The 109,868-nt window shown below is 42.7% G+C and overlaps 1 protein-coding gene and 1 pseudogene across 2 annotated transcripts; one reads left to right on the top strand and one right to left on the bottom strand.

Annotated features, from left to right (window-relative positions):
• The first annotated feature begins 24,272 nt into the window (after positions 1 to 24,272).
• On the top strand, positions 24,273 to 83,474 carry LOC147451432 (uncharacterized). 2 transcript variants are annotated; one of them, XM_086520340.1, is made up of 17 exons: positions 24,274 to 24,692; positions 55,218 to 55,402; positions 55,522 to 55,576; positions 55,798 to 55,839; positions 55,977 to 56,039; positions 56,839 to 56,888; positions 56,965 to 56,992; positions 65,320 to 65,394; positions 65,476 to 65,586; positions 65,693 to 65,753; positions 66,405 to 66,530; positions 68,037 to 68,164; positions 68,243 to 68,318; positions 74,486 to 74,536; positions 74,627 to 74,667; positions 74,770 to 74,896; positions 82,956 to 83,474. In XM_086520340.1, exons 1-17 carry the CDS (start codon positions 24,417 to 24,419, stop codon positions 83,075 to 83,077), a joined length of 1,617 nt encoding a protein of 538 aa, XP_086376466.1. In that variant the 5' UTR covers positions 24,274 to 24,416; the 3' UTR covers positions 83,078 to 83,474. The 2 variants fall into 2 exon arrangements, with proteins under 2 accessions (XP_086376467.1, XP_086376466.1); XM_086520341.1 differs by lacking the exons at positions 68,037 to 68,164; positions 68,243 to 68,318 and having other exon boundaries at positions 24,273 to 24,692.
• On the bottom strand, positions 28,025 to 45,086 carry LOC147451433 (uncharacterized; annotated as a pseudogene).
• Positions 83,475 to 109,868: the final 26,394 nt, after the last annotated feature.

Here is a 109,868-nt window from a genome sequence, read left to right as displayed (position 1 = left end):
GTTTCAGAAGCCGGGGTGCAATGGAACTTCCAGATTGTAAGTACAAAGCCATTTGACCCTTTCAACCCCATTTTTGGTTAAACCTAAGGTTGCCTTAGTATATAAGGTACCTAGGTCATTTTGTAAAAGGACTTTTATCATAATCAAACTTTAGCTTTGCCGTCTACTGTGTGAGAGGGAGAAAGAGAGTGAGTGTGAGCTTCATCTTCTTGCTACGTCCTGCTCGCTCAACACATTGGAGATCCGACTGCACCATTGTTGTAGGCTCGAGGAGAGCTATGCGACAACGCCATGCATTCCACGCAAGACGAAGTGCACACGCCGATGCATCTACGAGCTATTTGTGGTTGTAAGTGTATCAAACGATATCTGTTTTCTGCATGCTAGTAGTCTATAGAATTGTGGCGACATAAGCTACGCATAGGTACTCATAAATTTTAGTTTCGGGCACTTTCAAAATTATGCTCTGTCATCCTACGCATTTTCCGCAGATGGGTTTAGAGTGAGGGTTTTGAGTGTAGAAGCTTAGGGACAGGTGTATCCTAGTGAGGGGATGGTGTTCCTTAAGTTTCATATGAATATGGCATGATTAGGTGAGTTACCTTCCGTATGTGTGTATGTGGCTAGGTGGTGTAGTTGAGAGCAGTGAGGTTCTTGATTGTGGTTTAGTTGGACTTCCAGAGTGCTGTATGTGTAGGATGGTCTCAGCCTGACAAGCTAAAGAGATTTCCTCCGTGTGCCTATTGTGTCATCTGTGTCCTCAATTGACATTATGTTGATCTAGGTAGTGTTTGCATGCACTTCATGGGTGTGTGAGTCGCTCTCCATCCAACATTGGCGCCGTTGCCGGGGACACAAGGACCTAAGTAGGTTTCCTATTAACACTCGTGTGATGGTTGCTTGATTTAGTTTCGGCTAAAGAAAGCGTTTTTCTTAAGTGGATCCGGAAGAGGATATTCCGCGATCAAGTGGATAGCTAGGAAGCGTGTGTCTTGCGAGGGTCTACGACTAGATAGGTTTAGTTAGGATCTGTGGATTAGAGTAGTTGTTGGTGGTCGAGTGATTTGTGAGGTGATAAAAGCGTTTACTAGTCCATGTGTGGCAGTGAAGCGTTTTTCTACTCATAGATGCAAAACCCCATATGATTTGTAGGAGTAGCTTTAGGTAAGTGATCCGATTCTGATCTAGAGCTATTCAACACTGAATTATTTGCTAAAGTGCTTGATTGCATTTGAAATCACAAAAAAGTGTGCTTTTGAGGGTAAAAATGCATTAAACAAGCTTTTGTGGATAATTTTGTATGACTGACTGATGTTGTACATATAAAAGAGCATTTGCAAGGGTTCTGTGAAGAAAACCTGCAATTCTGTAAACATAGACATCCTACGCGTAGGATGTCTCAAGGGGGTTCTGGAGACCAAATTTGAAAATTCTCACTGCACCAGTGTGTTCATAAGGGGGGGTTTTCCCTAAGTATACGTTGAAACTAGAGTTTTGACCAACTCTTCACACCCAAAAGACCAAAGACGGAGCGTCAAAAATGCGAAAACAAGAAACTTAAGATTTTGAGCACAATTTTGCATAAAAACTGGTAGGAATGCTTGAAAAGTAGTGCTCAAGACTTGGGGAGGCCTGTGGATGAATTCTGCCAAAAATTTCATCAGTAGACATCCTACACGTAGGATGTCTCCAGGGCACTTTTGGTAGGGAATTTGGGGAAACGGAGGTTACCAGTGGGTTCAAAGGGTAGGTTTTACCCTAGTGACATATTGACTTGGGTGTTTTTCCCTATTTTTGTTGATCAAAAGCCAAAAGGCAGAGTCAGAAAACACAAAATTTTAGAAAAGGCTTAAATTGAGTGATTTTTGCATGTTTTTGCAATTGTGAAGCATACTTGCACTTGCTGAGAGCATAAGAAGCATCAGGGACACTTCAGTCTGAAAAAATAAGCAGTAGACATCCTATGCGTAGGATGTCTACAGGGTGATCTGGTGGAAATTTTGAAAATCTGAGATTACCAGTGTGTTTAGAAGGTAGGTTTTACCCTATTTTCACCTGGAAAGTGGAAATTTGACCAAATTTTGACAGATCAAAGCCAAAAGACGAGAATTGCCAGACATCTTACCCAAATTGTGTCCAAGGCATAAATTTTGAGACCAAACTATAGGGTGACTTCATGTGCATGTTATACATGATGTTTTGAGTGCATGTGAGAGTTTTCAGCTCATTTGGGTGAGAAAATTGGGTTCAAAGCGGACTTTAGCACTTTTGACTGAAAAAGGCAAGAACAGCTAAAATTTGGGACTTTTGAAATCCGAACTCAAATCTAAGCATACCACTGGGTTACTGACATCAAGGGAAAGCTGTGGGACAAGTTTGGGGTCAAACAGGCCAAAAAGACATCCTATGCATAGGATGTCTTCTCTGTGATTTTGGACTCTAAAGAAAATTCTGAGCATACCACAGTGATCAGTACCTTAAGGAGAGTTTGTTATTCAAATTTGGGGCAATTCTGAGCAAAAAGACATCCTACGCGTAGGATGTCTACTGCATGATTCTGAGACCAAAATTCTCCTGTGACCATACCATGTTGTCATATAGCCTTAGGCAAGCCTCCTATGCAAATTTGGTCCAATTTGGAGTTGATTTGACTTGGGAATTCATCAGAATAGACATCAGGCTTTTGGAACAGATTCTTGATCATTTCACCAACCTATAGGTGTCAGAATCAAAAAGTAAAAATAACTGTGAGTTTAGCACATCAAGGGGAAGCTACAGTTCAAGTTTGGACAAAATCTGAGCGGTTAGACATCCTACGCGTAGGATGTCTCCAGCTTGATTTAGGACTCCAAACCAACTTATGAGCACACCACTGTGATCAGGACATCAAGGAGAAGCTGGGGTGAAAATTTCAAGTCATTCTGAGCAAAAAGACATCCTACGCGTAGGATGTCTCAATGCCATTTTTAGGTCCAAATTAAAATCTGAGCATACCATTGTGTTGTTGGACTTAAGGGGAGTCCCTGGACCAAATTTTGTTAAATTCTGAGCATAAAGACATCCTACGCGTAGGATGTCTCTAGGCTAGTTTTAGGCTCCAACTGTACTTTTGATCATACAGAAGTGTTCACACTGTCACAGAGATCCCAAATCTTCTTTTAAAATTGAATTTGGACTCATTTTGACCATTCTAAACTGCATTTCACTGTTTTGGCCATAACTTTCACAAACGGTATCGGATTGGAAAAGTTTTTATATCAAAACGTAGCCTGAGAGCGGCTCTACACATCGTAGAGCAAAACTTGAACTATATGTATGCCAACGGAAACCATTTAGGTCAACTTTGAAAAAAACATCGTTTGAGGCCTCAAAATTCATCCGCAAGTTAGGGGTGTCTGAAAGCGACAATTTGCGAGAATTGTGACGAAACGGTTGTGGTTTTGGACATAGTTTCGACTTTTCCCTAACCAAAGCACTTGAACACAGTGGACTAAGTCTACTTGAACCAAGCATAAGCTCTTAAGCCCAGAAATTATGTCTACCCTAGATTCAAACACAGCTTACACAAGCTTGGAGATCCCGACGATAGAGGAATATCCTCCCACAATGGATCTTCCAAACTTGCAATTGATAAAGATCCATCTTGTTGAGAGAGTTTGGATGATTGGTCATGAGAGTGAAGGACTATATAGATACATTGACGACAATGAGGTCAATCTTTATAGGTGCTCAGATCCATACCTAGAAGAGATAACTGATTACAAGCTCTTATATGTCTACACATACGGAGTCGACTGTCAATGGAGATCTATAGTTGTCGACAAGTATGGACGAGAATACAGAGTTGTAGAAAGCACAAATCCACAGACTGTACTAGAAAGAGGTGGATATTTGGTCAATGAAGGACCACAAATGCCTCCACCAAACATGAGAATTCCTATAGGAATTCCAAAAAGAGAGCCACCAGGATTCCCTTCAAGAGCGATAACAAGAGAAGGATTGGGAGAGTCTCTGGTTAGACTTGTAGACAATCGACGAGTTAAACCATCCCAAGTCTAGAAATGGGTAAACAGAAAATACTCCGGAGATAAAGATCCGAGAGATCACGTAGCGGCTTTTAGAAGAGTGATTAGAGCAGAGGAAGTTTCAGGTTTTGCGACACAGTTTGCGGGATTTGGATTGACTCTAGAAGATGATGCAGCTACATGGTTCGACTCGGTGGAAAAATGGGATTTTGAGACCCTAGATGAGCTGTTTGAGGAGTTTATTGAAGAATTCTCGCCAAAAGGCATTGCTCACAACACGGTCTCGCAAATCCATGGATTCAAACAGAAAGAGAATGAATCAGTACGCAAAGCATCATTACGGCTCAAGAGATATGTTAAGCTCTGTCCGAGAGTGGAATTACCTACACAAGCACGACTGATGATGATCTTTATCTAGGGAATGAGACATGCGGGCTTTCAAAAGGATCCTCATATGATAAGGAGGATGACGCTAAACGAGTTGATCAAAGAAGCTCTTTATCTAGTGGATAACTGTGAGGCATACAAAGAAAAGGACTTAATGAGTCAAGGAGATGACACATCCTCTCAGCACAGTGTTTCACAGATAAGTGAGTCCATTGCCAAGCCAACGGCACCTATTGATCAAGAAAAGCTTATCGACGACTTGGTCAAGAGATTGATTCCTCTTGTAAGGTCTGATTCGGGAGAGCCGAAGTGGTGTGAAATTGACAGAAAATGGACGAACCATATGGGGGAAGAGTGCTATTATAGCATGGAAAATTCTAGGGAGAGGTATGTACAACCTGTTCCAGAAGCACCTACTCCACCTAGATACATTACGGGGAATGTGCCAGGACCAGTAGGAGTTTTAAGGCCACAGCTTGTCTTAGGACAACAACCTCCGCTGCCAGGTGCTAGAATGCAGGTAGACATGAGATACATGCCAATGATGGAAGCATCAAATAAACCAATGCCAGTACCAGCTACAATGTGGTATAGCAACCAAAGTGTGTACTACCCTTCAGAGCAACAAAATGTGAGAGAAACACATGGAGTGGTGAGGCCGGTACAACCTCCACCTCCTGGGTTTCAGTCAAAAGAAAGAAGGTATGAAATAGACGAAAGGACATTGCGATTCATTGCAAATAGCGGCTTATCTAGGTCAAAGCTTGCTTATAGCCAAGAGGAAATGCTAAAAGAATCTCCTCAACCAGAGACAGATTGTCACAAAAGTCGTGACAACCACTTGGTCAAACAATGTCCTCATACGGAGATCACTGAAGTAAATGCCTATTGTCTTGAGTGTGGCATCACTCACTTGATCCCCGATTGCCCGAAAAACCCAAACCAAATCAGGAAAATCACGACAAACCTCTAGAAGAACCATCCACGGATGAGAAACCGAGAAGTGCTAGTTCAGGAGGATCTGTGTTGGCAGAGAAGGTTAATGAGACATTAGATGCCCTCTTGAAAGCCTATGATGTGAGGCTCAAAAACAACCAAACCCAAGAACACAAGTGGATGACATATCCCTATGTGGAACTAGAAAAGCAAAGGTTTGAAATGTGCCAGAAAATGATTCAAACAGCCCAAGCTTTACTAGAACCACTAGTTGCAAAACCTGAGGATGTGATCCGTGTCATGCCTACGCAAGTAATCCCACCAAACCAGGAACTAAAAGAGCCAGATTCTAGTCATGAGCACAGACCAAACCTCAAAGACCGAGCATTAGAACCAAGGATAGTACTGAATACCATGGATAACTCTTCCGAGGGATTTCACCAAGCTATACCTAAGGATTGTAAAGAGATAGATGGTCTTGACGAATTGTGGAAACAAGTCAGAGAGGCAATGAAGCCGATGACCCAAGAAGATGAGTAGACAAGACTGGTGATGAACGAGGAGTGTTTCTACCACCAATAGAGGAATTTGAGACTGGATCTCAAATGACTCTAGACGTACGATCGTATTGGGGCGACAAAGGATCTGTACAATCTATGGATAGTCAACCCCATTCACTAAGAACACTACCGTCCTACATGGGAGAGTACGAGACCAAGTCAAATGTGGTTGCAGTCCCATCAAAGAGACTGTCTCCCAACAAGGCCATCGATTCAAAGGGGCTAGTAGATATTCTATCTACCCCAATCACCTGTACAATAATGTTAGCCGAGTTGCTCAAAATAAGACCAAACATGTGGGTAAATGTCTAGAGAAATTTGGTGTAAAAACCCCAATGACTCAAATCGAGGAAGGCATCAAAGAACTTGAAATGCCTCAACTAAATACTAGGCCAGTGCCATTAAACAAGGTAGCCGAGTATTACGAGGGAGAAGATGGAAACACCACCCTTCCTATGGAATTCAATGGTGTAAAAACCACGGCAATCCTTGACAGTGGAGCTGGTGTGGCCATTGCAACCAAAGAGGTTTGGAAAAAATGGGGAAAACGTGCCTTGATATCCACACGAATGACCCTGCAGCTTGCAAACGGACACAAGAAAAAGCCCCTAGGACTGCTAGAAAAAGTATTTGTTACTTCTTGTGGCATTGAATATGAACACACTTTTGCTGTTGTTGACTTTGGCAAGAAGAAAAACTATGACATCATTCTGGGAAGACCATTCATGCGACAATTGAAAATGGTCCAAGATTGGGGTTATGACCATATATACCTGAGACATATGAAAACCATAACAAAGATAAACTTGAGGGACCATAGCTATAGGGATGTGACGAGAACACCGGTAGAGGAGTTTGATTCCGCCACAGTAGCAGGATCAGAACTTCCAGCTTGGTTAGGTAAGCCTAAAGAATTGTGGATGTGTGGAGCTTCACAATGTGGTAGCTTGAAACGTGAGGAATGTATCCTAGAGCGAGTTATAGAGGATAGGGACTATATCCCAGAACCATTTCCTGAAGAAGAGTTAGAGCCTTTTGGATGGGAACACATCTTGGCTACTCTGGACGTGTGCGCCGTGGAGGATGCTCCCACAACAAAGTTTTGTGATGAAAATGGCTATGATGTCATTCCTTATTTTGCAGTGAGTGTAATCCAGGAAAACGAAGAGAACCAGACATCAACAAGCTCTCGAAATAAGGAGCAAACAAAGAAATGTGGAGAATCAAAAGATGAAGAAGACGACGAGTTCTATGACTCTGTAGAACACTTTGAGCTTCATGAAGATCAACGACCCGGGAATCAATGTCATCGCTACACGAATAAAGTGCATCAAAAGTGGATTCCAAAGTCCTCGGTGAAGACATAGCCACCACAAACATCCTCATACAAAGCTCCTAATAAGTATGCAAAGACTCAGCTAGGAGGAATACGACCAGAGCAACGAGCTAACAATGCTCTAATCAATGGGCTAGAAAAGTCCTCCAAGAAACCACCACCCACGAGCAAACAGACAGTAACTTTCCACTACCATCCAAAAAATCAAGGGAAAGTACAAGAAGTCAACCTTGCTGAGGATAGTAGCGATAGTGATGAATCTTACGACATCCCCTATCATCAACTCTGGCCATCACTATCAGCAACAACCATGACAGGTCAAAAGAACAGGACAACAAGTCAAAGCCAAAAAGCTCGACAAATCTGGATACCAAAAAGCCAGATCGGCCAAAAACAGATATGGATCAAGAAGACAAAGATCTCTAATGACAAATCACAAGATCCAACACCAAAACAAAAACAAGGAAAGTGTACACGAACGGGTAAGGATATCACAAAGTCGCAAGATTTCACAACTCAGGTTTGGGCTCCAACGAAGTTGATTCAAGCACGAAAAAGTCAAGAATTCATTTGGATTCCAAAACAACCACAATATCAACTTTCAAAGCCTGAATCCTGTCCCCAACCAAGCGTACAAGGACTGAATCAAAGACCACTGTCGACTCACACAACAAAAAGGTGGATCCCAAAGAAGTCTCTTCAAACACAAACGAAGCACGGGCAAGTATGGGTTCCCAAATGAGAGCCAGCAACAAAACAGCCAATAATCGCAAAGAAATGGGTCCCAAAGAAGAACAACAAAACTGTTGTCAGAGCATCGCCGCTTGAATTCTTGCAATTCTTCCTACGATTACAGTACAGTTAGAAGTGAGCAAGTCGCTTCAATCAAGCAACGATACAAGAGCTTCAAAGACCATTACATTGCTTAGAATAGGAAGCCTCGCCAACAAATGCCAATAAGCAAATTGCTTATACCCACATCTTGCACAACATAAATCTTTTCCATGCATTGACTGTGTATGCATAATAGGGCTACATTACAAGGCCTTCATAGGCACAACTTTTACTTGCCCAAGCACAACACATACCCTTTGCGATACCCTGTCGTAAAGGATGACTCCAAATAGGAAGGGAGGAGGCATTCTGAATGCGGACCTCACATTATGACTATTAGAGGGCAATGTTTTGTGAGATGCATTAATTTTTTGCGTTTTATTGTGATAATTTTTTGACAGAATTTAGAGTATATGCCCTCATAGTAGTGTTACAAAGGAGTATGGGGACAAAATCCATATATGAGCCCCTAGGGACATGTGTATAGTGTACATAGCATTTAGATTTCTATTTGAATGATTTTTCTTTTGTTAAGTTTTTTTTTAATATTTTCTTTGTTTATTAAGAAAAAATTAAAAAATCCATAATCCACATGAAGAAAAGATTGACAAGAGACCTGAGCACTACAAAGAAAAGAAGGTACAGGAAAACGATGAAACTTCACGAAGTATGTCTGAGCAGCCACTACAACAGCCAAAGAACTTGTCACAAAGCAGTGTCAACATGCAACCGACAAGTCATAAAAGTCAGAGTCGAGTAGCTAAGCCACAAAATGAGTGAGGTGTTATTCCCAAAGCTTCAAGTAATATTCTCTGTGGTCTGAGAGTCTTAGCTATTCTAGGTACTACTCAAGCTGGAAGAGTTGAGCATATTTACGTTGTGTTGCTCATGCTGGTATAGGTGAGCAAAAGAGTCGAAGTCTGAGTACTTAAGTCTGGTGAAGTGAAGGAGAAGGTCCAAAAGACACTCACGTACTGAGCACAGTGAGATACGAGTGGAGAAACTTCTACATCGAAAACCCTTCTTGGAAAGGTGGAAGCTATTGAGACATCTTTTGATGTCACATTTGCTACATTTATTCCTCGAAACACCCATCATCTCCTTCTTTCACATTGCATGCTTTTGTCAACAAATTTCTCGTATGCATATTGAGTGTCCCATAATTGGCACTTGCATCAGGCACTCTTTCCGTGTTTCACCCAAGCACTCACCTTTCATGAACATGTACTTCACGTTCAATTGCTCAACTCCAATAAGAGCGTATACCAAAGGCATTTTTTTCCCACCGGGTTTTTTTCCCTTTGGTCATCCAGGTTTTAGACCCTACTCTAAAGACACATATCACCATCCTCTTGTACATATTCCTCCTACATCAACAATAAGGAAATGATACTCAAGTCAATTAACAAATGAATTGGAGCACCAATTTCAGATCATAGCATACTTCTCCTCAATGGCGAGTCGAAGAATGGCCTACAATGACAAAGCTGCAAACAACACTAACAACATGATTGCACAGGAACAAAGAAGTCCCCAATGAAGAAGAGCAGACATAAAAGTAATCAGAGGATCTCAAAAGATGAATGGTTATGATGATAGATGTCCGCTCTAATGGATCATAGTTCTTGTCGTGGTTCGACAAAGATACAAGCAGTGCAACAGATGAAGCCAAAACAACAGCAAAGTGTTGACGGCTGGGTCAACAAAACAACATAACTCAAGAACAGAGAAGTCCTCAATGACAAAGATCAGACATAAGGGTAATTAGAGGATCTCAAAAGCTTGTCCTTGATAATGCACATCGAATGCTCGGCAAGGTTTTGAACCTCAAATTAGAATAATTAAGTCCTAGATTCGGCCTGACAGACAGACTTTGCATTGGAGTGCAACTTGGCCTAAAGAAGTTCAGGGTTTAGCCATACAATTTCTACAAAATCCTTACAAAGTTGTCATTGGCTCACAAGATCAGAAAGCCAATCACTCAATTCTACAGATTGTAGAAGTTGTTTTATCACAAATACTCTGAATTGACAGATTTGCTGGAGCAAATGATGGATGGAGCTTTCTCTATCCATGATGATAAGAGTCAAGTTAAACGACATTAGGTTCTTTTTGAATTTAGATCTGGTAGTAGACCTATAATGACATAAACAGATGCTGCAGCTCGGAGCGTGGATGTGAAAGACATAAAGTTCGTCATCAATTATGATTTTCTTGAATCATGTGAAGACTATGTACATCGGATTGGACGAACAAGACAAGCTACTGTAAAGGCTATAGTCTATACTTTCTTTACAACGACAAAACGACAGCAAAGACCACAACGCCATCGACAATCGGGTCATGTCGGGGACGACATGAACGCGGAAGGGGGGAATGTTGACCGCTGGGTCAACAACACAACATAACTCAAGTTTCGTACCAAAGTCGTATCTTTTGCGAGTTATGAAATGTTGCGGATTATGGCTATAAACGTCATTTGTAATGAGTAGTTATTCTAGTTTCAGAAGTCGGGGTGCAATGGCACTTCCAGATTGTAAATACAAAGCCATTTGAACCTTTCAACCCCATTTTTGGTTAAACCTAAGGTAGCCTTAGTATATAAGGTACCTAGGTCATTTTGTAAAAGGACTTTTATCATAATCAAACTTTAGCGTTGCCGTCTACTGTGTGTGAGAGAGAAAGAGAGTGAGTGTGAGCTTCATCTTCTTGCTACGTCCTGCTCGCTCAACACATTGGAGATCCAACTGCACCATTGTTGTAGGCTAGAGGAGAGCTACGCGACAACGCCAAGCATTCCACACGAGACGGCTTAAGCGCACACGTCGATGCATCTGCGAGCTATTTGTGGCCGTAAGTGTATCAAACGATGTCTGTTTTCTGCATGCTAGTAGTCTATAGAATCGTGGCGACATAAGCTACGCATAGGTACTCATAAATTTCAGTTTCGAGCACTTTCAAAATTCTGCTCTGTCATCCTACGTGTTTTCCGCAGATGGGTTTAGAGTGAGGGTTTTGAGTGTAGAAGCTTAGGGACAGGTGTATCCTAGTGAGGGGATGGTGTTCCTTAAGTTTCGTATGAATCTGGCATGATTAGGTGAGTTACCTTCCGTATGTGTGTATGTGGCTAGGTGGTGTAGTTGAGAGCAATGAGGTTCTTGATTGTGGTTTAGTTGGACTTCCAGAGTGTTGTATGTGTAGGATGGTCTCAACCTGACAAGCTAAAGAGATTTCCTCCGTGTGCCTATCGTGTCATCTGTGTCCTCGATTGACATTATGTTGATCTAGGTAGTGTTTGCATGCACTTCATGGGTGTGTGAGTCGCTCCCCATCCAACAATGAAGATAGCCCACTTGCTATGTCTATCATCGATTAAGGGTTGAGAAAATCAATATTTAATGCTTTATTGATCATACTTTATTAGGGTTGATACCCAAACAAAATTCTAAGGCTATACACCTAAATCCATGGCCAAAGAGTGTGGATGCAATCATGGCCAACTAATGAGAGAGGTGGAAATGATGCACACATATTACATAATTTGACATGCATATCAAAAATTCAAGCTCACAATTTTTGTCAAAATCCTTCCCTCATAATTGTTCAACCATTCATTAGATTCAAATTGAGCTATCAAACAAATTCTCCTTTGAGAGTCCACACACAAAGACTTATGCACAATTCCTTCAATATCAAATTCCACATTCAATTGAATCCATGTCATTCTTTGAAATCATAATGTGACTTTAAAGTTAAAAATTCCTCACCAATTAGTGCACAATATCAATCCCTTAATTGCATCCACATCATTCTCCAATATCATAATATGGGACTTTAAAATCAAATATTCCTCATCAATGGGTCCACAATACTAATCCCTCGATTGGTGCACAATTTTAAAATTAAAAAATCCTCATCAATTGGTGCACAATATCAATCCCTTCTATCCACATTGATTCCAATGGGAAACTGTTACCATATACATGTGGTATTGATGTGTGTGAACACACTAGGACCGCCGGGGCATTTTTTCCCTCTTTAGGAGGTTTTATCCCCCGAGCATTGTATATATGCCCATCATTCTAGGGCTATCTATCTTTCCATTGCACACTAAGCAATACACTCTCCATTGTGTGCCTTGAGCTTCCTTCGTCTTCTCCAAGATGTGTGCGTTTCTCTGCAACCCTAATTCCAACAATTGGTACCATAGCAGGTTGCATCCTCCCGGGCTCAGTCACCAGCTGCTCCAGTACCCGCCTGCTCACTTTCTCCGATTTCAATGAGCTTTGGTGAGCGTTCGCAGGTCGACAAATATTTCGGGATAGCTCGTAGAGCTAACTCTGCTCAGATTTTTGATTCGGGCTCATTTCGGCCTCCGTTTCCACTACAAGTAGGTTTGCACATGCAATTTTGTCATTTTGTGCAGAATTTCTATCAGTGCCGTTTTTTGCACATCAAGTGCCTTATAGTCTTCTACTGTTTGTGTTATATAGCACAGGTTATTCCCGCTCCATTTCTCCTATTTTCAGGCAGTTTTCACATCAGGTGCAGCATTTACCATGGCTGAAAACAACAACACAGATGTTTTCAAGATGTTTGTTGTTGAGGACAGGTTGGATGGGGACAATTACCCTATGTGGGCTTACATAATGCAACATGTTCTTGTGTTAAAGGTCGTCTAGAATATTGTGCAGGCATTGATGTACGTCCTGGTTCTGAGGATGTAGGCGATGTTGAGGATGTTGCAGGTCTTGCTGCAAGGATTGCTGCTATTAGAGTTGTTTTGCCTACGGCAGAACAAGCTCGTTGGGATGTTAAGGATGCACAGGCTCATGCAGTGATTGCGTTGTCTGTGAAGTGCACCATTGTTCCTCACATCCGTTCAACGAAATCTACAAAACAGGCTTGGGATATTCTAGCAGGTCTTTATGCAAGCTGCAATGAGCCTAAAATTGCTTTGCTATGTAAAGAGCTGGAGTCGAAGATTATGCATGAGGAAGATGATATGGACACTTTCCTTGCTAGTGTCAAGGATATCAATGAGCAACTCATTTCTGCAAGTGAAGTCATTTCAGATAGTTCCCTAATGCAGACTGTTCTTGATGCCTTACCAGATTCTTACCAGACTTTTGCTAGTACTTGGAGACTTATGACCCTAGGAAATCCAGAAGTTGTCAAGTTTGATGCATTATGCACATTGTTGTTGCAAGAGTCACTTTCCAAAAAAAATAGGACTAGACAACGTGCAGTTGAACAAGCGTTTATTGCTTCTCAAAGAAAGGGTGGTAACAGCAATGCAACCACTTCTCAAAGAAAGGGTGGTAACAGCAATGCAACCACTTCTTATGGTTTTGCTGCGAGTGGCAAAACTTCTGTTCCTAATGCTTCTGCTGGTAGAAATTCATCTGGAAATTCTGGTGATAAGGGTAAAAAGAAGATGCGTTGCCATTATTGTAAAGCTAATGATCACTTGATCAAGTCGTGTCCTAAGTTGAAGGCCAAAGAGGCTAAGAAGAAAGAGGGTGGTTCCACTGCAAATGCTGGTTCCACTACAAATGCAGCCATTGTTGAGTCTTGTGTGAAAGGAGACTGTGTTGGTGATGTTGATGCAGAATGGGCTTTTAGCGCAGAGTGCACTTACAATCCTGCTTTCCATGATGCATGCTTGTCAGTTGCTGCAGATTCACATGTGTGGTATTTCGTCAGTGGTGCTACAAAGCACATTACCTCATATCGTGAATTGTTTACCTATCTTGAGTCTGTCCTTCATGGGAATTAAGTCACTTGTGCCAACAATGCCTCTTATCCGGTTCAGGGAGTTCGAAAGATTGTGCTTACTACTACAAATGGCAGTTCCTTCACACTTGTTGATGCACTTTATGTACCTGGGATCAAGAAGAATCTCTTGTCTGTATCCGCGCTTGCTAGACTTGGACTTGTAGTCAAATTTGTGGATGACAGATGTACAAATGATCTCAGTTTTGGTGATGAAATTGTTGCATCTGGCCTTTTGTGCCGTGGGTTGTATAAGCCGACTTTGTATGACAAGTGTGGACAAAATTTTGCAAATGCTGTTGCAGATTCAAGGGCTATTTCAGATGCAAAACTTTGGCATGCACGTTTTGGTCATCTGAATTTTGCTAGTTTGCTGCGTTTGCAGAAATCTGATATGGTTGCTTCTTTGCCGCCTCTTGAAGCACCTGTCAAACATGTTTGTGAAGGCTATATTTTGGGTAAGATGCAGCGTTCTAAGTTTCCAAAGGATGGTTCAGTTCGGGCCACGTGCAGGTTGCAGCTTGTGCATAGTGATGTTTGTGGGCCCATGCAAACTCCATCCTTGGGCAATTACCTTTACTTCGTGACTATCATTGATGATTACTCCACGCATGCATGGGTATTTCTGCTTAAAGCGAAGTCCGAAGTTTTTGTGTGCTTCAAACAATTTCTGGCTGTGGTTGAAAATGTCTCAAAATGTACTATGGGCACCCTCCGTTCCGATCGAGGGGGGGAGTATATGTCTCATGAATTTAATGCATTTCTGGCTAGTCGTGGGATAAATCACCAATGTATAGTGCCTTATACACCTCAACAAAATGGTGTTGCTGAGAGGAAAAACAGGTCACTGACGAAAATGACACGATGTATGGTCAAAAGTCAAGCTTTGCCGCATTCTTTTTGGCTTGAGGCCATCATGTGTGCCACTTATGTACTTAACAGGTGTCCTACGAAAGCTTTGCAGTCTAATACTCCATATGAAGCATGGCATGATAGAAAGCCTTCTATTGAGCACATGCGTGTTTTTGGCTATTTGGCATATGCTTTGGTGCCACAAACATAGCGCAGGAATTTGGATGATAAGACTGTCAACTGTATTTTGTATGCTATAGTGCTGAAAGCAAAGGTTAGAGGTTGTATCATCCGCAAACAAAACGTATTCTGGTTTCACGGGATGTAGTGTTTGTCAAAGATTCTGTTCAGCCCTTGCTGTCATGTACTAGAGACAGTAATGTAAGCTCACAGGACATTTATGACACTTTGTTGCCTCTTTTCAGTGGTGGAAATACGAATGTAATTTCCAATGAGGCAAATGTACAGCCTATGGGGGTTTGTGAAAATGTTACAGATCAGCTTATTACTGATGCAGATGTACATGATGTACTTGATGAGGAAAGGGCTGAAAATGAGCAGGCTAGAGGTATGCCCAAATGGCTGGTGCATACTTTGCGTGATAGTAAATTGGATGCACCTTTGTCTAGTCGTACTCGTTCAGGCTCTCCCCATGCATCTTATGCATCAGATTGTTATGCTTTGGCTGTGTCTATCTTACATGATGTTGAGGAGCCTCTGTCTTTTGATGAAGCACAAAATTCAAAAAATTGGATGGCTGCCATGCAATCAGAATATGATGCACTTATAGAGAATGACACATGGACTTTATGTGATTTGCCTCCTGGCAAAAAGGCCATTGGTACGAAGTGGGTTTACAAGTTGAAACGCAAGCCGGATGGTGAATCGATCACCATAAGGCTCGACTTGTTGCAAAGGGTTATGCACAGCAAAAAGGCATAGATTATGAAGAGACTTTTGCTCCCACTTGTCGTATGACTACTGTGCGTTTTCTATGTGCATTGGCAGCTCATTTTGGTTGGGATGTACATCAATCAGACATTGTTACTGCTTTCTTGAATGGTGACATATTTGAGGAAGTTTAGGTAACGCAGCCTCGCGGTTTTGTCATAAAAGGACAAGAGGACAAAGTGTGCAGATGTAAGAAGGCTTTGTATGGGTTGAAGCAATCTCCTCGTGCTTGATATGAGAAAGTTGACACTCATTTGGTGAAACGAGGCTTTCGTAACAGTCCAACAGAAAGCACGTTGTATGTAAAGTGTGAGGATGATGTACTCCTCATTGTGGTTCTTTATGTCAATGATTTGCTGATCACTGGACCAAATGAGAGACATATTTCTGAATTTAAGGCTGATTTGAATGCTACTTTCAAGATGAAAGATTTGGGGCTGTTGCATCATTACATGGGTATACAATTTAAGCAGTGTGATGGTGGTATTGCCTTGTGTCAGAAAAGTTACATAGAGACATTGCTATGTAAGTTTGGACTTGAGGATTGCAAACCTATTGCTACTCCCATGGAAACAGGTTTGAAGTTGAGTCTACATGATGCTGGCGATCCTACTGATGTCACTCTTTATCAAACTACTGTTGGTTGCCTCATTTATGTATGCAACACGAGGCTAGATATTTAGTTTGCAATCTCACAAGTCAGCACATTTATGCATAGCCCAGGGTCTAAGCATTGGCAGGCTGTCAAGAGGATTTTCCGCTACCTTAGTGGCACTTTACATCTTGGCTTGTTTTATCCCAAGGGGGGATCATTGCCGCCACATTTACATGCTTGTTGTTTTGACACACGAGTGTCCACAAGTGGTTTTTGTTTCATGGTTGGTAGTTCATGTATATCATGGTTGAGCAAGAAGCAACCTATTGTGGCCACTTCGAGTTGTGACGCTGAGTACAAGACAGTCTTTACAGCTACGGTTGAGTGTGTATGGCTAAGACGCCTTATGGCTTATTTGGGTGTTGGACAGAACATTGCCAACACTATCTACACTGACAGTCAGAGCGCATTGGCAGTGCGAGAAACCCAGTTTTTCATGCTCGCACAAAGCACATTGAGGTGCATTACCACTATGTCAGGGAGAGGCTCTAAGCTTGGCTTATGTGCCAACACAAGACAACCTTGCAGATCTTTTCACAAAGGCATTGTCTCATGAGAAGCTTGAAGCTTTTCGCAAAGCTTTGGGCTTACTCCCCTTTGTGGACTGATCATGTCTCTAGGGCATGGCACTTCCCTTTACTCATGTGCCAGCTCTCCTTCACCGCATCACTCCAGGGGGGATTTGTTACCATATACATGTGGTAGTGAGATGAGTGAACACACTAGGACCGCCGGGGCATTTTTTCCCTCTTTAGGAGGTTTTTTCCCCTGAGCATTGTATATATGCCCATCATTCTAGGGCTATCTATCTTTCCATTGCACACTAAGCAATACAGTCTCTATTGTGTGCCTTCAGCTTCCTTCGTCTTCTCCAAGCTGTGTGCGTTTCTCGACAACCCTAATTCCAACATAAACTACTTGAACGTACACTTTGGACTCCAAAAATTCCATGTAGTAAAGTTGAGTTCAAATCCGTAAACTTGATTAAACAATACTCAAATTTTCCTTGCCCAAAAACATATTTTTAGTCATTGCACATAAATTGCTCATATCCAACATCCGTAATAATCCAAACCCCATTGAGGCCTGGCATTTTTGTTTGGAGGCTACACACACTTGCATATGGAAACTTATAAATGTACAATTTAATGCACTCTTTACTATATCCAATCAACTCAGCATACATTACAATGGTGTACGTATATAAATCAGTTTCAATTCTAGAATTAGGGTTGCACGGATGCACACACAACTTGCAAAAGATGAAGAATCTTAAGACACACAACAAAGAGTCTGTTGCTTAGTGTCCAAATAGAGAGATAAACTAGGCCTAGGGGGGAAAAACCTTCTAGTGAGGGGAAAAGTTCCTCTACTATGAATGGTGGAATTTTGAAAGTTAAAATAGTTGACAAGGTAAGGGAAATTCTAGAGAAATTCATTTGGTTTGATCCATCCATCTAAGCGATGTATGTTGGAAAAGTTAGCCATATATTGGAGTCTACTATAACTGTTGAAGAAAATATTTACCTTATGAGGGTCGTGGGCAATTGCTCTCCCAAAGTATTGAAAGAATAACTCCTTTGGTACAATACTAAATGACTATGAGATATTGTTAATACACTTTTGGCCCTGCACATCAAACATTATGATATCAAGGCATACTCATGCTAGTGCTAAAGGAAGAATGACTCTTGCCAACTAGGGTTCTTTTAGGAAAAGTTCATGTGCATTGATGCAAATTATCCTATTGGTGACTATAATCTTCTTATCCAACTTTGATTGTACCCACCCAATACTCCCGATAAGTGTGGCTTTGTGCTCGGGTGGTCTGAAGTTGGAGTTCCTTGTAGCATAATGGTGCCATTTGTTGAAAGTATTAGGGACTACACAATTTATGGACAACAACCTTATCTTCTCCGCTTCATCTTGTTTGGACGGAATGCGACACTGGACCTTCAATCCTATCTTAAGGTACTCTTCAACTATCAATAGTGAAAGAATGTTCACCAATATCCCACGAGGCAATATGTGAGTCATCTACACACACAACCCCCCCCCCCCGGGCTCCATCACTCAAGTTAGTCATGAAATAGTACAATTTTACTTTGCAACTCAAAGGTTATTACTCTAATATACAATTAATACAAAAATAAATTTTTTGATTGTAAATGGCAAATGATTGCCGACTACTTTAGTATAGATGCATAAATGCATAAATTTTTGATTGTAAATGGCAAACGATTGTTGGCTACTCTAAAATAGATGCATAAATGCATAAAGATCTAATAAACCAATTCTTAGATCCCATGATCAAAATCCTACCTTGTACCTACTCACATCTTGGGTTTCAAAGTTCAAAACTCCTATTTGGGCATTTAGGTTTACATCCTCATCCTTGTAGCATTTCTCTCTACGAGAAGTATCCATTGGTGGTAATGTACAAATGCAATTCACATGAGCATGATGTTCATTTGCACCTTCTCTATAGAAATAATCGCTTGGGTTCATCACTATTGGGAATGCTTGGATGCAATCCCAAATACATGTAGGTTTCTCATACTTGTCAAAAGTAATAATAAGTGAGGTCATGGTTTAAAATAACTTGTGGGGTTAAAATTTCTTTGTCGTCCTCAATCAAGAGGGGGTTAGATATGGAAGGGGTATCAAGAATAGGTCCTTTCGAGGGGCTTAGCGGCAAAAGTTATCAGTAAACTAACATGGAAGGAGTTGTGTATTTTCTAGTGTGAAGGAATGCCCAAGTGGAACACAATGTCATTGATCTTTTCAAGGATTTTGAATGGGCCATAGAATCTAGGGGTTAATTTTACTCTGGGATGTTTTTCTACACTTTTCAAGCATCATTTTTCTATTTTAAGACAGACAATGTCATTTTGTTTAAAAGGTGCGAGTCTTCTTTTCTTGTTAGCTTGTGCAATGTACCTTTGTTGTTCTCGATTAATGCAGTCAGTGGCTTCTTGTAAAATATTTGTTTGGTCTCTTGCTAAGATGTCTGTTGTTGGGACGTTAGTGCTAATAGTGGATATAGGGACAAGGGGTTTCTTACCATAGACAACTTTAAAGGGTTATCGGTTTGTGGCTATAAGTGGGGTGTGTTATTGTATGAAAATTGCAGCATGGGAAGGTGTGGGTACCAATTTGCTGTATTTTTGGTCAATATGATCTAAGAAGGTCCATGATGGTGCTGTTTGTTGCTTTTGTTTGGCCATTACTTTCAGGGTGAAAGGAAGATGTGAAGTCCATTGTTGTTCCTAAATTTTTGGCTAATGCAACCCAAAAGTGATTGCAAAAGCGGCCATCTCGGTTAGAAAGGATGACTTTGGGAAAGCCATGGTAAGGGAGGATGAGTTTAAGGAAAAGTTTTGCAGTTTGTGGTGCAAATAGGGTCTTTTTTTCAAGGTACACAATTTGCTTGCTTACTAAACCGGTCAACTATAGTCCACATCATATCGTAGTCATGTGATGGAATTTGCCTATTCAATTTGAGAGTAGCGGAATTTAATGAGAGTACTTTCAAGAAATGATTTTGTGAGCATAGCGGGTAGACATAATTGAAGATAGCAACATAATCATAGCAATTAGTTAACTTGGCATGGACAATACTTTTGCAAGAGAGAGAATTTAGAGAACATGACAACAGTTGAGGACTAGATTTATGTGGAGCCGGTCCCCCCTCCAATAGGCATTTGTATTATGATTTCTCCCATAAAGAGAGACTTGTTACAATACATTCTTTGTGTTCCTTGTGACCTAGGTGAAGCAATGAAGATGGAAAGCTTCATGCATCACCATCATAGCATAACCTAAACTTAAAGAAAGCTTTAACTATACCAAGCCTCAGTCCCAAGACCTCAAACACCTTCGAAGGTGGAGAGAGCTAGCAGGGAATGAGGGTAGGGAAGAGGAAGAAGAAACATTTCATACGAGAAAGAGCTAGTTCCTCACTTATCATAACTCTTGTGCTAGCATACATAATAGCATAGTAATGAAGGTGGAGAGAGCTAGCAGGGAATGAGGGTAGGGAAGAGGAAGAAGAAACATTTCATACGAGAAAGAGCTAGTTCCTCACTTATCATAACTCTTGTGCTAGCATACATAATAGCATAGTAATGAAGAAGAAATAGATGGCAAGCTCAAGCATTGAAGAATGGCTCTTGGATGGATTTGCACTCCATAGCCAAGAGTGTTGGTGTAGGCTCTCAACCTCTACTTGCTTGGCGAAGGAGAGGGAGCTCTTGCACTTTGCATAGTACACCATAAGAGTGTTTGTGAGCGTGTGTGGGTGAGTATACCCCCTAAGCACCCCCCTAGCTTGCTTGGGTCGACCCCCCCTTGTAGCTCATGCTTGAAGCTCATTGGACCCCTCCAGGCCTAGCCAATCACAAGCAGGAGCCATTACAAGCAACATGGGTAGCCTTGGGACAAGTGTCCCCCTTTCCCCTTTGAGAGAGAGGACTTGATAAATGCAAAATCAATTAATTAAATATCCTAAATTATCATTGGACCCCTTGGGTGGCCAACCAATAGGCTTCAGGCACACCATGAGGGCAACATGAGGAGGAACTTGACAAGTGTCCTTGCTGCCTCTTCAAGCTGGGGCTTCCCTTGTGTGTGTGTGTGTGTGTGTGTGTTCTCTCTCATCCCCCCCCCTTGTAGGCTCGCCCCCCTCCTTGTAGGGATCTTTTTGACTTTGGATGAGCAAGCCCCTTAGTCATCAAGCATGACTAAGCACTTGAAGTAGGGGGTGTTCCCACAAGCATCTCAGGCAAGCTTCTCAAGGCACCTCAAGCACCTTAATCATGCACCAAGTCAAGCACCTCAAGCATGGAGCCAGTCAAGCACCTCAAGCATCTTAATCAAGCACCTCAAGCATGACAAGCACCTCAAGTAGGACAAGTACCTCAAGCACGACAAGCACCTCGAGCTTGGGCCGGGTTCCCACCTCAAGCTCAACCCTAGCTTACCTAAGGTCAAAGAACTTTTACACACATTATTGGAGGTCTTCAATGAAGCTAACCCTAAGGTATTATGCTCCATTGGTTAGCCTTGCTCTTGATAGACCATCTCCCATTTGGGCCCCTTTACTATTGGCCCCGTGTTGAGATAGATCTATAAGCACATATCTATATCTTAACACTTGTTCCCGTTTATTCTCCCACATTAAGTGATCAATTTAATATGAGAAAATCATTTGGGTTGGTTAGATATTAGATTTTATGACAAGTCATGTGATGAAGTCCATGGAGATTTGTTCCCAGGGACCGCTAGGAATGGGTAGGGGCATGAAAAGACCACAAGACTTGCCATGATGAGGTTTAACTCTTTAACATATTAAACATTTAGAAACAAATTTAGTTACATCACGTTTTATGTCAGGCCAAATGAAATGATCTTGTGGATTGTATTCCTCGATGACCCATATATGATGGTGCATGCGTTTCATTCATTGCTAGTTCTCTAAATGGTGCTGTGATGCACAGTTTCTATTGAAAATAAAGAAAGCCATTTGCCAAAGTATAATGTAAAAAAGAAGACCTTTATTTTGATGTATTTCAAACCATGCACACGCAAAATTAGGATCCATAGCATATGTGTAGGCATAGAATTGAAGAATTGCAATTCACTTACTAAAATATGATTCAAATAAATATGCTTAATCTTATTAAGAACACAAGAACGAGTAATAAATATTTCATTCACATTAGGTTTCCTACTTAATGCGTCTGCTACTATGTTTGCTTTACCCGGTTGGTATTGAATCATTGGATGAAAATTTTGAATAAAGCTAGCCCATTATATGTGACTGTCTTAAATGGTAGATTGTGTCAATATTTATTTTATTGCTTGTTGTTCAATTTTAATGAGTACTTTATATCCCATAAGGTAATGTTTCCAAATGTCAAGGACATAGACTACTCTCAATAGTTCTTTGTCATATGTGTGTATTTGTTTTCATATGGTTTCAATTTTCTACTTTCAAATGCCATTGGGTGATCATTTTGCATTAAAACAGCTCCTATACCTAAACCACTTGCATCGGTAACAACTACAAAGGATGGATGTGAGAATTGGACAATCGAAGGATTGGTGCATGGGTCAAGAAGTATTTCAAAGTGTCAAATGATTTTTGTTGTTCCGTTTCCCACATTTGAATGGTTTTTTTTTTTGTGAAGCAATGCAGTCATGGGTGAGGCAATGTGAGAATTTTTTTGGACAAATTTACGGTAGAAGCCTGCTAAGCCCAGGAAGGATTTGATATCATGCACTGTTTTTGGGGTAGGCCAAGTTTAAATGGTTTCAATATTTTTAAGGTCAATAGAAACGTCTGTTTCAGACACAATGTGGCCTAAGCAATCATTTTTATTGAAAGAAAGTGCTTTTGCCCGTATTAATTTATAGATAGAGGCCACACTCAACATTGCTTACATCAGTTCACACTTGGGCATAAAAATTAGTCACTACTCATAAAGAGCTCGATCTAACTTATGAATAAACCATAAAATGCTAGTGGTTGCCACGGAATCCAACGGTGGTAGATTTATTCCAATAAACTGCTATCTCTTTGTTGTCCTACACATACCAATTCATTGATCTGCTAGCACAACATGTGACAAGTGATCATATTTTGCACAAATCAATTTAACATTGCAATCGTCATAAAACAAATCAAATAATCCATGACAATTCATCAAAAATACCCATTCCATTACAAAAATTGGATGTAGTGGGAAGTATTTATTGACATGTTGATGCTCAACAAAGCTGACCCAAATTGGAGAAAATGAGCAAGAAGGTACTGGCAATGCTGACGATGATGTCGAAGAGGACGCAACCTTCTTTGATACCAATTGTTGGGATTAGGGTTGCAAGGATGCACACATAGCTTGTAGAAGATGAAAAATCTTAAGGCACACAATAGAGAGTGTTTCTTATTGTGCAAATAGAAAGATAAGGTATCCCTAGAGTGATGGGCATATACAATGCATGGAGGAAAAAATCTCTTAGTGAGGAAAAAAGAGCCTCAACGCTCCTAGGTGTTTTCACACACATAGCTACCATATATATAGTAACATGTTCAACAAAAAAATTGATCTAAAGGGAATTTCTCCACAAATTTTAAGATTTTCCTATCTTGTTTGAGCCTCTAATACTCAAAAAGTGGATTTTTTGTGTAAAAAATGTCATAAAAGGGTAAAAAATAGCATAAAATTTGACACATTAGCCAAATTTCTTTGTATGGAACCTGCAATTCTTTCCTTTTTGTGTATTCACTTCATTGTTTCTCTATGAAAGGAAGAAGGACGGGTAGTGTAGTCCTACTTCTCTTTCTTCTTATTTCAGGGCTTGTGAGGTTGTGAATTAGGGTTTCCTTCCCTCAAAATTTTATGTGGGTTTAAGTATGGGGATGCTAAAATCTTTGCAAAATGGGAGTGAGGACCTATTGAAGGGGGAAGCTCAAGTTTTCCTTTCAACATTTTGAAGTTATAACTATGTGATTTAAACTAGTATATGGCAATTATACGAAATACATCAATATAAAAGAAGTTATAAATCGAAACTTTCATGTCTCTTCATTTCATTTTTTGAGCTCATATGGAGTTTACATACAAAATGATATCTCCTCTGGTAGATTGTGTTCCTTAAGCATTGTGTAGTCTAACCATCTATTGCAAAAAGGTGTCTCAACTACATGTATGGAAACACACTTACAATAGATCGTTCCTCAAGCACCTAAGAGACTAGCCATCTCATCGTGAAATGTCTCATGTGGATCCAAGAGTACCAAGTTCCTCTTTGCCTTCAAAATGACTCATAGTTGAGAATGATTAAGAGACTAGCATATTGGCAATTAGTATTGTGGGTAGGCCAAACTTTGCGAGGGGTTGAACTCTAGCTCTCACACAAGAGGGTTTTGATGATCATGCAGTCCAAAGTTTTACCCCCATCCTCTCTCTCTCTCTCTCTCTCTCTCTCTCTCTCTCTCTCGTGTTCATACAGAGCCTCTCTCTCCTCTCTCCTCTTAGCGCGGATCCGTATAGGCCGATCATGAGCAAGCGCAGTGGAATGTGAAGCAGCGGGAGAGGAAGATGGATCGCGATCGCTATGGGAGTCCTCTTATGGCGAGGCAACGGAGCAATGCAAGCAGCTCAAGTGGGGAGTCTCCGGTGCATCCAGCTGCTCGCCAATTACGTGCAGGTGCTCCTGGTGCTGGATCTCGTAGAGCTCCAAATTACACAGCAAAAGCGGCAGCTGCTCGGCTTGCCCAGGCCATGGCTTCTCAATCCAATGATGACGAAGAAGATGATGAACCTGGGTTTGCTTTTCCCAGTCGATTTCCAACCGGTCGTGCCCCTTCACCCCTGGTATGTACACCTTTTTCCATGTGTATGACTCTCTCTCTCTTTCTCCCAGTAAGGTCTTTCTTCATCTGGCAATCTGTACCATCAATGATCAAATCTGTACTGCATTGCCAAATCTTAATAGATGGGACCTTTCAATGGGTTATGAGGGTGCATTGCCAAACACATTAAAATCAGCAGCAGCCTTGGTCAGTTGGACTATCATGCCGCTATCAGTGTACATTCAAGTGTCAAGAATAATCCATGTATGTAGTTAAGACTAGCAGAGAAGCATGGATAAAGCATGCATCTAGCAGGCTTTCTCAGGTCTGCTATAATACATGCAATAAAAATGCACAATGCAGTTATCAACCCTAGAAAGTGCCACCATCATTACTGTTTTTAATCAATAATGGGCTAGGTGTTAATGCGTTTTATTTATTATGCAAAACTTCTGGATTGGCTTCAAGGTTGTGAAATGTGCTGATGATGTATTGGTAATGCTTTTGTCCACAAAACTAGTGGATTGATTTCAAGGGTTTGAAGTGTGATGATGTAAGGAATCGATGCAGAGGTTGAAGAATGCCTATCCTTGCATGAAGCGTGCAACTTCATGTCCATACAATGGCTCTTATCTATGCCCTTACTTATAATGTATAGGGCTTTATACAAAGCAAGGACATCGTGTAAATATTTAAATATATATTATGAATGACAATCTTCTATGTGCAAAAGAGTGAGATAGTAAGAAAGGGGTGATTATATGTAGTGGACATGCCATCAATAGCTATAGATTATAGGGAAAACTGTGAAGAAGACCGATCGGTCCTCCGCCCAAGACTGGGTTGAGCAAACATACTATCTCACTCTTGTACAGAATAGTGAGATAGTAAGAAAAAGGTGGAGATATTGTCAAGGGTGTAGCGGAAAAGGGTCAATCAGGTGATGAACTTGTATGCAACCGCAAGCAAACCTCCTCTCGGGACTGGGCAGCCAATAGATCTCAGATCTATTGTGACAGATTTCCTTGCACGCAAGCTCTTAGCGTGTACCGCCCATCGAACGGGCACGGGCAGCCAAGCAAGCACGCGTGCAAACACGCGTGTAGGGGCTCAATACGGAGGGGAAGGGAAGCACTAGAGAGGGAGAGAGATGCAATGCAAAACGTTAGAGAGAGAGAAAAAAGTTCTAGCAAGAGAGAGAGAGGCAGCACACTGCAAAACGCTAGAGATGGCAGGTGATGAAAAACCCTAGAGAGAGAGGCAACACAATGTAAAATGCTAGTAGGTGAAAATACTAGAGAGAGAGTGTGCCGTGCACTCTGCAATGATCACAACATACCAAGAGGACGCGGGGGGGGGGGGGGGGTGTTGCTAATTAGACTATTTTCTTATTTTTAATGATTAATCTCTTTTTTTAATGATATTTTATTATGTGCACTAAGAACTGTTAAAAGATTGTAGCTACATGAATTGCCATCAGGAACGGACAACTCTGATGTGTCATTTGATGGGTGACGGTAAACATCGCGAAGGAGTTTCCGTAAGTTCGGTGGAAAGGGCCGGGTTACGAGTGCCCCTGATGCGTCACATGATGGGTGACGGGTGCATCAGTAAGGGAGCATTCTGTAGGCTAAGGAGGAAATCCGAACTGAGTAAGAAAATACGCGTAAGAACGCAAGCACAAGAATAAAGATGGGTTCAATGAAGCTTTTTACGAAAAGCAGGAACAGTCGCGGGAGGACAGATGTTTTCCCGCGAGGAATCTGTGTCTGCATTGCATCTGTGTCGTGTCCTGCACTCGGGGACGCTTGGAATGTGTCCGTGTAGCATTATTTTAACTAACTGAGTGAGTTTTTAAAGTTTGAACAGACTCACACTTTATTTTATAAAGTGGCCGGTCACTTTAAAGTGACCAGCCCTTTTAATAATAAGATAAAGCAAGCAAGGCCCTTATAAAGAAAACCAGCGCAAAACCAAGACAGGGGGCTGATTTGCGATCTCTCTCTCTCCTCTCTCTAGAAAACGCGATCTTCTCTCTCCTCTCTCTAGGAGCGCCAAGCTCTGCTTTTGGACCCCTATTCCTGCCGGGTGTCAGACCCTATAAAAGGGTAGCCAGCGTTTCAGTTTAGGAAGAGCCGGAAGTAGCAAAAAAGCACCAGCGCTGGGAATCTGGAGTAGAGCCTGGCGATAGGATTTGCAAGTGTTCGCGTGACGACTGAGTACGGAGGTCGATTCTCCGAGCAAGAAGCGACAGGTATAAGGTGTTGATACGCATTGAGAATTGTTGCTCTGTGTGGTTTGTTTTGCAGGAATCTCCCGTCTTACGGGAAGGCCCTTCACGGGAAGTACGGCTTCACGCCTAAGTCCCTTACGGGAAAGTACGGCTTCACGCCTAAGTCCCTTACGGGAAAGCACGGCTTCGCGCCTAAGTCCCTTACGGGAAGGAACGGCCTTGTGCCCAAGCCCTTTACGGGAAAGCACGACCTTCGGGTCTAAGATTACAGAACGGAGGGGTTTCCTCGGGTTCTCGTGCTTGTATAAGAATTCTCCCTGAATAAAAGAATACTCTTAACGGGGGGGGGGGGACCAGCCCATCTTCTGGTCCCCAATACTGTGTCAATCTTCTCCCTTCTCTCATGTTTTTCAAAGAATTATAATTTTCAGATTTTCTAAGTGCTCGTATACGCTCCCGTTTTGTGACAGGGGGGAGCTGCCTATGTAGGACAATTGGTAAATTGCTCTACCTACTTGCAAAAAAACCTCACGACCCTAATAAGTGGGAAAAATGCTCATAAATATGTCAACTCATTGAAAGTGACCTACTACACATATTTAGTAGCATAATTGCAAAGAACTGGAGACTTTGACCCGTGAAAACCTAAGAACGGGGATACCACCTCATGCTAACAGCCTATTGGATGGACAACATCGTGGAGTGCATCGCTGAGAAAAGGTACGTCTACCTCAAGTACAGCCGAGCACAACCACAAAACAACCCCCACTACCTAAAGTGCTCCTAGGAGATACAGGAGCCACCACCGGACAGGAATCTGAACTCTAGCACCCCCCCCTCAACTCTTGGACTTGTTTTGAGCTGGCATGAGAGGATAAAATTGCCTATGGTAGAGGTTTGGTAAAGATATCAACTGGGTTATCTAGTCGGAGTACTCTAGTCGGATAGAGCCATCCTTTGTCTTCTCACGAACAAAATGGTACTGTATCTCTATATGCTTGGTTCGGGCAGGGAACACCGGATTCGTCGCAATGGCTATTCAACTCTGGTTGTCAGAGTACACAACGGTCGTCTACTGGGGAAATCCTATGTGCACAAGTAGCCTCCGTAACCACATCGACTCACATGAGACACAAATGTTTGAAGAGGCGAAATGCCTCATACTTGTGCTGTAGAAAGTATACCCAAGTAAACCGGTTGAAATCATCCACCAACATGAAATAAAGAGCCTTGCCGAGGGAAGGAGTTTGCATAGGTCCACAAAGGTCGGTGTGAATCAACTCCAAAAAGGCAATGGCTCGGCGTGTAGCAAGTCTTTGAATAGATTCTCGATGTTGCTTCCCACGAATGCAAGTAATGCATTTGCCATGCTTACTCCCAACATCTAGTAAGCTTGTAAGCATTTGCTCGCGAAAAGCAAGATGAAGAGCATCATTGTTCAAATGACCACATCTGTAATGCCAAAGATCGCCTTTGGGTATCCGTGTTGCTGAAGAAAGAGCATGGAGCTTGTAGAGTCCGTTCTCCACTGAGCCCCCTCTGACCTCCTTGCCGGATTCATGATCCCATATTGATACCGCATCCTTTGTAAAAATAACCTCCATGCCAAGCTTGCACACCTCGTGTAAGGTGCAGCGGAATGAATGTTGTATTTTCTCAAGATTAGTGATCTTTATTGCTCAAGGTTCCTTTTAGTTCTTTAGGGAAGGAGAGAGCCTTCCGTCTTATGGAGAGTGCTATGATCACGAACAAAGTGAGTGGATATTGTGCGTGCAAGTGAATGAGACTCAGAGAAGGAGAGAGAAGAGATACGACACGGAGAGGTTGTCAAACCCTCCTCCGAAGGCCCCACTCTCGTCGGCGAGAGTGGTCTATTCTTTGATTGCACAAAGGTGTACAATGCGAATGCAATGGACTGATGCAAGTTGGACTATGCCGATGACGACGACGGTGATGACGAGGACGACTTGATGGCTGAAATCTGGGATCTTCTAATCGCTGAATTCGGGGACTGTTTGGTGGCTGAAAATGGACTGTTTCGGGGCTGATTTGTGGCTGAATTTCACTGTCCTTGTCAGGGCTGACTTGGTGTGAGAAAATGCTGATCTAACTGTACATCTGGGCTGCGTTTCCTGTCATGAATGAAGGCTGAGAAAAACGATGGAATGGCATGGGTTTTCCTTGCTGAAACTGGCAGCAACATGCAGCAGATGCTAGCATTAGTTGTTTGCTGATTTGCTGAAGGAAACGCTGCAAAAGCTGAGGATTTGGCGATCATAAAAACGCTGGCTGTGGTATGCTGGAAGGGTAGAAAAACGCCAGGTAATGGGCTGATCTGGCGATGGCTGATTCTGGACAAAAACGCCAAGAGGAGGGGACCTTATGGCGATGGATATGATGCTGAGGGGGGTACTGTTGAGAAGTTGCCTGTTGAGCGGGAAGCTCCTGCTGCCTCTTCTGCCAGAAAGTGCTAACTTGGGTTTGCTTATATATTAACTTAGCAAAATTGCCCTACCTACTTTTGGTGGAAAGTCACTTAAAAATAATAAATGAAAATCCCAATAAATAGGAAAATAGGCTAAATGCACTGGAAAATTCCCCTAACTGATGCTAATGGATTCTGATGGGAATTCCAATGATCATGCTGTGTGCAACCGGAAGATATGCATCTATGCTAAGTGACTGGGCATGCACGGTCCACGAATAGACTCACAAAAGTGCCAGATCACTGCTAATCTAGACTTGACTGAACTGACTGAACCGTGCTGTGGTGTAGCTTGTCCACGGACACATAGGGTTGGGATGTGTCACGTGACATCCCCTCCTTTTCAAAGTGAGGTACTGGTACCGAACTGTATGGCGTCGAGGGAGATCGCCAACAGCATCCGGAATTTTGGAAGGGACTCTTCGCCGGCCCACTCTGATGTGTGGGTCGTGCGGTACTTGAACTTCATAAAGGTCTGCAACACTTCTTTGGGCCGCGCCGAAAGCGACACAAAGTCTTCGGAATCTCCTTTCTTGCTTCAACTTCTGCTAGAGTCCTGCTTCTTTCATCTTCAAGAATCTCCGTTGAAAATTTCTTGAAACCATCCACTTCCTATTCTAGACTGACTTGACTGAACTGAACCCTGATCATGTTGTAGCTTGTCTACGGACACATAGGGTTGGATGTGTCACGTGACATCCCCTCCTTTTCAAAGTGAGGTACTGGTACCGAACTGTATGGCGTCGAGGGAGATCGCCAATAGCATCCGGAATCCTGGAAAGGACTCTTTGCGAGCACACTCTGATGTGTGGGTCGTGCGATACTTGAACTTCTTAAAGGTCTGCAACGCTTGCTTCTTTGAGCCGTGCCGAAAGCGACACAAAGTCTTCTTGAATGCTTCCACTCGTCTAGAGTCATGTGTCTACTTTCTTCAAGAATCTTCGAGGCTGAAAATTCTTGAAACCACTTCCAACACAAAAACATGAACATACCTATTCCATGTAAAGTGACTGGGAAAAATCTTGTCTTCCTCAAAGACTGTGCATGCAACGTAGATGAACAAAGAGACAGAGTGCCAACCGTTCACCACACACACGCAAACAATGAGATCCAATCGTTCTCTTCTGATCTAAAGCAATCAATTGTGGCAATTCACAACGGAATTGCCCATGCTTGGTGCTCATACTTTCATGTGCTCTTTCTACAACTGTGTCGTGCCAAGGAAGAGACATGGAATGCGACTTCCTTGAATGCATACTTTTCAGCTTTTCATGAACAATCCGCGTACATTCGTGCTCATTCATGAGTGAAACGTGCTCAACGTACAATATGTCATGCCTAGGAAAAGGGATCACCAAAAGACGCTGACGAAAATACCGGAAACGATCACGAATGAAACACTCGAACAATGCGTGCATACTAATTATGCGAACTCATAATACTTTCTGTGAGGGTTCTTTGGACCGAGGCTCAAGAGCCAAGATCGGTTCTTCGTGATTGATCGAATTTGCAACGGGTTAGCTTCGCTAGAAAAAGCATCAACTAACTCATCATCCTTGTGAACAGTCACGTCATCTTCATGCAAATCATCATGTTTATCAGCAATCATATCTTGATCATGCAAATCATCATGCTTGTCATTGTCATCCAAATCATCATGCTCATCATTATCATTCAAATCATCATACGTATTATCCTGCAAATCCCGTGTGTCATGCTTTGGAGAAGAAGAGACTGAGAGAGTCTCCTTCTCTTGAATCCGTTCAATCTTTGCTTGCACATTAGCAATGAGAGAGGGAGAATGAACAACTTGCTCTCCACGAATGACAATGGGAGAGTCACTTTTGGCATTGAAAGTGAACGTATTTTCCGCCCAATCAATGAGAGGGTTATGCTTACGAAACCATCGAATGCCCAAAATCATATCACATTCTGAGAGAGGAGAGACAAAAAATTTTCTACGGAAAGCAGCTTGTTGAACTGCAAACAACACATCAAGGCACTCTTTTGTGATGAGAGAGTCCATACCGGGAGCGAAGCCAGAGACCTCGAGAGGAGATTTCTGACTAACCTCTAGGCGGGCTCTCTCAACAAGAGAGGGACTGATCACATCATGCATACTGCATGGGTCAAACAATATGACAAAACGCTGCCCTGTCATATGGCCATCACATTTAATGAGAGACTCATCAATGGGAGGGTCAGGAGAAACTTGGGGCACACTCGTGTTGTCATTGATTGCATTGACAGAGAAAGTGGGTTCTGTGGATTCTTTAGATTCATTAGAGTCAAGCTTAGGACATGTTCTTTTTATGTGACCCTTAATGTGACAATGAAAACAACGACCTTCCTTAGAATAAGTGCTTTGCTCTTCCGACGTGATGTATCCTCCTAAAATTCCTTGTGCTACCTTTTCATCTGGAGTGAGCTTAGGTTTAGCAATTGTGTTAGCCTTACCCTTGGGTTCATTCTGAGAGTTCTTTTCTGAGAGACTGTTGGAAGATTGGTTAGAAGAGTTACCGTTCTTACCATTCTTACCGTTCTAACCATTCTGAGGGTTCTGAGAAGTCTGAGAGGTACTTGTGGAAGTCTTGTTCTCCTTAGGCTTTCCCTTGTTGTGCTTCATCTCCTATGCGAGAGCAATCGCTACCGCCTTGTTGAGATCGATTGGATCGAGCACCTCGACATCGTACTTGATATACTCGTCCAATCCATAAAGGAATGCCTCCTTGCGCTCCACATTCGACTCGCGTAATTGGGTACCTAGCTGCAAAACACGATTAGAGAAAGACATAACTGGCATACCATTTCGCTTGAGAGCGCGCCAGTTGTCCTTCAATCGTGCGAGGTACTGAGGTGGCATAAACCGCGCCTTGAGCTTGTCTTGGAAATCAGCCCAATTGATGGAAAGGGGCGTGAATTTGTCGGCTTCCTCTAGGTGCGCGGCTAACTGTGCCTCTTGCGATGCGTGGTGTCAATTTATGGCATCACCGGCAAGGTACATGGCTGCCGTCAAAACTTTGCTATTTCCTGTCTTCTTAGCTGTCGCAAAATAAGCATTAAATTGATGCAACCAAGAATGAATAACCGTAGCATCCATCTTACCATCATACTTATTGAAAGTCAACTTCTTTGTGACTGGGTTGTTGGAGTCCGAATCGCGGCTTGTGCCACTGGAGGAACTACCAACATCTTTGGCTGGTTCGGACTTCGAGGTAAGAACTTGTCGAACCAATTCTCGAGTGCGTAGGTCTCTTTGAACCTCACGATCTGCCTCCAAGGCCGCTCGTCTTGCTTCGGCTTCCTCCTTTCCTTGTGCTTTTCTTTCTTTTCGTGCATCGCGCTCGCGTTCCAAAGCAATGCGATTCGCTTCTTGTTGTGCCAGTGCAATGCGATTCGCTTCTTGTTGTGCCAGCGCAATGCGAGTCGCTTCTTGTTGTTGTGCGAACGCAACTCGATTCGCTTCTTGTTGTTGTGCCATCATGTCGAACATCGACTTGACCATCGCCTCCATAGGATTTGGTACAACTCGTGGCATAGATGGAGAAGGGGGAGGGTCGGAAAAACCTCCTGGTGGGAAAAATTCTTCGTCGCCTCTCTCATGCTCATCACCTATATGCGAAGTATCCATTCTGCTTCGGGTGATGACCATGCACTATGATCTTTGGTTCTTGAGTTCACTAGGAACTTGGGTTCTTGCGGGTCTTGGGTTCTTGGGTTCTTGAGGTCTTGAGGTTCTTCTTTTGCTTGCAATCTGTGTTTGAGAAGAATCTTCTCTTCACCCGAGTTTTGCTCTTTTCTGCAGGCGCACCCCTTGGCGGCCTTGCGCTCACACCAAGGTTGCTTTTTCCCACCTCACGTCGATTGGCCGGCCGCTAAGTGTACGCTCCGCTCTCAATGAGTGAAAAGAGGCACAAGGGGAGGTTGGACAAGCCCTTCTTTCCTGGGATTCTTGTCACTCTTCAAAAACACGATTAGGAATCGCCACGCCCAAGTGAACTTGGGTTCGTGCGACCGCAACAAGCAAAAAAAAATTCTTGTGATTCTTTCCTTGAGTGATACAGAACACTGCCAAAGCTCTGATACCAATGTAAGGTGCAACGGAAAGAATGTTGTACTTTTCTCAAGATGAGCGCTCCGTAATGTGCTCAAGGTTCCCTTTGTTCTTAGGGAAGGGAGAGCCTTCCGTTCTTAATGAGAGAGTGCAATGATCACAAACAAAGTGAATGGACACTGTGTGTGAAAGTGTATGAGACTGAGATAGAGAGAGAAGAGAATACGACACCAAAGACGACGTAAAACCCTCCTTTGAAGGCCCCACTCTCGTTGGCGAGAGTGGTCTACTATCGATTGCACAAACTGGTACAAAGTGGATGCATGTGACTGATGCAAGTCTAGGCTAGGTTGATGTCGACGAAGGGGATAACGAGACCGACTCAAGGGCTGAAACTGATGCACTCTATCTGCTGTCCAAAACCGCCAATGGCTGAAATCTGCTGAAAACCAAAAACGCTGGTTTGGGGCTGATTCCTGCTGGCTGAAAACCGCTGTTTTGGGGCGGTCAAAACGCTGAAAATCTGCTGCTAAGCACTGCTGAAAACGCCAGGGATGTGGGCGATCATGGTATGCTGAAAAACACCAGCAAAGGGGTGATCTATGGCGATGAAGATCTACTGATGGAAAACGCTAGGGAAGGGGAGTCTTGGCGATGATGCTTGGCTGAAAACGCTAGGTACTGAGGGTGTTGATGGCGATGAGAATCTTGCTAAAAACGCTAGAGGCTGTGGTTTCTTGCTTGGAGGAAAAACACCACCAAGGGGGGGATCTTGTTGAGAGAGAGAGGGGGAACTTGCTGCCTGCGGCTTGTGTTCTCCTTCTCTTCTGCCAAATAGTGCTAGCCTAGTTTTGCTTATATACAAACTTACTCAATTTGCCCTACCTACTTTCCAACAAAAGTCACTTAAAAATAATAAGTGAAAAATGTAAAAAATAGGGAAAATAGGCCTATGCACTGTAAAAATACTATTGATGGGATCTGAGTGGAATCTGATGGTCATGCTGTGTGCAACCAAAGGATATGCATCTAATCTAAATGTCTGGACATGCACGGTCTGCGAACAGACTCACAAAAGTGCCAGATCACTTCCTATTCTAGACTGACTTGACTGAATTGAACCTTGATCATGTTGTAGCTTGTCCACGGACATATAGGGTTGGATGTGTCACGTGACATCACCCAGTTTCTGACAGTTCTACAAAAGACTCATCCTCAGATAGTTCGGACTCCGACGATCACAGGTTTTACGCAAAGAAGAAGCATTTCTATAAAGCCAACCAGTATGACTTCCTCGAAGATAAAAGCAAGAAAGTTAGAGAATTTAAAGAAGGTGGACAATCAATTAAGTTTGACACGTTTTTTGGATTTCGAGATGCTTGGAGGGCTTTGGCTTTCATATAGTAGTCTGACATAGCTTTTTCATGAGGGCATTACTCAGAGCACTCCAAGATTTCGGAGGGCTACCTCTTTCTTCAAGGGAAATGCTCGAACATGGTGGTCCACCCTCCTACTGAATAAGGAAGCTCCAGTTAAATGGTTGAAATTTAAGAGGCTTGGAATCATCTTCGGATGACCGAGGGAGATTCTCTAGACGCATACTGCGAGAGATTTTGGAGCTCTTTTCTGCGAGCTTCTTCATTTAAGAAGATCTCGTTTAAAGAACAGATTGAGCGGTTTTCTACGGAATTCCTATAGAGATCCGAGATCACTGCTTAGAACAAAAGTCAAATTCTATTCAAGAATTGATGGGTCATGCGAAACAGGGTTTTGCCATACATTCAGGCAATCTGACTTACCCCATTGATGAGATCTTGACTGAGAGAACCCAACAGACCTCAAAGTAGAAAGAAAAAGAGCCCTCAAGAAAAGAAAGACAAGGATTCACGACCCCGGCTCACTCCTCGAGAGAGAGCCAACTACATGAAAGAGGGGAAGTGTTTTGGATGCGGGGAACATGGGCACGTCTCCGCGAAGTGCCCTAAAAAGGCACAACAAGAACAGAATGAATACAAGCCATAGAGTTCGAGAGCAGCTGAGGAACGTGGGCGAAAAGGCAAGATGAAAGCAAGATTGGTTCCAGATTTCATGGTACTGACCCAAGCACGATTGATGAAAGTACAGAACTTTGCCGAGCTTGGGGCAAAGTGAAAGATCAAGAAGCCCTGATTTTCTTTTATGGAGGAGCCAAGGCCAACTTCATTATTCACATGAATTGGCGGCACTGCTCGAGATTACACCTGATCGGATGGGACCATAGTTCTAGCGGCACGCGACAAGGACGTGGCCATTACACCTGTCATTGGTAAATTGTGAAGCTGAAGGGCGAGTTTGTCCCTATTGTATCGGCTTCGATCGTTTCGAAATTAATGAAATCCAGTGTCACAAACTGCTGACGTGTCAAAGCCTTGAAGAATGGAGCCAACTTGCAGATCATGACCGAGGGGCCTAAACCCTAAGTGAAGAGGCAGAAGCAACAGAAGATGAACCCGCAATTCACGTTGGCCTACTGTTGATGTGGCAGATTGTACGGATTTTCGAAAATTGCGCTGACATGATGACGTGGCAGAACTGTACGGATTTTTGCGTTTCACACTGACAGTGCTAACGTGGCAGATTTCCGCAAAATGCGCTGACAGTGTTGACGTGGCATTTGTACGGAATTGACAGCTTTTTGGCATTGCTTTTGGACCAGAAGCTTTTGAGTTTGAAGGCTTTTCATGTAAACTGCTTTTTATAGGCCTTGAAGGGCCTTTAAATATGAGGTAGTGGGCTCATTCTCTCGCATGCTTCCTGGAGAAGGTGCAGAGTCTGGAGTTCCAGCTTGTATTGTGTTGATGCAATATAAAGAAATACTGAAAAGGGGCGCCAAGGTTCGGGGAATACTCTCCGGGGTGGAATTCCGCCACTCCGTGTCATGTGTGGTCTCTCTTTTAGTTCAGTTGTTATTTGAAGTGCTTAAAGTTGTTTAGTCTGTTCTTTTTTGTCACAAAGTGATGACGTGGCAGACAGCAGAAACCCTAATTTCTGCCAGAAACCCTAAAATTCCTGCAAACCCTAATTTCTGCCAGAAACCCTAATTTTCAGAAATCGCGGAGGCTGAAATTTAATTAATTAGTTAATTTTTTTTTTGGAAAATGATGAGCGATGCAAATTTCGCTTTTTCTCTACTTAAATGAGAAAGAGAGAGAGAATGCTTTTGCTTTCATGTTTTGACTCTATGTGAGAGAGAGAGAGAGCAATTGCTTTTGATTTGAAGCTTTTGGGGCTCTGCTTTTGGGCATCCCTTGTAACCTTTAAATTAGTGGTGAGGGCCTCACTTCTCAGAGCATCTGGACGCAGAGTCTGAGAGTGAAACCCTAACCGCTCTCTTGTACTTTGATGATTGATTAATATAAAAAGAAATACCGAAAGGGGCGCCAGTCTTTGGGGCCAATATCTCTAGGCACGGAACTCCGTCGGGCCAGTGCAAATCTATTGTGATCTGTGAATTGTTTTGAAGTGGTTATTTGGTGCTGTCGCGGTTGATTCTTGACTTAGAGTGTCCAAGTCTATTACAGTGGTATCAGAGCATGGCTGATTTCTCTTCTACGGGAAATCCGATCCCCGAATTTTTTTTCCGCGGCACCTATGGCTTCAGGCAATGATCAGTCGACTCCCTCTGCATTTGGAGATGCGGGCTGGGATCACAACGAAGATTCAGACAGAGAGTATGGCCCGCCTCGGCCTACTCAGGCGGAGCAAAGAGAGATGGAGCGTCGTCAATTGATTGGCGATGCAACAAAGATGATGCTCAATTTTGCCGAGGATCCGAAGATGGCAAAATATATGAACCAGACCTCTTTGAAAGAGGTACAGATGGAGTGGCAGAGAACCACAACACCACTCCCGAAACCCGCTCTCAAGAAACCTTCTGCCTCCAAGAAAATATACGGAGCAAGAACTGGAGAACGTGGTTGATGCACGGATTGCTCAGCTTTTCGACGTGCAAAAGAAAGACAAAAAGCACGGCAAAAAGCAGAAGAAAGGCTCTGACTTCCCGGGATATTTGGGTCGTCGGTTGACATTTGACAAGGCAAAGAAACGGAAGAAGCGTGTTCGATTTGAAGGAGTACCCAGTTCTTCTTCTTCTTCTTCTGACAGCTCTTCTAGCTCCTCGGATTAGAGCGAAGAAGACAGAAAAAGCAAATAGCGAAGCAAGACACAAAGCTTTGGAACGGGCAAGAAAAAGGCAAAGAAGGCTACATCTCGCCCAGAGACTGACAGTTCTACTGAGGACTCGTCTACAGACAGCTCAGATTCCGATGACGGAAAGTTTTATGCGAACAAGAAGAATTTTTACGAAGCCAACCAGTATGACTTTCTCGAAGATAAAAGCAAGAAAGTTCGAGAGTTTAAGGAAGGTGGCCACTCGATCAAGTTTGATACTTTTTCAGGATACTCGGATGCTTCGAAGGCTGTGTCTTTTTTCAGCAGTTTGACATCGCTTTCGCGGGAGGACGCTATTCAGAGCACTCCAAGATTCAGAGAGCTGCCTCTTACTTTAAGAGGAATGCTCGTACTTGGTGGTCCACGCTTCTTTTAAACAAGACTGCGCCAGTTAAATGGCTGAAATTTAAGAAGCTTTTTATTTCTTCTTGGTTGACGCAAGAATATGAACGAGATGTACGAGCTGCTTGGAACCATCTTCGGATGACCAAGAAAGATACAATCAATTCTTATTGTGAAAGATGCTGGAGCTCTTTTCTACCCGCCTCTTCATTCAAGAAGATCTCGTTCAGAGAACAAATTGAGCGGTTTACCTTGGGTCTACCTACAGAGATCCGAGATCACTGCTTGGAACAGAAGTCAGCTTCTATTCAAGAGTTGATGAGTCATGCGAAGCGGGGCTTTGCCATTCACTCTGGCAGTTTGACCTACCCCACAGATAAGGCCATGACACAACGAGCCGAACAGACTTCTGGGAATGAAAGTAGAAAGAAACAAAGCAACCCAGAGAAAAAAAAAAAAAGGATGCACTACCCAAGCTTACTCTCGAGGAGAGAGCTCGCTTCATCAGAGAGGAGAAGTGCTTTGGATGCGGGGAACATGGACATATTTCCGCAAAGTGCCCTGATAAGGCATAGAAAGAATAGAATGATAAAGACGACGACAGGTCTGAGAGTTCGAGAGCAGCTGAGGAATGTGGCAGAAAAGGCAGATAGAAAAGCAGAACTGGTACCACATGGCGTGGGACCTGCACCGAATCTAATGAATGAAAGTACAAACTTTGCCGCTTTCGGGGCAAAGTGAAGGATCAGGAAGCTCTTTTGAAGGAGCCAAGGCCAACTTCTTTTCACTTGGAATTGGCGGCTCGATTTGGAACTACGTCCGACAGACTAACGCCACAGGCGGAGGTAGTTCGACTGGCACCCGGATGGGATGTTGCCATTACACCGAGCATTGGCAAACTTTGTTTGCAATGACAGGGGTGTTCAGGGCACGCGAGTGACGTTCTACTCGGGATCCCTTGGTACCACAAGAACTACGCCGTGGTTGACTACCGGGCCGAGAAAGCGACTTTGATAAATGAAGGGCTTAGAGATTGTACTTGATGAACTTCAGTTCTCTTACTCATTCTTTTGGGAGAACTGAACGATGGATAAAGGTTGAATATGTTTTGACCTGAAGAAAAGAACGCCAAGATTTTTTTCTCCACGCTCATGCCGATTGCTTTTAAGAGGGCCTGAAGATCATACCATTGATCTGATATCTGGAAGCTCGCCACCGAATTGGCCACCTTATCGTGTGAGCCGGGTACAGAATGAAAAAATTATGAACTCAGTGAAAGACCTCTTGGAAAAGGGTCTTGTCCAGCCTAGTACTTCACCGTATTGCTCTCCAGTGTTGTTGGTTTTGAAGAAAGACGGATCTTGGAGAATGTGCATCGATTATAGCACTCTCAACGAAATCACCATCAAGAACAGATTTCCGATTCCTAGGATCGATGATATACTCGACAGGTTACAGGGATCCTCATGCTTTAGCAGGATTGACTTGAAGAGTGGATATCATCAGATCAGGATAGCACCAGGAGATGTCTACAAGACAGCTTTTCGGATGACTTTTGGGTTATTTGAGTTTTTGGTGATGCCTTTTGGCTTAACCAATGCTCCTGCGACATTTAACCGGATGATGGACAGGATTTTTCGAGAGTACAGGCTATTTGTTGGCACTTTCTTTGACGACATCATTGTTTTCTCCAAGAATGAGGCAGAACACAGAGATCATCTGCTTCAAGTCTTTCAGGCATTACGAGATCACACATTAGTGATTAATGCTAAGAAAAGTGAATTTTTCCTACCAGAGATACACTTTTTGGGACACATTGTGTCAGCAGCACAGCAGGAGTGCAAATGGACCCGGCCAAGATAGAGACTATCCGTGATTGGCCCGATTTGAGGAATGTCCATGAAGTTAGAAGCTTCTTGGGATTGTGTTCGTACTACAGGCGGTTCATACGAAAGTTTGCAGAGGTTGCTTCCCCTTTGCATACCTTGACACAGAAAGGAGTACCTTTTTCGTGGGGACCCACAGAGGTGACTGCCTTTTGGACATTGAAAGAGAAATTGACTACGGGACCTATTTTGACTTTGTCGGACTTGCAGAAGTCATTTGAAGTATATTGTGATGCTTGTGGTCGTAGTCTGGGTGCGGTCTTGATGCAAGAAGGCCATGTCATAGCTTACGAGAGCCGTTTGTTCTCTAGGCCGGAGATGACAGCACAGATCTATGGGAAAGAGCTTTTGGCGGTTATCCACGCTCTTACTCAGTGGCAGCATTACCTACTCGGAGCGGATTTTACTGTCTTTACAGACCATCAGAGTTTGTGCTACTTCTTGTCACCGAAGTAGCTTTCGGAAAAGCAGATGCGGTGAGCAAACATCTTGTCACAGTTCCACTTCCAGATTGTCCATGTGCAGGGACAAAAGATTGTAGTGGCAGATGCTTTGTCTCGGAAACCGTTGGTTCTGGCTATTTCTGCGATACATCATAGGAGCTTCGAGGATATGGTCGATCAGTATGCCACAGATACAGATTTTGCAGATATTTTCACACGGATACGGGATGGGGAGACAGTAGCTGGATACTCCCTTCGGGAAGGCTACTTGATGAAAAAGACTATGTTGTGCGTTACACAGCCGTTGAGGGAAAAGGTTATGACTGATTGCCACTGTCCACCTTTTACGGGTCACCGCGGCATTGCTACCACCATGAAAGGGGTAGAGAGAGATTTCTTTTGGCGGAGACTGAAGAAGGATGTGGAAGAGTTTGTGCGCAGGTGCTTGGTATGCCAGAAGGTCAAGTTTGACAGGCATAAGGCACAGGGATTGTTATAGCCTTTACCCATACCCACCCGCCCCTGGGAAAATATTGAAATGGATTTCATTTTTTTGATCTCTCGAGAATACAGAATGATCACGATGATTTTCCGATTACATGGCACGCCTGAGACAATTGTCTCCGACAAAGACCCCAGATTTATGAGTTTGTTTTGGAAGGCGATTTGAGAGAACATTGGCACGCAGTTGCAGTTCTCGTCATCGTTCCACTTGCAGACTGACGGGCAATTTGAGATTGCCAATTAAGTGATTTTAGATTTATTGAAGTCTTGTATCCTCGGATCAGAAGACTCAATGGAAAAAGAACTTACCTTTGGTGGAATTTGCCTACAATAACACGATACACTCTTCGACGGGGAAGACGCCATGTGAGATTGTTGAAACTGCTGCGAAGGTTCCATCCTTCTTGAGCACGAAAGATTAGAAATTTGAAGCGGATGAATATTCGCGAGACTTGGATACGGCTTTTGCCAAGGTTCGCGAGACTTTACAAGAGTCTCAAGAACGACAGAAAAAGGCAGCGGATCGCCATCGTCGCGAATGGAAACTGAAGGAGGATGATTGGGTGCTCTTACTTTTGAGAAAGCACGCCTGCGAAAGAAAAAGGGAAAGGAGAGGCTTTTTCCAAAGCTTAGTATGTGATACTACGGACCTTTCCAGATCACTGACAAGATAAATGATGTCTCCTTCCGATTGGAACTGCCAGATACTTGGAGGATTCATAATGCATTGCATGTGAGTCTCTTGAACCCTGTTAAGGGTGATGTGCCTGATGATGGGGAGCGTGATGAGCAACCCGCAGTGGAAGAAAACGAGGAGATCCTTGTTCCTGAACAGATTTTGGCACATAATGATACGAAGAAAGATAAAGTCCGAAGGCGGTTCTTGGTTTAGTTCAAGAACTTTCCTGCATTTGATGCGAAGTGGATGGAGGAGGAGGACCTAGCAGATACTCCTCGGATTGAGAAACTTTACCTCGATGCTTTGGTTTAGCATAGTCTACTCCAAACGGAACCCATAATTCAGCTTGGCCGGAGATCTGGTGCAGTGGGATGCACAAGAGGGGAGTTACTCCACTCCTTTGTCAACAGATGCCTCGATTTTGATACTAAAGTCACTGATGTCTCTTTGAGCTTCAGGGATACTGAGAGCTGACAGTATTCAGCTGGATGACTTTATGAAATGGAATTCCTGATTATGATACTGATTTGTTCTTGACTTCTTGTGAGTGCAGGAACTGATAGACGAAATGACTGCAGCATTTTGGTCTACGTAATCTCGAATAGACATGGTTGCAATAGGGGCTAGACAATCGGACATCGTTGAGGTCCCGATTGGACCTAGATGTGATGGCTAGCTACATTGCCGATAAATCATGGTCTAAGATCCGAATGAATGTTGAATGTCATGTGATGTCCTATGATGTCTGGTGATGTCCTGTGATGTCGTGTGATGTGACTGTCGATTTTGTACATGTGCTAGATGTGTGTTCCTAGTACGTAGGTACTAACAGTCAGTGTCTGCTAAGACGGTTTATGGCTTTTGTCGGTTTTGCAGGCGTAATCGCGGTCGATTACAATGCTTTCAAGAGGGGGGTATGTCACAAAGTGATGATGTGGCGGACAACAAAAACCCTAATTTCTGCCAAAAACCCTAATTTTCGGAAATCGCGGAGGCTGAAATTTTAATTTTTTTTTTTTGGAAAATGATGAGCGACGCAAATTTCGCTTTTTCTCTACTTAAATGAGAAAGAGAGAGAGAATGCTTTTGCTTTCATGTTTTGACTCTATGTGAGAGAGAGAGAGCAATTGCTTTTGATTTGAAGCTTTTGGGGCTCTGCTTTTGGGCATCCCTTGTAACCTTTAAGTTAGTGGTGAGGGCCTCACTTCTCAGAGCATCTGGACGCAAAGTCTGAGAGTGAAACCCTAACCGCTCTCTTGTACTTTGATGATTGATTAATATAAAAAGAAATACCGAAAGGGGCTGCTGAAATCCAAAAACGCTAGGGCTGAAATTGGTCCTTCTGTCGCCGGGGTTCTGCAAATGCAAAAACGCTAGACTGATCTGCTGTGTCGTGATGACGCCGGGGCTGATCTGCTGTGCACAAATCGCCAAGGCTGATCTGATGCAAAAACGCTAGGTCTTCTGTGGAGAAAACGCCAAAGTAGTCGCGGGGGTTGGTCTTGCTGAGAAGTTGCTTGTTGAGCAAGGTGCTCCTGCTGCCTCTTTTGCCAGAAAGTGCTAACTTTGGTTTGCTTATATATTAACTTAGCAAAATTGCCCTACCTACTTTTGTAGGAAAGTCACTTAAAAATAATAAGTGAAAATCCCAATAAATAGGAAAATAGGCTAAATGCACTGAAAAATTCCCCTAACTGATGCTAATGGATTTTGATGGGAATTCCGATGATCATGTTGTGTGCAACCGGAGGATATGCATCTATGCTAAGTGACTGGGCATGCACGGTCTACGAATAGACTCACAAAAGTGCCATATCACTGCTAATCTAGACTTGACTGAACTGACTGAACCCTCCTGTGGTGTAGCTTGTCCACGGACACATAGGGTTGGGATGTGTCACGTGACATCCCCTCCTTTTCAAAGTGAGGTACTGGTACCGAACTGTATGGCGTCGAGGGAGATCGCCAACAGCATCCGGAATTTTGGAAGGGACTCTTCGCGGGCCCACTCTGATGTGTGGGTCGTGCGGTACTTGAACTTCATAAAGGTTTGCAACGCTTGCTTCTTTGGGCCGCGCCGAAAGCGACACAAAGTCTTCTGAAATTCCTTTCTTGCTTCAACTTCGTCTAGAGAGCTGCTTTCTTCTTCTTCAAGAATCTCCATGGTTGAAAATTCCTTAAACCATCTCCAACACAAAACCATGAACATACCCATTCCATGTAAAGTGAAGGAAAAAAATCTTGTCTTCTCTAAAGACTGTATGCAATGTAGACGAACATAAAGATGGAGTGACAACCCGTTCATCAAACACATGCAAACAATGCGCTCGAATCTTTTCTGTTTGATCAAAATCAAATAACTGTGGCAAATCACAATGGAAATGCCCATGCTTGGTGCTCATACAATCATGTGATCTTTCGGAAACTGTGTCATGCCAAGGAAGAGACATGGAATGCGACTTCCTGACATACAAACTTTTCAACTTTTCATGCACAATCCGCATACATGCGTGCTCATCCATGAGAGAAACGTGCTCAACATACACTATGTCATACGTAGGAAAAGGGATCACATAACGATGCTGACTAAAATACAGGAAAACTTCACGAATGAAACACTTGAACAATGCGTGCGTATCAATCATGCGAACACATAATACTTCTTGTGATGGTTCTTTGGACCAAGGCTCGAGAGTCAAGATCGCTTCTTCAGAATCTATCGAATCTTCTTGTGGGGGATCTGTGGACCTCGACTCGAAAGCCAAGATCGATTCTTCCTGAATGATCGAATCGTCATGTGGGGGTTCATTAGACCTCGACTCGAAAGCCAAGATCGGATCTTCGTCATTGATCGAATCTACAACGAGGTTAGTTTTGCTAGGAAAAGCATCCACTAACACATGATCCTTGTGAACAATCACATCGTCTTCATGCAACTCATCATGCTTGTGAGAAATCACATCTTGATCATGCAAATCATCATGCTTGTCATTGTCATCCAAATCATTATGCAAATCATTGGCATCCAAATCATCATGCTTATCATTGTGCTTCAAATCATCATGCTTATCTTTGTCCTCCAAATCATCATGCTTGTCATTCAAATCATCATGCAAATCATTGTCATTCAATTCATCATGCTTCTCATAATCATTCAATTCATCATGCTTCTCATCATCATGCAAATCATTATCAATCAAATCATCATGCTGCTTCACACAATCATGCAAATCCTGTGTATCATGCTTTGGAGAAGAAGAGACTGAGAGAGTCTCCTTTTCCTGATTCTGTTGCATCTGTGTCCGAGCTTGAGAAAAGAGTCGCAATAACTCTTGCATTTGTGCTTTGTTCTCGTGATAAAATTCTGCTTATATGGCTGCCCTTCGTTCTTGGTACTGACGCTCGATGGCTGCCATATCTTCTTCGTAGGCTTTTCTTTCTGCTTCTCTTTCTTGGTCCAACTCCTCCATAGGAGTTAGTGCAATCTTTGTCGTAGATGGGAAAGGGTCGGAAAAACCTCCTGGTGAGGAAAATTCTTCTTCGCCTCTCTCATGCTCATCACCTCCAAGCGAAGTATCCATTCCGCTTCGAGTGATGACCATTCTGCAATCGTGGGTTCTTGTGGGTTCTTGGGTTCTGAAGTCCACGAGGAACTTGGGTTCTTGGGGGTCGTGGGTTCTTAAGTTCACGAGGAACTTGGGTTCTTGGGGATCTTGAGGTTCTTGAGGTTTTCTTTCGCTTGCAAATCGCGTTGGAGAAGGATCTTCTCTTCACCCGAGTTCTACTCTTTTCTGCGGGCGCACCCCTTGGCGGCCTTGCGCTCACACCAAGGTTGCTTTTTCCCACCTCACGTCGATTGGCCTGCCGCTAAGTGCACGGTCCGCTCTCAATGAGTGAAAAGAGACACAAGGGGAGGCTGGACAAGCCCTTCTTTCTTGGGATTCTTGTCACTCTTCAACAAAACACGATTAGGAATCGCCACGCCCAAGTAAACTTGGGTTCGTGCGATCGTAACAAGCAAAAAAAATTCTTGTGGTTCTTGTGGTTCTTTCCTTGAGTAATGCAGAACACTTCCAAAGCTCTGATACCAATGTTAGGTGCAGCGGAATGAATGTTGTATTTTCTCAAGATTAGTGATCTTAATTGCTCAAGGTTCCTTTTAATTCTTAGGGAAAGAGAGAGCTTTCCGTCTTATGGAGAGTGCTATGATCACGAACAAAGTGAGTGGATATTGTGCGTGCAAGTGAATGAGACTGAGAGAAGGAGAGAGAAGAGATACGACACCGAGGGGTTGTAAAACCCTCCTCCGAAGGCCCCACTCTCGTCGGCGAGAGTGGTCTATTCTTTGATTGCACAAAGGTGTACAATGCGTATGCAATGGGCTATGCAACTTGGTCTATGCCGATGATGATGACGGTGACGACGACGACGATGGCTGAAATCTGAGATCTTCTAATCGCTGAATTTCGGGACTGTTTCGGTGGCTGAAAATGACTGTTTTGGCTGCGTTTTCTTGGCTGAAAAATGAGGTTTCTTAGGGCTGAAAACTGATGGTCTGTACGGGCTGAATCTGATACACTTTAGGTGAATAATGCCGGTCTTAATTTGCTGCTGAAATACAAAAACGCCAGGGCTGAAATTGGTGCTTCTGTCACCGGGGTTCTGCAAATGCAAAAACGTTAGGCTGATCTGTTGTGTCGTGATGACGCCGGGGCTGATCTGCTGTGCACAAATCGCCAAGGCTGATTTGATGCAAAAACGCTAGGTCTTCTGTGGAGAAAACGCCAGAGTAGTCGTGGGGGTTGGTCTTGCTGAGAAGTTGCCTGTTGAGCAAGGTGCTCCTGCTGCCTCTTCTGCCAGAAAGTGCTAACTTTGGTTTTCCTATATATTAACTTAGCAAAATTGCCCTACCTACTTTAGTAGGAAAGTCACTTAAAAATAATAAGTGAAAATCCCAATAAATAGGAAAATAGGCTAAATGCACTGGAAAATTCCCCTAACTGATGCTAATGGATTCTGATGGGAATTCCGATGATCATGTTGTGTGCAACCGGAGGATATGCATCTATGCTAAGTGACTGGGCATGCACGGTCTACGAATAGACTCACAAAAGTGCTAGATCACTGCTAATCTAGACTATTGAACTGACTGAACCTTGCTGTGGTGTAGCTTGTCCACGGACACATAGGGTTGGGATGTGTCACGTGACACCGGACCTATTAGCCACTCCCACCCTTACTTCATCGCGCATCGGGCGCGCTCCCATCTTCACCGCTCATTTTTACAGGACATAAGCCAAAAATATCACTTGCAAGAGAAGGATCCAAGATTTGTTTCGAGTCACTGTTTTTATCAAAAGCAGTGGCATGCAGATATTAATATCTATAGCTACCATGCCGCACACTTCTAAGGACTTGGCAAGCTTTCAAGAAAAAATTTGCCCGAAGTTAAATGGTTTCTGACATCTTCCTTTGGAGTGCAACTTCTGGCAGAGTGGGGTATCTTGAAATGCTTGCCATGAAAACCCTAGCAGATTATAACTTGAAATTTCTCGACATCTCTCCGTAGATATCTCTTCACGAGCAGATATGTGCTCGGCTACGACCTTATGGAAGGAACCTAACTCTAATTTTTGGTGCAGGTTTCAGGATGGAAAGTCATTCGACTTTTCGAGCTCGGCTGATGTTGAGATTACTTTTTAAGTTTGAGTTCTGTTTGAGAACTTGTTTGGTGATCTTGTTTGAAATGGATGGTATTCGTTTTGAACTTATCTTGGTGCCGATTTGAAATGTTTGATTCTGGTTTTAATGTTGGTTTCATTGATTGGTGATTTTACTCCCAGGTGGAGAAGTGAGAAATAATGTTTTGGTATTGTTTGAACCTCGGAACGACGCAGGCCGATGCTTGGGGAGCGTTTCGTTGTATGTTTGAAAACCTCGAAACGATGCAGGCCGATGCCTAGGGAGCGTTCCGTTGTATGCTAGAAAACCTCCGAACGATGCAGGCCGATGCTTGGGGAGCGTTTGGTTGTATGCTTGAACCTCCAAGTGACGCAGATTGCGGTGTGGGGAGCGTTTGGTTGTATAGTCCTCTGAGCTCATGGTCTGAACCTTTATAGGTTATTTGCGGGGGGAGTGATGAGGTAGTCGTTGAGTAGCTTCATACCATAGACCGTTTGTCTCGGGGGAGTGCTTAGCGGCGCTGTTTGTTGTGTCTTGTAACATGCATATGTGAGCATTTGTGTTGCATTGTGGTGTGCCAAATACTGAATATTCCTAATTGGATGAGATTGCCTGGGTATGTAATCTTAGTGCATCAAGACACCCGTGCAAGATTAGTGCGGTCTGGGTGTGATGGTTAATTTTACTACACCGGAATATCAAGAGTTCCGATCTGGACGAAAGGAGAAGCCGCCAACTCCTTAACAAAAGAGCCAAAAGGAGAAGCAAACTCCTTGATCAAAAGAGCCGAAAGGAGAAGCTAACTCCTTAACAAAAAGAGAAAACTGAATGTCCCTCGGAAATTTTTGAGCTAACTTGAGTTGTTTTGTAGATATGTTGTAATCACAGACAATTACGCTCTTTCAAGAAGGGGAGATGTCACAAACTGTTGACGTGTCAAAGTCCTGAAGAATGGAGCCAACTTGCAGATCATGGCCGAGGGGCCTAAACCCTAAGTGAAGAGGCAGAAGTAGCAGAAGATGAACCCTGCTAACGTGGTAGATTGTACGGATTTCTGGAAATTGCGCTGATATGATGATGTGGCAGAACTGTACGGATATTCGCGTTTCACGCTGACAGTGCTGACGTGGCAGATTTTCGCAAAACGCGCTAACAATGTCAACATGGCAGTTGTAATAAATTCCGTGATTTACGCTGACAGCTTTTTGGATATGAGGTTCATTCTCTGGCATGCTTCCTGGAAAAGGTGCAGAGTCTGGAGTTCCGGCTTGTACTATGTTGATGCAATATAAAGAAATACCGAAAGGGGCGCCAAGGTTTGGGGCCAATACTCTCTGGGGTGGAATTCCGCCACTCTGTGTCGCGCGCGGTCTCTCTCTTTCAGTTCAATTGTTATTTGAAGTGCTTAAAGTTGTTCAGTCTATTCTTTTCTATTGGCACGTGGTGCCCGTCTTGTGACATTCAGTCTATTTGTTTACTCGATCTTTTTGAAAGCGTTGAATGATTAACATAGGACAAATATGTCTGAACTTGATAAAGAACGCCAAGATTTTCTCCACACTCATGCCGATTGCTTTTTTGAGGGCCTGCCGGGTGGGTTGCCACTAGCTCGTCTTGAAGATCATACCATTGATCTGATACCTGGAAGCACACCACCGAACCGGCCACCTTATCGTGTGAGCTGAGCCCAGAATGAAGAAATTATGAACCAAGTGAAAGACCTCTTAGAAAAGGGTCTTATCCAGCCGAATACTTCACCTTACTGCTCTCCGATGTTGTTGGTTTTGAAGAAAGACGATCTTGCAGAATGTACATTGATTATAGAGCTCTTGATAAAATCACCATCACGAGCAGATTTCCGATTCCGAGGATCGATGATATTCTTGACTGACTATAGGGATCCTTTTGTTTCAGCAGGATCGATTTGAAGAGCGGATATCATCAGATCTGAATCGCGCCGGGAGATGTCTACAAGACAGCTTTTCGGACGACCTTCTATTTATATGAATTTTTGGTGATGCCTTTTGGCCTTACCAATGCTCCAACGACCTTTAACCGAATGATGGACATGATTTTTAGAGAGTACAGATCTTTTGTTGGCACTTTCTTTGATGACATTATTGTCTTTTCCAAGGATGAGGCAGAACATAGACGACATCTACTACAGGTCTTTCAGCCATTGCAAGATCACAAGTTGGTGATTAATACAAAGAAGAGTGAATTTTTCTTATCAGAGATACACTTTTTGGGACACATCGTCTTAGCACCAGGAGTGCAAATGGACCTGGCCAAGATTGAGACTATACGTGATTGGCCCGATTTGAAGAATGTCCATGAAGTTAGAAGCTTCTTGGGCTTATGTTCTTACTACCGGCGGTTCATTAGAAAGTTTGCAGAGGTTGGTTCCCCTTTGCATATTTTGACACAGAAAGGAGTCCCTTTCTCGTGGGGACCCACAAAGGTGACCGCCTTTCTGACATTGAAAGAGAAATTGACTACAGAACCAGTTTTGACTTTGTCGGATATGCAGAAGTCATTTGAAGTATATTGTGATGCTTGAGGTCGTGGTCTGGGTGCGGTCTTAATGCAAGAAGGCCATGTCATTGCGTATGAGAGCCGGTTGTTTTCAAGGCCGGAATTGACAACACAGCATATGAGAAAGAGCTTTTGGCGGTTATCCATGCTCCTACTCAGTGGCGACATTACATACTCGGAGCCGATTTTACGGTCTTCACTGATCATCAGAGTTTATGCTACTTCTTGTCACAGAAGTAGCTGTCGGAAAATCAGATGCGGTGGGCTAACATCTTGTCATAGTTTCACTTCCAGATTGTCCATGTGCAGGGACAGAAGAACTTGGTGGCAGATGCTTTGTCCCGGAAGCCGTTGATCTTGGCTATTTCCGCGATTCATCATAGAAGCTTCGAGGATATGGTCGATCAGTACGCCACAGATCCAGATTTTGCAGATGTATTTGGTCGAGCAAAGGGTGACGTATGTACGAGAAGGGGGGTCCACAAGAAAGTTTGCTCCTCCCTAGTCAGGCGGGGCAGTGGATGGCACGGAGGCCCGAGGGAGGAGGGGCTATCGGTGGTGAAGCTGAGGTGGAGGTTGAACCTGCTGTAAGGGGTCGAAACTGTTCCTTGTGAGAACCCATTGCTGTTGGCGTGGGGTAGGACGTCCTCTAGGGGGGCCGAACTGGCGTGGTGGTCCCTAGCGGCGTCGACCTCGGACCTGCTGCTAACCCTCCTCTGCCTGGGCACCAAGCTTGGAGGAGGAACCTGCATGAGCTCCCTGTGTCTCTATCTACTGTGTTTGGCCATCCTTAGGAGGTTGGGTCTGGGTCTGGTCTGTGCCTCCTCTGTCGACAGGCCTTTTCTAGATGACCATCTGTCAACAAATAAAGCACTGGTTTGGGAGGTTGGACTACTACACAGTCTGGCGAAGCCAACCAGCACTCACTCGAGGTAGTAGAACGACTTTCGGGAGGGTGTGGGTGTCACGAACCAGAACGCGTCCTGTAGGTATGCCAGCTGCCTTGGCAGCTACAGAAGCTGCCGTGCGAGGTGTCTCCAGTACAGTCCCAATCTCTTAATCAATTCTGGAAAGGAGCGGGAGGTACTCTCTCCTCAGGTTTGGGAAGCAGACTCAGATGGGAAGGTTTGCCTCTTTAACGAGAACATCGGTAGCCGGATCAAATCCATGGCGCCATTGCCGAAAGTGAGCTCTAGCTGCTCGGATGGCCAGAGGTCTCATCGCAATGACCTTGGACGCAATCTCAGAAGACTCAAAACTCTATCTGGTAGTAGCCACGCCCGAGAAGCTGAACGTCGATGATCTTGCCCACCTTTGCTAAAAGGCGGGCCTGGAGGAGATCTCGCACCTCCCCTCTGCAAGGTCTGGGGTAGCGATGGCGATAAGGGTGCGCAGGGTGGGCAGCGAACCCTTGGTGCTCTTCAAGCTGGTAGGGGGTTAGGTTTTTAAACCCTAACCCCTTAGGCCTCTCGACCACATCTTTTGGGTTCAATTATTTTGGGTTAGAGTTTTTAAACTCCAACCCCTTGTCCTCTCGGCCATTTCCTCATGTTGGGCACGCCACGTCACCAACTTGTGACAGGGTACTTACAACCATGCCACACAGAGAAAGATGCCACCATCTTTCCTGATGACATATCTCCAAAACCTATCGATTAGAGTTACCTCCACATTGTCGAGTTCATCTAGTGTTTCATGTTAGTAAATTAATGCTCTTGATATCCAAAGATGATCATTTAATTGTTGGTACTATTACCGTACAGGAATCAAAAGAGTTTTACATAATACTAGAAGCTTGGAAGGGTCTTCCTCTTATTGATGCTAAGAGCTACCTGGGAACCAAAACATTTTGCTCGTAAACACTTTCCCTCACTGATCATGAAGGACAATGCTCTTATGGGAGAATGTAAGAAGACGCTAAAAAACATGTATTTAAGGATCCAACGAGGCGGTTGAGTTGATCCATGATTAGGCATGGTTTTGGGCAAGGGAATTTGATCTAGGGTGCAGCTTGGGGTAAACTTGCCTCAGGTCGATGATAAGTGGGAAAACGGCCTTAAGTGGAGGGGTAAAAGCTTGGGGGGAGAGCTAAATCTCATGCCTATTAGTTATTTATCGAGAAGAAGCAATCATGTGCAGGTCTGAGAGGAATATGACGAGTGAAAGTGTAACAAACTACTGACCTATCGAAACCCTGTATCTGTTGAAACCCTAACTCTAAAATCAGAAACCCTAATTCTGCCCGAAACCCTAACCCTAAAATCAAACACCCTAATTCTGACCGAAACCCTAACCTAAAATCAGAAACCCTAATTTTGCTGAAACCCTAAAATCAAAAACCCTAATTTTGCTCGAAACCCTAACCCTTAAATCAGAAACGCTAACCCTAACCCTAACCCTGATTTGCTGATGTGGCGAGCTGACACGTGGTTTGTTGTACGAACACCAGTGCGATTTACAAAAAGCTGGCAGCTTTTGGCATTGCTTTTTGGACCAGGAGCTTTTGAGTTTTGAAGGCTTTTCACTGTAATTGCTTTTTAGGCCAAGGGCCTATAAATATGACGTTAGGGCTCATTCTCTGGCATGCTTCCTAGAGAAGGTGCAGAGTTTGCAGTACCGGCTTGTACTGTCTTGATGCAATATAAAGAAATACCGAAAGAGGCGCCAAGGTTTGGGGCCAATACTCTCTAGGGTGGATTCCGCCACTCTGTGTCGCGTGTTCTCTCTCCTCTCAGTTCAATTGTTATTTGAAGTGCTTAAAGTTGTTCAGTTTGTTCTTTTCTATTGGCACGTGGTGCTCGCCTTGTGATAGTGGTATCAGAGCATCAGGCGTGTGCTTTTTTGAAAGCATACCGGTCCTACAAAAGAGCAGACAGAGCTATTGATGAAATTTTATTGGAGAGATTTTCGCCCTCCAACCCGGACTTATTAGCCACCCCCACCCTTACTTCATCGCGCATCGAGCGCGCTCCCATCTTCACCGCTCATGTCTTACAGGGCATAAGCCATTAAGATCACTTGCAAAAGAAGGATCCAAGATTTGTTTCGAGTCACTGTTTTTCTCAGAGGTAGTGCCATGCAGATGTTGATAGCTACCAAGTAGCATACTCAAAGACTTGGCAAGCTTTCAAGAAAAATTTTGTGCGAAGTTATATGGTTTCTAACATCTTCCTTCGGAGTGCAACTTCTGGATGCTTGCCATGGAAACCCTAGCAGATTATATCTTGAAATTTCTCGACATCTCTCAGTAGATGTCTCTTCACGATCAGATAACCTTGGAGGTCCAGTGCGATTGCTATCTTGGGAATACCATCGCCGCCAAAGCAACACTGTTTGTCCAAGAGCTGATGGACCATGCTGTGCTCAGCTACGACCTCATGGAAGGAACCTAACCCTAATTTTTGGTGCAGGTTTCAAGATGGAAATTTAGTCGACTTTTCGAGCTCGGCTGATGTCGAGATTGCTTTTTAAGTTTGAGTTCTGTTTGATCTTGTTTGGTGATCTTGTTTGGAATTTGTTTGAAATGGATGGTATATGTTTTGAACCTGTTTTGTTGTCGATTTGAATTGTTGGACTCTGGTTTGATATTGGTTTCAATGATTGGCGATTTTACTCCCGGGTGGAGGAGTGAGAAATACTGTTTTGGTATTGTTTGAACCTCGGAACGACGCAGGCCGATGCGTGGGGAGCGTTTGGTTGTATGCTTGAACCTCCAAGCGACGCAGACTACGGTTTGGGGAGCGTTTGGTTGTACAGTCCTCTGAGCTCATGGCCCGGACCTTTTTAGGTTATTTGCGGGGGGAGTGATGAGGTAGTCGTTGAGTAGCTTCATACCACAGACTGTTTGTTTGGAGGGAGTGCTTAGCGACGCTGTTTGTTGTGTCTTGTAACATGCATATGTAAGCATTTGTGTTGCATTGTGATGTGCCAACTACTGAATATTCCTAATTGGATGAGATTGCCAGGGTATGTAATTTAAGTGCATCAAGACATCCGTGGAAGATCAATACGATCTGGGTGTGATGGCTAATTTTACTACGCCGGAATATCAAGAGTTCCGATCTGGACGAAAGGAGAAGCTAACTCCTTGATCAAAACAGCCGAAAGGAGAAGCTAACTCCTTGATCAAAAGAGCAGAAAGGAGAAGCTAACTCCTTAATAAAAAGAGCAAACCGATTGTCCCTCTGAATGTCCCTCGGAATGACCCTCGAAAAATTTTGAGCTAACATGAGTTGTTTTGCAGATATGCTGTAATCGCGGACGATTACTCTCTTTCAAGAAGGGGAGATGTAACAAACTGCTGACTTGTCGAAACCCTATATCTGTTGCAACCCTAACTCTAAAATCAAAAACCCTATTTCTGCCCGAAACCCTAACCCTAAAATCAAAAACCCTAATTCTGTTGAAACCCTAACCCTAAAATCAGAAACCCTAATTCTGTTGAAACCCTAAAATCAAAAACCCTAATTTTGCTCAAAACCCTAACCCTAAAATAAAAAACCCTAACCCTAACCCTAACCCTGATTTTTTGAGGTGGCGAGTTGACACGTGGCTTGCTGTACGGACACCAGCGCGATTTACGAAAAGCTGGTAGCTTTTGGCATTGCTTTTTGGACCAGGAGCCTTGAGTTTTGAAGGCTTTTCACTGTAATTGCTTTTTAGGCCAAGGGCCTTTAAATATGACGTTAGGGCTCATTCTCTGGCATGCTTCTAGAGAAGGTGCAGAGTCTGGAGTACCGGCTGGTACTGTGTTGATGCAATATAAAGAAATACCGAAAGAGGCGCCAAGGTTTGGGGCCAACTCTCTCTGGGGTGGAATTCCACCACTTCGTGTCGCGTATTTTCTCTCTCTCTCTCTCTCTCTCTCTCAGTTCAATTGTTATTTGAAGTGCTTAAAGTTGTTCAGTCTGTTCTTTTCTATTGGCACGTGGTGCCCGCCTTGTGACAAAAAGCTCAGCGGAGAGATTGATCATGTGTGAGACAACCTTGAAGTAGAACTGCTATTGACTAGCACAACCTGAGTCTCATGAAACTTGAGACCCGCCTTGCCTGATCCGACTAGTGGAGCCTGTACGAGATATGTGGCTGGAGCTGATCCATACACTTCGAAGTCAGTTTGAGAGGCTACAAGGCAGCTCTGACCGCATGCGAGAGTGCCGTGGGGCTACGGAAGGTAAACTCAACCTGCTAAGAAGTCAAAGACAAGAAAGGTCGCCATTTGTGTGCGCCAAAGAAGCCGTTGTGGTCCTCCAAGACCTAGCTAGTTAAGCAAACTCCTTGAGACCAAATCATAAGTCCTCCACTCAGGAGTTTGTCAAGATCCAACATGTAAGTACAATCCAATAGTATACTGACTGTTGTAACTTGCTTCCTTTGAATCTTTGTCAACTATTTTGCTTTTCTTAAAATTGATTCTTTGTTCTATTCAACTGATTCTTGTTGCAAATCAATTTACTTTGTTTTGGTAACTCTTGATTTCCATTGTAACAAAACAGCTAGGAAGAAATACAAGCGAGAACTCAGCAAGTACACCATGGTCTACTTCAACTGGACGCACATCGATGACAAGGCCACCAACTCCAACGTCAACACTCTCCCCCATGCCTTCGAATAAGAGTAGGCAACCACCTGCTTCTGTGGTCACTGCACCTCTTGATAACGACACATCTCGGTTTGGAAGGTAATGTTGAACGAAACATGTCCGAGTCTCAGTCAAAACTAAAAATGATTGTTACAAGTTTTAACAGACAAAGATGCGTTATTGTTTTTAAGCTTTAATATGTTGTACAAGGTGAACAGATTCTCTCAGTCTCTGCTAGACGATAAGCGTGAGACTGCTTCACTTCATGACAAGGTTAGTCTGTGCGGACATGTTGTTTTTCAATATACTACTAGGGAGAAGGGTGTGCATTTTTATTTCTTAGTTCTCACTAGAAGGCACATACCTACATTTGGAATGGAACAATTGCCTTTATAAGGTTATGCCAGTGCAACAAATGCAACGAGTCTTAAGATTGCAGTTAAAGTAACTAATTAACATGAGTATCCTCTGACGTCCAGCTGTTTTGCTTTCAGATTGATCAATTGGAAGAGGAAAAGGAAGATCTTGTCAATCAGGTATGTGTAGAACCTATTTTAATAAACTGCGATTGATGAGTGGGAATGCGGTTTGTGCTTAGCGATCGTTTTGCTGCCAGCTTTTATGGATACGACAATGTTTTGCTCGTCTGGTTCTAACCTTGAGAAGTTTGTAGCTGCGTGCTGTGGAAGACAAGTGGAAAGATGCAGATGCAAGGGCAAAGCTTCTAGAGAAACAAGTAAGATAGTAATGCAAGATTTGCATTTGTTTTCAACAAGGACCCTGGAAATTTTCTCTTGTTTTGGTGTCTAGACTATGAAAGAAAGAAAAGAAATGAATTGTTTATATATATCTGCAAAGGGCCTAAAAGACTATGAGACCAGAAAATTGCATCATCGTCGCATGATCCCAATGTCCATACAAGCATACTAAAGACTTAGGGTAACCAATGCTAAAATGTAAACATCCTCTAGAGAAAAAAATAGCCTACGTGGAAAATCTGTGTACAACATGATGAAATAGATCTCATATGCATGGCTTGACCTTAATTTAGCTTTATTATATTAGCCTCCATGTGGTAGGAAGGTAATTTGCAAAATACACTTCAGGATGTCTGCTAGTTCCATCCAGTACCAGATGCCCCTTGTAGGATGTCATACATCAGATGGGTCTAAGATAGCTCCCAGCCATTGCAAGGTCAATCTATACAGGCAGCTCTTTTAGGTCTCCTCAGAACGTCCTCACATTAACACGTGCTTTCCCAGGAACATAATCTTACATAGCATAAATGCTTCTGCAAGCACATAAGGTCTAAATTGCAACTAGTTCTTTATAAAGTAACTCACATTTATGCAAGTTAAAGTTGAATCTCGTCATTCTTTTATTTTGTTGAAGGTAATGACTTTAAACTTGGCTGTACCTTACTTGTGCCATTGAAATGGAATTATATTGGGGTGTGTCGCTCAGAAATGTTGCTCTTAATAATCACATCAGCAATGATAAGAACAAGGCTAATGTTAACTTTTTGTCTCTCAAAGGTTGCGAATCTTGGAGAAGGAGTGTCATTGGAGGCACGGTTGATTAGCAGGTATTGCTTTATGATAGCATGCTTGACACTTTGTTCGTTGTGCAAATGTAACATTAAAATTCCCGTTATTTTACAGAAAAGAAGCAGCTCTCAAGCAACGTGAGGTATGTGTATGCTTTGTGCTCTACATCTAGACGTTGATTTTGGTTGTATGAGTCTTGTAACATCAAATTCAAAGATTTTTTACACAAATATTTTTCTCTATAGCTATTCAAGCTGTCACTGAGGGCTTTCTGGGATGGATTTCAACCAGGCAAGGGGTCTTAAGGTGCAGGGGCCTGAACAAAAACTTTTCCTGCTTCTCCAAAATAATCTGAAGAGCTAGTGTCACATACAAGGAATAGTCATCTGTTTCGATGGTTTTGAACATTTATCTGAGCTATGAGGATGCGCTGTAACATTAGTGCCCAAAAGCCTCACTTCATTTGAGCTAATAATTTTGGAAAAACATTGGCTAAGATGTGGGACAGTTTTATAGGTGTCTCCTAATGTCTTTTAGCTTGCATTTGGATTTCAAAATAGGAAGCAAGCAAAAACAGCCTTGATTAGAACACTGCGCACCAGCTGTCAAAAAAACCAGTTTTTTTTGTATTGGCAAGTGGGAGCTACAGGAATGCAAGATCTTGCTGTTGTCCACACCGAAAGATTGTCATGGAGGAATGAAATTACTGTTGCTCAGCAAGCACTTGGGGGTCTAGTGACGCCCTGCGAGCACGAAGTATATGGCTTTGTTAGATACAATTCACATTTGATGAATATTGTTGTAACTTGTGATAGATCTTTGAAGTAAGTTTGCAAAGATGGATAATGGCACTGTGCTTGCCAATCATTTGCTCTTGGATTCTACATAAGTTTTTCTCAGGGAGAGTGATGATCCCCAAGACTCTTATTGTTATACCCTGTCACCAAACGTAATTTTGGTCTGGTTAAATGATTTTGTCTCTCTAGAATGAGAGGTTGCATCATCCTTTTGGCACCCTAAGGTCCTGAGATGCACATTAGACTAATTGCATCGACACTTTTGAAGGTTGCTTCACCCTCTTGGCATCCTATGTTAGAGTTCGATTCCTGTTTGGTGGTGGCTCCAATATCTCCGAGGAGCAGATTAGGGACTGAGGATGTTTTGTGGCTGTGCCTAGCCGTATCTGAGGTAGACGTACCTTTTCTGGGCGATGCGCTCCACGGTGTTTCCCTGGTAGGCTGGCATGAGGAGGGACCCCAGTTCCTAGAATTTCCCGGGGTTAGAGTCTCCAACGTTCTGCATTTTGTGCTACTAAATGTGTGTTGCAAGTCACTTTCAGTTAGTTTACTTTTTATTAGCATTTTTGGCCATCTATTAGGATCGTGGGTTTTTTTGGTTGAGTAGGGCAAACTAATAGTTTTTCTATATATGCGGAGAGACACCCCTTGCCCCCCCTTGCCATTTTCCTTTATGGCATGTGTTCCTTTATGGCATGTGTGATCAATGAGCAGAGCTTTCAGCATTTAGGCTACATCTCTCTAGCGTTTTCTCTCTCTCCCCTCTCTAGTGTTTTCATGTGCCATCTCTCTCTCTCTCTCTCTCTCTCTCTCTCTCTCTCTCTCTCTCTCTCTCTCTCTCTCTCTCTCTCTCTCTCTCCGCTGGCCCTGCTCGCTCGCTGCCCCCCGCACCTGCCCCTGCCCCTGCCCCTGCCCACGCGCCACTGTGCCCGACTGCAGCCCCGTGCGCTGCTGAGCCTCTCTCTGTGCTGCTCGCTGTACATGGAGCCAGCACGGTGGACTATGTCATGGCACAACCGAATCTCATCTCTAGTATCCAGGATCTCACAGTTGGGCCCAGACCGGTCGGGGTGGCAGTGGATCATGCTTTGGTGTCAATGACTATCTCTTTCCAATTCAGTGTAGCACACAGGCCACGAGTAGCAGCCCCTACTCGCTACACATTCACAAGGGAGAGGGACTCTGTATACATGGACGGAATCTACAGACGCCTATGCATTGAGGACCCGAGGCGACCTCTGGAGGAGCTAACTACTATACTGACACAGACATTACATGAGACAGCAACAGAAGCATACCCACACACCCAGCTTTAGCAGAGCCGCCGATCTGGGAGCATGCCTCAGAACAGCTGGTACGACGAGGAGTGCCGCCAGACTAGAGTCAGACTTCAGAGGGAGGTGCTGTTGGGGGACGTCACTCACAGACAGTCATAGATGGACTTTCGATGCCTGGTGCGGCAGAAGAAGAGGGCTTTTTTGGCCCGACTCGAGCAGGATCTATATCAGCTATTCATGAGTCAAGACTCGCGTGAGGCCCCCCCCCCCCCCCCCCCCCCCCCCCCCTGCTATTTCCTCCACAGAGACCTGGGGTCAGTACGCATCATCTCTGTACACAGTACCTGAACAGCCCCCCCCCCCCCCCCCCCCCGACCCATGCCCACATACATGTGTCTTTTTCACCGCTGAGATGGGAAAAAGCTATTGACACATACATGTGTCTTTTTCACCGTTGAGATGGTGAGGAAAGCTATTGATAGGATGAAGACTGGGAGAGCATATGATCATGAGGGCCTAGTAGCTGAGCATTTCATGCATGCCAAAGACCTACTAGCAGAGCTTCTAGCAGTTATGTTTAACCGTGCCATGTGTGAGGGCCTACCGGACACTTGGAGCCTATCTACGATCGTACCTATCTTCAAATCAGGAGACCCCATGGAGCCTGGGAATTATCGCACTATTATGATCGGGCACACACTGGCATGGTTGTATGCATCCATTCTTGAGCAACAGCTGAGTAGATGGGCAGAGAGGGAAGGAATGCGTGCAACTGGGCAGGCAGGATTCAGGAGAGGCTTCTCTACCCTTGACCATATCCTAACACTCAGGGCCATCATCGAGGAATGCAGATCTCATGGGAGACGGATCTATTGTAGCTTTGTGGACTTCCGCAAAGCTTTCGACACAGTACCCAGAGCTAGACTGATGCGCAGATTACAGGAAATGGGAGTACCCACAGAGCTCATTTGGGGGATCATGGCATTATACAGATCAGTAGTAGGGCATGTACGCACCCCGGAGGGACTCTCAATACCGGTTCACTCCACTATTGGGGTGAAGCAGGGTTGCCCGCTCTCTCCTACTCTTTTCGGTATGTATGTGGATGAGGTTTCTGACTACATTGACAGGGACGGGGATAAAGGTGCAGAGTTGGCAGGGACATGGATTCCACTTTTGTTATATGCGGACGATATTGTGTTGATCTCCGAATCCCCAGAGGGAATGCAACGCCAATTGGATGCTTTGCATACGTTTGCCCACGAAAGTGGTTTGTCTGTCAACCTTGGTAAAACCAAGGTTATGGTGTTTAATACCACCCCACAATGGATCAGGAGATCAGCACCTACATTCACATACGGCCAGGAGATTGTGGAGTACGCAGACGCTTACACTTACCGCATTGGGTAGATTGGAGAGGATGTGTTCACAGGTTCAGTTTCAGGAACCCCGGACGAAGCTCTGGCTCTTTGACACCTTGGTGGCCTCAACATTGCTCTATGGAGCTGAGATATGGGGACCTTCATTGGATTACCACGGGAGGCCGGGTCGCACAGACGGATGGGGGAACATGGAGAAGCCTCTCGTCTCTATGATCTCGCTGCTCATTAGAGCCAAGGCATCAGTACCACGGGCCATTATCCGAGCAGAGATGGCTCCCCCCCTACTAGTGGTAGAGGCGCTCACCAGATCAGTCTCCTTCATAAACCGCACATGGGAACTTCCCAGAGACAGATACGCTCGCATTGCACTTGAGTCCTCCCGACAGTTAACCATACAAGGAGATACAACATGCTGGTATGGGGAGATGACATCATGGTTTCAGGCGCATGGGTTCAGCATAGACATGCTGCCACCATTTCAGTACTCATTGGACGCACCATCTCTCACTTACACAGTCGGAGATCACCAAGCTCATCCGCCAAGACCTGACCCAGCTAGACACCAGGAAGACATGGACACAACCAGCACAAGAACTGGGCACGAAGATGGCTTTCTACAGAGACCACCTTCTCCAGCTTACGGAAGATGGTTTTGTGATGAGACCGAGATACATGGATACCCACCCGTCTCATGGGATACGGTGTGCTATTGGCCAGTTACGCACATCGTCTCACCAGCTGCGGATTGAAACCGGGAGATATAGCGGAGTACCAGCAGAGGCTAGGACATGCCCCTTGTGTGACATGGAACCTGAGACAGAGCTGCATTATACATGCCGCTGCCTCGTCTACTACGAGATACGAGGCCGCTTCCATTGCTTGTTCAGAGAGGGTTTTGGACCACTCTCAAGAGTAATGAGATACGAAGATCAAAGATGCCTAGGTTTGTTCTTGCTCGAGCTGCATAGACACAGAGAGAGCCTGATGAATGGCGAGGCTAACCAGTCTCAAAGACGGATTATAGACTTCTTCAGAGCAGACACGGGACAGCCACAAGAGCCACTCCCACAGCAGAGCTCCCCCCTGTCTCACACCAGAGGCACATTGATTGACCGAGCGATTGAACTGGGGAAATCTAGGCGCCACGACTGCGCAGGACTACACAGCATTGATGGAGGCTACGTCAAAAGATTCAAAGCACGCTGGCCAGGCATGCACGACGCCCGGTCAGACTACTAACCATGGAGGAAATTGATGAGATTCGCCAACGACCGATGCTAGATCTTTTGTGATTCAGCTATCCCAACTAGCCACCCATTTTTGCTTAGTTTTTCGGCTTAGCTCACATCGACCTATCTAGAATCCCATAATATATATCTTTGTTTTGTATTGTTGATTAGGTTATTTTGTTACTCTGACTTTGTATCAAATCCACCACCTTGTAACTTTCTGGTCTCATAGGTCACTATGGCCTTTTGAAGACGTTAATATAACATTTCATTTCATTTCATTTTCTCTCTCTCTCTCTCTCTCTCTCTCTCTCTCTCTCTCTCTCTCTCTTCCCTTCCCCTCCGTGCTGAGCCAGTGTAACAGGGAATGGGCAGAACGGGCGGAACGGGGCCCTCCCGTTCCCGGAACGCGTTCCCAAGCCCGACATCTCAAACGGGAACGGGACCGGAATGCCGTTCCCTTCCCAAGCATAACCGGAACGGCAGCCGGAACGGGGCCCGGAACGGCATCCGAAATGCGGAACGGCAAATCTGGAACACCAAAGTTCTAAAAAATGACAGTTTGGGGCAGGTTTTTTGAACTTTTGGGGGGGTGCTATTTCCATCCTCTCCTATATAAAAAAGGGCTTTAAACCCTCTCTCTCTCAAAGCTCTCTACCTCACCCTCTCCCTCAGGCTCTCTCTCCCTCTCCCTCTCCCTTTCCCTCAAGGCTACCGTTCCGGCCTCTGTTGCCGTTCCACCACCCCGAGGGCCCCTTGTTCCGAAAACGTCCCGTTCCCGTTCCCCGTTCCCGTTCCGTGTAACTATGTGCTGAGCACCTACTTGCAGGTCTATACCTTGCAGATTGTTCCTGTGCCTGTTCAGTGGGCGATACGTGGTAGGAGTTCGATTCGGAGGAGATCTGTCGCAATAAATCCGAGATCCATCGGTTGCTGGTCTCGAGAGGACGGTTGTAGACGAGATCGTCACCTGATTCATCCTTTTCCGCTGCAGCTTTGACATCCTAAGGCCATGAGATGCACCTCACAACCATCTACGTAATCTTGGTCCTTCCACCCTTGTAATTTTTTCTCTTTAGAATGGCCAATTTTAGAGAGAGAAAATCATTAAAAGCTCACCTATTTGCTCATAAAGCACACCCTTTTTGATCAACCATGAGTCCTTCTGCCAACTTTTATTCGTCATGTATTGTCCATGAGCTTTGTGTCATTTTAGAAAAACTGATCATTTTCTTGAATTTAACATTGTGCCTGGTAGCCTTTTTCTTTTGTTGTGCGACTTTCATAGCTTTACTGATCTAAGCAAGCGACTCGCGTAAATTAAGACTATTTTGTAAAGATCTTCCCTTGTATCTTCAAGATCAATGGGTCTTTTGATATTGCCTCTAACATACTTTATCTTTTGGCACATACAACATTGAGACACAAAGTGTTTAATATCATTTTCATTTTAAGCCATAAAATTATGTCTTGATACTACCATTCATGGTGACTTGGATTCTTGTATACCCACCATAAGGTGGAGCATATTATATATAACCTTCTTTTGTAAAGAGTAAGTTATACATGACCGTTCCATAAAGAAGATAACTATCTTGCAACATAAATGATTGTTCTTTCTATGTTAGTGCAATGGCAAACATATCATCTTTGAGACTAAAATCTGTTGCATAGTCATCCACCATAGTTGTAATGTGGTATGCTACTAAGATAGCATTAGACCATGGTCTACCTGAGAGCGTGTTGACTACAAAATAGTGTTTTCCAACTATGTAAAAGTAATTGTAGAGGAAAATTTCTCACCTCATTCGCTTGTTGGGTAAGTTTTCTTGAGTCATATGGTACTTGAGACTTTGCTCCGTTTGAATTTTGAAGAGTGTTCCAATTCAATTCTCCATGCGTAGTACTGTCTATAAGACAAACAATTAGTTAGAAGTTGTTTTTCATAGAGGCATAGAGTCGTCTGTTCTAGCATAGGTGTCAACTTTCATATACATTGGTATGCCATTCTTCGAATAACACAACTCCAAGGCAACCATTTTTGTGTCATAATAAACCTCAGAATGTTTGTGAGATTCGTTAGCACAAAGAGTGGTTGAGACACAATCCTCTATTTTAGTCAACTGAATGGTTCTTTCTTTGATCAAGATTCTCAATTCTTCTTCTTCAAGGATCAAGAAATAATTCTTTAGAATTTCACGTACCTTTGGTTGAAGTTTTGTTGTTCATTTACACACTCAACCCTTCATGCTTTATCCTAGAATGGTTTCCTTCTTCAAAAAGAGGGAAATAAGCTTGAACTTTGATATCAATTCGACTAAATTGAAACTTGCAATTGATTAATGTGATAACTGTTGCCTAATTAATCAATTTACAGATGATAAAGATATTCAAGGCTAGTGAAAAATAACATCTACATAGCGTAGAGGGCTAGATTTCATGAGAGCCCCCCCCCCCCCCCCCCCAAAATCGCGGGGCCCGTTTGAAAGGACTTTTCATTATGAATAGAGAAATCACAACTATGTGCAAAATAAACCATGAATTTGTCGAGCTACTTGGTAATTACCGTGCTCGTGAAGACTTAGAACTTCACAAAACCAAGACTCAGAAGCTCTATTTTGCCCAATCTTCTACTCAAATACATAGTAGCTATGGAGATTTTTTGGGGGAGAGAGAGGAGTGAGTCTTGTGAGAGGGAGAAGCCTTGTTGTGCAAACTGCTGGTGGCTTCTTGTGCAACAGTAATTCACGTTTTTCACTCTCTTCCACTCCTCTATTCAAAAAGTGTTCAACACGATCTCATAGTTTTTGGTTTGGATTCCAGGCTGCTTTTAGAGATCGACCTCTATCTTCAGATATTTTGAAAATAGTCTCACTAGGTCTCCTTTTGGCAGTTCAATCACTTTTGGAACTTTCCTTCAATTTTTTACCCACTACTTTTCTGTTGAAGAGTATCCACCACCACTCCTTAAGAGGCATGTGTTCATGGATCCTTAAGAGGTCTGTGTGCATGGATAATTAGGGGTTCTAATCCACATCTCCCTTTTCTCCCTTTTAGTTGGCATTCTTGCATACTTTCGAAGGCATTCAAGACTCTTTTTTTATTCATTTTAGTCTTGTAAAAGCACTTTTGATTGAGGAAAGAATTCCATTGGCACTTCTAAAGGTTGCATCATCCTTTTGGCACACTAAGGTCGTGAGATGCACCTTGCTTCACCCTTTTGGCACCCTAAGGCCTTGACACGCACCTCACAACCATCTTTCTAATTTTGGTTCTTCCACTCTTTTTATTTCCTCTCTTTAGAATGGCCAATTCTAGAGAGAGAAAATCATTTATGTAGACCAAAATTAAATTTGGTGACATACCCTACAAGAATGGACTTATGTTCCCTCAGGTACCCTGCTTTCATTATGGAAGTCGGACGCGTCGTTAGTAGTTTGTAGAGACAGTTGCACATGGAAGGAGCTTAGGATGCTTGCACAGGACCACGACTGTGTCTCTTCTTGCCACCATCTTATTCACATTTTTCTTAGTCTAGTTGCTTTTCCATCTGTGATACATGATTGAAGGTAGAAAGGGTGAACTGGGCCTCTTTTAAGTGGAACCTTTTAAAAAAATTAACCACAAACAAATAAATTGGTTCTTGATTGAAGCTGTGCTTGCCTAAGTCATACTCTGGCTTTTGTTTATGTAATGGTGGCAGTGCATGCGCTACTACCAAGTTTGTAGGTACCTTTTCACTGTTTTGGCCTGACTGCAGCTCATATTTTTCTTAATCTTTCAGGCTGCTCTTAAAGCTGCAAAAGAATCCAAGGATGCCAGGGATGATGAAATTGCAGCTCTTCGTCTGGAGGTTGAGGTAATCTTCCGACATTGATCAGGTGTGTCATCTGTCTCAATTGCCTTCTTTTTGAATTATTCATTAAATGTCATGTTTCAGGCTGCAAGGGATGAGGCAGCCTCTGCAACCGAACAGGCTCGAAATGCAGAGAATGAAACTCATTCTCTACGTACAATGACTCACAGGATGATATTGACCCAGGAAGAAATGGTTGTTATTTTTCAAAAGAAAAAAAAAAGTTTGACGTGTATATCGTTGCAGTAGTTTGTTTGTATTATCTATAATGGTCTTATTGTCAAATATCTTCATTTGACAGGAAGAAGTGGTGCTAAAACGCTGCTGGCTCGCCCGATATTGGGGCTTGTGTGTAAAATATGGTGAGGTTTTCTTTCTGGCTATCGGATATTTTAGCATTGTGTTGGGTAGATCCACTGTTCAGCCTACAGACGCCATCACTCGTTAAGTAGTATACATGGTCTGTATTAAAGCCTTGATTCATTCTGAATCAACAAAAATCTGGATTTCTAATCTTTTGTAGAGCGTGTCAGCTTATTTTTGCATTGAGCATTCGATTCAACAAAGTGGATTCCAAGTTGATCCCTAATTGATTTTATTTTGAAGACTAGATTAATCTGGATTAAGCAGTGCTTTAAATAACCATAGGGAAGAGCATGCTGTACCATTTTGGATTTCTACCTGTTTGATTCTGTATTCTGTATCATGCGTTTCTGATGATGTGAGTGTTGCTGAGTGGCTACTTATTGTTTTGAAATAAAGCTGATGGTCCAGAAAGGAAAATAACCCAGTGATTGGGATGGACTTCGGAGAAAAGGTTTTAGATGTTTCATTTTTATTTGTATCCCTGTCAAAAGTTCTCCATATAATCTATCTCCTATGGTGTAATCACTAATTACTTATGTGCTTAGTCCGATCTGGAATTAAATTATGTTTTGCAAGCCTCACAGATTTGACTGGGGCACACTTAAGTCTGCCCATACAAGTTCTTATGTGTTTCGTTTTTCGTGAAGGAATACATGCGGAAATCGCAGGTCCAAAGCATGAATATTGGTCATCATTTGCACCACTTCCACTTGAGGTGGTTCTTTCAGCCAGCCAAAAGGCAAGAGAGGAGCCTTACCGAGATGAACAAAATGGTAAGTCGTTGTACTTTATGCTTCTGCAAGTATGAAGATGACTTATCACATTCCATCCTTGTAGAATGAAACGATTTTAGACCCACACGTATGTAGTGTTCATTTATGCTTTTGACTTAGATAGAAAGTTATTCCAGAAGAAAAATTGCAAATAGAGGGTGAAGGAGAATAGGGAGAACTGGTTTTGAGTTCAGCTTGTAGGTTGAAATGTGAGAAATATTTAGTTGCTGTTTCAAAAGATTTACCCTGTGTGAGATAAATGGTGTAGCATTTTGGCCACTTCTATTTCAGCCACTAAAGTGGTGCCTCATGACATCGGAGGATATAGAAGTCTTAAGTGAAACATGGATTATGGTACATTCCATGATATTGTGGAAAGTTGTTAGGGCTTCAATGTATGGCGATTTAGAAAGTTAAAATCAATGGGCAGTAAACGTTGGCTCACAGCATATAATTCAAGAGTGAAAGAAATGTTATGTTTATGCCATGGAAACTATGATGGTGTTTGATTTTAATAGGATAAGTTGTATTAGCGTTTAGCAGCACTATACATTATTATGCTCATCATAACATGTTTATTTATGATGAGATATCATCATCAGTTGTACCTTGATTGGTCTCATGGGCCACCTTTGCCTTTAAGAGATGCTAATAAACATTTCTTTTTTTATTTTTTTCTATGCTTGACATGTGGTACGAATTATTTGAAGCGGCTGTTCATAAACTTCCCAGATGTGTTTGTTACAAATCAGTGTATCTATACAATTTGCCTAGTTTTGATGGTATACCAAGTCATTAGTGCAACAAGATGTTTGAAAAACTTGATTCTTATAATATATTCGTACAGACACCGTGTTTCACGTTTACAGTAACCTATAGACAGGCTTAATGAGCTGTTTTGGCCACCTTTTCACAAATGATGTGATTATGTTTTGCTAGTACATCCACTTGTTTTACTTGCTGTGGAGACATGGATGGATTGGATCTGGATGCCTTGCAGAGTTGATGCCTTTTCTTATTTGGAAAACTACTAAATAATCAAGAAGCATTGTCGTCCATCACTTATGCATAAGTATGATTTTCCATGTAACGTCGGTTGAGATAAAACTAGTTTCCTGGCATTTGTTGCCAAGATGGTAGTATTTCAATTTGGTGCCCTTGAAATCAATGCACAGAAAAGATTGTAGGTTAGACATTTTTACTTGAAAGAGGGCCTTTTTTGAAATTTTTCAGTTGTGTGAGCTGTACTTAGTGCACTTCGATTCCTTTTCACTCTACCTAGTCTTGCTTCATAAGGTTGTTATTGCCTCTGAGATACCAGAATAATGTTTCCAAACTGAATTATCCAGCAGGCACTCTGCTAATCTTTTGAAGTAATTGCGAGATTAAATGATGGTTTGTCAATTATCCCTAGATGGTCCCTTTTCCAGTCTGAAATCTATACATTTTTTTGGTTGGTTTGGCGGGGGGATTACTTAGTGTTTTTAAGTTACATTTTACTTACAGGTAACATGGGATCGAATTTTGAGAAAAGGGTGAAGTCACCCAGGGATTTGCATGATATAAGTGGTGAAGGAAACATTGAAACCATGCTTTCTGTTGAGAAAGGATTGCGTGAGCTAGCATCTTTAAAGGTTGGATGATATACTCTTTGATCTAGCGTCAATAACTTGTTCAGCATTCATATCAGTTTTAGTGTCTTGTCTTTGAAGGTGGAAGATGCAATTATGCTTGCCATGGCTCAACAAAGGCGTCCCAGCCCAAGCCGAGTGGGTCAGGCATTTCTAGGTCTGTTCCATAAATGGTGTTTTCTTGGTCTTTGTTTGTCTTTTTGTTGTTTACAATCAACATTTAAGCCTTCCAAGTCTGGACATGCATAATGACCACGGGTAACATATTTGAGAAACATTGTGGCAAGTCTTCAAGTATATGAGTTCTACTCAGAATTGTAGCTTAATTCTGGGCTAGAAATGGCCAAATTTGAGGAACAGTGTTTCCGGAAACCAAGGTCTCATTAGGTCAACAGTTTGACTACCAAATAATGGGACTGTATGTTTAAAGTCTGAGACTTCAACCATAGCGACCGTGGCTCCTTCTGGCTGATTTGATGTGAGCAAAAGGGCTGATTTAGTTGTGGTTAGCTACAGGGCTACACCAAAGGGAGATTAGACGACTCATTTACTGCCCCAACCGCGAACTTGAGGCATGGGGGTTTTATGGCACCGAGATCTCCACCCAAAATGCACGAGAAGCCTTTGAAGCCAAAAGTGGTCCGTTGCCACTTTTTTATATTATCTCAATTTTCTGGAATGTCACAAGGCTATACATGACCATTTAGACCGTCTTTAAAACTACATGTTGAAAATGATGATGTCATGTGACACATCCAACCCTATGTGTTCGTGGACAAGCTATAGCATGATCAGGGTTCAGTCAGTCCAGTCAGTTTAGATTAGAAGTGATTTGGCACTTTTGTGAGTCTGTTCATAGACCGTGCATGCCCAGTCACTTAGCATAGATGCATATCCTCTGGTTGCATACAGCATGATCATCAGTATTCCCTTCAGAATCCATCAGATTCAGTCAGGGGAATTTTCCAGTGCATTTAGCCTATTTTCCCTAGTTTTGGTATTTTTCACTTATTATTTTTAAGTGACTTTCCAAGGAAAGTAGGTAGGGCAATTTTGCTACGGAAATATATAAGCAAACCCAAGTTAGCGCTAAATGGCAGAAGAGGCAGCAGGAGCACATGCTCAAGAGGCACCTTCTCAACAGAACCCCAGCAAAACCCAAGGACTCTAGCGTTTTTGCTCCTCAGCAGTTTGGCTAGCGTTTTTGGACCATACACTGCAGATCAGCCAGTGTTTTGCATTTTCAGAGCCACGGCGACAAGACCACAGCAGATCAGCTAGCGTTTTTGCATTTGCAGAACCTCGGCGACAGAAACTCCATTTTCAGCCCTAGCGTTTTTGCATCTGCCAGCAACCTCAGCGTTTTGCAGATCTATCGCGACAGAATCAGCCCTAGGACCAGCGTTTTCAGTTTTCAGCAGTTAGACTCCGCAGATCAAGTCTCGAACCTCGCAGATCTCACCTTCCCGTAGCAGTTCCTCGCCGCACGGTCAGTTTCCGCAAGGTTTACAGTTTCAGCCCGGAAAACGCAGATTTCAGCATCTACGTTTTCAGCGCTTCGTCGTCGCATGGTCGCCATCGACATAGAGTCAGAATTCAGCAGATAGAAGATTAGCAGATTTCAGCCCATAGCGCTTTTGGACAGCAGTAGAAAGATTGCAGATTTCAGCCCTTAGATCGACTTCGGTATCACCGTCGTCATTGTCGACATAGCTTAGACTTGCATCAGTCTCATGCATACCATTTGTACTAGATTGTGCAATCGATAAGTAGACCACTCTCGCCGATGAGAGTGGGGCCTTTGGAGGAGGGTTTTACAACATCTCTGGTGTCGTATCTCTCTTCTCTCTCTTTCTCTCAGTCTCATACACTTGCACACACAATATCCACTCACTTTGTTCGTGATCATAGCACTCTCCATAAGGACGGAAGGTTCTCCCTTCCATAAGAACTAAAAGGAACCTTGAGCACAGTTCGGAGCACTCATCTTGAGCAAAGCGCAAACATTCATTCCGCTGCATCTAACAGATGACTTTATGCTGCACATATAGTGGTCTCATGCATGCTTCCATTTGACACAATCTTGGATACTTGAGACGTGCATACCCTAGGCTACGTGTTGATGTTGCTGGATGCTTACAAAAGTGGAAACAACATCCAGCTGCTGCTTCTGAGCAAGCACAATCAAGTGATTGCAAAGAGTCAAGACCTAGACTGATCAATAGGTTAGCTTGTTTGTGTCAAGCGTTGTTAAGTTTGGGATTGCAAGATTAAAAAAATAGGCTAGCAGTTAGGGGAAAGTTGTGAAACTTTGCAACAGACATTGCGGCTTGTTGAAGATTAACATAAATGAAATGAAATGAAAATATTTATTATGTCTGCAAAAGGCGTTAGAGACCTATGAGACCATAAATTTACATCTTCATCATATGATCCACTTGTAGCGAATACAAAATACTAAAGTAACAAACTTTATATTGCAAACAAATAATTGAGTTAGTAGAGCCTGCGGGTGGCTATCTACCAAATCCTGATCTCCTCAATGGGCTACCCTTGTAAGTACTATCACATGAACTCCCTCATGGGCCGCTGCACCATGGTGTCAATCTACTTCTCTGTAGAAGACATCGTAGGAGCTGCTCTGTGCCTCACAATAATGGCCTGGATGGTAGATATGTTGGTGGCATGGTCTACAAGTGGTTCCAGGGCGTTGAGATCTACTAATCTTTGTAGCTCTATCTAGGAGAGTCCCTTGAGCTGAAAATTGGTGTGTCTACGGGTCCTTTTGAGTGTTGCTTCTCTAGAAATCCATCACTTGCCTTTGAATGGGTCCTCTCCAGGGTTGTCCACGTTCGACGTACGGGACGTTCCGTACGACTCGTACGTTCCGTACATGAGTCGTCCGGTTTTTTTTTTTTTTTTTTGTGTTTTTGCGGGGCGATTTTTGGTGTGGGAATGTTTTGCATCTCGACTGCATTTGAACAAGAGCCCAATGGCTGCATTGGCTCAAACCACCATGACCTATGTGTAATGAGGCTTGGGTAGCGGATCTACTATGGCCGCCACCACTTTGGAGATCATGATTCTTCTTTCTTCGGACATTGCCGTTTCCAATGTCCATGGACAGATCTTTCATGTTCTAACTTGTAAGACTTAAGTTACAAGTATTTAGTACTAAGCAGTGTTAGAAAAAAGCCGGGGTCTAGTGTATTTTAACCGGTTGAAATTATAAAATCCCGGTTAGATTTTGAGCTTGCCTCTAAGAAAACCAGCAAATTTACACAAGTTTTAGTGTAATTACTCTCAAAAGCTTCAAATTTTTGACCTGAAAACTCAAGTTTTCCCTTATTTTGATCGGTTAGGAAAAATGTTTGTTTCTAGCCCTGGTACTAAGTACTAAGGTCGATGTCATAACTCATATGATCTATCATGTGTAAGACGCATGATTTTTTTTTGCATCGTACGTTACGTCACCGTACGTCTAATTTTTTTTAGTTCGATTAGTACCGCACGTCTTCGTACGTGTACCCGTCGTACGTGACCGTACGTGTCAACTATGGTCCTCTCCTAGGGCTTGTAGAACCCGTTGTTAAGCATATCTGTGTTTGTAAAGCTCCAATAAGTGTTACTAAATTGGCAATTTTCTTCTTTTCTAAGTAATTTCTATCTAATGAAATTAGGACTTAAAAAAAAAAAAAATTGTGCACAAGAGAAGTGCTAGATTAGGAACTAAAGATATACAAGAAAGCCATCAAGAAAGGACATCTCTGATGCGCCATGTGATGGGTGACGTAAAATGACACTAAGGAGTTGTTCTGTAAGTTTGGTGGGGGAGACCGAGTGGATATTCCTGATGTGTTAGGTGGGTGATGGGAGGAATTGCGGACTGAGAATGAGTTACGCGTAAGATGCAAGCACTTGAATGACAATGAAGATGGGTTCTGAGAAGCTTTGAGAAATGTAGATGCTTCTGGGTCCTTTCCGGAAAGCAAAAGCTTTCCCATAAAGGAGTCTATGTTTGCATTGCATTTGTGCATTTGACTGCATCCAGGGACGCTTGGGGTGTGTTTGTGCAGCATAGTTTTCAGCTCATAAGTTTTTATTGAGTTTTTTATAGGTCCATACCTTTCTAAAAAGTGTCCGTCCGTCTGTCAGCTGCATAAGTGGGCAGCCATCTGCTTTAAAAAGGTCAAAAACAGGGGGTCTCCTCTTTTGGCTAAATCTGGCCAATTCGACCCCTCCCCTCTTTTTAGCTGCCCCCTAGCATGTCCTATTCCTACCGCCTAGAAAAGCAAGAGCTGGCGCCTCGGTTTGGAGATCTGCTGCTCCAAAATCAAGACGTCCCTGTTGTGAGAAAGTGTTGAGGAGATTCTACCATGACGGTCAAGTTCATGCGACGCGTTGCGAGAAAATGTTGCTTTTCGTGCCGGGAGCAATAGGTGATGATCTGTGTATGAGTTCTACTAGTGTTTGCTACCGTGTTTGAGTTTTGTAGGTACTCTACATGTGAGATGTAAGCAAGAAGGCTTCTGTCTACGCTTGAGGGATTCTGGAGACGAAGTCCGAGATGGTTTGTAGAGCCATTGTGCTTTGAGAGCAAATGGGAGGAACACTGAGCAGAGAAATTGTCTCTGGAGTTTCCAAATGGGAAGGAAACTACCATCAAGTTTGAGATCAAGAATGGAGGGGTTTCTCCGGTTCTTCTTCTTGTAAAAGATTCTCCTCGACAATAAAGTTTCTTTAAGGGGGGGGAGCATCTTCTGATCCCCAATATTGTGTCAATCTTCTCCCTTTCTCTGTCTCAGATTCTATTTATTTTAGTCTATAATTGTTCATGTGTGCTCCCATTTGTGACAGTTGTACCAGAGCAAAGGAGGATAATTCTGAGAAGATACGAGAAGAGCCATGACGAGTCAAGGGAGAACCGTTGAAGAAGAGCTTCAGCAAGTACGAACTCAACTAGCAGAGTTATAAACTCTGCTAGATGTCCAATGGACGGTCTCAAGAAGCCCCAAGAGAGGATGCCATTAAGAAAACATTGTTGGAGGTAAGAACCGGCAAGAGGAAAACAAGGAACTAGGTGATGAAGTGCACAAGGTCTCCGGACCGAAACAACCAGGCTGCCAAGAACAAAGGCCAAGAATGTGCTCTCTCTCTTCTGAACAGTAAAGATATATCTCTCTTCTCCATCATATTCTCCTGAGTATACTACTACTTCTTCTCATTTAATATCTAAACCCTCTTCTAAGAGGAAAGCACCTACTGCTTTACGTATAGATCATTATGACTAGTGGTCTCTCTATATCTCTCCATCCATCATACATCGACCAGATCGACTACGATGGTCTAGAGTAGGTCCTCAAATCTATGCCCCATACTGAAGATGCCGCCTTACTCATAGAGAAAGAGGGTCCTGTACAAATGACTCGCAGATGTGTAGGACTCTATATACTCCACCTCCTCCTGACTATTGGTGCTGATGCCCTCACCCACTGTGTTGCGGTGTTAAATATCATCACCTTGGTCTTGCCAAAGTTCAGACATCTCTCTATTCTGTGCATAGCTTGTAGCTCCCTGGCAAGTCAGCAATGAGAACATTATCATCTGCGTAAAGCAATAAGGGTATCCTAGTGCCTGATAAGTGGGCCATCGCCCTCTCTGTCAAGATGTTCTAATATCTTATCAATATACAAAGCTAGAAAAGTAGAGGAGATTGAACATCCTTGCTTCACTCCAATGTTGGAGTAAACTATCTTTGGTAGTCCCTTTGACACACGCATTCTACCTGTCAGTGTCTCATAAAGTGCCAAGATACCCCATGCAATCTCACTTGGAACTCCTAAATGATACAATCTATGCATCAATCTTGCTCTGTTACTGCATCAAAAGCATTGTGGAAATCCACAAAGCAGTAATAGATATGGCGTCCATGTGCTGGACCCTCCGCAATGACAGCGGGAAGTGTTACTATATGATCAAGCGTAGAGACACACAATTCAATCTAAGTACCTCTGATCATCCACAGATGGATGGTCAGACAGAACAGATCAACTAAGTGGAAAGAATATTTAAGTTGGCCAAGATTCCACCAACCTTAAAGTAAGGGACAATTGATGAGAGGAAGTTTTTCCTGGGTACTAAAACAATGATACCAAACCCTCCTACAAAGAATACAGAAGGATGGAGTGGAATGAAGGTCTCTGTCCGATGTCTTTGAGCAATGTGGAGATAGTCCAGCCCTTTTTTGGGGTGGATGTAGAGAACACTTCTGCTTTTTTCTTTTTCTGGGTGGATGTACCTGATGTGTCATTTTATGAACTGCAGAGAATACTTCATTGAAGGGCATTGACAGTGCGAGACTTGGAGAGTCCTTTGGTATGCCGTAACCTGTTTTCTGCCCATACCCATGCCTATGGTTTTTAAAGAAACTCTTTTTAATTTATGTTGATGTTGTCGAATGCACAGACTTGAGTGCAGACGAGATTGATGATACACAGTTCAAGCAGGTTAGTTGAACAGGAAATCTTTCCTTTTTTCTGTTACAGAGAACAAACCATGGGCTGCTTCAATTATTGGTTTAAGCTTGACATAATATTTATATTCAACAGGCATGGCTTGTCTACTTCTGGCGCCGTGCAAAGACCAGTGCTGTTGAGGAGGACATGGCAGATGAGCGGCTACAATATTGGATCAGTCGCAGTAGCCAGAGTTCTACTTTTCAAGATGGTGTTGACGGTAAGGATACGGTGATTAGTTTGTCAATGTTGGGAGTGAAACATGATCAGTGCTTCTTGAATTGTCAGGTTTTGCTTTTGGTGCTGGTGCTTTAAACTGATTATTTAGATTGTGCTGAATGTTTTATTTGATATTAATCGGTCTGTTAGAGGTTGAAGCAGAGCACTAAAGTGTAGATATTGGGCGACAAGTATACCATGAGGTTGTACTCGGGGCGGGCTCTTGGCCACTACCTTGGACAATGGATTACTGAAAAATCTGGTGCATTCCCTACTTGTGCTGCATAGAGGTAGTGGCTTGAGATGAGTGGAGCAACTTTGTGACATAGTGGCTTTCTTGGGACCAGTGGTAGCGACTTTGAGGCGAATGCAGTAGGCTCAAAACTCTTAGCCAGAGCCTAACCTCAGCCTGAACTTAAGACAAGTATGCACTGCGCCAAAAGGATCTTGTAGAGAGAGCCATGAAGCGCAACAGAGTGAATTGCTCTGAGAAGCGAAGTGAACTCAAATAAAATTGAGATCCTATAAGGGGATAATGGCTATATCTACATTGAAGGCTTTTTCTTTGATGACTGAACTCTTGGACTTTATCCCTTTACTTCAATGTTAGCTGTTGAAGGGCATCATTAGATGATGTATTTTCCTAGCTTGTCCTTGGTGATGATCTTGACCGCATTTAATGGTCTCCAGTTGTACCCTGAAGGTGCTCCATTTTCAACTATTGTGTATTGCTGCATACTGTGAATTACAATCGTGTATATTACCATCCTCATGCATAATAGAGACTAGTTGTCACAATATTAGTAGGAGCAGTCTTGTGATGTGGTCACTCTTCCTGTGCATTCACAGACAAAGGTGTGGCTTTGCTCATGCCTCCTGCAGGCTCCTCATCATCAGGTCCTCAACTCTTTGAGCCTAGTTCCTTTTGGGTTTGGGTGTTGGCCCTTCTTTGTCGTTTTATCCTATTTTTTGATCGTTCGTTCTCGTGTTCTGTTTGTGTGCGCGTTCAAACTTGCTTTTGGGTGTGCGCGTGCGCCTGTTGTGTGTGTGTGTGTGTGTGTATGTGTGTGTTTTGGTAAGAGCGTGTGCAAGTTGGATGGGTGAATGCAACATGTTTGCTCGTGTGTGGTTTTTCTGTTTTGGTTTCATTTCCGTGCTTTCAAGACCTGTTTTCGGGGGTGTGCGTGGTTGGTAAACATGTTTTGTTAGTGTGGTTTTTTTTTCGTTTCTTTTTTTTTGTTTTTCTGTTTTGTTTGCTTCAAAGAAATCAAAGGCGAGGGAAAAAAACCTTGGGATTGGTACACATGGTAAATGATACTTGTAAATGGGGCTAATAAATCTGCCTGGGAACCTTTGGAAAACCATCAAGACAACATAAAGTCTTTTAGAGCATATGTTTACCTTCCAAATGCTTTTCCTCTTGCTTACAGGCTTTCTCATCTCACGCACACTGGCCCTTGGTTTTGGGTTGGCCACCACCTATACACCTGTGGGATTGAGATCTGAACCACACTTATGGTTTGCACCTGCACTTTGTCCATTTCAGGCCAACCTTAAACCCCACCGGCAACTGCTTGACTTCCGGTCATTTTCCCCTCACGCATTGGGTTTGGTGCTTCCTTAAATGCGGCTTTCAGATTGCCTTCTACCCATGCTTTTTCTATGACTCGAGACACGAGATTTTTGGACTTTGGTTATGGCATAATGGATGGATCTCCCTCAGTGTTGTAGATCTTCTCTCAAGATGTTGCTATAGGCACTTGCCTTGTGGATGTGGCTCGGTGTGTCTCACACCGCTACTTGCAATGAAGACAAGAACTGGCTCATGATCTGGTGGGCACGTCTACTCCGATCTAGAACACCTGCAATGACAAACACATGAACAAGGAACACCTGTGAAGAAGAGAGATCACTGAGGTAGAAAGAGACAAGACATTTAAGAATGAGAGAGAGACTCGAGAGAGATCTGGGAAAGGCTCTCCATGCTGATAACAATGTGCTCGTACAAGTGACCAAGGGTGGTCCGGCATAGATGTGACATGCCCAATGGATAGACCCGAGGTACACACAACTGCAACTGCTACTGACACTGCCAACTGGTCCAGCACATGAGATCACTCACGCGGCCACAACATGGGTTGTGCTCCCCAACACTGATCCATCTCCTGGCAAGGGAAGAACTGGAGAGAGAGAGACAGAATTGGATCTCTGCTCTCCTAGGCTGGCACAAGAGGATAGTGCTATGCCTCTCAGACTGAGATGCCCACGGGAAAGGCTGTCCTAAGAGGACGACACGTGTCACAAAAGACGGAAGCGTAAACTAATTCTAAGTGCAATTCATAAACTCAAGAGAATTGAAATGAGAGAGAGAAGAGGTTGACACATCATTGGGGACCCGAAAATGGGTTGGTCCCCCCCATAAAGAGAATATCTTTATTACTAAGGGAGAATATTTACAAGCACAGGAACGGGGCAAACGCCCGTCCTCTATTCTTTCTTTGTTGTTTGTTGCTTTTGACTGAGAGAGAGAGAAAGAACCACTCTCTAATTGCTAAGGGGGTTCTTCCGCGAGATTTTGGAAGCTCTTGTAAGCGAGAGTCTATCTTCCATAAACCTCCTCAGAAGCTCTCGTGGAAGAGAGTGTATCTTCCGCTAATTGGTCACCTTTATACCTAGTCTTTCCTGTAGGAAACATAAAGGAGAAACCCGCAAAACGCACACATATGCTTGCTGTAATTTTCTGCACGTAACTTGAAATTGTTACCTTTGCATGTTCCGCTGCCGAAATGGAGGCCTTTTTTCAATGGAATTGCACCAAACTTGGTGTATACGTAGGGTAGTTAGAGAAGGATGAGATTCTATAAATACTTTGAAATTCACCCTAATAGAGGTGATTAAGGGTTGAAAACAGAGAATTTACAGCAGCTAGGCGTGAGAGAAAGAGTGTCTCCCTCCACTTTTCACGATGAATCTTCTTCCACAGCAGCCTATGATCAAGAGAAACCTTGTTCTAGGTGATGGGAGCTCAAGGACTGCACATACACCACAAGGGCTGATCCTCAAGCTTCAATGGAAAGCTCTAGTCTGTAGAGCACGCTCACAATAGGGGGGTAGGTGCACTGCCAACCTCTCAAGTGAGAGAGGTGCGGCTCTTACAGAAGAGGGTGCGCTGAGAGAGAGAGAGAGAGAGAGAGAGAGAGAGAGAGAGAGAGAGAGAGAGAGAGAGAGAGAGAGAGAGAGACTTTGCATGGGTAAGTGTGCCACTTGGCACACTTACTTTATAACTTAAAAAACCATTCAACTTTTGACTTTAAAAGTTCACTAGGCCAATATTAAAATGTGCAAAAAACTCACCACGTCACATGAATGCTACTTATGAAAACATCAGATGCTCCCCAACATAATGCCGTGCCGACACTGCTTCCGCATCACTTGTTCGCACTTGTCCCGCCATTTGGTCCGGGCACAAGTAAATAAACTTAGTTTATTTAGCTTACCTTAAGGCCTTATTAAAAAGAATCCCGACCTTAGGATCACTGTTCTAAGGACCCCATCTCATTCCTGTGCTCGCACGGACGTGCATAATTTTTTGAGCCTGAAATCTGAGGCTACTGTCTACCCCTTTTGAAGGCCCGATTTCCCAATCACTAGGGCTTCATGATATTTTTCCCTAGGGTCTCCCTGAGGTGCTCTGGCCCATGTTTGGGTGCACCTAAGGTTCTAGCACTATTGGTTCTATTCTGGTGTGCACACAACTATTTAAATAATTATTTTCTAGTAAATAAATTAATTATTTACAAAAACTGACATAGTTACATCTCTCTTGGTTCTAAACAATTCACCTTATCTGTAGATCGTCAACATAATTGTGCAAGATTTTTGGGTAATCTTTGAGATCTGACTGAGTCATACACTTTGGGTGTAATTTTTGAACTTGACTAAATACTTTCGATGTAGTCTCCCAGACTTTAGTTGTCACTGGGAGTGGTGTATTATCTGTTCTGGTTGAAGGATTTCCTCAGTCTCTTGGACTTCTAGAGGATCTTCTTGTACTGAGCCAGGGGAGGAGAACCAACATATGGTCGGAGGAGACTTACATGAAAAGCATTATGGATGTGTTAATGAGAAGGAAAATCCAATCTAAAAGTCACTTCATTGACTTCATCTGTAATTTTAAAAGGGCCGTAAAATCTATGGGAAAGTTTAACAACTTTCGCTTTTCCGACCCGCTTTTTTAATCGAGCTTTCTCAAACTTAACCAGGACATACTGTCCTTTTTCAAGTTTGAGGTTTCTTCTGTGCTTGTCTGCTTTTCTCTTTTGCTGCTCTTAAGTGCGAAGAATTGCTTGTTTTACTTGTTGATAGGTTGTATCAGTATCGCGTATAAATTCGTCTGCGGCAAAGATGTTGTCTTTGGTAACTAAAATAGGAAATAAAAGTGGCTTCCCATAGATAATTTCGAAGGGAGCTTTACCAGTTGAGGAATATATGGTATTATTATACGCAAACTCAAGTATTAAATGGTAAGTGCTGTTCCCATTCGGATTGTCTTTCCAAAACATAGCACTTGAGAAGGTTTAAAGCAGTGGAATTAGTGATTTTGCTTTGACCATCTGTTTGAGGATGATAAGCTGACGAAAAATCAAGCTTAGTTCCCAAATTCTCGAATAGGGCTTGCCAAAATAAACTAGTCATGTGAGGATCTCCATCGCTGGCAATAGTTTTTGGCAACCTATAAATCTGAGCTAGAAAGATTCTAGCCATGTGATAGCTTTGATCGTTTTCTTAACTGGAAGGAAATGTTATAACCGGCCTGTACAGCGTAGAGGGCGGTACTATTTCAATTACCTGTTAACTTTACACAGAGCACTGAGAAGGGAAGAGAACATAGTTGCGTCTAGCGACGAGAATGTCACTGCGCACACGAGACCGACACCTTGTAGGCCCCAAAGACTGGTGCCCCTTTCGGTATTTCTTTATTCAAATTAAGGTAGACGATCCGACCACATCGCACAAGCTTTCACAAAGCTGTCCAAACCTGGCGAGGGCTGAAAACGCAGGTTTTCGACCTGATTTTGGCAGCATAACGGTGCAAAAACCCCTGTAGGTCAAAAGCACCTATCTAGGACGGATTCCCTCGCTATCTGGAAGCTTTCTGGTGAGCTGTCACAGAAATTCAGTGGGCTGTAATTCTTTGTTTTTCACTGCCAGGTGCCCAAAAGCTTGTGCACGCATCTCAAGGCTCTCACGAGGCTCCCCCGGGGTTCCCTTGCAGTTTAGGTGTGAAACCCTAAACCTGCAGAAAAACACAGCAGGCTGTAATTTGCTGTTCGGATCGTTTTTAGCGGAGCGAACATGCCTACGCGTGTCCCAAGGGCTCCCGCACACAATGGGACAGTTCCCCTGTGAAATGGACGAGTTTTCACGCAAGAAAAATCTCCAAACTCGCAATCTTTCGCGATGGAATTGTGCGTACCTGTGGGGGATTAGCAATTAGCTAATCCGGTTCCTGTTCAGAAGGCTCTTGCCTTGGCAAACGCGCATAAACCCCCAGAAGTGTACATGTTCATCTAAGTAGTCCAACTAGTGGGGCATTACCATATGTGCCAAAGGGGAGAGAGAGATGCACGAGAACAAATCATCGCGTTACATGAGACAGAGGAGAAGGCAAGCTTTCCATTAAAGTTGTAGACCTGCACCCACTACTCACACACGCACTGTAGCTCACTTATGAGTCAAATCAGCCTCCTCTCTCAAATTGGGCGTCCCCTCTTGCTGATGGAAGTGGCTAAACTGCCTGGAGCCGCCATGTGTCCAGTTTGCCCCTTTTGAGTTAATTCTCTAGTTCCCACTGACTTATAAAGTTATAAGTGACTTTCCGAGTGGCCCAGACTTCATTTGGCGCACACAGGCTTCCATACTCATCAGAATTCAGTGCTAACTGGCCCGACCAGTCCGAGACTGACCGATCCAGACTCCCACTGTGAGAAACCTATTCCGCCGCAGCCGTTTCACACTGGCCATGCAATGTCCACTTGCACCTTTTCAAGGGTTCCGGGGAATACAAGTAAAAATAAAAATAAATAAAAATATCTAGTACTTATTTACGGAAGGCAACAGGAAAAATACACCTCCTGGTGACAAATGTGCTTGCTTAGTGAATGTGTCTATAATAGTTCAAATTGCATCATTTCCATTCTTTGATTTAGGAAGGTCTATAATAAAATCCATAGCAATGCTTTCCCATGGTGTGTTAGGCACAGGGAGTGGTTGAAGCTTTCCATAAACTTTATGTTTGTAATATTTCACTTTTTGACATACCGAACACTCACGAACATATTTTTCAATGTCTGTCCGGAGCGTTGGCCAAAAGAAAAACCTTTCGAGAGCAGTAGTAGTTGCAAAAATACCTTGATGGCCTGCATAGGGAGAACTATGTGCTTCTTCCATCACCTTTTGTTGTAAGGATTGAGCTATGCATATAGCAGCCCGTGAGAGCATTCATGTGAGGGTACTTACAAGTGCAACCCACCGAGGAGACCAAGCTTTGGCAGATATGCCACCAGCTCATTCTACTAGTCACTATGTTCACAACTTCTGCTTTTGTTACCTTAGTCGTTTGTATTTTCTACATTGGATATTTGGATCATATGATGATGATGTACTTTTCTGGTCTCATAGGTCTTTGCTAGACGTAAATAAACATTTCATCTCTCTCTCTCTCACTCTCTCTCTCTCTCTCTCTCTCTCTCTCTCTCTGTCTCTCTCTCTCTCTCTACTTGGTGGAGAGAGAGCGATGACTACACCTCGACACTAGTCAAGCTCAACCAAGCCATTCACCCAACTGAGTTCGACCCCAGCACAATTGAGAAGGTTCACCACGACAACTGCTGCACCCCATCAACCAAGGCATCTTGGTCTTCGAGACTAAACAGGCGTGCATAGCACTTCTACAACAAAGTATGGATCAGCGAGGCCTTGAGCCCCGCCACTCAAAGTCAAGAAGCAAGAACTCCAAAAGGTTCGAGAAGCAAGAGCAACTGGTAAATGGGCCGTCTACCGAGGCGGCAAGGTCATCATTGAGGAATTCCGGGCTCCAAAAATTCCCAAGCCACCTTTCCCTTCCCCTTCTCCCCCCCTAAGTGACACATGTCACAATTTTGTTGTATCCACATTTGTCATGATTCCCCATGTACTCCTCTAGTAATAGGTCCAACCATGTATGTTTTCTTGGTCTCACAGGTCATATTTGACCTCCGAGGACGATAATGAAATCTATCTATCTCTTGGTCTCCACTAGTTTCGTTAGGGTGCTTTGGCAGCTCACCTATGCCCCAACCCAGCTCTGCTCCATCATTTCTGCGGCTAGGCAATCAATGTATATGTTGATGCTGGTGGCGTCTAACTACAGGAAGGTCGACGACAGCAACAGCACCCAGCCTTCAGCTGCCAGCAGTGAAGATTTGCGCAACAGCACTAGGGAGTAGGGGTTGCGTGTTCAGTTGGCAAACCTGCATGAGGGAGACGACCATGTCTATCCCAGGAGGAGACTCAGACGTGCACATCACAGAACTATGCTAGGTAATTAGAATGGATGCACTGAGATTGAACATATACAGGACCTGGATCAGGCCAAGTTTTCCCCATGCCACAAGAACAGTGTACTACAGGAGTCAATTTCTCTAGCTGTCCGTGGATGGCTTCATTATCGGGCCAAGTAAAAAGGATACCCAGCTATCACATCAATTGCACACAGCGATTGGACAGAACCATATCTCACTACATCAGCTAAGAATGGCAGGATTCAGAGAAAAAGGATATGGTCTGCCAGCTTTGTGAGGGGGAGTAAGGGATGCAGGAACATTACCCTTGTAGATATAGGGTCTGCTAACACATCCGTGGGGAGGTATTGGGCGGGAAACTTTTAGGCTTGCTTTCCATTCATCTCTATTATTGTTTCCTGATTGTTGTCATTCTACCATTTTGCTGACGTTAATAGGAGATTTCAATTAAGCTCTCCTGACTCTTTTCACTCTCTGTTTGTGGCGCAATCTGAGCAGTGGATCGGGGACTGGTTGAGATGCGAAGGCTTGGCATTGAGAACCAACTATGGGAGGCTTCTCGGAGAGAGATACAAGAAGCAAGCTTAAAAGCTTCATCTGGCACAGATGCAGAGATATAGTCACCCCAACCTTGAATCAGGTTTACCACTTCGGCACACAACCTTGTCCTCATTATCACTGACATCAAATATGTAAATCCAGTGGTCAGCTTTAAAGAATGCTCCACTTTTATGCTCTTCATTGTTTAAGTAAATTGGCTGCAAGCGCTTCATAATAAACATCTTCTCTCAAGGAGTCTTCCAAGCATAATTTGTGGAAGTTGTTCCTGCAAATTTTGTCATGATTCTTTGTCTTTTAAAAGACATAAGAATCTTTGTGAGGTGAAAGAAGTATAGAGAAAGGGAATTTGGTCAGTAATATCGGTTTTGTACAATTTTAGAAAAGAGAATTAGGGTATATGGTTGAGAGAAATCTGTATCCATTCTAAGTTTAAGAACACAATTTTGTTCATGACTATTTGGAGCATTGATGTTGAACCCTCTTTTTTGGTTTTCTTTCAACATGAGGCATCCACATTGGTGTGGGATAACTTCTTCCCACAATTGAAGAGGAGCCATGCATGTGATTACATGCTACAATTGTTTCGAGTTCCCATTGTTTGAAGAGTTAGCTGAATGTTTTCAAGGAACACATATTTTGTTATTAAGAGTTTTCATGATAGTCTGCATTTTGCCCTCGCTTTACTTGCACCCTAGCTTTTTGCTTGCCATGCCTAGGCCTAAAGTGTCGTCTTCTCACATCTCTCTCTCTCTCTCTCTCTCTCTCTCTCTCTCTCTCTCTCTCACCCAAGTGTGGTAGATTGGTTATGCCATTTCCCTCTTGAATAACAGGGTTTGAGTTCAACTCTCCTCGTCGGATAGATCTTTAAGGTCTCTGGTGATAGTTTCCTACGACGTTAAAATCCTCCTCTTCTCGGGTGTGCGTGTGCGTGCGTGCTAATAAAAAGAGGAAAATGGTGTAACCTTTCTATCTCCCAAGTGGTAGATTGGTTATGCCATTTCCCTCTTGAATAACAGGTTTTGAGCAAAACTCTCCTCGTTGGATACATCTTTAAGGTCTCTTGGGATAGTTTCCTACGACATTAAAATTCTCTCTCTCTCTCTCTCTCTCTCTCTCTCTCTCTCTCTCTCTCTCTCTCGTGCACACGCATACACATGGTAATAAATATATTCAATATTCACGCAACACCCATGAATTAATGGCATGGACACACAAAAATGCATACAAGCATAGTGCCATACATACATGTGTATCGTTTGACGGATATGCGTAGTTTTCTTATTGTTGCAATATGTTCTATGGGTCTTTGACCAAAAGCAATGAAATGCAAAGAGTTCTCAAAAAAATGTTGAACATACATTAGGAGGGAGAAATTGGTTGATGGCATATCGCAAATAAAGTAGATGTTATATGTAACACTTCATGTCACAAAAGATTTGTATTGCTTAGGATATGCTCAGTGACATGCTAAATGTATTCAAAACTAATTGCTTGCTTGGTTTGTTTACATAGATGTAGGTGAGAGTTCTACCCTTGTTAAATCTTCTTAGGGTATTTTTTATTTAACATTGAAAATGAAGACCAAGGATATCTACTTTTCTACTTTTGTGATTCTAAGTTCTTGATATGTAGGAAAAGTAACAAGAATGCACTTGTCATTCTTACTTTGAGGTGTAAAATTGTATAATAGAAAAGAAGTTGTGTTCATTGTCTTGAGGTTAAGAGTCAAGTGTCTTGAGCATGTAAAGTGTTCTTTTGTGAGTAAGAAATATAATTATATTAAAAACACACATGCCAACACAAGGGTAACGTAGGTTTTCTGAGTTAGCTAGGGCAATGACTAAAATGCACTCTATCATAGAGGGGCATGCATGTCCACTATTAGTAAACCTTTGAGAGGTTAGGTACATGTTCGGTGTCATGGAATCAGTTTGTGATGGGATTTTTACACAGTCATTATCGTCTTGTCATTAAGAGCGATCTTAGGGTGTACAAGTTATCATTTGACTTTCAGTCAAGAAGGATTTATCTAATTGAAAATGTGACAAGAAAAACACTAGAATATTGACTAACAAAGCTTTAAAACTCCTATTGGGGCACAATGTTCATGGAAACATTGTTTAATACTAGCTCACAAAACCTTAAAACTTCTATAAGAGTATGATGTTCACAAAACCATTGTTTGTTCTTTTATAGGTTCGAGGAAAAACTAAGCAACACTCCCTAAAGTAGTTATTAGAAATACGTACTGACATCAAGCTTTACTTACATATCATAATGAAGAGGTGGCGGGCCCACAATCTCATTGAGTATGGTGCTTGGGCACACACTCACTTTTTCTTTTGGTAAATCACTTCTAATTACTAGTGGCAAACCTCAACATGAGAAAAACCCACAAAGTATATCACAAGATGGAAATGCCCAAGTTCATAGTGAGCAAAGGCATAGTTAAAACACATTTGAGAAAGAGGCATACAATGTTGAGTCAATCTCTGCAAAGACAATCATAAAAAAATTGATGCAAAGATTGTTTGAAAAAGAAAAGTATATGAATCGGAGACTCACAAAAAACTGATCGATTTTGGATTGCCAAATCGTCCACGTGGCTAGCACCCATCGAAGCTATACTGAAGTAAGTTAAAAAATCTATGTATGGTGTAAGAGTAGGAGCAAGAATACTAAGCAGCCTAAAATGTTTCTCAAAAGACATTGGGAGGAAATGAGCTCGATGAAGGCTTGTTGTGTAATCTAGTAATGTACCAGAGGTATTACAATTTCAAAATAAATGAGGAACCATTTCAATAGATGTGCCATAAACATAACAAAGAGAGGATGTCACATGGCACCTTGCCAGGAAAGACCCAATGAGAAGAACTCCAAGCAAGTAGTGTCATAGAAAAAGCTGACATTTTAAAGGCATTTTACCATTCCATATCAATCCTTATTGTTTCATCAAGAAAAAGGCTTTTTCATTTTCAAAATGCTATTTTCATAATCATGAACCCATGGTCTAGGAAGGAGAAAAACATGAATTGAATGCACAAAATGCTCAGGTAGAGACAACTAGCAAGGGTGGCCCGATTAAGGCTTCAATCTACCAACCTTTTGGACTCATCCAGAGGATGAACATGCTCAAAAGGTATCAACCACTTTTGGATCTTTTGCCATAAAGGATAATAATGATAAACCCATGTCAATTTTAGCACAAGCATTTACAAATAATAACACTTTGCGCCCTATCATTTAGTATATCTTTAATGAAGTAGATACGTTTTCTGCAAGGAAATATGCCCTCCTAGACTCTTAAACAACCAATGGTTCATCAAAAACTCTACTCTTAATGAATATTTTTCAAACCAAGAAAATTAAGACCATTATTCAATCGTGATGTCCATTGAAAAAACTTTGTAAGCTTTCTCTATGCTAAAATTAGCTTGGTAGAGAGTGGACTACCAATAATCTTGCAATCAAAATGACTGTAAACCGCATTCCAATGCAGAGAGCTACATATTTTTGAGTTGTAATGTCTTATCACGTATGAAGGCCTAAAGTACTTGGCCATTGGTCATTTTTTAACCCTAGGTATAAAAGACAATAGCTCTAGTTTGAAAAGAATAGACAATCTTTTGAAAAAAGAAGGAGCTCTGCTGTGCATGCTATCAAGCTGCTTCTCAACTTTACTTTGTAATCAACATAGCTCTTGATCGGATAATCTATTTCAAATTTCAAAACTTACATCCTATTCCTCTTCTCTTGCTCTTTCATTCAAGTGTAAGCATTTTAAGTTATGTTGTGGTTTGTGATTAAGCGTATGTAAACCTCATCTTTAGTTTTGAGTGCTTAAATTTTTGTTTTATGAAATTTTGACTATTGGAGAGTGTAATTAGACCTTAGAGTGACCTATTTGAATGGTTATGTTGTAGTTTTTATGACTTGGTAAATGATGGTTTGTGATTTTTACTCCTTGTAGAAATACTGTCAGACTTTGTAGATATGTCCCCTTAGATCTGGCATAGCTTTCCCTAAAGTTTCGTTGGCTATCCGAGCCTGTTTAGTCATTGAAATAGTGATGGCTGAGAGTGGTGAGATAGGACAGCGACATATTTTTTGGTTTGTGAGTTGTTGAATTGCTTATAGAGACTAGCATGTTTGCTTTTTAGGTTCACGTCTTGAGGTTGACACCCTCAAAGAGTCTTTGTGCCCCATCCGAGTCACTCCCCTGAGTATTGACAAGAGTATGTTAGTGCCAAAAAGCAATGCTATGGACGTCTATTGGGGCGACGACCCGCTAACATTGGCACTATTGTCGGAGAATGATCCTTAGGTGGTGAGTGACATAATACGTATTTAGAGTTTTGTTATACGAAGAATTGTCATCCATTCCATACACATCCGCGGTTGCAAAGGAGTTAAACGTCGGTTTAGTACTTGATAGACTCTAGGGTTGAGGGATTGGCTAGATCTATCCTTGAAGGGTAAAGAGAGTTGTGAGTGAGATACCCAACACATTTCATTCTTTAAATTTTTTCATTATGTTGTTCCATTTTCCGTTACGACTTTTATGTACATTGTTTTGTTCAAATTTGTTTCTTATTTCCTTTTAGTACATAGGAATTGAGTAAGTATAAGTCATTACTATCAAATTGGGCTGAAAAGATTGAGGCATAAAGAGCAGAAAATCATATTTGGGACAAGAAGACCATAACTTTGAAATACTGGAAATTTGATGTTAGAGACATGAAAGCTGATTCAAAACAAAAAAATGAGGGTGCCAAAGAGATTTGAAATACTAAAAATTTGATGGTAGAGACCGGAAAGTTAATTCAAAACCAAAAAGAGGGTGTCAAAGATCCTCAAAAAACTCATCAGAGACAAAATTAAAATTTTCAGCAGATTATATGGTGCAACATGGATCGTGATCCTTGTCCTTAGAGGCAGATTAGTGCAAAATAGAGACCAATCGAGAAATGTTGACTTCTATCATCTGAACCAAAGTTTGGGATCAAATTGAAATCAAAATTAATTTTGCTTCTTATTTCTTTCTAGCATATAAGAATAGAGCAAGTAGAAATCATTATCATGAAATTGGGATAAAAAGATCCAAGGCAAAAAGAGCATAAAACCATATTTGAAACAAGAAGACCATAAAACTTGATGGTAAAGACATGAAAGCTGAGGCAAATTAGTGCAAAACAGAGACCCACTGAGAAATATTGACTTTTATCAAGTGAAACCAAAGTTTGGGATCAAATTAAAATAAAAAACCCACTCAAAAGGAGAAAAGTGGAAAAACCTAAAGTTAGTCTATCTGATTAAAATTTGGGGGTTTTCTACTTTTTACGGTCCAAATCCAAAAAGATTTTGGAGATGAGATCAAACAGAAGTGTCTACCAACTGACCAATTTTCATGTCCAAAAGAGATGGAACATGGATCGCAATCCATGTTCCCCATCTAAGATTAAAAAATCCAAACAATTTGTAGCAAAGATCTGTAAAAACATACTCCCAAAAACAAAATTCCAAAAGGAGTTCAAAAAGGAGACTAGGGTTGGATTTTTAGTTGACCTAAACCAAGCCCAATCACATACAAAAGTACATATTGTGTATCAAGGTACCAAGGGCAAGCTTTGGACAAGATTTCATCACATTTTTTGGCCACTAAGGTACATGTATCACGATTCATTTCCCCCTGTTACAGAACAAATCCAAAGTGATACCAGAGGTAAATATAATCATTGAGGAGTGTAAAGATCTTCTCAATAGTGAAGGTCATCCTTCTTGGATTAGTATAGATGATGTTGCACAACCATCATATGATACACAACCAACAAAAGTAATCAGCTTGCCATAAAGCCAGAGGATCTACATAAGACAATTTTGCTATAGAATGAGATAAATTTTCTCACAAAGAAATTACATTTGGCTTAACAAATGCACTTGCCACATTCCAAAGGTTGATTGATCCATGCTTTTAAGAAGTATCTAAGACAATTCTTAGAAATTTATATGGATGACTTATGTGTGCATTATCTATTGAGAAATGAACATTTAGAACAGTTAAAAAAGACCTTTGAAAAGTGTAGAACATATTGCATCTACTTAGATTTAGATATATGTGTCTTCATGGTAAGACAAGGAAAGATTTTAGGATACATTGTGTCAAAAATAGTATTTTTACGGATCTTGAGAAGATTCAAGTGATTGCTGCTCTACCAAGACTTCCAAAATTTAGGGAGGCCTTCATGAGCCATTGTGGATACTATAGGTAATTCATTTATATGTATACAATTATTGCCAAACCTCTCTACTCCCTTATTATGAAATTTGAGTGGATCCACAAATGTGAGGAAGCATTCTAGACATTGAAGCAAAGATTGAGTTTTGCTCCAATTTTGAAATCTCCTAATTGGACAAAGCTTTTCATGTCCACATCAATGCATCATCTTATGCTATAGGATGCATTCTAGCACACTCTAGAGAGAACAACATGGATTTTCCTATATGTTACTCCGATATCAATTGAATAATGAAAAGAATAGTTATACGACCATGGAAAGAGAAGGATTATGAATGATTTATGTTGTGAATAAGTTTAGAAACTACCTTTTCACAAAAACAAATTTGTATTTTTTAAGATCATAAGACACTATTGTACCTGGTGAACAAACCTTACAATATAGGGTGTATTGTTAGATGGTTCATTATATTTCTTGAGTTTGTGGTGAAGAAGGGAACGACTTATCAAAGGGCTGACCATTTGTCAAGATTGACTCATAGGGAAGCACCCATTGAGATCAATGATGACTTGTTTGATTTTTTGTTAAAACATTGAAATGGTATCAAGGTGGAGTGAATATGTTATACCTTTTCACACCATTGGATCCTTATAAGCTGAAAGGTAGCCATTCATCAATGAAGAAACCAAAACACTTGTGCTATTACCTGGAAGGCTACATAAGCAAGGAAATGATGGTATATTAAGGCTATGTATAGAGTTAGACGACAGTCGCATGTATTTGAACCAAGCTCATGTATAAAATACGGGGGTTGACAATGGTAAAGCACATACATATACAAGATTGAGGAAACCAGATGTATATTGGATTAAAATGCAAAAAGTGCTTATGACTATATTAGTTCATGTAACATTTGTGCAACCAAAGCACATGCAAAACATGTGACATTTTGCAGAATCATTGTAACACCCAATTGGAGCTCATACATCATGGATTAGCTAATGACATGAACTTTACCAGAAGGGTTGAGCAAATCCAGGATTAAATCCATTCAAACTTAAGCAGAGAATTACATGTTGATTGAAGACTATCTCTACAGGAGAGAAGAGGAGAGGATGATCAACTATAGATGTGTGCCACAAAGAGCAAATACATTTCTATTCTCGCGCAAGCTCATGCTAGACAAGCACATGGACATTTTTCTATCGACAAAATTGTAAAAGAAATTCTTGTTTGCGGGAATTTGGTGGCCTACCTTAAACACCATATTAATGAATCTGGGAGTTTCCTAGTTTACACTTTCAAAACAAGCTTAATATTTGACCACATGGCCAAATCTTAGCCAAAGTTTTGAGATAATGGCTCGGAAGAGCTTTTCAAGTACTATCTTGTGGAAGGCAATTTTAGGTTTGTCCATAAGGTTAAATCTTCAAGACATTGGTGATTCCCAAATTGGCTCTAAAGCCTGAAACTCTCTAATATGGTATTGTGATTTATGGATGCTAAAGCTTACCTCAAAAGATGCGATGAATGTCGATGAACAAAAATGTATATGCAAAGAAACGAGATGCCTTATGATCAATGATGGGGACAAGAGCATTTTCCAAATGGGGTATACATTTTATAGCACGTATAATACCCCCATCACATCATTACACATGCTCAATATATCATAGTGGCCACATACTATTTGACCAAATGGATAGAAGCAAATGTGACACAAAAGAATGATACAAGAACAACAAATACAATTCTTAAATGAGAATATCTTTACAAGATATGAGCTACCAATTAAGATAGTTATTAATAGAGAGACTCAGTTTATAAATAAAGTGATAGAACTTTTGTTAGATGAATTCATGGTAGTCCATTGCAAATGAACACCCTATCACCCTCAATCTAATGGATAGGCCGAGAGCTCAAATAAAATCTTATGCACAATGCTCACAAAGATAATAAGCAAATCAAGAGTAGATTGGGACCAAAAGCTAAATTTAGCTTTATGGGCTACATAGGAGCTTACAAAACATCAATTGGAACTTAACATGGCATTTTTTTTCTTAATGCCATAATGCCCATATATTTCTTGATTTCAATGCTTAGAGTTGCCAAGGACTTCGAGTGGAGAGGCCATGAGCTATCTAAGAGGTTAGATATTCTTGAGAAGCTAGATGAGACACTCTTAAGAGCTGTCGCAAGCATTTATGCTTAGAAACAATGCAATTTCATCATCAACATGTGATCAACAAGGAGTTCAAATGGGGAGACTATGTGTTAATCTAAATCCTGAAATAACACTCCAAAAAATTAAAGAAGCGAGGTAATGGTTCATTTTTATGCACAACATATCATCAAGTGGAGCCATAAAGCTTGGAGAAGAGATGCCCAATTGGATCAGTGGGTGTAGGTTAAATAAATATAATTTACCAAAAGAAAGAAACAAGCCAAGGCTAATAAAGAAAAGGCTGAAGAGGAAGCTCATGAACGGATTTTAAAGTGCAAAGAACACACAAATACCTTGTGACTTCACTCACAACCAGAAATGGCACCTCCTGCAATAAAAGCAATTTAGATGGATCATTATTGGCTTGGAGGCATGGACATACACATCAAAAAACAACCTCCAAATGGATCAATAGAACGAACACTTGTGGACATAGGAGCAAGAGCCAATGTCATCAATTATTCTATATACTGGAAGATGGCAGATGCATCATTATCAACAAATCAGATAGAACTAAAGGTTGTAAATCAAGGGAGAATTGCGAGCTTATGCCAAGTCAATTTGTTAATCACTATTGATGGCCATCAATGCCCACATCAATCTCATGTCATGGCAGATACATATATCAATAAAGCAATCATCCTAGGTGCTCCTTGGATACAAACATACAAAGCAACTCCGGATTGGCAAGAGGATGCATTGAAGTTCATACTAATGAAAACTCTTATATCACTTTGGTAGCAAAAAGTGATCCCTTATGGGAAGTTAAGCCCATTGTGCTGCATATCCACAAATAAGTGGACATCGATGCCTGTACGACATTTCAACAAACAATTATCGAGGCAGATATGGGTAAAAAAATTAATCATGGACACTGAATGTAAGCAGATATGGATACCCCAGGAAACAACTCACAATGTTGCAACCAAAATGAGAGAATTATTTACAGTAAAGGGAGATGGAAAAAGAGAGAGGTGAGTGCATTCTACTTAATCTTTTCTACTTGTTTGAGATTATCTTATAGAGGTGCATTTTGAGGATACGATTAGTGGTTAGTGAGCTAGTAAGTTAGTTAATATTTGAAAAGATTAGACCTCCATGCATACTAAGTGAAAGCATGGATAATTATGATGGAAAGAGGATAGAAATTGGAGAAGCTATGGATTCACATTGAATGGATAGATTGCCACTAGACCGCTACCTTCTTCTAGTCTTTTGTTTGCATTTACGCATTGAGATTCTCTATTGGAGTGAGATAAATTTGGTATTTATAGAAGAGAAAACGTCTCTTGCAGAGGTTTATCATGCTTATGGATCTAAAGAGAGAAAGGTGATGAGAAAGAGAGTGAGAGAAGGAAGAAATTTTAGGTTTGGGTGAGGAAAAGAGATATCTGTGTGTGTGTGTGTGTGTGTGTGTGTGTGTGAGAGAGAGAGAGAGAGAGAGAGAGAGAGAGAGAGCGAGAGAGAGAAGAAGGAGGCAAGAGAAGATGAAATAGATTTTGTGTGCATGAAGAACGTAGAATGGGGTCCACCACAACAATCACATCTCTTCACCACGAGTTTGAAAACTTATGAGCAGGTTTGAGCATATTTTTGAGCTCATAAGATACCTTTTGTATGCTTACTTTTTTGGATTTGGAGTGGAAGTAACTCCAAAAAGTTTGACTGAACTATGTGTTTTATTGCCTTACCAAGCCTTTGAGTGGGTCTCTTTTGGTTGAATTTTCTTTTGTCTCCGAAGCAAGGACCTCATATTACATGTAAGAATGGCTTGGCTGTTATCATCCTAATGGATTGGTTATTGAGAATATAGAATTGGTGCATGATAGGAAAAATACAGATGAGTGTGTTGACTATAGTGGGATCTAAAGTGATAAGCTCACGGTATATACTCGTGAGGAGATTAAATATGATAGAAATGGATAATATATAAGAATATAGAAATAAGGGAATCAAATGAAAAGGGATCTCTTATTTAACTCCAATTAGTGTAATTTTTGTTTTTGTACATAAAAAGGTGAAAAAGGTAGAAAGAAGAAAGTACTTATTTAGAGGGGGATTCTTGAGACGGTGAAGATGTTTTGTGATCTCTGTGCTAGAGTGGAGTCCCACAAGGCTTTAAGAATGCTTGCATGCGTAGGATTTATTTATGAAGGAGTGGGTATGGTCTATATACACAAAGCTAAGCAAAAATATGCAAAAGGTGAGACAATGTAAGTATTAGAAAAAAAAAAACACCCTTAGATGCAAATAATTTTATAAATATCAAAAATCAAAATGGATTAAAAGAAAAACTCTATATTTTGTCCCTTATATAATATGGAATATTTAAATGAAAATGGGGCCATAATATAAATTCACTTTTTTGTTTCTTTTTGGGTTCACCCAGCCAAATGACTAGCTAGTTGAGAGCTTTCAAGGAAATATGGGTGGAGTCCCCTAATTCACACACACCTATATACAATGTTAAGTACAGATAGCTACGATGTTAAGGTGAAATGTTCTTGGGTGAGGTGGCTCACTATGTCATAACTTAAAATATCTATCACTATGAAGGTAGAGATAAAAAACTATAACATGTATACCTTAGTCATTTTTAATCTCATTTCCTCGAAGTTTGGTCTTGACTCAAGAGAGCATATACCTTTGTAAAAGCACATACCATCTGTAGTATGTGATAAGGAAGGCCATGGAGATGAGAGGAGATGAAAGAGGATGTCTTAAGTGACACATACATGATATACACATCCTCTATAGGCCTCTACAACAAGAAAAAGGCACATGATTTGTAGTTTTCGAGTAGTTACGTTTGAAATTTTTTGTCTCCTTATGTTAGAGTCTCATTCTTTTCTCTTAAGGGGTAGTCAATATTTTGTTGAGTTGTGTAATCTCAATCAATAAATGTCATATTTTCCATGATATTATTGAATTTCTTTGTGTCAATAGAAAGGATTTCAAAAAATAGATGAAATGGAAGGCAACACTACAAACCCAAGGAGTGGTGATGCAATAGTGACTATGTTGCATCAAGTAGAATTCCCTTGGGAATTCAACACTAACTTAGGCTAAAAGAATGTTGGCCCATTGATGAGAGACACACTCTCAACTCACCACACTAGGCTCTCGCAAAGCAAGAGGGGTACCTCCATAGTAAAACTCCCACCCTTCACCATAGGCTACGTGAACAAGAAGCTTCTTCTTCTCTGGCAAATACATCATTTCGCTGAACCTCAAAAGGGCCTTGTAAGGGTCCCTAATTTTAAGGGATTAAGGATGAAAATGTGTGTGGTTTAGGAGACAAGGCCATTGAATGAGGGTATTCTCATAGGCTTTTTTTAAGGTTGTCATAGAATTTTTGTAGGTTGAAATAGAGGCTAGGGAGGGCGGATAGTATATTCTCTCTCTACCCAAAAGAGTGGTGTCAAATCATCAAGGGTGTCCATAGCCTCATCCCAAAAAAGCACTTTTTTCAAAAAAATTCAAAAAAACCTCACTTTTACTCAAAGCTTCTCCCCAACCTATATGTATACCCAAAAATCAATTTTCTCTCTCAAAATCTCACTACTAGACTTGCAAAATATGAAACTTCCTACCTTTTTTTATTTCCCTACAAAATCACCCCCCTCTCTCTTACTCCTCTCTCTCTTCTCTGTCCAAAATCACTTCCCTCTCTCTTCTCTCTCCTACTTTTCAACACACACTCTTCCTCCTTCCCTCTCTTTGTTGCAGGTCCACTCCATAGCTTTGCTGCATCCCCCCCCCCCCCCCCCCCCCCCCCCCCCCCCCCAATGGCTCTCGACTCCATAGCCCTCCTCTCCACTCCGTAGATCTCCTACAAATCTCCACTCCATAGCTCTCCTCTCCACTATGTAGATCTCCTGAAGCTCTCCATCCCATAGCTCTTCACTCTATAGCTCACCTCTCCACTCCGTGCCTCTACTACAACTCTCCACTCTTGCTTGAGGCAAACTTTATTCCCCTTTCCATGGAGCTAGGCAACATTACAAACCTCCCATCCACAAAAAGATCGTTAAGTTCAAAAACGGTTTCTCTACATGTTCGACTGCCAAAGGACTTTGCACCCTCAAAGCGTCATTACTTGCAAACTACACAACAAGGCCATGGTGTAGGTCACACCAATGTGAACCATTGGGTGTATGGTTTCCTCTACCCTAATGATCCAGCCATCAATGTGTATCCAACATTCAATAGCCTTGCTTCATTCTTACAATATGTAGGTAGAGGGGAGCAATCTTCTTGGATATTGCAAGCAATTGTCAACTATTGGAGTTGATAGCGCACAATGTTCTTTGCATCAATGTCATGTTCTTTCCCATACCACTAGTGGATTGAGTGAAAGGATCTTTCATGTGGAGGAGGAAGTGGAAACTCTCAAGCTACAGGGGGAAGAGAAGGATGCTAAGATTGTGAAGCTTGAAGATAAGATCCTGTATCTTAAAAAGATGCCCTTAGGTGCAAGGGAACGTAAGAGGAACTTCAATGCCATAGAGACTTTAGCCCCCGAAGGTGGTGCTAGAAAAAGAAGGGTTACATCTACAAGGTACATTTTGCTACGCTCCAATTTGTGTTAGTGGTCCAAAGGAGTTAAGAAACGTACCAATGCAAGCGTAGGTGCAAACATGGTGGACAAGGGATTTCCTTACTCAATGTCAAATAATATTTTTGCTGATTTGAGAAGGCTTCAAATGGCAATGATACATTTTTATGGTGTACCACCTAATGGTAAGGCTACAATAATGCAATTTTTTTTTTCAATTATGGTTTTTCTTATGTTATTTTGGACATTTTGAAGTGCTAGGTTCAAAGTTGGTGTTTGTGCTCAAGCTAGATGAGTGTCAGATTGTGAAGAAACAAAGATTAGAATGGATAAGAGTTATTCTCATGAAAGAGGCATTATTTCATGCAAAACATACCGCTATGAACAAGGATTGTACACCATCTTTCAGTGTGCAGTCAGAGAAAGAAATTTGGTGGCTTGGTGCTATTGAGGTTCCCAAGGAGACCCATGGAGTGCTTGCTTGGATTTTTGAACGCATTACGTGGATAACAGATGTCATTGAGGCATAACTAGCTGGAGAAAAACTCCAAGTAGATGGCATAGGGGAGTTTGAAGTTGACTGGCACTTAGGTGGCAATTTGAAAACAATCAATTGCATTCTAGGGTGCAAACAAGGGGCAAAAGCTCTGTATCCTTGTCCATTTTGCATTAAGGGCTATAAGGGGAATGCACACATGATCACAATGGTCAACGAAACAGAGGAAGATGACAATTCACAAATTACACGTGTGTGGGAGCATTCGGTTCTATGATGTCCTATGCCGGAGGAGCCCAATCGTGCCACAAAAGATAGTGAATGGAACCCTATAATTAACTTCCCTCTCAAAAATGTGCATTTTTGCACACTTCATGCTTCTATGCACATTTTTAATCGTTTATTAAAGCTTCATAATGATTATGCCTTTACAATGAAGCCTACAGAGAGGTTGCTTGATGCTATCTCAAAAGTGGAAGGGCTCTTAAATTCAATAGGTTGTCATGGGACCAACACCTCCATTGTTGTACAAAAGAACAATGCAAGTGCTCAGGAAGTGGCCCAACCAGTGTCCATGAGTGGACTAAAGGCAAGGCATTTTTTGAATAGGGTTCGGTCCAAGGAAAGGGGTACTATTGTCGGAACATCAAAATCTGAAGGTGATTGAGAGTTGTGGAAGGATCTCTGCAAGTATACAATGGACAATGATAGAAATGTAAGTGGTGTGCTTAGCCGACAACATGTTTGGGCCGTATTCAACAATATGATGAAGATACTATGAATCGCAGGCACAACCAGTGAGCAATGACAACAATTCCAAAATTTGGTGGTGGATTTCACAAAGGCATGGGGTGAATCGAGCATTACACAATATATGGTGAGTGCTTGATATTCCGACTTGGTCTGTACTATGCTTTAGTTTTGATCATTGATGTGTTGTGGCTTTATGGACAACACATCCTCTATGCCCATTGTGCATACTTTATGAACATGTATGGTTCATTGGATCTTTAGAGCACGCAAGGTATGGGGAATTCACACTATCGTGGCAGGGGTGTCTACTTCAAGAATACAAGACATGGAGGGGTTAGTGTGCTCATACTATCTTCAAGAAATGTTCAACTTGTTTTATCGCACCACCTTTGGATGCAAAGTGTCGATTGAACGTGCAAGGTCATCACGCTTGGCAAAAGAAGCCCCTCAACTGGCCCATGTTTGTTCCTCAGAACGCTAGAGATCCTCACAAGGTCCAACACGGCATGGCAATGTGGTGAACATCAATGACTAGGGTTGGAAAAGTTTGGGTTAGGAGGTAGTTGATGTATTTATAATCTCATGATAATGGAGAATTCATTACACTTGGAGTGTTTTCATAGTTTGATTGTTTACACAATTTTACAAGTGTACGCTTTGCTCTGTGTGTTTGAATAGTTAGAACTACACTTTTATGTGGTGTTAAAATTCAGAAGATTATTTTCTCATGCTTTTCTCATCTTCCCCTCCCCCCCTTCACAAACACATAACACTCCTTCCCTCACCGAACACCACAAGCTCTAAGAAGCCCCCCAAATGCACCTTTTAGATGGCAAGGACCAAACAGACTGCAAAGAAGAATCCAAAGACCATCGAGGTGCACAAAAGGAAAACATGCATGCAACTTGGCAACGAGAGGAGCTAGCTAACCCAGAATGCACAGAGACGAACATGTCCAATGAACATTCACCATGGGAAGGGGAGGACATCCCAATGAATTATAGGGTGGGGAAAAGATGTTGCTAGGCCAAATGGGTGTGATGCCATCTAGCCCAGGCCGCCACATTGTGACTGGCAAGTCACTGCCCAAAGGAATGGGTGCCATGCCTTCTGATCAACCCAACAATGATGAGCGTAGCAGTGATGATGACGATTATGATCCGGATGAAGATGCCTCCCATCCACCTCCCAAGCGCCATTGAAGATGCCTCCCAAACACCTCCCAAGCGCCATTGAAAGTCAAATTCTATAGTAAGCCGCAAGCAGAGAGCAAAGTCACAAGGATATCAGAGGCTCCCACAACGCCAACCTCAAAGAACACGATAATTTTGTTGAGCGTTTGCTAAAATTTGGCATTACCAAAAGACAGTGGACATGCTTATTAGGAAAGCACCATTCGCACGGACATGTAAGGAAGTGCTACAAAGCTATAGCATAGAGCTTTGGATGTCCACAATTACCCTCGAATCAATTCAGGAGGCTGCAGAGGCTTATTCGGTCAATCTCTTTGAAGACACGTTCTTATGTGCTATCCATGCCAAGCGTGTAACAATCATGGCACGATGCCTAAGGCATGACTGATACCCTCTGACGTCAAAACCTCTTTTTGTAACTAACTTTTTTATTGGAATCAATTTACTTTGGAACCTTGTACTGGATTCAAGTTTTCTTGTGAACTTAATGTATTTTCACTTTGTGACAAATACAATACATCTCTTTTTGTTGCTCTATGTAAACTTAATGTCCACTTTTTATGTCTATATTTGTATATACTTATATTGTTAAATGGTTGAAGGTGAGATGCTAATCAACTGTACAAAAGGTTCTCCAGTGGCAGGCATTGCTTAGATGATGGCAAAATGAAAGCTAAATAATTTTTTTGATTGGCTTGAAATTGTCCACTGGGTAAAATTTTTACTCTCTATATGCCATAATATTGCAAAACCAGTCAAATTAGTTGTGTCCACAAGGCAGCATGATTTGGCTAGACAGCAGGCTTGTAGGGCACATTCTCACTGTCTTATGGACACATACAAAATTGCACAATATGTCACCTACATGGCACAACTAGTACAAAAAAACAATTTATATGCTAGCTTTTGGACAAATTATTTTCAACGTACAAAATCAATATTGAAATAGTTAATACATATTACAAATGGATAGAATTTCATAGTTTGCCTTGTCACTGAACATGATCAAATCAGTAAATTGAATTTTGCAAAAGATCATGGACAAGAGATAATTTCCATTTAAAATCTTGTACATCCGGCTTAAGTATCTTTTGATAGGAGGCACTTTGCATCTCTCTACAACGTTCTATAGCGATGGGTAGAATGGATGTAGGTACAAAAGCAGCTATAGCTTGGGCACTGTCAACCCCTAGGGCTTGACAAAGAGCTATGCGTGTCATGACCATGCCTCCATGAAAGCCAATGCCTAAAGTGACAATGGCAAGTGATTTTTTCACCAAAACAATTACATGGGCTGTTTGAGGGATGGTGGCTAAGCGTAGGAGTTTACTTGCAGCCTTAAGCACTCACAAACAAAATGGCCGTTTGGAGAGAAATCCTTGAGTATGATGCACACATCCTGCATTCGTAGTTTGCCGATGTAGTGTGCTAGGGCTGCCTGAGGCCCAAACACCGTGCTGCGCTCTCCCCCCTTTCGGTTAGCCCACATGTCCATGTTCAAAACATTCTACAAAATTGTAATTAACCAAAAGCAAAGAAGAAAGGTTGAATTATCAACGTAGAAGATGCTTAGTATTACCTCTTGTTGCTTATCCTCATCATTTGTAGTAGTTGGTGTGGCTTCAAGGTTGATAGTGGATTTGCTCTCAACCTTGCGGGGACTCCACAAACCAGGCGAATCGGGGCAGATAGGAGTTTGGTTGGCAACAAACCTGGTGATGGGGGATTTTCACAAGCCAAGCTCCCATACCCCTCTTCTCTTGTCCCCACCCCATGAAAACCCCCTCTTAGAGAGGGAGTGATAAAAGGCATTGGAAAAAGTAAGAAAAAAATAAAGTATGATTATGTAAATATATAAGAAAGGTAAAATAGGCCACCTCATGCCTGTGGGGTAGCCCATCCCCACCTTGCCTCCTTTTTCTTCACTGTTGCCCCGCCGGGTGTCCCTTTTCCTCTCCTCCACTCAAAAGGTCAACCCCCTCTCTCTTCCCCTTGTCCTTTCTCTTTTCTCTCTCCCCTCAAGCTACCCCACCTCTCACCAATAATGCATTATAACTCACCAATAATGCACCCTAACTCACATGCAACTTACCCTATCTTCCAAAATAGTATACCCCACCCCCTCTTTCTCTCTCCTATCATATCCCATGACCCAAATACCCCCCTCTCTCTCTAAAATTTGAAATCTCTTTTGTCTTGTAGCCAGATGGCCTCCCCCACACTCACACACACTTAGTTTCACTGAAAAAGGTGCCCACAGACCCATCCCCACCCAGTGGTTACCTGATTTTCTTGTGTTCACACACATCTGCACACAGATTCACCTCTGAACACACTCCCCTCTCTCCCCTCTTGTAGTTACTTTATTCTCCATGTCACCTCTCTTTTTCCATTCACCCATCTCTCTCTCTTAGTCTCTCTCTCATGAGACTGCTGTTCTGGCACATATACACACAGCCAGACAAGTGGGGCCCACAGTCACATGGCCTATGTAGATAATGATTTCTTCATTTCTAAATTCTAGAATTTCTCCCCCCTCCTCCCCTATATAAAGAGGGGTCACCATCACACTAAACACACACAACATCACCAAAGAACACACTATGCACTGTGTGTGCCTAGTGCACACACACACACACACACACACCCACACCATCACCATCACCATCACCATCACCGCAATCACCATGCTTGTCTTGAGCATGACCTCTACACCCTTGGCTATGGAAGATGAAGGGCAACTAAATGAAGGATGATGGCCATAACCCTCGTGCGAGTCTTCGCCATCAGCTCCCACCTATCATCCATGTGCTCTACCACTCTCTCCCTTCTCTTCCCCTACCCTATGCCCCCCATTTCATCGCCTTATTCTCTAAATAAAGCTTGAGGTTTTGTGAGTATGTTTTTCTTGCAATGTTTTGCCCATGTGAGGTGTGCGGAATCGCCACCTAGTCTTGTGTTTGGAGTGAGCTTGTGTATGTGTGAAGGGTGTGCGGATTCGCCATCCTTCTGTGGTGCCTAAGTACTAAGCCGCTATACTCTCTCTCTCTCTCTCTCTCTCTCTCTTTCTCTCTCTCTCTCACTCACTTGATCTCATTCCCCTTCCTCTTCATCATTACTCCCAAAGCATCCATCTCTCTTGGATGAAAACTTTGTTATGGTGGTGTGTTGTTTGCGTCCTAGCCGCTGAAGCTAGGTGGTGCCCCCTGTTTGCTTTACCATGACAGGCTCGAGGCGCGCCATTCGGTCCCCGGTGTTTTAGACGCCGTCGGGGTTCGGGGTGCGCTTTGCTCCCGCCATTTGGTGCCCCCACTGAGGAGGGCTTTCTAAGACCCTTCAGTTTACAATGCTGAAAGTGACGCCCACTATCAATCATGGACGAATGGCTGAAGGAATTTCTTAATTGGAGGACGGAAGAAGAAGAGACGAAGGAGACACTAGCCGCCTTCATTGAGGTGCTACTGCCAAGCTGCAGTGTCGTCAGCATTCAAGAGGTAAATTCTCCATCTCGTGTCGCTCGTTCTAACTATAAATTGAGAGCATCAGGTGGGAGGTCGGTGAAGTGCCATCACTGTTGTCAACCAAGGCACACTGTCAATGAGTGCCACCAACGAAGGCAGCGAAAGGGCTGAAGTCATCTACATTGACATTCATCGCAAAGAAGTCATTCACATCAAGGAAGGGAAGAAAACGGTGAGACATCTTTTCCCTAAAGAAACTACAGTCAAAGTTATAACTCCAAAGTGGCCTAAAGGGGCTGCTCGAGCCAAAGGCAAGGAGAAGATAAGCAAGTCTGGAAACACATGACCCCGACGGGAGAAGCATCTGGCCAAGCAAGTGCTTCAAGCTCAGAAAGCCGGGTTGTACCCAGTTTTCCAAAGAGAAAGTCATCCGAAGCTAAGCGGCGAAAGGTCGCCTACCGATTTGCACGACGCATGCGAGTGCTACCAATCCACTTCGACAATCCGGAAGAAGAAGTGGTAAGAAGATTCCCATGTCCTAGAGAAGAGTGGTTCGGCTACTGCTCTCGCTGTTTTGAAAAGAGAGTGGAGGATCTTCCTCCTCTCCCTGTACAACTTATCCTGAAGAAGCTCTCTACCACGGGAGAAACCTAGTGGGCTGGGGACGAGTTGCAACTGAATGGAGTAGAATTCATGCAATACGCCGACTACAGAAATTACCTGCAATTGTTGTCAGCCAAGAGGCTGGGAGTGGTCAGACGCGTCGCCATCACCCCGTACGTGCTGAGCAACGAAGGAAAGGTAGAGCCCATGAAAGGCGACGACCTCTTGTGGATGTGCCGACTCATCAACACTGGCACGATAAGAGTATAAGTAAGTATTTCATCCTCTGTGCATGATGGAAAACGGGCCAACGGCATTCCCATTCAGATTCTTGCAGCATATGCATGTGAATATCTATGTAGATAGGAAAGTCTTCTACCAACAGAAGATCGTACACCTATTCGGTGCAGCGGTACTAGGAGAAATCCTCAATTCCCCGAACCCTATCATTCTCCCCATATTAGATTACCATCATTCCTTTAATGTTTCTATCTTTATCTTGTTTTAACCTATCCACCCACCCTTGTAAAAAAGCTGCCATGAGCCGCTATTGTTAATGTAATGTTAAAAAAGAAAAAAGAAAAAAAGAAAAAGAGGTTTGTAATTTCCTGAGTCACTACCATGGCAAGTGTTTCTTTCCCCACGTTCAGTGGAAAGAAGGGAGAGGATCTCACCACCGACTTTTTGGATGATTTCAACATTGCTTGTATCGTCTCCAACAAAGATGACGACGCTTCACGACTTAGAATTTTTCCTCTACTGATGAAAGTAGAGGCCAAGTCCTGGTATAATGCATTGCCCCAGGCCACCAAGAATGCATGGGATATGTTAATGGCTGCTTTTGTAAAGAGGTTTGGTGGAGGCACAACCTCGGAGAGGCTATGGCAGTTACTGACAGAATTAAAGCAGGGAGGCCTGCTGGAGTATGCCACCTACGAGTCTAAATTTGTGGACTTATGGGAGAGATGGGTTGCCTCGCTGGAGGAAAGTGAAGGAGCGCCTAGTTTCCTAAAGAAGGACCGTTTCATTGCTGGTCTATGGTCGCCACTTAGAGAGAAGGTGAAGGGAAGGTTTCCTGCAACATATGAGTTGGCAGTCGAAGTAGCCCGCCTTAAAGACAAGAAGCTACGCATGCAAGCAAGAGTAAATGAGTCAGAGGAAACAAGCTCGGCCCAACCAACTCCAGTGACTGCAACAGCCAATCATAGAGTCCAACCACAGGAGGCATCAGAAGAGCAAGACTTGCTGAGTTGCGTCACCACCCAACTAGAGAGTTTATCTGTGCATCTGGTGCAGCAAGGGCATACACCTGGACCCAGAACAAGGAAGAGGACAACGAAGGCAGAACCCAGAGTACCATTGTTACAACTACGGGGAAGATGTCCATGGAATTTACTACTGTCCACACCCGAGGAGGCAGAATTTCAATAGAGGGGGGAGACAGAATCAGATCTCTCCACCAAGAACACCACCGCCACTCAGGCAACCAATCCCACCTGTTCAAATCCCACCACCAATTGGTACCCGCACACCAAGTATCATTGGTCTTGCAGAAGAGGTCAAGATGAGTGTAACAGAAGAAGGATCAAGTAAGAAGACTATTCAAATAACTCATGCAGTGGAACAAGAGGTTAAAGAATCAAAAGATGCTACCCAGGTGGGGGAGGTAAGTCAAGAAAATTGTGTTACAAATGTGAGTACATCTTTAGCCTTGAATGAAATAGGCACCAAAGCGATCAATCGACAGCATTGGGCAGTAAGGGTAAGAAGGTGTAAAGTGTTGATTAGGCCTTGTCAGAGTAAGAGGAATGCAAATGGCATGAAAGATACAAGAGAAGAGGAAGACCAGCCTGCTAGGAAGGCTTTGCAGAAGGTGGGCAACATATCAAGCAAAGGGGAGGGATTTGAAAACGGAAGCCTGTGCACCAGCATGGACCGAGGACAGTGTAGCAAGCTAAAGGAATCTTGCATCAAGGCAGTTTCACTAGAGGACCATAACGAAGAGGTAAGTATGACTGAAGGTTTGGAGTTGGATATTGCTCCAGAGGCTTGGCAGCCGAGCAAGACTTTATTGTGTAGTGTTATAGACTTAGAGATGGGTAATGCCTCTAGTCTGCTGAAGGGTGTTATAAACTTGGAGATGGGTAATGCCTCTAGTTTATGTGAGGATGTTCATAGTAAGTTTGATGATCAATATGTTGCCAACCTTTTAAGGATGTTCCAAACTCCTCCACAACACAGCATTGTGTTTGCATGGGATGCATCAGACCTATGGCTATGGCTAGCCACTATAACATATAGAGAGAAGATCAGCATGGAGATAAGAGCAAAGGAGCCATGGATAGACAAAAGCCTGATAGAATGCAAGAATGAAGACCTCCTTCGCAATTTGGTACAATTTTTTACAAATAGTGAATCCTCTCTTTGGAGAAAGGTAAGTGGATTACGCTTGTATTTAAGCCGCAAGGTAGGTGGCTTGCTATTAGCATCAGTAAAGGAAGCTGACATGTTTGAGCACACCCAAAAGAAGCATGATATATGCTTGCAGTTTTTTCTAGTCATGGCAGTAAGCAGGATTCTGAAGACAACTTGAGCTCACCACACCAACAAGGCGGCCATATATGGTGGATTCTTGGTACACTCTTGGGAATCATAATTTTCAGTTCTGTCTTTGCAGGAGCCAAGATGCTCATTTCCCCTCTCGCTACTGGTGGTTACAAATTTGGTCCAATTTGGCATGCAAATTTTATTGTTCGGACACTGCAGACAATGATCCAATTTTTCACTTGGGATCCAGGAGGACACTGGCACAAAGTTCTGGAAGCCATGGGTTTCCCCTTTAATCAACCGACACTATTCCAAGGAACAAGCTATCACCCGGACTTGTTACAGATTCATGAATATCCCAGAAATCTCACCAATGGCCAAATGGAATGGCTAGTTCAGAAGGCAACTCAATATCGGATCCTACTGCTAAGCGGAGGAAGAAACAGAGCTAGAGACATGAATGCCTCTAGCCAAAAGAGGAGGGCTAATGATGGGGGCTTTTCACAAGCCAAGCTCCCATACCCCTCTTCTCTCGTCCCCACCCCATGAAAACCCCCTCTTAGAGAGGGAGTGATAAAAGGCATTGGAAAAAGTAAGAAAGAAATAAAGTATGATTATGTAAATATATAAGAAAGGTAAAATAGGCCACCTCATGCCTGCGGGGTAGCCCATCCCCACCTTGCCTCCTTTTTCTTCACTGTTGCCCCGCCGGGTGTCCCTTTTCCTCTCCTCCACTCAAAAGGTCAACCCCCTCTCTCTTCCCCTTGTCCTTTATCCTTTTTCTCTCCCCTCAAGCTACCCCACCTCTCACCAATAATGCATTATAACTCACCAATGATGCACCCTAACTCACATGCAACTTACCCTATCTTCCAAAATAGTATACCCCACCCCCTCTTTCTCTCTCCTATCATATCCCATGACCCAAATACCCCCCTCTCTCTCTAAAATTTGAAATCTCTCTTGTCTTGTAGCCAGATGGCCTCCCCCACACTCTCACACACTCAGTTTCACTGAAAAAGGTGCCCACAGACCCATCCCCACCCAGTGGTTACCTGATTTTCTTGTGTTCACACACATCTGCACACAGATTCACCTCTGAACACACTCCCCTCTCTCCCCTCTTGTAGTTACTTTATTCTCCATGTCACCTCTCTTTTTCCATTCACCCATCTCTCTCTCTTAGTCTCTCTCTCATGAGACTGCTGTTCTGGCACATATACACACAGCCAGACAAGTGGGGCCCACAGTCACATGGCCTATGTAGATAATGATTTCTTCATTTCTAAATTCTAGAATTTCTCCCCCCTCCTCCCCTATATAAAGAGGGGTCACCATCACACTAAACACACACAACATCACCAAAGAACACACTATGCACTGTGTGTGCCTAGTGCACACACACACACACACACCCACACCATCACCATCACCGCAATCACCATGCTTGTCTTGAGCATGACCTCTACACCCTTGGCTATGGAAGATGAAGGGCAACTAAATGAAGGATGATGGCCATAACCCTCGTGCGAGTCTTCGCCATTAGCTCCCACCTATCATCCATGTGCTCTACCACTCTCTCCCTTCTCTTTCCCCTACCCTATGCCCCCCATTTCATCGCCTTATTCTCTAAATAAAGCTTGAGGTTTTGTGAGTATGTTTTTCTTGCAATGTTTTGCCCATGTGAGGTATGCGGAATCGCCACCTAGTCTTGTGTTTGGAGTGAGCTTGTGTATGTGTGAAGGGTGTGCGGATTCGCCATCCTTCTGTGGTGCCTAAGTACTAATCCGCTATACTCTCTCTCTCTCTCTCTCTCACTCACTTGATCTCATTCCCCTTCCTCTTCATCATTACTCCCAAAGCATCCATCTCTCTTGGATGAAAACTTTGGTATGGTGGTGTGTTGTTTGAGTCCTAGCCACTGAAGCTAGGTGGTGCCCCCTGTTTGCTTTACCATGACAGGCTCGAGGCGCGCCATTCGGTCCCCGGTGTTTTAGAGGCCGTCGAGGTTCGGGGTTCGCTTTGCTCCCGCCACTGGCTTGTATGGCAATGAACTCCTCATCCGTGACTTCACTTTGCTATGCAGCGAGAATATCCGGTGTCACTAGTGCAATTGTGTTAGCAACAATAGAGTCCCCCAATGGAAGCAGCTTGTCATCTGTAGCTTCTGGTGTAGGATCAAGGGGGAACTCCATCTTGGTGCATATGAGGCAAAGACACTCATCTAGTCGGACACCAAAAGCATTTTCCAAATCATGTGTAATGTAAATGGCCTATGAATTTTGAGAGTAGCGAAATTAGGAAATTACATGAAGTACTTTTGTGATATTACTTTGTGAGCTTAGCGGGTGAACTTAAAAGATGGTAGCAACATAAACATGGTACTTAGTTAACTTGGCATGAACAATACTTTTTGCAAGAGAGAGAGTTTAGAGAACATGACAATAGTTGAGGACCGGATTCATACGGAGCCGGTCCCCCCTCCAATAGGAATTTGTATTATAGTTTCTCCCATCAATAGAGACTTGGTACATTACAATCTTTGTGTTCTTTGTGACCTAGGTGATGCAATGAAGATCGAAAGCTTCATGCATCACAACCATAACATAAAATTTGTAGAAAGCATTAACTATCCGAAGCCTCAGTCCCAAGGACTCAAACACCTTCGAAGGTGATGAGAGCTAGCAGGGAATGAGGATAGGGAAGAGGAAGAAGAAACATTCCAAAGGAGAAAGAAATAGTTCCTCACTTATCATTACTCTTCTTGCTAGCATACATAATAGCATAGTAATGAAGATGGAGAAGATGGCAAGCTTAAGCATTGGAGCATGGATCTTGGTTGGATTTGCATTCCATAGACAAGAGTGTTGGTGTAGGCTCTCACTTATCACAAGCTTGGAGAAGGAGGTGGAGTTCCTCAACTTTCACCAAGTGAGAATGGATCCACAAAACGAGTGTGTGTGTGGTGTATATCCCCCTAGCACCCCCATTGCTTGCTTGGGGTAAGTGGTAGCTTTTCCACATGCTTAAAGCTCATTGGACCCCTCTCCCCCTAGCCAATCACATGTAGCGTGCATTCAAGTACATGGGTAGTCTTTGGACAAGTGTCCTCCTTACCCCTTAGAGAGGGAGAGAGAGAGAGAGAGAGAGAGAGAGAGAGAGAGCTTGAAAATATCTAGATATTTGTTGGATGGAACTAGAAGCTCATTGGACCCCTCTTTAGCCCAACCAATAGCATTCAAGCACACCATGTGGTTAAGCTTAGGGAGAGTCTGACATGTGTCCCATGTGCCCTTTGGGTGAGTGGAAGGTTAGGTCAAAGATTCCCCTAAATTTGGGACTTTCATGCATAGGAAGCTTCTCAAGCACCTTCCTCATTAAGTTTTTAGGGTCTCATTTTGACTCAAGCACCTTACCCCCCATGCATGGGGAGCTTCTCAAGCACATTTCTCATTAAGTATGAAAAGTACCTCAAGTACCTTAGTCATCAGGCATGACAAGCACCTTAGGTGGAGTTCCCACCTCAAGCTCAACCCTAGCTTGCCTAAGGTCAAAGGCAAGTTTGGGTCGGGTTCCCACCTCAAGCTAGCTTGCCTAACGTCAAAGGCAAGTTTAGGTCTAGTTCCCACCTCAAGCTCAGCCCTAGCTTGTTGCCTAAGGTCAAAGGAATTTTAAACTAACCATTGGAGGTCTTTGATGAAGCTAACCCTAAGGTCTTTTAAGCTCCATTAGTTAACCTTGCTCTTTGACAGACCATCTCTCATTTGGGCCCCTTTACCATTGGCTCTGTAAGCACATGTCTATGTTATAACCCTTGTTCCCGTTTATTATCCCACATTAAATGATCAATTTAATATGAGAAAATCATTTGGGTTGGTTAGATATTAGATTTAATGACATTACCTCTCTCTTGAAATCATAGTCGTCCTCGACTATGAGGTAAAATAGATAAATCCATAGTCATTACTCAATTTGTGTTAGTGGGTAGATATCCCTTTTTACCCTACGACATCATTCCAAGATGGATGATTAATCCATTTGGTGCTTGGGAGACATAGCTGCCGCAAGCATGTCTGCTCTTTACTCCATTTCATCCTCCCAAGTAGAGTGACAAATTCTACATGGTGTTTGAGAGACGTCATCATCCCAAACATGATTCTTAGTATGCATAGTACTTAAATTTTTGCACAATAAAGAGAGAATTAGTCTTATAAGACAAAAACATCGATGATTTAAAAGAAACATGTACATTTGCTTACTCTAATGTAGCCTTGTAAGCATTGAGAAGGTTCATACTATCCTTAAGTTGGATTCCTTGCATCCATCTAGCATCTTCAAAAGGATAATTTTTGAACTTAATAAGATACCGTTGGATAATCTTACCATGTTGTAGTACCTTTTCTTCATGCCGAAGGATAGATTTGGGTTGTAGTACCTCTTCTTGATCTTCGATTTTGGGAGGGTCTTCAATAATTGGTTCATTTGGAGGCTCTTATTTGTAGGGCTAGAGTAGTCTTACATGAAAAGCATTGTATATGAGCCAATGATTAGGCAACTTCAGTTGATAAGCCACCTCATTGATTGGCTTCGGATTTGAAAAGGACCATAGTATCTTTTTGCTAGTTTAGCATAATACTTTTGATGGCCCGTAGGATTTTTGCCCGTCGTTTGCCTCAATCAAGCCTTAGGAAACTTAAGTAAGACCCAATCATTTTCTTTGAATGTTAAGGCTCTTCTATGCTTGTCAGCACTAGATTTTTGCCTTAGTTAGGAGATGGA

This window comes from Adiantum capillus-veneris, chromosome 9, assembly GCF_014529385.1.
Source record: "Adiantum capillus-veneris isolate H3 chromosome 9, ASM1452938v2, whole genome shotgun sequence".
Taxonomy (NCBI): domain Eukaryota; kingdom Viridiplantae; phylum Streptophyta; class Polypodiopsida; order Polypodiales; family Pteridaceae; genus Adiantum; species Adiantum capillus-veneris.
This window is presented reverse-complemented; position numbering and strand designations above follow the sequence as displayed.

Bases quoted from the DNA above. Each gene is read 5' to 3' on its own strand.
- LOC147451432 (XM_086520340.1), top strand. From the start codon at position 24,417: ATGGATCGCGATCGCTATGGGAGTCCTCTTATGGCGAGGCAACGGAGC. The intron at 55,403-55,521 runs GTAATGTTGAAC...CAAGGTGAACAG, and splicing joins GACACATCTCGGTTTGGAAG to ATTCTCTCAGTCTCTGCTAG. The intron at 66,531-68,036 runs GTAAGTCGTTGT...TTTTACTTACAG, and splicing joins TTACCGAGATGAACAAAATG to GTAACATGGGATCGAATTTT.